Source organism: Armigeres subalbatus, chromosome 2, assembly GCF_024139115.2.
Source record: "Armigeres subalbatus isolate Guangzhou_Male chromosome 2, GZ_Asu_2, whole genome shotgun sequence".
NCBI lineage: Eukaryota > Metazoa > Arthropoda > Insecta > Diptera > Culicidae > Armigeres > Armigeres subalbatus.
Genome location: NC_085140.1, coordinates 107,667,638 through 107,811,816, shown reverse-complemented (window position 1 = coordinate 107,811,816; position 144,179 = coordinate 107,667,638). Strand labels below are relative to the sequence as shown.

At 42.1% G+C, this 144,179-nt stretch overlaps 3 protein-coding genes across 10 annotated transcripts; 1 reads left to right on the top strand and 2 right to left on the bottom strand.

Moving 5' to 3' along the window:
• Positions 1 to 27,626: 27,626 nt before the first annotated feature.
• LOC134210614 (phosphoglucomutase) lies at positions 27,627 to 30,043 on the bottom strand. Its single transcript, XM_062686756.1, has 2 exons — positions 29,784 to 30,043; positions 27,627 to 29,716 (listed from the first exon to the last, which is right to left on the bottom strand). The coding sequence occupies exons 1-2, from the start codon at positions 29,859 to 29,861 to the stop codon at positions 28,109 to 28,111; spliced, it is 1,686 nt and encodes a 561-aa protein (XP_062542740.1). The 5' UTR covers positions 29,862 to 30,043; the 3' UTR covers positions 27,627 to 28,108.
• Positions 30,044 to 40,165: 10,122 nt separating this feature from the next.
• LOC134214899 (translocon-associated protein subunit beta) lies at positions 40,166 to 43,157 on the top strand. Of its 4 annotated transcripts, none has more exons than XM_062694175.1 (3): positions 40,166 to 40,320; positions 40,499 to 40,705; positions 42,420 to 43,157. In XM_062694175.1, the coding sequence occupies exons 2-3, from the start codon at positions 40,510 to 40,512 to the stop codon at positions 42,803 to 42,805; spliced, it is 582 nt and encodes a 193-aa protein (XP_062550159.1). In that variant the 5' UTR covers positions 40,166 to 40,320; positions 40,499 to 40,509; the 3' UTR covers positions 42,806 to 43,157. The 4 variants fall into 4 exon arrangements, with proteins under 4 accessions (XP_062550159.1, XP_062550160.1, XP_062550162.1 ...); XM_062694176.1 differs by having other exon boundaries at positions 40,207 to 40,341; XM_062694178.1 differs by having other exon boundaries at positions 40,218 to 40,376.
• Positions 43,158 to 58,027: 14,870 nt separating this feature from the next.
• Positions 58,028 to 129,780, bottom strand: LOC134210613 (SEC14-like protein 2). Of its 5 annotated transcripts, none has more exons than XM_062686751.1 (6): positions 129,524 to 129,780; positions 122,130 to 122,286; positions 83,987 to 84,056; positions 68,990 to 69,794; positions 59,693 to 59,847; positions 58,028 to 59,619 (listed from the first exon to the last, which is right to left on the bottom strand). In XM_062686751.1, exons 2-6 carry the CDS (start codon positions 122,178 to 122,180, stop codon positions 59,471 to 59,473), a joined length of 1,230 nt encoding a protein of 409 aa, XP_062542735.1. In that variant the 5' UTR covers positions 122,181 to 122,286; positions 129,524 to 129,780; the 3' UTR covers positions 58,028 to 59,470. The 5 variants fall into 5 exon arrangements, with proteins under 5 accessions (XP_062542735.1, XP_062542739.1, XP_062542736.1 ...); XM_062686755.1 differs by having other exon boundaries at positions 122,130 to 122,259; XM_062686752.1 differs by having other exon boundaries at positions 129,528 to 129,780.
• Between the last annotated feature and the right edge of the window lie 14,399 nt (positions 129,781 to 144,179).

Genomic DNA, 144,179 nt, shown 5'->3' with positions numbered 1-144,179 from the left:
AGTGCTTGAAAAATGAGTGACAATTTTTTACTCATTTTTTCTATAAAAAAAAGTGGTATTTTGGCCATAACTTCCGAGCCCATATTCCGATCTGACCAATTTTCAATAGGAAACAATGATAGAGTATCTTGCGTCGAATGCGAGTAAATCGGTTAAGGATAATAAGTACCTGAAAAATGAGTGACATTTTTTATTCAATTTTTCTATATAAAAGTGGTATTTTAGCCATAACTTCCGAGCCCATAGTCCGATCTGACCAATTTTCAATAGGAAACAATGATAGAGTATCCTGCGTCGAATGCGAGTAAATCGGTTAAGGAAATGGAAATGGCAATGGAAACGGTTTAGCGGGTCGGGGATGTAGTCCTGCCTCCCTCGTTTGCTGTTGGAGGTGGTCCCTAACCCCGAACTTCCTGGACAACCCAGGATGTCTGTTGAGCAGATTCCCCCTCCATTGCTTAGGAAGAAAGAAAACACACACACACACACACACAGATGATCCTCGAGCTAAAGCGGGGCGTCTCGCAAAAGGGCGCCGCCTACAAGAAGTTGGCGGAGGAAGTCCTAGGCGAGACGGTCAATGTGAGGGCACTCACGACGGAGGTGAATCTAAGGTTTAAAGACCTGGACGAGATCACCGAAGTCGAAGAGCTCGTCACGGCACTGCGGCGACAGTGTGAAGTGGAGACGCCCACCGCAGCCGTTCGGCTACGGAAAGGTCCGGCAGGGACGCAGGTAGCATTGGTTCGGCTATCTGCAGCGGACGCCTCCAAGGTAGTCAAGTTAGGGAGCGTCAAGGTGGGATGGTCGGTATGCCCTGTGGGCATATACGAGCAACCCGAAGTTTGCTTCAAGTGCCTGGAACCGGGGCACAAGCAATGGGGCTGCAAAGGCCCTGACAGAAGCAATCTCTGCCGACGCTGTGGATTGGAGGGACATAAGGCACAACCCAACAAACATTCACTAGTTGAACTAACATCAGTGTGATGATTTAATTCAGCGCTGTGTTGAATAATGTCTGTACTATTTCTTATCACAACTTCTGTTTGTTCACACAATTTTGGCGAAGTTATTCAACTACAACATCTCATTTTGAAAAACAACTTTATTAACTGATTCGTTAAACCTTTAATAAGCATTTTACTAAGCCTCAATTCAGCTACATGTGAATTCTTCAAAAATAATAACGCATAGAAGGTAACATCAGTAAGATCTCCAATGAACGTATTTTGAAGCAATTGCTATTTTCATATATGTAATCATTTTAAAATTTTCCTAAATCGGGTCTCGAACTGCTGTCATTTGATCATCTGCCGGTAACGTTGTCATCCGCGCCATCCTTGATTTGTTAGATATGGCTCGCTCAGTGCATAACATAAATAATCTCATTGCTGAATATGAATCATAATTGGACTCTTATTCAATAAGTCGATCTGTCAAACTACAGTTTGTTAATAACTGTACAAGATTTTTATTTCAACCATTGTTCAGCCAGTCATAACCATCGCACACTAGGAAAAATACGTAAAAATAATGTCGATAAACGATAAAATAAAATCCGTCCCTAAAGCTATTTATGGATTTATGAAAATAAAATCAATGTATATTCGGCCTTCCTCGGAATCTCTTGATAATCGGTTGCGATATGATTGTCAAATGCTAAGATTATTGCAATTTTGCAGCAATAAAGATCAACATCCATGCAATAATATTGGGATTCCACACATCAAAGATTCAATAATTTTCCGATGTTATTCAACGGCGTTATGTCCGGCTTTTAGTAAATTTAGTTTCGCATGAATGCATGATTTTTTTTATTGCTCCAGCAGTTTCGTTCGTTATAATCTCCGACAGTTTAATAAATTACGAAAATAAAAAGCATGTCTTGAAAATAAATCATTATTTTTCTATAAATTAAAAGATCTAGAATCCAGATTTTCTCTCGCATGTTTTTTCCCACTGTGCGATAGATCAGATAAATGTGAAATCCAATGGTCAAGAAGGACAAAGGTAAAGAAGGATGTCTAATGCCTGCTTATTAACTTATTATCAATTCAGTGCAAATCCGAACTATAGCCGCTAACAAAGTTGGATTTCTCTCACAATTCGTACGTTAAACCTAACTTCGGAAGTGGTGCGCTGTTTTCATTTGGTGATGTGCTATACAGCGCACTACTTCCGAAATTAGGTTTAACGTATGGATTGTGAGAAAAATCCAATTTCAATAGCGGCTATAATTCGATTTTCTACTGAATTTATAATACTATTCAAACTCAATTCGACCACCCTTTCAGAGCATCACATCATAGTCGAACAGAGAACTTTAAAAATCATTAGTTCAGTACATTGTTAAACTTCCCCAATGTGCTGAAATGTGATAAAACGAAAACGTAAGTTCGACTTCAAATAAAGGTAGTAAACAAATAAATAGGCCATGTCGAATATTAGTTAGATTAAATACTGAAATGAAATCTGTCTAGCAAATTATTCAGCATCCATTTTATTCAGCTACAAAGATCACAAATAAACAATAATTCAACCTAGATGCTTATTTGTAGCTTGTCGTTGTTTGTTGGGAATGCTGCACGAACCCTCCCAATTGTTTGATTTGTTCCAGCAAAGCTGTGAACAGCAAGCACCCCATGGGGGGTTCGATGTGCCCGGCGTTTAAGCGTGCTGCAAAATCACAGTGCAGGTAACGCAGCTGGCTTGCTCGGCCTCGCCCGAGTGTTTGGTGTGCGCAGGTTTAGAGGAAACGGCGGAACACGTGTTGTTCGTGTGCTCACGTTTTCGCGCAATGCGTGACCACATGCTTGCAACATGTGGTCTGGACACTACCCCGGACAACATAGTTCGGAGGATGTGTAAAGATGAAGTTGGCTGGAACGCCGTTTTTATTGGCTATCGCCCAAATCGTCTCGAAGCTACACAGAAGGTGGCGCGTGGACTCAAGGATGGCTAGTTCAGTCGCAAATAAGAGGTGGTCCAAGGGATCGGAGTTGGCTTCATGGGTGGTTCGCTCTGTGGTCGAACTCGATCCTTTTATCGAACAAGTGGTCGCGCGAAGAACAACATGGTATCGTCGCTTTCGCGGCGTCGGTCAACCGGGCGGGTTCCGAGCCCGAGGACGGAAAGGGGTCCTCGTCAAGGCTGGGGCAGGCGTAGGCATCGCGTCGGCAAGTCCCTCTGTGTGTTGGCGAATAGACCCTGTCGCAGAGAGGTCAATTTGGAGTGCACGCGGCATCATCATTCTTGATACCAGTCGTGCAGAGGGAATCAGGCGCGAAGTCGACCCTTCCCACCTTCCGAGGACATAGGGCGTGGTAAGGCCACCTGGAAAGCCGGCAATGCGCTGGCACGATACCATGGTGTTCTTCTAAAAAAGCGAGTCACGATGTTCGGTGCTGCAAGGTCACGCAGCTGACCTCAAGGGTGCGTTGTGCACTGGCCCCCCTTTGAAGCATTACTTTCTGGTTGTAATGAAGGGACTATGGGCTTGGCGGCAATGGAAACGGTTTAGCGGGTCGGGGATGTAGTCCTGCCTCCCTCGTTTGCTGTTGGAGGTGGTCCCTAACCCCGCACACAGACATCACCTCAATTCGTCGAGCTGAGTCGATCGGTATATAACACTATAGGTCTCCGGGCCTTCTATAAAAAGTTTGTTTTTGGAGCGATCATATAGCCTTTACGTATACTTAGTATACGAGAAAGGCAAAACACATAAATAAAGCTTAAAAAAAATCTGACATCTGCAATCGAGGAATCAGGTTCTTATCATCCACACAGATAATCAAGCTCCATGTAAAAGAATAATTATTAGTGTAGCTGAACGTGATTGTTTCGGTGCGGATGCCTACCAGCGGGGAACCGTTACGATGTACGTACGTCGTAAAGGGTAGTCGGAAGAAGCCGGTATTGAGGTATCGTCTTCGCCGTATCAGTAAATATTATCAATTCAGTAGAAAACCGAATTAGCCGCCAGTGCAGTTAGATTTTTCTCACAATACATACGTTTAATCTAATTTTGGAAGTGGTGCGCTATAAAGCGCAGCACCAAATTAAAAGAGCGCACCACTTCCGAAGTTAGGTTTAGCGTACGGATTGTGAGAAAAATCCAACTTCGCTAGTCGCCCATTTCGGTTATCTACAGAATTGATGATATCATGTCATCCTCTTTATTGATAAACCGCAGAAGCAGGAAGTACCAAGTTAGTATTCTCCGAATTAACTAATCGTTAATGAGGAGTCACAGCGGGTCAGCCGGTAAGTCCAGAAAAAGAAAATTATTTTAGAAATAATAAAACTGTAGAACTCTTTTGTATTAGTATTAATTTCAAACTCAACGGAAATCGCATTCCGGATAGTATCAAATGAAATAAATTACTTAGGAATCCAAAAAATGGACTTTTTTTTCTGTCGTTCACTTACCAGGGGACTGAAGAGAAGGCTAATATAGGAACTTTTCATGAAAAACTTTTTGCTACCGGTTAGGAAGGTGTCCGCTACTACGTCTATCACATATTTTTTCGATAAAGGTGCTCAATTTTGAGAATGCGAACCTTAAAAGCGATATGATTCCTTCTTCAAATTCATAAATTTGCTCGGATTAAGGCGAGGGGAGATATTGTCTATCCGGAATAAATTTATAACGCTTTTTATACCGAAGTTGGATTTTTCTCCGGATACAGGCAACTTTCCCAACTTCGGATATAGTGCGCTGGATTCGCCTAAAGATGCGCTAAACAACGCATCAATTAGTTTGACAGATAAAACTTCGGAAGAAAGTTCGGTTCGGAAGTCCCGACTTCCGAATTCTAAGTTGGTGCTACGCCGACAATATGATCCCCTTTATCAAAGGATGGCAGAAGCAGAAGGTACAACAGAAGGAAAAAGTTTATATAGGTAGTTCCTTTTTTTAACTCTTCGGTGAATAATTTTACAGATTTTCGGTGGTTTTGACAGTTGAACAAAGGAAAAATCGCCGAAAATTTGGTGAAATAATTACCGAACAATTCTGCTGTTGAGATTTCGGTGAATTGAAGCAAATTTCACCGAAATCTGTGAAATGGTTTAAGTGTGTAGGAAGAAGACGAGCTCGGTGGTCTAGTGAATACAGCTTCTGCCTTATAAGCAGGAAGTCGTGGGTTCAATTCCAGGGTCGTCCATTCACTACTTTATATTTCTAATTAAGTTCTTTCTGTGTTTCACGTTCTACCAAAAACGATTCCTACTACTATAACCTCCCACATTAACAATTCCAAAAAACCTCCCGTGATACCTATGAGAGGTGGTAGAGTTCTCTGCATCTTTCTTAAGTAGGTGTCCAACTAACCATCCATCTCCTGGTGGATGAAAGATTCTACTCTCACACAATAGTCCAGGCTTGAACCACCTACGAATTTGTGCGAATTGCTCAATGCTAATGCATCAGTCCTGTTTAGAAAGAGAGCATATGGCCTGGTAGAATGCCTGGAGTTCCATTAAGGCTGTGAACCATTCCACGGATTCGTTTAACTTTTAGTTAAAATTTGACAGTTCGATGGTTATTTCGCCGTGGTTAAAAATAACCCTGCTCCGGAGCATGGTTAGATTTGACAGTTCGATAGTTAAACTTTGTTCGCGAGAAAATTGGCGCCAAATCCATTTCGTTCCAAATAACTATCAATCTGTCAAAACTCAAATGGGTCGGCTTCGGAGTAAAATTTTAACCACGATGGGAAAATAACCATCGGAATGTCAAATTTTAACTAAAAGTTAAACGAATCGGTGGAATGGTTCACAGCCTAAGCTATACAGATACCCGATTTTGTCACTCCCCGATTTTATCACGTTTTTGACCCGATTTTATCACCTTTCGACCCAATTTTCAACCCCAAAATTTTTTGAAAATTTTTGTCATTCTCTTTATTGCCCCAAACAACATTGATATTCATAAAATAACTTACCGCCTGTAGTTTATAATAAATAACTTCTGAGTACTTGTAAAGGATTCTGTACGCATTTTTGACAAGAAATAATGTGTAGGGGAAACTGGACACACGTGATCCCCGGGGACACATGATCCCCCCCTGTTTTCTCAAAAACTAATTACATTTTTATACCACTGATGTGTGCAAAAGGATCCGTTAGATAGATTATTGAATCTGAGTAACATTTGATATTAGTTACTTTATGTATATGGGTTTTAGACAGGTTTTATTATTTAAGCATTCTCAATCCTTTTTTTCTTCAAAGGAGAAAAGTTTAATAACTTTGAATATGTCCAACCAAAACGTGTCAATTTTTTACTGGACAAAGTTTTATTATTGTAGAATTGAATAAATTCATTGTATTAACTATTGCTTATTTCAATTTAATACAATAAACGAAATAAGATAAATACTCAACATGGACACACTTGATCCCCCACAGTTTGGACACACTTGATCCCGATATTGCATATATTAAGGCGTTTGTTGTATACCATCGCATATTATTGTATTGTATGTAACTACATTGATCAGTTAAAATTCTTTTCTAGTTAAACAGTATAAATAATTTTTATTTTTAATTATCTTTAATTTTGTCAATCAGGCAATACACGCGCAATTTGAATGTCTCAATAGCCTTATTTCATTAAGGTTCAAATGTCATACATCAAATCGACTTCTTTTTCTTGCTGTTCGCTTCTTTTTTTGCGGAGAGCCTACTCATTCGCTCAGATCTGATTTTGTACAAAGTACACAAACATATCAAAAGTTATCAAACTCTACATATTTCCACAAAATATTAACGTGCTTTTCACTACCTGTACAGCGCACAGATTATAGCGATTATAGTGATACGCATAAACAACCTCAAACATGCATCTGAGATTTATTTGTTGTGCATCCTTGGGGCCATCCAGAAACCACGTGGTCATATTTTTGAAGATTTTCAACCCCCCTCCCCCCATGTGGCTTATCGTGGTCATTTGGTAGACCCCCACCCCCCCATGACCACGTGGTTTTTTCTAAAGTACAAAAATTAAAACAAAAAACCTTATGTAACTAGAACCCATATTATTTATTTTTTATCAGTGATTTTTTTAAAATAATTTTAAAGTTATAAAGTTCATCACTGAATATCCCTATAGATTCCTAAGAGTATGTGGGACTTTCCGTAGCTCTGGATGTACTGGAAATTCTTAAGATATATTAAACTCAGCGAAGCATCTGAACTGAACTCCTACAACGAAAAATTTATAAGAGAATCACAAAATTATTATGTAATCTTAGAGATGCAAATAAAACCTCCTACTGTTGTTTCTTTTGAGTAGCATTCCTGTAGAAATTCCAGTTTTGCTTTCAGAATCATCAAATTAGTTTACATTCCAATATTGACAGGTATTAACAGGTTTCAGTATAAATTAGAAAAAAAATCCAGCTTACTTTTTTACAGAATCTCTAAAGATTTTTTTCAAAATCCTGGGCAACTTTAATGAATCTTCAAAGGAAATTCTTCTAAATTTCCAATGGATTTTTTTTTCGTTTTCCAAAAGAAATTCTTAGACACTTTCAGCAGTTTTTTTTTAATTTCCAAAAAATATTATTCGGAATATGCCAAAATATTTCCGATGGAAATTCCTAAGATTTTCCAGTAGAAAATCGAAAAAAAATATCATCTGAAACACCAAAAATGAATTTCCCGAGGAAATTCCGATGTTTTTACTAGTGAAAATAACGAAAAAATTGTACTTTTGAAGGAATTCCTTAAAAAATCAAATCAAAATTTTAAAGATTTTCTGATGTGAAAATTCCTTAAAATTTCTAAATCATTTCCTTTGCATCTTTGCATGGTAAAGACTTAAAGCAATGTTTAGCTGAACCTACAAAGAAATCAAAATGACTTCCCGAAGAAGAATGAATTCCCTATGAAATTTTGGAAGAATCTATGGTACAAATAAAAAAAACCCAGACTAATCCACCTAGCGGTGATGGTGCCTTTCTCGTTCGTTCAAAAGGTTTGGAAAAATCTCAAATAACACCAATATGTTTATTTCATTTATTTAGTTAACATCTAAACAGATAACACTGAATCAACAATTTGACGCCACAATGCACGGTTCGAGGCCGCATCTCTCCATCCTCGGATACGCCCCACGCTCGCCAAGTCGTTCTGCACCTGGTCTGCCCATCTCGCTCGCTGCGCTCCACGCCGTCTCGTACCTGCCGGATCGGGAAGCGAACACCATCTTTGCAGGGTTGCCGTCCGGCATTCTTGCAACATGTCCTGCCCATCGTACCCTTCCGGCTTTAGCTACCTTCTGGATACTGGGTTCGCCGTAGAGTTGGGCGAGCTCATGGTTCATTCTTCGCCGCCACACACCGTCTTCTTGCACACCGCCAAAGATGGTCCTAAGCACCCGTCTCTCGAATACTCCGAGTGCTTGCAAGTCCTCCTCGAGCATTGTCCATGTTTCATGTCCGTAGAGGACTACCGGTCTTATTAACGTCTTGTACATGACACATTTGGTGCGGTGGCGAATCTTTTTCGACCGCAGTTTCTTCTGGAGCCCGTAGTAGGCCCGACTTCCACAGATGATATGTGGATTGGTCTTATTTTTCATATTTGTTTATATGCTTGAAAAAATTATCGACAAACGCAATTTGTTGCAAACAAATCGGATGAGCATAAGAGCAAAAAATGGCATTTTATTTTGTAGTTTTAAAATTAGTATTTTCGCCATATTTTTTGAGGATAAGTGCCCGAAAAATGAGTGACATTTTTTGCGCGATTTTTTTGTATGAATTTGTATTTTGGCCATAACTCTTGATCCCATAGTCCGATCTGGCCAATTTCAAATAGGAAACAATGGAACAGCTTTCTGCGTCGAATGCAACTTGTTGCGAGCAAATCGGTTGAGGATAAGTGCCCGAAAAATGAGTGACATTTTTTACGCGATTTTTTCGTATGAATTTGTATTTTGGCCATAACTCTCGATCCCATAGTCCGATCTGGCCAATTTCAAATAGGAAACAATGGGACAGAATTCTGCGTTGAATGCAACTTGTTGCGAGCAAATAGGTTGAGGAAAAGTGCCCTAAAAATGAGTGACATTTTTTACGCGATTTTTTCGAATGAATTTGTATTTTGGCCATAACTCTCGATCCCATAGTCCGATATGGCCAATTTCAAATAGGAAACAATGGGACAGGATTCTGCGTCGAATGCAACTTATTGCGAGCAAATCGGTTGAGGATAAGTGCCCGAAAAATGAGTGACATTTTTCACGCGATTTTTTCGTATGATTTTGTATTTTGGCCATAATTTTCGATCCCATAGTTCGATCTGGCAAATTTCAAATAGGAAACAATGGGACAGGATTCAGCGTCGAATGCATTTTGTTGCGAGCAAATCGGTTGAGGATAAGTGCCCGAAAAATGAGTGGCATTTTTCACGCGACTTTTTCGTATGAATTTGTATTTTGGCTATAACTCTCGATCCCATAGTCCGATCTGACCAATTTTAAATAGGAAATAATGGGGCAGGATTCTGCGTCGAATGCATTTTGTTGCGAGCAAATCGGTTGAGGATAAGTTCCCGAAAAATGAGTGACATTTTTCATGCGATTTTTTCGTATGAATTTGTATTTTGGCCATAACTCTCGATTCCATAGTCCGATCTGGCCAATTTCAAACAAGAAACAATGGGACAAGATTCTGCGTCGAATGCAACTTGCTGCGAGCAAATCGGTTGAGGATAAGTGCCCGAAAAATGAGTGACATTTTTTACGCGATTTTTTCGTATGAATTTGTATTTTGGCCATAATTTTCGATCCCATAGTTCGATCTTACCAATTTCAAACAGAAAACAATGGGACAGAATTCTGCGTCGAATGCAACTTGTTGCGAGCAAATCGGTTGAGGATAAGTGCCCGAAAAATGAGTGACATTTTTTACGCGATTTTTTCGTATGAATTTGTATTTTGGCCATAACTTCCGATCCCATAGTCCGATCTGGCCAATTCCAAACAGGAAACAATGGGACAAGATTTTGCGTCGAATGCAACTTGTTGCGAGCAAATCGGTTGAAGATAAATGCCCGAAAAATGAGTGACATTTTTCACGCGATTTTTTCGTATGATCTTGTATTTTGGCAATAATTTTCGATCCCATAGTTCGATCTAACCAATTTCAAATAGGAAACAATGGGACAGGATTCTGCGTCGAATGCAACTTGTTGCGAGCAAATCGGTTGAGGATAAGTGCCCGAAAAATGAGTGACATTTTTCACGCGAATTTTTCGTATGAATTTGTATTTTGGCCATAACTTCCGATCCCATAATGCGATCTGGCCAATTTCAAATAGGAAACAATGGGACAGGATTCTGCGTCAAATGCATTTTGTTGCGAGCAAATCGGTTGAGGATAAGTGCCCGAAAAATGAGTGACATTTTTTGAGTAGTTTTGCGCACACACACACACACATACACACACACACACATACACACACACACACAGACATCACCTCAATTCGTCGAACTGAGTCGATTGGTATATAACACTATGGGTCTCCGGGCCTTCTATAAAAAGTTTGTTTTTGGAGCGATCATATAGCCTTTACCGTATACTTAGTATACGAGAAAGGCAAAAATGGTAAAATTTTCGATCCCATAGTCCGATATGGCCAATTTTCAATAGGAAACAACGGGACAGGATTCTACGTCGAATGCAGCTTGTTGTGAGCAAATCGGTTGAGGATAAGTGCCCGAAAAATGAGTGACATTTTTTACGCGATTTTTTCGTATGAATTTGTATTTTGGCCATAACTCTCGATCCCATAGTCCGGTCTGGCCAATTTCAAATAGGAAACAATGGGACAGGATTCTGCGTCGAATGCAACTTGTTGCGAGCAAATCGGTTGAGGATAAGTGCCCGAAAAATGAGTGACATTTTTTACGCGATTTTTTCGTATGAATTTGTATTTTGGCCATAACTCTCGATCCCATAGTCCGATCTGGCCAATTTTAAATAGGAAGAAATATGACAGGATTTTGCGTCAAATTCAACTTGTTGCGAGCAAATCAGATGAGGATAAGTGCCCGAAAAATGAGTGGCATTTTTTACGCGATTTTTTCGTATGAATTTGTATTTTGGCCATAACTCTCGATCCCATAGTCCGATCTGGCCAATTTTAAATAGGAAGCAATGGGACAGGATTTTGCGTCAAATTCAACTTGTTGCGAGCAAATCGGTTGAGGATAAGTGCCCGAAAAATGAGTGACATTTTTTACGCGATTTTTTCGTATGAATTTGTATTTTGGCCATAACTCTCGATCCCATAGTCCGGTCGGGCCAATTTCAAATAGGAAATAATGGGACAGGATTCTGCGTCGAATGCAACTTGTTGCGAGCAAATCGGTTGAGGATAAGTGCCCGAAAAATGAGTGACATTTTTTACGCGATTTTTTCGTATGAATTTGTATTTTGGCCATAACTCTCGATCCCATAGTCCGGTCTGGCCAATTTCAAATAGGAAACAATGGAACAGCTTTCTGCGTCGAATGCAACTTGTTGCGAGCAAATCGGTTGAGGATAAGTGCCCGAAAAATGAGTGACATTTTTTACGCGGTTTTTTCGTACGAATTTGTATTTTGACTATAACTTTTGATCCCATAGTCCGGTCTGGCCAATTTCAAATAGGAAACAATGGAACAGGATTCTGCGTCGAATGCAACTTGTTGCGAGCAAATCGATTTCAGATAAGTGACCGAAAAATGAGTGACATTTTTCACGCGATTTTTTCGTATGAATTTGTATTTTGGCCATAACTCACGATCCCATAGTCCGATCTGGCCAATTTCAAATAGGAAACAATGGGACAGGATTTTGCGTCGAATGCATTTTGTTGCGAGCAAATCGGTTGAGGATAAGTGCCCGAAAAATGAGTGACATTTTTTACGCGATTTTTTCGTATGAATTTGTATTTTGGCCATAACTCTCGATTCCACAGTTCGATCTGGCCAATTTCAAATAGGAAACAATGGAACAGCTTTCTGCGTCGAATGCAACTTGTGGCGAGCAAATCGGTTGAAGAGAAGTGCCCGAAAAATGAGTGACATTTTTTACGTGATTTTTTCGTATGAATTTGTATTTTGGCCATAACCCTCGATCCCATAGTCCGATCTGGCCAATTTCAAATAGGAAACAATGGGACAGGATTCTGCGTCGAATGCAACTTGTTGCGAGCAAATCGGTTGAGGATAAGTGACCGAAAAATGAGTGACATTTTTTGAGTAGTTTTGCGCACATACACACACACACACACACACACACACACACACACACACACACACACACACACACACACACACACACACACACACACACACACACACACACACAGACATCACCTCAATTCGTCGAACTGAGTCGATTGGTATAAGTTAAACTTTTTGCATGTGCAAAAGAGTTTTTAAAAACTAAAACTAAAACTACAATTAAAATTAAAACGACTACACGCTATGATGGTTATAATCGAACTGCTTGCGATTTATTGTTGATTTCTCTTTTTATAATTGACAATTTTGTTTGTGTTTTAAATTGAAATAAGAACTGTGTGCGATACCGGTCAAAGGAATGCGGGCATCGGCTGGATGTTTTGATAAATGTTGTGACTAGCTGATGTGCAGCAGAAACGGCTGATGTATGGCAGGAACGGCGCATGATAACTCCTCCTTCTTAAAATGACTTTGCCCTCAAAGTCTTATCGGACGATTGGCTGTTGGCATGTTAAGATAATTATTGATAACTTGAAGTCTTTCATTGGTAATATCCAAATATGGGGATTTCGTTGGGTTTTCTTCTGGTGCAGATGCTTTCATTTGATCCTGTAGGTTGATTTCTATTTTGGAATCCTAGATTGTTTCTTGGTGATGATGAAGTAGATTGTAAAAGCGGCTGTTATTAGGAATAGAGTTGAAAACTTATTGCTCCAAAACGTGAAGTTTCCACTGTAAAGAATTATTAGTCAAGTACATGTGCTTGAGCACTGATCTGTGCTTTAATGTAAGATTTGCCAAATATTCGTGTGGTGGAATATCCATTAGGTTTTCGGCATGGGCTAGTATTCCGGTTGTAGGTCTGAAGGATAATTTTGGGGTTTGTATGATGAGATTCGTATAGCTGTCGTTATCAATGCTTACTTCACATTTTTCAAAATGGATTAAGTATGATCCTTCTAAGCGTTGATTCAATTTACTACAGTTGGATTGTAATGTTGTGTTAACGTTGTTCAAAAAATAGTAGCGTCATTCATTCGCTCGATGATTACAGTTGAATAGACCTTTTCGTATGTGCAATTTGCATGATGTAATTGGACCAAATTAAAAATACAAGGAGTTGTTGGTTGTAGCATTTCGGATTCACATATAAAATTTTCTGAGTCCTCTTGGCATGGTTGTGAGGATTCGAAGATGTGTGAATTATTGTTGATAAGATAGTTCGACTTGATGTGGATTCGACTTCCATTTAAAATGAGTGGACTAACATACTCATAACTGTAGATTTCACTTGAGAACTGTGGAACTTTTAACATGTACATAACGTGTGTATTATTCATTGCGACCTGTGTACTTGATTTACTTAATAAGTCTTCAAAGGATTTTACGTGGATATTTTGGTGTTCGAGGAACTGTTTAATTCTTAAGTAGTCCTTCATAGTTAAGAGTTGACTACTAGGGATTCCATTTTTTGCAAGTAAAATAGCATCTTCTAGCACTTCTATTTGATGTTGAGCGGCGTTAAGATTTAGCAAAATTGTGAGGAGGTTGATTTCAATTGCATGTTGTTGTGTTGATTTGAAATCCAAGTCTACTAATTCGTTGACGGCTTGATTTAGATGTTTAATTCGGTAGTTGATATTTTCATTTATGTAGGTTTGCTGATTGTTATTGTCAATTAGGGCATTCATGGTTTTGTTGATGATGTGGAGATCCTCGGCATCGGGTGTTCCAGCAATCCATTTTAAAATCGTTCCAATTGTGTCCCAACGTTTCACTCGACTGAACGATGGTATAATTTTCAAAAGGTTTGATACAACAGATTGTTTCTATTTTCCAATAATTTGTAAAGCTGATTATTGTATACATTATTTTTTATCAATTCGTCAAATTTTACAATTATGTCATGTAGTTGTGATAAATTAATGGGTTGTATTACTCTCACGTAACCATTTTTAATTTCAGCTTTCCTTAGAGGTATTATGGTTATTGGATTTTTATTTAAATCACGTATTTGTATTTGTCCTTGCATTGGAATTGCAGTACACATCAAAATTCTGAAACAATAAAGTTTTGAACAAATATTAATTTATCCTTTAATTCATTTTGTGAATTTTGCGATTATTAATGTCAATAATATAAGTACTATAATCCTCTTTCTCTTTGATCTTTTTATAACTACTTTTTCGCTTTGAGATATCATGTGTTTTTTTTTTCAAATGCATCAGGGCCTGGTTGAAAAGTTGGGTAAATTTATTCGGGAACTTTTTCGTTCTATTTGTCGTACAGCTGAATATTTTTTTCACGGCTTTTTGTTTTTCTTCTAGTAATTTTATTTTCATCTAAATTTTTATTAATTTCTCCAATGTAAATATTATTAGGAGTGTTTTTCACAAAACTATGGATTGAATGATTATATTTATACACAGTTGATCTCATTAATTCATCAACATCCATGTCTGGAAAATATTTTTTTATGCATCTCGAAATTTCTCTTAATGCCGATTTGACCATTTGTCTCTGATCTGTTAAAAGGGGTTTTAAAAATTTGAATATTCAAGTTTCGTATTTTTTTCCTCTATAACATTTGAATTAAAAGAACTCTCATTATCCATTATTACAACTTTTGGTATATTCCATCCATAAATAATGTCAAATAAGGCATCTTCTACATCTAGAATGGAATTAGAGTCGATTGCTCTATATTTTAAGAACTTGAAAAAACTATCAACGGTTGTTAGAAATAAATTATCTATATTGTAAACAAATATATCAACATGAATTATTTCTCCAGGTTGCTGGGGTATTGGGGTTTTAAATGGTACAAACTTCTGGGGTTACGTTGGTATTTTTCTGTTTTGCAAACCTCACAAGTTTTTACAAATTCTTTTACTTTCTTTTGCCATTTTAGGAAATAAAATCTTTTAGAAGTTGCTCTGTATTTTCTACGTCATTTCTGTGGGCGAACTGATGAATTTTTTGATTTCTTCAAGTTGTCTTTCTTCAGTATTGATATCTTGAACCTTTTTTGCGAAAATCTAACTTTAATAGTTCTTGGATTAAAATTTTGCCTATAAATTTCTTGAATAGTTGCCATTATTGGTTCAGTAGTAAAAATTCCATTAAGGACGTTCGGATTTAGAAATTTTTTCAATGTATTTATTAGAAATTCGTTTGTGAATCGGGTTTCGATAAAATGTGTCTTTTATAATTTTCGAAAGGAACTACTAAGCCATAACTCGACCGATTCCCAATTTTGAACAGTAGTTGATTTTTGAAAACATTAATAGGGGCTTCCTGTTGAAGGAATGAAAGAGCTATCATCTTCATCAGATGAATGCTGGGTTGCAGTTGAAGAATTTATTTGTACCCGAGACAAAACATCAGATACAACGTTAACTTTGCCTGGTATGTAGAAAATTTGATGATCATGCTCTTCAATAAAAGCTTTCCGTCTTTTTAACTTTGCATTGGTGAAATAGTGAAAGTTAATGGTTGATGGTCTGCGTAAATTATAATTTTGTGACCATATATAAAATTTCTGAGAGTATGCAGTGCCCAAACTATAGCAAGCATCTCTTTTTCGTTAGTTGCATAATTCTCTTCGGTACTTGAAAGAGTTTTTGAAATTAATGTGCTGGGTCTTTCTCCATCATGAAAATTTTGTGACAATACGGCACCAATTGCTTTATTAGAAGCATCAGTGGTTAGGAAAAATGGTTTTTGGAAATCAGGAAATGCTAATACAGCTTCTGAGGAGAAAATATCTTTTAATAATTTAAAAGCTTTTTTCCATCCTGATCTAATTCAATTTTAAAATTTCTGGATTCATTCTTCGAAACTTGCTTATGACCGTTTTCTCCTTTTAGAAATTTTGTTAAAGGTTTTGCAATTTTGGCATAGTTTTTAACAAATCTTCTATAATATCCAGATAGTCCAAGGAACGCACGTAATTCTTTTAAATTAGTGGGTTCTGGATATCTTTGAATACTTTCAATTTTCTTTGGATTTGGTTTAATCCTTTTGGGATACAATAAATCCAAGAAATTCAACTTCAGATTTTAACCATTCAGATTTATCTGGTTGAATTTTAAAATTAGCTTTGCGTAATGTTTCCAATATTATTTTTAAGTTTTTTATTTGCTCATCTAAAGTTTCACCAAATATGATAATGTCATCTATATAGACATAACATATTTTTCCAATATGCTCATGGAGAACATCATCCATAACTCGTTGAAAAATGGCAGGAGCATTTTTTAAACCAAAGGGTAAACGAACGAATTCATACTTTCCATTGTTTACCGAAAAAGCTGTTTTCTCTATATCATTATTATTCAAAGGAATCTGGTGAAAACCAGATGCAAGGTCAATGGTTGTGAAATATTTCATCTTTCCCAAATTTGCTAGAATTGTAGAGGTATCAGGTATCGGATACCTGTCACTTATTGTTTTTTGATTCAATTTTCGGTAATCAATAACAAGTCGGTATTTTTTCTGACATGAGGCATCTTGTTTTTTTGGAACAATCCACATGGGAGAATTATACGGAGATCTAGATGGTCGTATAATTCCATCGTGTAGCATTTTTTCAATTTGATTGTTTACTTCATTTTTAAAGGCTTGCGGGTAAGGATATGATTTTGAATAAATAGGTTCATTATCAGTGGTACGTATATCTGCACGTATTTTTGTGGTAAAAGTTAACTTCTCATCAGGTGGTTGAAATAAATCTTGGTATTGGTTTAACAAATTATGTACCTTGTCCTTTTCGTCTTGTTGCAAATGTTCATCTCGGATGCGAATTTGATTTACCTCCTGTAATCGATGCGCTAATAAAGGTATAACATTTTTATTGATTATCAACACATTTTCCTTGGTATCAATAATTGCTTCCATTTCTTTTAATGTATCATGGCCGATAATTGCGTCGAATGATCGCAACTTGTCCATGTGATACAATTTCACATTTACGTCAGAATATGGCCTAAAAAGTTTTGCTTGGGAATAAGTTTGAATTTGAATATTTCCTCCAACTGAAGAAACATTGAAAGGTTTATTTACTGGATGTGAAATTCTTGCGAATTTCGGATGAATAAAATTTTTATTCGATCCAGTGTCGACTAATATTTTTAAAGGATCACTTCGATTACCATAGAATAGAAAAATATGGTAATGCAGACTTTATTCTAAAAAATTTAATTCTGGTTCTTCGTTATGTTCTTCTAATTCTTGAGGATACTGGTACTCCAAATTTTCAGCATATCTTTCGAATGAAGGTCCTGCTGGACATTCTTCGTACGATGTATAAGGTAAATTTTCAAAGTATTGTTGCGTATCAATATCATCGCATTCTGTTTCAATATGGAATTGTTTCGGATTCCTATTATGTATTAAAGGCCGGTTTATATAGTTTACCGTTCTCATAGATACATCAGTATCAATTGGCTCAGGCTTAATATTTTTGGGAACGAATGGTTGCGCGGAAGGATTTACAACTTGTCTGTTATAAACATATGGATTATATTGTGGATTTTTGGGGACAACTGGTTGTGGGGCTGCATTTACCACATGTCGATTATGAATATATAAATTATATTGTGGGTTTTAGGAATGAATGCTTGCCTTGGAAGGAATGGATTATATTGTGGTCTCGAAATTTGTCTAATCAAGTGTTGTGAAGGTAGTGGTTGAAAATATTGTGGTGTGAATGTAGTTGGTATTCTGGGTGGTATTTTTGGTGGTATTTTTTGTTGCTGATACTGTGGGTGTTGTGAAAATATGGGGGTGTCGCTTTTTAATTTTGTGTAGTTTTTCCTGAATTCCGCATTAATAAATGCGTTACAGTAATTGTAAGCTTGGGCTAATGATTCTGCCCTGTAATTTTTTAGGAATTTACCCATATCTCCGTCTAAACCTCGTATGAAAGCATCCATCGCCTTTTCATTGTACATTTCAATAATGGATTTCGAGGCTTCAGGGGTGATTATAACGACTATCACTCTTGACGTGATTAGCTATATGGGATAGAATAGCACTCACTTCGTTGTAGTATTTCTCAAGATCCTTAATACTACAACGAAGTGAGTGCTCTGTTGTACACTCATTAATTGACAGTCCAAAGTTGCCAAATCTCGCTTTTCTCCATAATAAGTTAATAAGGTATTTTTTATCATAAGCCAATTTAAGTTAACATTCGAGGAGACCAAGGCGTTATTCGCCTCTCCTCTTACTTTCCTTCTTATGGTTCTGCACACTATGTGAAACTTATTAAATTGGTTGATAGAACCATTTGTTTTAGGTCGATATAAGTTCACTAATTTTTCCGCATCGTCAAGCCAAACATGTAATTCACTTGGCTCGCCGTTAAAAGTTGGAAGAGCTTTGACCAGATCGGGTATGTCTTCTATGGCTTCGGGATCAACTGGTTGATTATTTTGATCCACCAAATATAGTGGGGATCAGAATAGTCAGGGGTGGTTGGTGTTGCAGTAGTTATTGCAGTTTCAATAGCCAAAAGTCTGGTTAATATTGAATTTATTTGTTCCTCAGCCATTTGGAATTTATTATGTTATTTAAAATAATTTGGGGCTTTTTAGATAAAAGATAACGCAAACACTTCAATAAAACTTTGATTGATTTAATTTATTTGATAATACACTTCAAGTAATTGATAAAACACTTTTCACTTTTATTTTCTTTCCTTGCTGAAATTAGAATTTTTATTAGTAATACTTACAAAACAAACTTAAGCATAGCTCTCTATGCTGTTTCGCCGAGAGCGCAAATATTCTATCCTTTTCAGAGAATATTTTGACTTTCCTTCGGATCCTTATCCTGTATCGGTTGGATTCCTTTCAGGTAGAGACCAGACACGAGTCTCCAACTCTCCCAGTGTAGGCGGCAAAATCCCGTTTTTCCTGCTGGTGACTAGGGGGCCTTTCCTCACGGCTGCTGCTGATGCGGCGGTCAAGTCGAAGTTTAAATTGTTCCCGATGTTTTATCACTCGCGACACAATAATTTACTCGCGCTGGTCCCTATTCGGCGCCAGTTAAACTTTTGCATGTGCAAAAGAGTTTTTTAAAAACTAAAACTAAAACTACAATTAAAATTAAAACGACTACACGCTATGATGGTTATAATCGAACTGCTTGCGATTTATTGTTGATTTCTCTTTTTATAATTGACAATTTTGTTTGTGTTTTAAATTGAAATAAGAACTGTGTGCGATACCGGTCAAAGGAATGCGGGCATCGGCTGGATGTTTTGATAAATGTTGTGACTAGCTGATGTGCAGCAGAAACGACTGATGTGTAGCAGGAACGGCGCATGATAACTTATATAACACTATGGGTCTCCGGGCCTTCTATAAAAAGTTTGTTTTTGGAGCGATCATATAGCCTTTACCGTATACTTAGTATACGAGAAAGGCAAAAACAAGAATCTCGAGAATTCTAAAGATTTATTTTTTGAAAATCCAAAGAATTTTTTGAAGATAATCCATAGACTCTTCCGTGGAAATTCTAAATAATGCCTCGAATAAAAAAATACTTGGAAAGTTTTAAAAAATGTGATAGAATTCACAAAGAGCGTAAAAAAGTATTCCGAAAAATTTTCATTTCAAGATTCCAAATTTGAAAAAAAAAATCCAGAAACAAAAAATCAACGGAAATATCAAAGTGTTTCAGGTGGCATTGGCTGTTTAATATCTTTCGGAAATTCAGAAGAGTTTTTATTGAAAAACTAGTCGACCCGGCAGACGTTGTCCTGCATAGTAGGCGAAAATGCGCGTTGTGAACTGCTCATGCGAAATTTCCATATGAATCTTAATTTTAGTTTTTGTCCATTTACTAAGCTTTATTAATGATTTTCACATCAGGAAATATCATATAAACCCGTCGGAAGGGAAGAAAATCCATCCAGCCGTTTTCGAGTTATGCGGATACGAACACAGACCATTTTATTTTTATTATATAGAAGATTTAGAAGTCTTCTTCTTCTATGGCTCCATATTCCAACTGGAGGTCTGCTTTTCAACATAGTATATTCTATTAGCATTTCCTTAGTTATAAATTGAAAGCTTTTATATGCCAGCCATTGCACGATTATATATCTTGTGTAGCTAGTACGATGGATACACTATACCTAGGATGTCGAGAATGTTTCCCACCAGAACACATCCTAGACCTACTTGGCAACCCTACGCCTTTGCTCGCAAAGCTAACTGGAGACTGAACATTTTGAAGTGCACTCCTTAAAATGTTCGAAAAACTTCTTTTGGAAATAAAGAAGAATTTCTGGTGAAGATTCGAAAGAACTTGTCGTAGAAAATTTCATTAGAATGTAAAAAAAATATATGAAAATTTGAACATTTTTTTCCACTGAAAATTATATGTATTTCCCACGGGACTGTTTTGAATTTTCAGACAGAATTCACATGGAATTTTTTTCGGAGTTTTAAGGAATTTTTTTTCGCAATTTACACTGGAGATGTTTTGTTTTTTTTTTCATTAACAATTTGTAGCAAAATTTCCAAGCAAAATTTTTCAGAGAGAATTGTTCAAAAATCATTCTGAATGCCAGCACTTTATCAGGATTATATGAAGTAATTTCAAAAATTTTACTTTCTTTTTTAGGAAATTTCTTTACTGGATTTTTCCTGAATATCCACAAGAAATTCTTTTGAAGTTTTTTTCTTGGATTATTGAAAAAACATCAATATTTTTCAAATTTGTAGCTGCAGTCCGCTGATGCAAAAGTGTCAGCGGCGTGATGCCAAAACCATCTGCGGCAGAGGCGTGGCGCGGCGGAATTTTTTTATATTTTCCCATTTTTCCTTTCCATATTTTTGTTGTGGAAATTGAGACTGAATCGCAACCTGTTCTTTCGTTTATTTTTTATGGAAAAAGGATCTAAGGCTTAGATGGTCAAATAGCGCAGATATGCATCGGCGTTACGACCGACGCTGCGCTACCGGATTTTCTCGATGCACACCTGCGTCTTTTTAACGCTGAGTTGAAAAGACGCTACGTGGGCATCGGCCCTAAGATGCGCTTTGCGTTTAATGATTAAATCATTAAATTTTAATGATTTGTATTTTTTACACCGCTATTGTTGTTCACCAAAAGTTTTCGTGTAAAAAAAACCACGTTGTTCGAGAGCAACACCCCCCCTCCCCCCATGTGGCTTATCGTGGTCATTTTCCAAACACCCCCCTCCCCCCATATATGACCACGTGGTTTCTGGACGGCCCCCTTCTCCTAATTACACAATTTCCTACATGCATTTTCTTTACATGAATGTAAAATTATGATGCAGTTGACTACCTTCTCAAATGTTCGTCCAGATTCAATGGATTGTTTACATGACCATATGATCGGTCTTCTCTCTGTGTACATGAAAAGTGATGCCATTTTAGCATTACATTATTATTTTAGCATTACATTACATTATCAACACTTGAATTATGAAAAAATAAAATTTATTTTAATAACCTGCGTTGCTTATGAATGCTTGCGTTCTTACAGTTCTAGCTCACATCTAATATTTAGAGTCAATATATAGCATGAAAAGCATCATTTTCATAGATTATTGCTTGATGTTTACGTATATATTCCAGAAAACAAGCATAACATATAGAACTAATCTACACGCAGCACTGAACGATGATTTTCGAGTATCTGCAAAGTATAAGAGAGCATGAGAGTAAATCAACGGTTTCCTCTCCTGTAATTTTTTTTTCAACTTTGCAATATTTTCTGCAAAAGGTAGTTTTTTTTCAAATAATATTACGAAATTCATCCAAATGAAGCATCCCATGGATGTATTGAAGTCACCACTATATGTTGATGTAGTTTTAAACAAGAGTGCTTCCCTGATTCAGCTGGGAATGCATTTTCTCCTCAGTGGGCGGATTTTTTCCTGGGGGTGGTACAAGCACGTGGCTGTTTTCTTGTCAATGACTGGATTACGGTAATTTGGGCCTTAACCAGAACAAAGTGTAGTTGAACATACTTAGTTTTGATTATAGATAGTGGAATATATAGATAAGCGAAGATAAATCCTCTGTCTCCAAACGAACTGTCAAACGTGTCTCCAAACGAGCATATCATCACGATCTCAATGAAAATGTATCCACATGAAAAGAACAAAAATCAAAATTGGCATTTGTAAGGTTCCCACGCAAAGTAATGGGAGCTGTCACTTTACTTTCGGAAAAATATTCTGCTCAATTATTCCGTAAGTAAAAGTGACAATTTGCTCCATGCAGATCAGTTGTCAAAATTCCTCTTGGTAATATTGAACAAAATTCCGTAACCTCTCTACTTTTTAAGTCGATACTGGCCTATATAAAACTATATATGTGCACAAAGAATCAGAAGGAATAAATTTTGGCTGTTACGCCCTATTCAAATGTTTGTCTAGATTTTCAATGAAAACGAGTATATTGCGAGAAGATTGAAAAATTCAGGCCTATGCTAAGAGCTCATGTTTAGCGTAGCCAACACCAACACCAACGCCGAGCAACGTACGTCTAATCTAAAAAAGCTTAACATCATAAAACATCCAAATTCAGCTTTCTTCAATATGCAACTTTAATCGGGAATATTCATTAAATATGACAAATGAGTTTAATTGATTCAAAACTTATCTACATGATCAATTTTGATGTTACTTACATGGAGAACAACAATTTGTCTTTTATTTCACCGTGAAAAGCTTGAGCAGAATTTAAAAATAAATCCTGCTCTTTTATTGTTGTGGATATTTTTAATTATCAAGCTACAATCATTGGTGTTGTTGACGATTGTTGTCATTTCATGCAACTGACAGCGGTCTATCTGCACACTGTGCCCGGGACATGGTGGATATTTTTAGGCTAAGGGAGTTAGATAGGGATGTCTATAGCCTGGAAAAATTCGAACCGGGGTCCGACGGTCGACTGTCGGAAAGCTGTTCCGCAAACGTAGAGATGCCAGATTTGAAGACATGTCTTCAATTTGAAGACATTTGAATCTCTGTGAAGACATTTATTTCGTGAAGACATTTTGAAGACTTTTCAAAATATTTGAAGATTTATCTACTTATTTGAAGATACTTGAAGACAATCAATAATACAATACGAATAGAAAATACAATTTTTTACATACTTATAAATTCAGCGACCTCTATAATATGTGAACTATATAAATATTACAAAAGTTATAATAGTCTTTGTCTCGGGCTTAGAATCCCAAACATAAAAAATACATTCACAAAAGCCGGTTGATAACTGCAACGCATTTTAGACCTCATTCGCACTTAAATTTGAGCCGGGCTTTGTTTTGGTGTTAAATGGATATTTCTCAGAACTTCCATGGCTAATTAATACAGAAAAATGTTTTTAAAAGAAATCCAGAGGAAACTTGTTACGCACTTTCGTTAAAATCTTCCTTGAATTCCTGTGGTATTTCTTCTAGAAATATCTTTGGACATTCTTCCAGTATTTTCTCTGAGAATTCCTCTATGAATTTCTCCAAAAAATCGTTTTGGTATTTTTTCTGAAATTCCTCCTAAATTTCCTCCGTGAAATTGTCCAGAGGTTTCATGAATTTATCCAAAAAATCCTCCCGGAGTTCCTTTGGATTTTCCTCAAGAACCTTCTCCGTAAGATCGTCAAAGAATTCCAGCGAAAGTACGTCCAAGAATTCCTTCGGAAGATCCTCCAGAACTTCTTTGGTAGTTCCTTCACGAACTCCACCTGCAGTTATTTCAGGAATTCCTCCGCAAGATCTTCCAGAAATTCTTCCAAAAGTTCCTCCAGGAACTCCCGCGGAAGCTCCTCCAGGGAACCCTCCGGAACCGGAAGTTCCTCCATAAATTCCTTTGGAAGTTTCTCCAGGAATTCCTCTGGAAGATTCTCCAAGAATGTTGCCGAAAGATTCTTCAAGAATGCCTCCGGAAGTATACTATGGTATTTCTCTTGTATTTCCTCCAGGATTTCTTTCGAAAATTTCCGCAGTAATATCTCAAAAAGCTCCTCCAAGAATTCATCCAGAACTACTGTCAAGAATTTCTCCGGAAGTTTCTTTAGAAATTTCTTCAGGAATTCCACAAGTTCCTACAGGAATTCCTTCTTAAGTTTCTCCAGAATACCTCCTGGAAATTCTCCAGCAATTTATCCGGAAATTCCTTCAGTAAATCCTTTGGATGTTCTAATAGGAATTCTTCGGGAAATTTCGTCAGGAGTCTTAGAAGTAAGGCTCCATCCAGAAGAAATTAGTATAAGTAATAAGAAGCTCCATCAAGGATTTATCCGGAAGTTCTTTCAAAAAATTCTCTGTATGTTTTTCAAGTATTTCACGGTAAATTTTAAATCCCTACAGGGTATTCTTTATCTCATAGAAATTTTATAGAATGTTCTCTTAAATTCTAACAATGAATCGCCTGCTTTGAGCGTGCTTACAGCGGCACACTAGGAGTTAACTTTCTGAAATCAGTATGGCGAATAGCATCTAAGGCTCGATTTCTCAAAAATAAGCACCTTCATCAAAAAAATATTTGATAGGCATGGTAGCGGACACCTTCCTGCATAATCGATACCAAATAGTTTTTCATGAAAAGTTTCTAATTTCGAAAAAAAACCCGCATTAGATGTCTTTCGCCATACAAATTTCTGGCGGTTAACTCTTGCTGGCTGTTTTGCGCATATACTATAGCGCCTGGATGTGACGGCGGCGAGTAGAAAATCAGCCACTGCCATTTATTCATTTGAAAGTTAAAAAAATAACCATTATTCCACATCAATAGAACAAGCTCGAGAACAAGGACATGATTATATTTACAAATCTATTGGATTTTGAAATTTCTCGCTGATAATCATAATTTTAATATTGAAGACATTTGAAGACATTTTTAAACGACTGTGAAGACAATTGAAAATATCATCTGGCATCCCTGCCGCAAACGTCAAATCACTTGTTGCACGGTAAAAAATTTTGGTTTATTTTTTCGGTGTGAATGTTTATTATTAAAATCAACGGGAATATGCAACTTTAAACAAGTGTTACATGCCGCTATATTTTTTAAACAAGTTTTATGATAATTTGAAGGCATTCGAATATTCTTAATATCAAGAAATATCAACACTTTTCGTACAGTGCATGCCATTTTGAAGTTTCCGACACTCTGCTTCTTCTTCTTTGCTCCGCAAAATTAGAATTTTTCTCTTTTCTCGCAATAAATTAAGCTTTGAAAATACTCAACAAATCACTGGGCTTAAAATCAGTATTGTTCGATCTGGTATTCAATTCTTTCCGTTGCAACTAGAGGAAGTTTGTCACCATTTATTTGTAAATCTTCCTAAAGAATTTTTAATAATAGGCTCATTCAACAATTTTTGGTGAGTTGTTTAAGAGAAATCGCATTTGTGTAGTAATAACACGCACTACAGAAAAATATGATGTTTAAAGGATGATGGCCCTGTCACCATATTGATGTATGAAGTCAGCATCCTGGTATGATCACGGTTTTGGTATTGGTAGTAGTCTGCCGATCTCGATGTATCACAGACTTTTTTCGTTGGTCCCAAAACAGGCACTCAGGGATATTTACCATTGGCCATGGCATTTGCAGTGTGGCCAATTTTCAGAAGAGATCCTCTTGAGAACATCATGGTTGTCATGATATGACCACTGGCTTTCAGTGGAGTGAATGGTTTGCAGATAAATCATCATCACCATGCCAACTTTGTTGCTATAGCCGACATTCTACATATCTGTCACTCTTACTCTATTCGAGAACCAAAATACTTGCCTTGCTTAAGGTCACTCCTGATGGAATCCAAGATTCAAAGTGCTCGCGTTTTCGGGGGCACACCACTCGATACGGAAGCAACGTACAACAAAGCTAAATCAATAAAAATGACAGTTGTGCACCGCCTCCGTATCGAGTGGTGTGCCCCCGAAAACGCGAGCACTTTGAAACTTGGATTCCGTCAGGAGTGACCTTAATACCAACAATATTTCATTTTCGCACGACTGCTATTACGACAGACTATGAATAATTGTTAGGATTTGAGAATAGACCAGTTTGACCTTCCATAATATGGGGATCAAGTGTGCCGCAAGTTTTGAAAATGCCAAATTTTCTATCTTTCGGCAAAATTGAGTTTTTGGTAACTTTTATGAACAAATAATTGTTTCCAATGACGTTTTTGAATAACTAATTAAATTCTTTATCAAGTCCATCAAAAAGCGTGCAAATCAGTGCATGTTACATCGAGAAATATCCTAAACAAAAAGTGGGGATCATGTGTGTCCAGTTTCCCCTACCGCTCACGCATTTTGCCTTTCCAAGGCATAGAATGATTAATATTTGTGAAATGAATTAAAAAATTGTATCTAAATAATTTTTTTTCCGATTTTGTCACATACCCTGTAATTTGCCTGTGACCAATATAGGGGGAATGACGGCTTTGGCCCTCCTTAGCCGTGCGGTAAGACGCGCGGCTACAAAGCAAGACCATGCTGAGGGTGGCTGGGTTCGATTCCCGGTGCCGGTCTAGGCAATTTTCGGATTGTAAATTGTCTCGACTTCCCTGGGCATAAAAGTATCATCGTGCTAGCCTCATGATATACGAATGCAAAAATGATAACTTGCCTTAGAAACCTCGCAGTTAATAACTATGGAAGTGCTTAATGAAAACTAAGTTGCGAGGCGGCTCTGTCCCAGTGTGGGGATGTAATGCCAATAAGAAGAAGAAGACGGCTTTGGCAGGTTTTGTTCTATTATTGACAGGGGAGTTTTTTATGACTGACTATGCTCAAATTTTGCCTAAACATTCTTTGCATATCAAAGAATATGGTGGTAAATTTTATAAAATTTGGTTGACAAAAACCCCCCTGACATTAATAGAACAAAACCTGCCAAAGCCGTCTTTCCCCCTAATCAACTTGATAAATATAAGTCATGTCTGAATGTATGAGCGTTTGGGAGAGCGCGAAAATATGATTTCTTAAAAAAAACTTTATAACGCATGAGAAAATACGAATTCCTTGCCTAATAAAAGGGAGAAATTGGCATTTTTTCTGGCATACCCTTACATGGAAAACAAAACTTGCCACCAATGTAAAATTAATGTAATGCTGATTTATCTTGCTGGTCGGTGTGTCAACATTTGAAATGTTCCCGTTTGAACAGGAAGCTTCTTTGTTCTTAATTTGCCACGCCATACAATCCTGTTTTCAATTATCAAGTACTGCCCGCGTATGGTAAAAACAACGCAACTGAATGACTCGACAAATCTTACTTATCACACAGCTTAAATAACAATTATGCCAAATGGTGGACCATAAAAATGGGCTAGAAAGCTAGAAAAATTGTCATTAAAAAAAACGATGCGTATATCAACATTAGAAGACAAATTTTATTATTAATTATTTTATTACTTCCTTTACATATTTCAAACAAGCCTAACAACGTTACAAGAATAAAACTTAAACAAAATGCACAAATAATGATTGATTGGCTTCTGATAGACCTACGTGTCACAATAATATTATTCACAGTTGGCAATAAGGAACCAGACAAAACGATGATGACTATGCAAATTTTCACTTAGGGGCAAGCCAGAGTGAACGCGACGTGCGATACGACGCGACGCGACAGTGCAATTTGAAAGCCGGTTGATAATGATTGCTATTCTTTTATGTGAGTCACGTCGCATCGCATCGCTCGTCGCGTTTACTCTGGCTTGCTTCTTAGACTGTGTCAACAGTGCTGATAACAGTTTGATACAGATTTATTTCTGGAAGCGACTACAACTTTTAGATCTACTTTGATGACAGTGCTACATTTCTCTAACTGTCCAATGACGCGATAGCAGCTTACGTGATGACGGTCGGCGCATTGCGCCCGGTAAAGCTAGGTAATTTGGAAATTTCCAACGCAATGTCGATCAACGGTTTCAACATATCCGATGCCTGGCCAAGTACGTTGTCCTTCTCGTAGGAATCGATATAGAGGCGCACGGTGGCTCCGGAGCTTCCGGTTCCGCTGAGTCGCATCACCACGCGGCTTCCATCGGTGAACACAATTCGAAGACCCTGCTTGGTGGACACGGATTTGTCGATGGGGTCGTTATAGCTGAAGTTGTCACCCAGTTTGACTTTGTAGGTCTTTCCACCGGCGGAGAAATCTTTTCCGACAAAGGAGGGATCGGTGATGGTCTTCTCAAGAGTAGCCATCATTTCGTTGCAAGGGGCCAGGTCACATTCCTCGTAATCGTAGCGAGTGAAGTAGTTGCGACCGTATCGCTTCCAATGTTCTACGCAGATTTCCTCGACGCTTTTTCCAGTGTGTTCTAGTACTGAGAACCAGGCCAAAACGGCCCAAATGCCGTCCTTTTCACGGATGTGATCTGAACCGGTTCCGAAGCTTTCTTCCCCACACAGACACAGACGCCCAGCGTCCATCAGATTTCCAAAATATTTCCAACCAGTTGGGACTTCGAACAGTTCCTTATTCAAAGCTTTGGCTACCAAATCAACCGCGGAAGCGGTAGGCATACTTCTGGCCAAACCGGTAACTCCATGCTTCTTAAAGTATGGAATACATTCGAGGTAATGAGCAATGACTGCCAGCGAGTCGCTTGGAGTCACGAAGAAGGCATTACGACCGATGATCATGTTCCGATCACCGTCCCCATCGAATGCCGCCCCGATGTCATAATCTCCGCTGCGGACGGCTTCAACCAAATCTTTAGCGTAAGTCAGGTTGGGGTCCGGATGCAATCCCCCAAAATCAGGCAGAGGAGTTGTGTGAACCACTCCGTCTTTCGAAGCTCCCAGTGAATTGACGAAAATTTCGTTGACGTAACTTCCAGTGACTCCGTTCATCGAATCGATTCTCATCTTTAGTGGCTGTCCATTCCGTGATTTTCCGCTAACAAAATTCTTTAGCTTGTCGAAGTCGAAAATTTCTTTCATTAAGCGGACGTAGTCCGCAACAGAATCGATCACCTCTACCACGAAGGGCTTTCCGCCAATGTCATAATTATTAACACCCGTTTTCGACACGTCGATGTCCAGTCCTTCTGCAATTTTGTACTCTTTGATTCCGCCGGACAAGGCATAGATCTTGTTCGTAAAGTGATCAGGAGCTGGCCCTCCATTTTCACAGTTAAACTTAATTCCAAAATCGTTTTCCGGGCCGCCCGGATTGTGCGAAGCGGTAAGGACGATTCCTCCCAAAGCTTTGTTGCGACGAATTAGGCTCGAAACGGCCGGTGTGGACAAAATGCCATTCTGACCAGCCAGAACTTTGGCCACGCCATTGGCAGCGCACATTCGAACAATCAGCTCGCAAGCCTCCCGGCAGAAGTAACGGCCATCACCACCTACCACCAGCGTTGATCCCGCCAAAGCACCTTCGTTGGCGTCTAGAATGCATTGTACGAAGTTTTCCGTATAGTTTTTCTGGGTGAAAACTTTGACCTTTCAAGCGACAAGGAGAACGGAGCTGGTTAGACAATATTCGCTATTCGGAATAGTAGTAACCTACCTTCTTTCGTAATCCGCTGGTACCAGGCTTTTGGCCCTCAAAGGGAGCTGTGGCTACAGTGGCGACGGTTATAACCATTGTTCAATCGATCACAAATATTTTATAACTTGTCTAACTCTATTGCACTGTGTGAATCTTTAAATGCAAGGTTTTCAAATTACCTACAAGGAATAACCTGCTTCTTTTGAGGAAGTTTGTTAACGAATGTATGTTTTCTTGGCCAATCCGAACGATCTTATCTGTTTCCAATGTCGTGTGAAGGTCGCCTGCACGCAATGAAGAGACAGTTTCTTAGGGGTGTTCGAATTATAACCATATTCAACACAAACGAAGATGTTCAATGCGGTGACGTGATACACGATTTACTAAATATATAAAATTACATGTCCTGCAGGAGATCATTTAAAAAATTCAAAATATTCGAGCCAAATTTGTTTTTGCCGTTTCTACCAAAAAATATATGAAATGCTTCGGAACTGTATAACAAGCCGTAACATATCGATTAAAAATGATCGACGAGGACACCTCGACATACGATGTTTAGAAAAAAAAAGTCAAGAGAACGAGAAAAATAAGGTTGGTTTCCATTTTATTTTACGGGTAGGCGTAAGAGAAAGTTGCTCCGCCACCTGGTGGTCGTAACAAAAAATATTTATATATTGTCTATCCGGAATAAACTTAGATCGCTTTTTATACCGAAGTTGGATTTTTCTCCAGATACAGGCAATGAATCGCCTGCTTTGAGCGTGCTTACAGCGGCACACTAGGAGTTAACTTTCTGAAATCAGTATGGCGAAAGGCATCTAAGGTTCGATTTCTCAAAATTAAGCACTTTCATCAAAAAAATATTTGGTAGGCATGGTAGCGGACACCTTCCTACATAATCGGTACCAAATAGTTTTCCATGAAAAGTTTCTTATTTTGAGAAAACCCGCGTTAGATGACTTTCGCCATACAAATTTCTGGCGGTTAACTCTTGCTGGCTATTTTGCGCATATACTATAGCGCCTGGAAGTGACAGCGGCGGGTAGAAAATCAGCCACTGCTAATAATTCATTAACCCAACTTCGGAAATAGTGCGCTGGATTCCCCTAAAGATGCGCTAAACAACGCATCAATTAGTTTGACAGATAAAACTTCGGAAGAAAGTTCGGTTCGGAAGTCCCGACTTCCGAATTCTAAGTTGGTGCTACGCCGACAATATCCACCTAGAAGATATTTTTTTAGTTATTGTCCATACGGAATAAACTTATAACGCTTTTTATACCGAAGTTGGATTTTTCTCCGAATACAGGCAAATTTCCCAACTTCGGAAGTAGTGCGCTGGATTCGCCTAAAGATGCGCTAAACAACGCATCAGTTAGTTTGACAGATAAAACTTCGGAAGAAAGTTCGGTTCGGAAGTCCCGACTTCCGAATTCTAACTTGGTGCTACGCCGACAATAAATACCAGATAAAGATTGTCGCTGTCCGGAACATCTTTTACTGGCGAGAATAAAGGGGATCTAAATGTCAATACATACAAGGAAAAATACATACGATTTGACAGTAAGGTACCACACATGTTTCGGACAGCAGAACAAAGGGAATCGAAGCGACAATCTTTATCTGGTAACTAAAAAGATATTTTAGTTACTAGATAAAGATTGTCGCTGTCGTCGCCGTCCGGAACATCTTTTATTGCTGGCGAGGATAGGGGAGCTAAATGTCAAAGAAGGAAAACACAAATTTCTGGCGGTTAACTCATGCTGGTTATTTTGCGCATATACTATCCAGCTTTCCACGCTAGCCATAATGGCGGATGCTATAAACAATTTTGACAGCAACTGCTTCCGACGCTTAACTGATTCCGACGCTAATTCCGTATCTCAGCAACCATTTTACTTTGTTTGTTTACTGAGGGCAGAAAAAACGATTTTCAATGAAGAAGTTGCAAGTATCGCTTAAGTTTTTCAATTCTAAATTGTTCATACTTTTAGGTCTCAACGTCAAATTTCGCATTTCGTGCGCGGCGAGAACCCAAAGAGTGTACTACACATAGAGGCTTGAAACACTGCAGTAGCATTTGGTAGCTCGCCATACCGTTCAAGCAGCTTGACGGCAACAATACTGGCTAGTAGGTAGTGGGTTTATTGCAAACTTGTTCTGAAGTTTAAAACCTCTGAAGCCTTCGATTCGCTTGTGATATATTCAAATGCCTATGCTCAGTGAAGCTCGTTTCTAAGGGCGGTGTGAATAAATAAATCGTTCACTGATCAATTTATAATTAAAATATTTAAATCATTTGTTGAAATGTTTCAGGAACAAGAAATGTAAGTGGAATAACCTTTTCCCAGTAAAAGACCCACTTTTACGTGTTAGAATTATTTACATCCCCAGCTTAAGGTTTAATAAGCAGCTCTACAACAATCAAGTGCCCAGGGAAGCTTGAGAATGAATCGCCTGCTTTGAGCGTGCTTACAGCGGCACACTAGGAGTTAACTTTGGGAAATCAGTATGGCGAAAGGCATCTAAGGTTCGATTTCTCAAAATGAAGCACTTTTATCGAAAAAATATTTGGTAGGCGTAGTAGCGGACACTTTCCTACATAACCGGTACCAAATAGTTTTTCATCAAAAGATCCTAATTTTGAGAAAACCCGCATTAGATGTCTTTCGCCATACAAATTTCTTGCGGTTAACTCATGCTGGCTATTTTGCGCATATACTATAGCGCCTAGATGTGGCAGCGGCGGGTAGAAAATCAGCCACTGCCAATAATTCATTATATATTGTTTGTTGGTGGTCATCTAAAGAAAATATTCGCTTTTTTCTTAAAATATGACTAAAACATAGGTAGATAATAAAATCAAAGTCAATAAGCTATAGCAAAACTACAGCTGCGCTGCAGCGGTATTGCACATCAAATCAAACTAAATCTGATTGTGTAGTCCTTTTTTAATCACTTTTTGGATAATTTAATCATGATTGTGGAAAAATAATGTCCAATATTCAAGAGGTGAGCCAGCCTAGGGCTGAAAGCCTCTGAAATAAAGACAATAATAATAATAATAAATGTCCAATATTGCTGCCGGAAAAGCGTTAGTGGAAAATAAAGTATTATCATTCACGGGAGACAAGACTATTAGGTATTGAATATGAACCAGTACATGTATTTCACGCATGATACGTAGCTTAATTAGCCACATAATACATGGTACAGTATACCCCCGCTGATCCGACAAATGTATGGCCGGACTATCGGGGTTTCTCTCGTTAATCCGACTGTCAAATCCATACAAATGAACCAAAACAAAATCACAGCACAAATTTTAAAACTGACAGCATAATGTGTTTAAATGGGTGTTGATACTTTTTAATCCGGAAAATTCCGAATTAGCGAGATCCGGACTAACGAGTCGTCGGACTAGCGAGATCCGGATAAGCGGGGGGATACTGTATCTCGTGAATCTTAGTACCACTGAGATTTTCTACTTTAACTATGCTGCACATATTGAATTTGGAGAGCGGGAATCCTTCTCTCTTTGTTGGCCCTGTGGAGGTAAATGGATCATTAATTATACAATTATCCATATTAGTAGGAAACTAAAACTAAATGCAGACGCCCGAGAAATTGAATTGGAGCCCTTCGAAACTACTTGGACAACGAAACATCGAAACAAGCTTTGAGAATGTTTAATTTCTGCCCGTTGCGTGTTAGCCAAAAATATCAGCTGCGGCAGCAAACTGTTGTTCAAATTCAAATGTTTGTGCTATTTTCCAACTCCATACAAATAGGTCAAATTAATGGGAAGATAACTTCGACCTGAAAAAGAAATATTCGCAATTATTTTGTGATATTAAGCACTATAATTTTCAATTATTTAAAGTTAGTTACGAAAGTTGCATTTTCCTCATTTCTTTCTCATAACAATAAACAACGTGAAAATAGTTGCTTAGATACGACTAGCGCCGAAAACAGTTCAGCGTCGGAAGCAGTTACTGTCAGATATATTTATAGCACCCGCCATTATGGCTAGCGTGGAAAGCTGGATAGCGCTTGGATGTGGCAGCGGCGGGTAGAAAATCAGCCACTGCCAATAATTCATTATGTAGACCAATAATTTAACTGAGTGTTATTTCAAAGTAATGAATCGCCTGCTTTGAGCGTGCTTACAGCGGCACACGAGGAGTTAACTTTCTGAAATCAGTATGGCGAAAGACATCTAAGGTTCGATTTCTCAAGATTAAGCACCTTCATCGAAAAAAAATTTGACAGGCGTAGTAGCGAACACCATCCTTCATAACCGGTACCAACCGGTTTCATGAAAAGTTCCTAATTTTGAGAAAAGCCGCGTTAGATGTCTTTCGCCATACAAATTTCTGGCGGTTTACTCTTGCTGGCTATTTGAGAATATACGATAGCGCATGGATGTGGAAGCGGCGGGTAGAAAATCAGCCACCGCCAATAAATCATTCATGTGTAAGGCTTTGGAGCTAATGGGAGTTATCCGGAATCATTTCACAAAGAAAACAATCCGACCAGAAGGCAGATAGGTTTGTCTTTCGATAACCATACGTTGTCCAGTAGTGTTGGCAGAAACATTGATTTTTTGTATATGGTTTGAACAATCAATTTTACAAACGTAATAACAATTTGTGTAGACCTTCCAGCTACGTACCTTCTTCAGCAAAGTCTTTTGGCACCTTTCAGACCTCGTTTCAGACTATATGCTAACGTATTGAGTCACGCGGTTGATGATAAATTGAAGTAGCTAAGAGCAAAAATGTGAAAAAATACGTTTTCCCATACTAATCTCCATATAAATTTAAAACGCGATGCGGCATTCGAAGTCGCAACCAATCGAGCTCATATTTTGCACAGTTGATTGGGGTCCCAAAACGATTCAGAAAAACCTCGATCTCACTTGATCAGATGAAGTTTGCGTTTTTCCATACAACCGCCCACAACCGCCCCACTCTAGCATATACATTTTAGAAACAATGAATCGCCTACTTTGAGCGTGCTTACAGTGGCACACTAGGAGTTAACTCTATGAAATCAGTATTCCGAAAGGCATCTAACGTTCGATTTCTCAAAATTAGGCACCTTCATCGAAAAAATATTTGGTAGGCGTAGTAACGGACACATTCCTACATAACCGGTATCAAATAGTTTTTCATAAAAAGATCCTAATTTTGAGAAATCCCGCGTTAGATGTCTTTCGCCATACAAATTTCTTGCGGCTAACTCATGCTGGCTACTTTCACATATACGTTAGCGCCTGGTGCTGGCAGCGGCGGGTAGGAAACCAGCAACTGTATGTGATTCATTCCACCCAAATAAGTCGCGAATTTAAAATCCGGTGGAGGCACTACAAGAGGTGTGTGCTATTTAATCGGAAAAATCATATGCAAGCACCCACCGGATGGAAGCTCATCCCAAAGAAAACAAAATTTTCCTCCAATGAATAATTGGCAGTGGCTGATTTTCTACCCGCCGCTGCCACATCCAGGCGCTATAGTATATGCGCAAAATAGCCAGCATGAGTGAACCGCCAGAAATTTGTATGGCGATAGACATCTAACGCGGGTTTTCTCAAAATAAGAAACTTTTCATGAAAAACTATTTGGTACTGGTTATGAAGGATGGTGTCCGCTACTACGCCTACCAAATATTTATTTGATTAAGGTCCTTAATTTTGAGAAATCGAACCATAGGCGAATTCGAGAAGAATCCAGTGGTAGAGTGCGCTGCGAGAGTTTGAGAGAAAAGTCGACAGAAGCGATTATTTACATTCAAAATCAAATTTTTTCCATAAAATTTACTTCACTTTATGATATATGGTCACATGTTTTCCACTGACATTGGCTTCTTACAGTCTTTAAGCAGCTGTTGAAAACGAATTCCACCCAAATAAGCCGCGAATTAAAAATAACCAACCAAAATAGTGCGGTGGAGGCACTGCAAGAGATGTGCTATTTAATCTGAAAAATCATATGCAAGCACCCACCGGATGGAAGCTCATCCCAAAGAAAACAAAATTTTCTTCCAATTTGCGACTATTTCAGCTTTTATAAATGGTTGGATTAACCAGAAAACGCGAAAATCGTACTCCCTCCGTATGCTGCCAATGCACTTTTTTGGCCAACGACAATTTTTCGTGGTTCTTGTGACGACCACCAGATGTCGAAATGATCGATAAGCTTTACTCAAATACGCCTATACTGATTTCAGAAAGTTAACTCCTAGTGTGCCGCTGTAAGCACGCTCAAAGCAAGCGATTCATTCAAGACGAAATTTTCAAAACGACTTATCTGCTTTTGTAAACAAAGATTCAAACGACGATTTGACGAATCTGATAGCTCTCCCACGCAAACTAACACCATCAACAGGTAGCGGAAACCTTCACCTACCTTTTGCCACCGCCAATAAATCATTCATGTGTAAGGCTTTGGAGCTAATGGGAGTTATCCGGAATCATTTCACAAAGAAAACAATCCGACCAGAAGGCAGATAGGTTTGTCTTTCGATAACCATACGTTGTCCAGTAGTGCTGGCAGAAACATTGATTTCTTGTATATGGTTTGAACAATCAATTTTACAAACGTAATAACAATTTGTGTAGACCTTCCAGCTACGTACCTTCTTCAGAAAAGTCTTTCGGCACCTTTCAGACTATATGCTAACGTATTGAGTCACGTGATTGATGATAAATTGAAGTAGCTAAGAGCAAAAATGTGAAAAAGTACGTTTTCCCATACTAATCTCCATATAAATCCAAACGCGATGCGGCATGCGAAGTCGCAACCAATCGAACTCATATTTTGCAGTTGATTGGGTTCCCAATACGATTCAGAAAAACCTTGATCTCACTTGATTAAATGAAGTTTGCGTTTTTCCATACAACCTCGCATACAAACGCCCCACTCTAGTATATACATTTTAGAAACAATGAATCGCCTACTTTGAGCGTGCTTACAGTGGCACACTAGGAGTTAACTCTATGAAATCAGTATTCCGAAAGGCATCTAACGTTCGATTTCTCAAAATTAGGCACCTTCATCGAAAAAATATTTGGTAGGCGTAGTAACGGACACATTCCTACATAACCGGTATCAAATAGTTTTCATAAAAGATCCTAATTTTGAGAAATCCCGCGTTAGATGTCTTTCGCCATACAAATTCTTGCGGCTAACTCATGCTGGCTACTTTCACATATACGTTAGCGCCTGGTGCTGGCAGCGGCGGGTAGAAACCAGCAACTGTATGCGATTCATTCCACCCAAATAAGTCGCGAATTTAAAATCCGGTGGAGGCACTACAAGAGGTGTGTGCTATTTAATCGGAAAAATCATATGCAAGCACCCACCGGATGGAAGCTCATCCCAAAGAGAACAAAATTTTCTTCCAATGAATTATTGGCAGTGGCTGATTTTCTACCCGCCGCTTCTACATCCAGGCGCTGTCGTATATGCGCAAATAGCCAGCATGAGTTAACCGCCAGAAATTTGTATGGCGAAAGACATCTAACGCGGGTTTTCTCAAAATAAGAAACTTTTCATGAAAAACTATTTGGTACTGGTTATGAAGGATGGTGTCCGCTACTACGCCTACCAAATATTTATTTGATTAAGGTCCTTAATTTTGAGAAATCGAACCATAGGCGAATTCGAGAAGAATCCAGTAGTAGAGTGCGCTGCGAGAGTTTGAGAGAAAAGTCGACAGAAGCGATTATTTACATTCAAAATCAAATTTTTTCCATAAAATTTACTTCACTTTATGATATATGGTCACATGTTTTCCACTGACATTGGCTTCTTACAGTCTTTAAGCAGCTGTTGAAAACGAATTCCACCCAAATAAGCCGCGAATTAAAAATAACCAACCAAAATAGTGCGGTGGAGGCACTGCAAGAGATGTGCTATTTAATCTGAAAAATCATATGCAAGCACCCACCGGATGGAAGCTCATCCCAAAGAAAACAAAATTTTCTTCCAATTTGCGACTATTTCAGCTTTTATAAATGGTTGGATTAACCAGAAAACGCGAAAATCGTACTCCCTCCGTATGCTGCCAATGCACTTTTTTGGCCAACGACACTTTTTTCGTGGTTCTTGTGACGACCACCAGATGTCGAAATGATCGATAAGCTTTACTCAAATACGCCTATACTGATTTCAGAAAGTTAACTCCTAGTGTGCCGCTGTAAGCACGCTCAAAGCAAGCGATTCATTCAAGACGAAATTTTCAAAACGACTTATCTGCTTTTGTAAACAAAGATTCAAACGACGATTTGACGAATCTGATAGCTCTCCCACGCAAACTAACACCATCAACAGGTAGCGGAAACCTTCACCTACCTTTTGGTGGTGTTGGTTTGCGTTGGAGAGTTATCAGATTCGTCAAATCGTCGTTTGAATCTTTGTTTCCAAAAGCAGATAAGTCGTTTTGATAATTTTGTCTTGCATTAAACGCCTGCTTTGAGCGTGCTTACAGCGGCACACTAGGAGTTAACTTTTGGGAATCAGTATGGCGAAAGGCTAATGTTTAATATCTCGAAAATAAGCAACTTAATCGAAAAAATATTTGGTAGGCGTAGTATGTAGCGGACACCTTCCTACTTAAGTGGTACCAAATAGTTTTTCGTGATAAGTTCCTACTGCTGAGAAAACCGGCATTAGATGTCTTTCGCATCAGTGGTGAATGCATGGTTAATGAATCGCCTGCTTTGAGCGTGCTTACAGCGGCACACTAGGAGTTAACTTTCTGAAATCAGTATGGCGAAAGGCATCTAAGGTTCGATTTCTCAAAATTAAGCACCTTAATCGAAAAAATATTTGGTAGGCGTAGTAGCGGACACCATCCTACATAACCGGTACCAAATATTTTTTCATGAAAAGTTCCTAATTTTGAGAAAACCCGTATTAGATGTCTTTCGCCATACAAATTTCTGGCGGTTAACTCATGCTGGCTATTTTGCGCATATACTATAGCGCCTGGATGTGGTAGCGACGGGTAGAAAATCAGCCACTGCCAATAATTCATTTAACTGAAAACTTGTGGCTACAAAATAGTAATGGACCAATCAATAAGCAAAAACTGCCGCTATGAAACGAGCAGATCGCGCCACCGTAGACATGTTCTGTCAAACACACACGAATAGGAATATGCATATACAGTTTCGCTGTTGTTTTGATGCGGTGAGTGCAAAATGAGTTACCTTGATTGATCCATTGTTACCATGGAATTTTTTTCTGTGTTAGATGCCTTTCGCCACACTGATTTCCGAAAGTTAACTCCTAGTGTGCCGCTGTAAGCACGCTCAAAGTAGGCGATTCATTGTTACGGATTGTTACGAAGGGGTGGGGGCTTCTTAAAAACGTTTTTCGCGTTACAAAATATTTTAACAGATCCCATAGGCGAATTTGAGTAAAGCTCATCGATCATTTCGACATCTGATGGTCGTCACAAGAACCACGAAAAAAGTGTCGTTGGCCAAAAAAGTGCATTGGCAGCATACGGAGGGAGTACGGTTTTCGCGTTTTATGATTAATCCAATCATTTATGAAAGCTGAAATAGTCGCAGATTGGAAGAAAATTTTGTTTTCTTTGGGATGAGCTTCCATCCGGTATGTGCTTGCATATGATTTTTCCGATTAAACAGCACATCTCTTGCAGTACCTCCACCGCACAATCTTGGTTATGAATTCCCGGATTTTTAATGAATCGCCTGCTTTGAGCGTGCTTACAGCGGCACACTAGGAGTTAACTTTCTGAAATCAGTATGGCGAAAGGCATCTAAGGCTCGATTTCTCAAAATAGAGCACCTTCATCGAAAAAATATTTGGTAGGCATAGTAGCGGACACCTTCCTACATAACCGATACCAAATAGTTTTTCATGAAAAGTTCCTAGTTTTGAGAAAACCCGCGTTAGATTGCTTTCGCCATACAAATTTCTGGTGGTTAACTCATGCTGGCTATTTTGCGCATATACTATAGCGCCTGGATGTGACAGCGGCGGGTTGAAAATCAGCCACTGCCAATAATTCATTCGTTGCTTACTTGGGTGGGATTTGTTTTCAACAGCTGCTTAAAGAGTTTAAGAAGCCATTGCCAGTGGAAAACATGAGACTATATACCAAAAAGTGAAGTAAATTTGATGGAAAAAATTTGATTTTGAATGTAAATAATCGCTTCTGACGACTTTTCTCCCAAACTCTCGCAGCGCACTCTTCCACTGGATCCTTCTCGAATCCGCCTATTAATTTCTTTATTTTATTAGTTCCAACTCCGGCCACTAGAAATCGAAACATTAATTGTGGTGGCGATAACTGCTTGGGTAGGTGTAAAGTCCGAATCCACCGAATTCACATGCCTGCAGGCACGCACACATCGACATAAGTTTGACATCTGCCACTGACAGCTAGCGTACACGTATTTTGGCTCGGTTGCGGTGTTGGATTGATTTGCTGGTGTGGCGGCTGACATTTTCCCCTTTATTTCGTTGCTCGGTACTATTCACGTTGGACGTGGTTCGATTCGTGGTGAAATTAGGTAAAAATCCGTGATTTTCCGGTACGATTTCAGGTTGTAACAAATTAATATTACGCGTAAGTTTCTACAGTGCTATAAAATGTAGAAATAGCCCGGAATTTTTTTCAAAATCATTGAGAAAAGTGATGGTTTGAACATCCACGTCGCTCACTTTCATTAATTTCCCTTCTGGTTCCAGACAAAAAGACGATGAGGAACTTTGTGTACGCCGCCGTGCTGGGACTGTTTGCCCTGAGTCAGCTGAGTGTGGCCAACGAAGAGAGTACGGCACGATTGCTGGTGTCCAAGCAAATCCTGAACAAATACCTTGTAGAGAACCGCGACATCGTCGTCAAGTATACGCTTTACAACGTCGGTTCCGGAGCGGCCGTCAATGTGCAGCTAGGTGAGTGTCCTGTTTGTGATATACGACCTACGACATTTGCACAAAAATGATCCACAGAATTTCGGTCTACTGTTCTTGTATTTGTTTGGAAAATACCACCGTTTGTGTTCACATTCCGGATAGTTTAAAGTTTTCGCCAGACATTCAATTTCCTACATTTTTGCTCTTCTTGTACAGTAAGTGTACGTTAAGGCATATTCCAAAAACTTGTCGCCATGCTCATTCATCTACCGAGTTGCATACGGTTTTATATCATTCAACTTAGTTCGAATTTGTTTTCAAACTTGTGGCTTGACCACCTGCCCGTAATTCTGCGTTTTATAAGAAACCTTTTACGAAACTGCAATAATCATGAAGTTGTTATCTTAAACATTTGCAGAATACTTTGCAACTAATATTTGCTGCGGGTATGAAGTACTTCCTGGGAACATTTTTTTCATAGAGGCGCAGAACCACTACGTTCATTGAGTTGAATTTTATAATTTTCTAAAAAAAAAAGAAGTTTGGCCATGGACATTTACCTAACTCCTCCTGCACGTGGTATATGGAAGGCTTCTTTTCATGATTTACATTCCACATCTCTTGGTTGTTTGAAGCCACTATGAGAAAATTTAGATATGCACTTGTTGAAAGCACTACAACTGCAAAGCAGATGATCCGAGGTTTCACGTTCCATGTTATAGAAACGAGAGATATGGACCCGGCTGATGTTTACTAATGTTTAATCATACCTATATCTACTAGGACAGTATTAGCAGTTGAGTATAGGTACAAAGAGCTATCTTATTGAGCTTCAAAAGATTTTTAGTGGTTGAAATGTTTGAGACATTGGGAATTATAAATCTCTTTGGCTAAACACTTTTTGGTTTCCAACAATTACATATTTTTGCCTTTCTCGTACAACAATGAACAAAGTTGTACCGAAAAGCTATAATTTCACTCCGAATGCGAACTTTTCATAGAAGGCTCGTAGACCCAGTGTTAAATACAAATCGACTCAGCTCGACAAACTGAGCAAATATCTTTTAACGATCGGCAAAAATATAAAGAAAATGGTGAACCAAACCGAAAAGGTTGGTGAGAGAAAGGCAGTACCACTAATAGGTGGCTTAATTTGGGTTTTCCTCATGTTACTATAGGTACCTTCGTCGAGGGTGACAATGGGTAAAATGGGGGTGAGAATAGGTCACTGTTTCAACCAATTAGAATGCTTGTAGAATAGATTGAATGTATCTAAGGGCAAGAACACTAAAATATAAGACACCTTTTTGAACGATTTTGTTCTACCTCTACCTACTTTGTTCTACCTCTGACCTCCTGACTGCTGGTGAAAGCGATGATTCATTCTCACCACCGGTGGGTAGTATACTTGGTAGTATACTTTCGTTACTCGACTCGGTACCAACCATTTTTGGGGAATCAGAGGTATAGATCACATTATTGATTAGATCTCAGATTGTATTATGGGAATATGCTTTTAGCTTTACAGAGCCACCAACAGCGATTGCTACTGTGTTATTACCTGTGTTATTATTGTCAAGTATGATTGGCCAGCAAAAGATATTTCGCCAGTGACGACAGAGCGACAATCTTCCTTAATAGTTTATTACCTCTGTTGTTTTAACATTTATAATATAACTAACATAAAATAGACAGCATTCTAAAATTTAAATAAGTTTTTAATAAAATAAACCAAATTTTTGCTCTTCCACAGTCGACAACGGTTTCCACCCGGAAGCATTCACCGTCGTCGGAGGCCAACTGTCGGCCACCATCGATCGCATTGCCCCGCAGACCAACGTCACCCACATCGCCGTGGTGCGACCGAAGGCCTACGGCTACTTCAACTTCACTGCCGCCGAAGTCAACTACCAGCCAGCGGAGGAAGTCACCGAGCTGCAGTTCGCCGTCAGTTCCGAGCCGGGTGAGGGTGCCATTGTTGCCGAGGCCCAGTTCAACAAGCAGTTCTCGTCGCACTACCTGGACTGGTTCGCATTCGCCATCATGACCCTGCCCTCGCTGGCCATTCCCTACGCGCTGTGGTTCAGCTCCAAGTCGAAGTACGAGCTGTTGGCCAAACCAACGAAAAAGGTCAACTGAGGAGCTGAATGTAGTGCTTTAGCATTTAGAATAAGATGAAGGCGAGGCAGATTTTTACTGCTTCGGGTTGTGTCTCCCGGCGAGAGAATTCGCAGGACACCAAATCGGAAAGACTAATTTATTACACGTAAGGACGCGCTTTTCCGTTTCATAATTCTCATCACTTCTAAAGCCACCCAGTTTTTTTGTTGCAGTTTTATAAATTTGAACGTGAGATAGTTTAAAGAGTTCAGTTCATCGAAGCTTAAAGAAAGTTGTTGCATTTTTTCTGTGAACAGGAACAAAGCGCAGGATGGCTTTGATTTTTGTTATGTCGAGTCAAACCATACAATAAATGAGATTGAAAACATAACATATGTGTTTGTTCTTAAGCTATTTTTGCGAATAACGTTTGTTAATATAGATTGAGTAGTTTACTGCCATGAATCGCATATCTGTCCAAATATGACATTCACGGCAGTTTAGTCGTTATATATTTTTCGTGAAAATCATCACTCTCTAGTTAACCTTGAAATGCGAGCTCGATGATCAGCTCGGCGTAGGGTCAATGAATACCCACGATGAGCGTGCTTACAGCGGCACACCTAAAGAAATCAGTATGGCAAAAGGCATATATGGTTTGATTTTTTGAAATTCAGTCCCTTTATCAAAAAAAAAGGTAAGCGTAGTAGCGGATATCGGTACATAAGCATTAGACTGGAACCCAGCTGGGCATCGCAGCAGAGACTCATGGCGGCACAGCCTCCATACAAGTTAAAGCAGCAATTAACGACGCAGCGGAGAGCAGCGTCGGGTATGTGGGACGAAGTCGACGGAACGATTGGTTCGGTGTAGAGTGCAGGCAGACAGACTCTGCAGGAGAATGCAGATGCAGAGCGGCCGGTCGCGCTGCAGCATGGGAACCGACAGAACGTGGAACGTGTCAGAAACGGAAACGGAGAAAGCAGACCTGCCTTTTTCAGGAGAAGAAACGCCGCCTGGAAATAGCGAAGTGCGAGGAAATGGACCAGCTGTGCCGTTCTCAAGAAACACGCAAATTCTATCAGTAGCTCAACGCGTCCCGCAAAAGCTACGAGGAACACTTACATAAATGGCACTGAGAGTACAGGCAGTAAGAGTCAAGGCAGCGGAGGAGATGATTACGTCAATGAATTATTGGCAGTGGCTGATTTTCTACCCACCGCTGCCACATCCAGGCGCTATACTATATGCACAAAATAGCCGGAAAGAGTTAACCGCCAGAAATTTGTATGGCGAAAGACATCTAACGTGGGTTTTTTCATGAAAAAAAAACTTTTCATGAAAAATAATTTGGTACCGGTTATGAAGGATGGTATCCGCTACTACTCCTACCAAATATTTTTTGGATGAAGGTGCTTAATTTTGAGAAATCGAACCTTAGATGCCTTTCGCCATACTGATTTCAGAAAGTTACCTCCTAGTGTGCCGCTGTAAGCACGCTCAAAGCAGGCGATTCATTCAGCGGTCGATGGCAGCCAACCAGCTCTCACCTTGAGCAAAGTTAAGGATGCCATCCAACAGCTAAACTGCCGCTAACCGCAAGTCGAGCACATATGTATATGGAGGCCCATATACAGATGTGCTCGACTTGCGGTTAGCGGCAGTAAAGACTGTCTACTATTTATTATTATTATTTATTCAGACTAAGGCCAAAGTGGCACGGCACGGCAAATGCTGGGTAAAGCGTACCATTGGTACTTCGCGTACCTGAAGGAATAAAATAGACTCCATCTCGCGGTCCTTAGCCTCTTACCCAGCAACTCCTATCCCTTCCCTACCTCCCCGCGGTGCTGACCGGGATACGAGCAACCTTATGGAAGATCGGGTAACCAACCCCGGTGGGAACTATGGTCGTATGGAAGGGGTTTGCTCCTCTGCGGAGGTGCAAATCTTATTGAGCGTCTGTTCTCCATGTCAGGATCGGCTCACAACAGCGTCTGTTCTCCATGGCGGCTGATCATCGTCCGAGTGCCAGCGAGGGACTCTAAGTGAAACTGTGCACCATGGTCCACCGGAAATAAGGAGGAATGGTCCTCCGGAAATTTAGGGGGTTTGGTGTCAGGCCCTGTAAGCCAGCCAAAAAAAACTCACGCAACGAACAATCAACAAGAGAGTACGGACCGGAACCATCGGCGAAGACCACTGCGACGAAAAGGGACTAGCGATTGGAAACTCGGTTCGTGGAACTGCAAATCTCTCAACTTCATCGGGAGCACACGCATACTCGCCGATGTGCTCAAGGACCGTGGATTCGGCATCGTAGCGCTGCAGGAGGTTTGTTGGAAGGGATCAATGGTGCGAACGTTTGGAGGTAATCATACCATCTACCAGAGCCGCGGCAACACACACGAGCTGGGAACAGCTTTCATAGTGATGGGCGATATGCAAAGGCGCGGTGGCCGATCAACGAAAGAATGTACAGGTTGAGGATCAAAGGCCGGTTCTTCAACTTCAGCATAATCAACGTCCATAGCCCACACTCCGGAAGCACTGATGATGATAAGGACGCATTCCACGCGCAGCTGGAACGTGAGTACGATAGCTGCCCAAGCCACGAAGTCAAAATCATCATAGGAGATTTGAACGCTCAGGTTGGCCAAGAGGAGGAGTTTAGACCGACTATTGAAAAGTTCAGCGCTCACCGGCTGACGAACGAAAACGGCCTACGACTAATTGATTTCGCCGCCTCCAAGAATATGGCCATTCGCAGCACCTACTTCCAACACAGCCTCCCGTATAGGTACCCCTGGAGATCACCACTGCAGACAGAATCACAAATCGACCACGTTCTGATTGATGGACGGCACTTCTCCGACATTATCGACGTCAGGACATATCGTGGCGCTAACATCGACTCTGACCACTATCTGGTGATGGTTAAACTGCGCCCAAAACTATGCGTCGTCAACAATGTTCGGTACCGACGACCTCCGCGATACGACCTAGAGCGACTGAAGCAACCTGATGTCGCCACTGCATACGCGCAGCATCTCGAGGCAGCGTTGCCGGAAGAGGGTGAGCTCGAAGGGGCCCCTCTTGAGGACTGCTGGAATACAGTCAAAGCAGCCATTAACGACGCAGCGGAGAACAACGTCGGGTATGTGGGACGAAGTCGACGGAACGATTGGTTCGACGAAGAGTGCAGACAGATTCTGGAGGAGAAGGACGCAGCGCGGGCGGTCGCACTGCAGCAAGGTACCCGGCAGAACGTGGAACGTTATAGACGGAAGCGGAGACAGCAGACCCGCCTTTTCAGGAGAAGAAACGCCGCCTGGAAGAAGCGGAGTGCGAGGAGATGGAACAGCTGTGCCGTTCTCAAGAAACACGCAAGTTCTACCAGAAGCTCAACGCATCCCGCAAAGGCTTCGTGCCGCGAGCCGAAATGTGCCGGGATAAGGATGGGAGCATCTTGACGGACGAACGTGTGGTGATCGAAAGGTGGAAGCAGCACTACGAGGAACATCTGAATGGCGCTGAGAGTACAGGCAGTGAAAGTCAAGGCAGCGGAGAAGATGACTACGTCAGTTCAGCGGACGATGGAAGCCAACCAGCCCCACCTTGAGGGAAGTTAAGGATGCCATTCAACAGCTAAAGACCAATAAAGCAGCTGGTAAGGATGGTATCGGAGCTGAGCTCATCAAGATGGGCCCGGAAAAGCTGGCCACTTGCCTGCACAAACTGATAGTCAGAATCTGGGAAACCGAACAGCTACCGGAGGAGTGGAAGGAAGGGGTTATATGCCCCATCTACAAGAAAGGCGACAAACTGGAGTGTGAGAACTTTCGAGCGATCACCATCCTTAATGCCGCCTACAAAGTGATATACCAGATCATCTTCCGTCGTCTGTCACCATTAGTGAACGAGTTCGTGGGAAGTTATCAAGCCGGCTTCGTTGATGCCCGCTCGACAACGAACCAGATCTTTACTGTACGGCAAATCCTTCAATGCCGTGAATACCAGGTCCCAACGCACCATCTGTTCGTTGATTTCAAGGCGGCATACGACAGTATAGACCGCGTAGAGCTATGGAAAATTATGGACGAGAACAGCTTCCCTGGGAAGCTTACCAGACTGATCAAAGCAACGGTGGATGGTGTGCAAAACTGTGTGAAGATTTCGGGCGAACACTCCAGTTCGTTCGAATCGCGCCGGGGACTAAGACAAGGTGATGGACTTTCGTGCCTGTTGTTCAACATTGCGCTAGAAGGTGTCATGCGGAGAGCCGGGTGTAACAGCCGGGGTACGATTTTCAACAGATCCAGTCAATTTATTTGCTTCGCGGATGACATGGACATTGTCGGCCAAACATTTGCAAAGGTGACAGAACTGTACACCCGCCTGAAACGTGAAGCAACAAAAGTTGGACTGGTGGTGAATGCGTCAAAGACAAAGTACATGCTTGTGGGCGGAACCGAGCGCGACAGGGCCCGCCTGGGAAGCAGTGTTACGATAGACGAGGATACCTTCGAGGTGGTCGAGGAATTCGTCTACCTTTGATCCTTGCTAATGGCTGATAATAATGTTAGTCGTGAAATACGAAGGCGCATCATCTGTGGAAGTCGGGCCTACTACGGGCTCCAGAAGAAACTGCGGTCGAAAAAGATTCGCCACCGCACCAAATGTGTTATGTACAAGACGCTTATAAGACCGGTTGTCCTCTACGGACATGAAACATGGACAATGCTCGAGGAGGACTTGCAAGCACTCGGAGTTTTCGAGAGACGGGTGCTTAGGACCATCTTTGGCGGTGTGCAAGAAGACGGTGTGTGGCGGCGAAAAATGAACCACGAGCTCGTCCAGCTCTACGGCGAACCCAGTATCCAGAAGGTAGCTAAAGCCGGAAGGGTACGATGGGCAGGGCATGTTACAAAAATACCGGACAGCAACCCTGCAAAGATGGTTTTCGATTCCGATCCGGCAGGTACGAGACTGCGTGGAGCGCAGCGACCGAGGTGGATAGCCCAGGTGAAAAACGACTTGGCGAGCGTGGGGCGCAGGATGGAGAGATGTTGCATCGAACCGTGTATTGTGGAGTCAAATTGTTGATTCAGTGTTATCTGTTTAGATGTAAACAAAATAAATGAAATGAAGGCCAAAGTGGCCTGTGCGGTATATAAAAGTCTTCTCAATTCGGCTCTGTCCACGGAGGGTCCGCAAGTCATCTTCCACCTGATCGATCCACCTTGCCCGCTGTGCACCTCGCCTTCTCGTTGTCGATAACCATTTTCGACGAATTACTGTTCGACATTCTGGCTACGTGCCCAACCCACCGCAGTCGTCCGACTTTCGCGGTGTGAACGATGGATGGTTCTCCCAGCAGCTCATGCAACTCGTGGGTCATTCGCCTTCTCCACGTACCGTCCGCCATCTGCACCCCACCATAGATGGTACACAGCACTTTCCTTTCGAAAACTCCAAGTGCGCGTTGGTCCTCCACGAGCAGCGACCAGGTCTCGTGACCGTAGAGGACTACCGGTCTAATGAGCGTTTAGTAGATTGTCAGTTTGGTACGGCGGCGAACTCTATTCGATCGGAGCGTCTTGCGGAGTCCAAAGTACGTACGATTTCAGGCCACTATGCTGCCGTTATACGCATAATTGTCCCATGTATATAGGGAATCCAAGCAAACATGGGACAAATATGCGTATGACGGCAGTATGCGTCTCCGAATTTCTCTGCTGGTATCATTTTCGGCAGTCACCAGTGGTACACAATTTCGTCACCACCGATGCAAACTCGAGGTGAGTGGCTCACATTGTCTTCTCTTGAGCCTCTTCCTATCATGTATACTTCGTCTTCGACGTGTTGATGACTAGTCCGATCCGCTTAGCATCCCTCTTCAGTCTGATGTAGGCTTCCTCCATCTTCTCACAGTTCTTCTTCTTCTTCTTATTGGCATTACATCCCCACACTGGGACAGAGTTACGTGCCATAATTTCTATGCCGTCGGAGAAGCCAAAAAGCTGGACGGACTTATTGAAAATTGTACCACTCGTGTTAATCCCTGCTCTTCGTATTACCCCTTCCAAAGCGATGTTGTATAGCAGACATGAAAGACCATCACCTTGCCGTAACCCTCTGCGGGTTTCGAAGGGACTCGAGAATGCTCCTGAAACTCGAACTACGCACATCACCCGATCCATCGTCGCTTTAATCAACTGTGTTAGTTTATCCGGAAATCCGTGTTCGTGCATTAGCTGATTGTATCATATCTTCTTCTTATTGACATTATATCCCCACACTGGGACAGAGCCGCCTCACAACTTAGTGTTCATTGAGTACTTCCACAGTTATTAACTGCGAGGTTGCTAACCATTTTCGCATTCGTATATCATGAGGCTAATACGATGATACATTTATGCCCAGGGAAGTCGAGACAATTTCCAATCCAAAAATTGCCTAGACTGGCACTGGGAATCGAACCCAGCCACCCTCAGCATGGTCTTGCCTTGTAGCCGCGCGTCTTACCGCACGGCTAAGGAGGGCCCCGATTGTATCATATATGTGATTGTGTATGATTGTATCATATATGCGGCTTTGAAATCGATGAATAGATGATGTGTGGGAATTAGGGTGGCTCAAATTAGTATGGGAAAAACTTTTTGTAATTTTTTTGATAGGCCGCCCTCTTATTTGGTTCTATTTGATGCCCTGATGCTCTGGACAAAATTTCAGCCAAATCGATCAACGTTTGGGCGGTGCTAAACTCGTAGGAAGTTTATATGCAAAAATGTATGCCGAAACATCCAAAAACAGTGAATTGCAGATGGACGGCACAACTTACGATGAAGAACTATGATACTCATTCAGATCTTGAAGAATTTAATACAGAATGTTATGCAGAAAACCGCGAGAAGATTAGAGTTTGCCCGGCTAAGTTATTAGCATTTCTTTGAAGTGGGGTTTGAGCAAATTTCGTTTCTTTTACCTTTGAAAAGAAATAAATTCACCCATACCACACTCCAGTAAAATGCTAATATTTTTGCCTAATAAACTCCAATCTTCTCGCGGTTTTCTGCATAACATTCTGTATTTAATTCTACAAGAACTGAATGAGTATCATGGTTCTTGATCGTGAATTGTGCCGTCCAACTGCAAATCACTATTTTTGGATGTTTCTGCATACATTTTTGCATATAAACTTCCAACGAGTTTAGCACCGCCCAAACGTTGACCGATTTGGCTGAAATTTTGTCCAGAGCATCAGGGCATCAAATAGAACCGAATAAGAGGGCGGCCCATCAAAAAATTTGAAAAAGTGTTTTTTGAGCCACCTTAGTGGGCATGGGCACGTTGTATTCGCGGCATTTCTGCAGTACTTGGCGAATGGCGAACACTTGGTCCGTGGTGGAGCATTCGCCCATAAAACCCGCCTGGTAAAATTATTACTTCACGCTCGTTCGTAAGATGGTTCCCGTTTATGTCCTTACACATATCGGGATGTGGCACGTGGCCCACACGTGAACGGTTTGATTTCTCATAGAACTTTCGTGCGTTATTAGCGCGATACAGTTGCTCCGGCTCTTCACGGTTTCGATCTTTCTGCTAGCGCTTTTTCCTCCGGAAAATCGAGTTTTGTCGGTTCTGCGCCCGTTTATATCGTGCCCCGTTCGCCCTCGTGCGGTGTTGCAGCAATCTCGCCCATGCTGCATTCTTCTCTTCCACTAACTGCTCACATTCGCCGTCATACCAGTCGTTTCTTTGATCCGGAAGCACAGTGTATAGAGCACCGCTTGCAGTGCTTCCAATGGCGGATCGAATATCTCTCCAGCCATCTTCAAGAGACGCTTCGCCTAGCTGGTCTTCCGTTGGGAGTGCCACTTGTAGCCGCCCAATGTTAAGCCGCGGCGTCCGACTTCGACGCGTGTTGTACACCGTCGAGAGTTTTGAGCACAGGCATACTGCAACAAGGCTAACACGATTATACTTTTATGCCCAGGGAAGACGAGACAATTTCCAATTCGAAAATTGTCTAGATCGGCACCGGGAATCGAACCCAGCCACCTTCAGCATGGTCTTGCTTTGTAGCCGCGCGTCTTACCGCACGACTAAGGAGGGCCCCCAAGGTACTTCATAAGGACGTTATTTCCGTCGAGTATACTGCCAGGCTTGTCATCCAATCCGGGGAATTAAATGACGTTCCAACCGTTCCAACTGCTCGCCGACAGGGGAATAGCGCATCGGATATTGGAATATAATGAACGGGAACTAGTTCTGCTCCTGAGGCATTCCACGGGGGCATGTCAGTCGATCCTGAGCGACCATTTCGAAAATATTTGAAACTCTGCACAGTTTTTCAATTTCATCTAAATCGTCATTTTTCGATATCAAATCTTCATATTGAGTCACGACTAACTTTTCAAAAGGGTGTATGTGAAAATGGTTCAAAAATATTTAAAAAGCTGCACAGCAAAAACGGAATGTTCGATTGTTATGATTTTTTCAGCAAAGTTAGACAACTAAATGGTGATTCTTAAGAAAATGTGCACAGTAAAAAAAAATTTTTTTGCCTTTAGAAATATCATTTTTGTCACAAAAACTCAAATATCTCAAAACCCTATCTTTTTTCGAACGTAATTTTTTTAGGGAAAACGGTCCATTATATTAGCTATCTACCATAAAAATTTGGTGATGGTAAACTAATAAACAAAAAAGTTATGACATTTCAAACATTTCACAATTTTCACATATAGTAAAAAAAAAAAAATTTCCGTTTATTTTTTTTTCAAGAATCGCAGTTTGATGCTGATTTTATTGTTAAGGGCCTTGCGTGAGTTAAACAAGTTGTTTGTATGATATTCCATATTTATGTATTCATCGATATTATGTATATTATATGTATAAATATTATATGTATAAATAAATAAAAATGAATTAATATTATCCTAAGTATTAAATTAAATGTGGCAGTTACACAATGTTGTTATAGAAACTGTCACTGGTTTCGAACAAGACTAGCGTATCTTAAGATATGAAAGTTGTTGGATACAATTGTTTAAAAAATTTACTATGGGTCTGTCTCATTTGGAGAATTAAACTTAAAAGTGACAGTTCGAAAATTAAAAAATCACCCCGTTATAAGAATGGCTGGTGCTACCCAGCAATTCCAATAGGACATCGATGGAAAATGATTCGATATCTGTCAAAAGTAATCTTGCTCTGCGAGCAGGGTTATTTGGTAATTATTGAAATGTCACTTTTAAGTTTAATTTCAGTTTAATTATCCAATTGAGACAGACCCTATGAAAACCAAAGTTTAATCCTCAGAGGTAATGATGCCTTTCTTGGATCCGAATTGCCTACATTTAGGTTTTGAAGCATTTGATGAAATATTTCAATAGAAGAAGCCCTAGGGAAGCATTCTCTTTTCCGTTTGCAACATTTATTATTCAGAAACATTCCATCATAGGCATCCATCATAGGCATATCTTGTTTTTCGTGCATCACTAGAAATCATAAAATGTCAATCATGTACCAAAACCCAATTAATTTGGTTGTGGTGCGGGCGAGTAGTAAACGTTGCGGACGGGAAAAGATAGTGTGTTATTACATTCTAACTCCTACTGTCTGGCAGTGTCATCAGTGTTGGTAAAATCTCAAAATCTCAAATCTCATCGGCGATTCAAAGCATGCGTGAGTTAAATCCCATCACAATTATGGCCGAGAGATTTTCTCATGATTTGAATCGCAATTTGCATCATTGCATGATATTTACGTGTTCTTCATTGAATTAACTATTTTTCTTTAAAAACAATACCTAATAATTATATATAAACAAAACATACGTCTCGATTGCGTTTTGACGATTTTTAGAACGAAACCATTTTTCGGTGAGTGAGCGAAGCGATGCGATTATGGCCAAGAAACTCAAGCGCGATGCTTCCCCTACAGAATCGCAGGCGATTTATCTCGTGCATGAAACCTCGATGATTCAGATTCGAATATGATTCTACCAACACTGAGTTCTCTGATTAATTGTCGGGTTATGCAGAAATTTCTGGTTCATTTGTATGGGAGCCCCCCTTTTCAGAAGGGGGAGGCGTTGCAAACCACCACAGAAACATATCTTCTCTTCCAAAACCTCCACATGCCAGATTTGGTTCCATTTGCTTGATTATTTTCGAGTTATGATGAAATTGGTGTTTCATTTGTATAGGAGCCAGGTTTCAAAGAGGAGAGGGGTCTCTAACCATCTTAAGAACCTTCCACGGCCCCAAAAACCTCTGCATTCAAATTTTCATGCCGCTCGATTCAGTAGAAGAAGAAGAAGATTACCTCCTCCCCCTTGACTTTGCGGAGACCATAATTTTTATGTGTAACGGCTTTATTAGTTTTCAGTTTGCAAAATGCATTTTCCAAAGTCGTTTTTTAATATAAATTGATTGCATTACTAGCAAGGGCATTGGCATTGATAACAATTGATCGTCTCATGCCTGCACAAACATGCCCCTATCTGCATCACTTTTTATACACCATGCACTACATTTCTTTCGACCGCGGTCACTGGTCCGGCTCCATTGTTCTACATTTTGTGCGAAACACCGCACAAAAAGGAGGGTCCAAAAGCCAACCGCACTGAATGGCGACGGCCGAAACGAGACTCTTGCGGACAAGAAAAGAGGGTGCTGCCAAAATGCTCCGATACCCTATTTTAACATTCATAACCCAAAGTTTCTGTATAATTGACAAATTGGTAGAGAATTTCCGAATCGATTGATATATAAATCTCAAAAATCCATCGGAAGATAAAGGCGCTATTAAAGTTCAAAATCTTACATGATTTCGTGACGGTCTCGAATTTGGAAATTTTCATTTGTCACCCTGTATCCGAGTCTTCCTCTTAGACGTAGTTTACGTCAAAAGCGCCAGCAGGAAGATCGAGACCGTGAAGAGACGGAGGAACTGTACCGCGCTAATAACACACGAAAGTTCTATGAGAAGTTGAACCGTTCACGTAAGGGCCACGTGCCACAGCCCGATATGTGTAAGGACATAAACGGGAACCTTCTTACAAACGAGCGTGAGGTGATCCAAAGGTGGCGGCAGCACTACGAAGAGCACCTGAATGGCGATATGGCAGACAACGGTGGCGGTATGGTAATGAACCTAGGAGCACGCGCGCAGGACATGCGACTTCCGGCTCCGAATCTCCAGGAAATCCAGGAGGAGATCGGCCTGCTGAAAAACAACAAAGCCCCTGGAGTTGACCAACTACCAGGAGAGCTGTTTAAACACGGTGGTGAAGCACTGGCTAGAGCGCTGCACTGGGTGATTACCAAGGTTTGGGAGGATGAGGGTCTGCCGCAGGAGTGGATGGAAGGTGTCGTGTGTCCCATCTACAAAAGGGCGATAAGCTGGATTGTAGCAACTACCGCGCAATCACATTGCTGAACGCCGCCTACAAGGTACTCTCCCAAATTTTATGCCGCCGACTAACACTAATTGCAAGAGAGTTCGTGGGGCAGTACCAGGCGGGATTTATGGGTGAGCGCTCTACCACAGACCAGGTGTTCGCCATACGTCAGGTATTGCAGAAATGCCGCGAATACAACGTGACCCCACATCATCTATTTATCAACTTCAAAGCCGCATACGATACAATCGATCGGGACCAGCTATGGCAGCTACCCAGTCAACACAAAATCGTATAAGATGACAAAGTGGAGGCGATATACGCACGTATTGTATGGGGAAGTACGTATATGGCCTCCACTTTTGCATCTTATGTGACATTATATACGATCTTGTGTTGACTGGGTAATGCACGAAAACGGATTTCCGGATAAACTGATACGGTTGATCAAGGGGACGATGGATCGGGTGATGTGCGTAGTTCGAGTTTCAGGGGCATTCTCGAGTCCCTTTGAAACGCGTAGAGGGTTACGGCAAGGTGATGGTCTTTCGTTTCTGCTATTCAACATCGCTTTGGAGGGAGTAATACGAAGGGCAGGGATTGACACGAGTGGTACGATTTTCACGAAGTCCGTCCAGTTATCGCCGACGACATTGATATCATGGCACGTAACTTTGAGAGGATGGAGGAAGCCTACATCAGACTGAAAAGCGAAGCTAAACGGATTGGATTAGTCATCAACACGTCGAAGACGAAGTACATGATAGGAAGAGGCTCAAGAGAGGTCAATGTAAGCCACCCACCACGAGTTTCTATCGGTGGTGACGAAATCGAGGTGGTTGAATAATTCGTGTACTTGGGCTCACTGGTGACCGCCGATAACGATACCAGCAGAGAAATTCGAAGGCGCATAGTGGCTGGAAATCGTACGTACTTTGGACTTCGTAAGACGCTCCGATCGAATAGAGTTCGCCGCCGTACCAAACTGACTATCTACAAAACGCTTATAAGACCGGTAGTTCTCTACGGACACGAGACCTGGACGATGCTCGTGGAGGACCAACGCGCACTGGGAGTTTTTTAAAGGAAAGTGTTGCGTACCATCTATGGTGGGGTGCAGATGGCGGACGGTACGTGGAGGAGGCGAATGAACCACGAGTTGCATCAGCTGTTGGGAGAACCTGTTACGGTTCATTTTATCTTACATGTTAGTGACAATTGTTTGAGTGGATTTGTGAATGTTCCATTCCTGAATGTGGTGTGTTTGGGCCTGAAGATAGGCAATTAAAATTATAAATAGAGGAAGTCCCAGACACAGACTTTATATTGCTGATGCCACATGGCACAACATTATTCTAGGTGCCCAAATAGGATCTGAATTCTAGACCAAATAGAGGTATGCATACAACGGCTTGGCTGCTGTAGACAAAATACAAAACGCAATCAAATACATTTGCGGGATTTGACTGATGGACAAAAACCTTTAATGAAACCTCGTCATATCTCGCAATGGGCAACACATTGGACGTTTCTCTCAGGGCACAGAGAGAACGTCAGTTATTTTAATTTGTTGAATGTGCTGTAAACTGTTTATAATTGTATGTTTGTAAAATTTTTATTGTAAAATGGTTCCCCGACGAAAATTTGTAACTCAGGTGTTGAGGACAAGATTCTTCACTTACCTAGTTGTAAGTTAAGTAATTTTAAGTTCTGTCACCAAGTTTGGTGTTCTCTTCCTGTTTTCTGGCATCAATGTGTGATGCGTCAGGAATTAGTTTTCGTTTACCGTTTTCGTTATCTTTATCGTTACCGTTACCGTTAGCAATGCTCGAAGTTCCATCGTTGTATGGAGTATTTGTTTGAGATTGCGTAATTTAAGTCAGATTAGGAAGTAATCGTCCTCCTCAACACCTTTCCTCCAATCAAATTGACGAAATTTTTGTGGATGCTTCTAGACCATCCACAAAAATTTCGTTCCCGTTGGTTGAAGGTTGTGTTACGGTTTATTTTATCTTGCATGTTAGTGACAAATGTTTGAGTGGATTTGTGTATGTCCAACTCTTGAATGTTCTGTGTTTGGGCCTGAAGATAGGCAATTAAAATTATAAATAGAGGAATTCCCAGACACAGACTTGATATTGCTGGTGCCACATGGCACAAATTAATTGAGGTGCCCAAATAGGATCTGAATCCTACACCAAATAGAGCTATGAATACAACTACTTGGCTGTTGTAGACAAAATGCAAAACGCAATGAAAACACATTTGCGGGATTTGACTGATGGACCAAAATCTTATAAGGAAACCTCGTCATATCTCGCAATGGGTAACAAATTGGACGTTTCTCTCGGGGCACAGAGAGACCGTCAGTTATTTTAATTTGTTAAATGTGTTAATTGTTTATTTTATATGTTAGTAAAAATGATTTTATTGTAATAAACCATCCATCGTTCACACCGCGAAAATCGGAAGACTGCGGTGGGCCGGGCACGTAGCCAGAATGTCGGACAGTAATCCGGTGAAAATGGTTCTCGACAACGATCCGACGGGAACAAGAAGGCGAGGTGCACAGCGGGCAAGGTTGAGGAAGATTTGCGGACCCTCCGCAGACTGCGTGGTTGGCGAAGTGCAGACCGAGCTGAATGGAGAAGACTTTTATGTGCAGCACAGGCCACTCCGGCCTTAGTCTGATAATAAATAAATAAATAAGTTAGAGTTTGCATTGGTCTATGATCTGAAATTATTTAAATTGAACCGGCCACTTTTTGTTATAATGATTCCATAATTGTTTCCACTGCGTCGGTAACAGGCTAATAATAATGATAGTCGTAAAATACAAAGGCGCAACATCTGTGGAAGTTGGGCCTACTACGGGCTCCAGAAGAAACTGCGGTCAAAAAGGATTCACACCAGCACCAGTTCTGTCATGTACAAAACGGTCATAAGGCCGGTTGTCCTCGACTGACATGATATTTGGACCATGCTCAAGGAGGACTTGCAAGCATTTGGAGTATTTAAGAGACGGGTGCTTAGAACCATCTTTGTCGGTGTCCAAAAGGACGGTGTGTGACGACGAAGGATGAACCACGGGCTCCCCAACTCTATGGCGAACCAGCATCCAGAAGGTAGCTTAAACTGGAAGGGCCCGATGGGTAGAGCATGTTGCAAGAATCCCGGTGAATGAACGACTTGGTGAGCGCGGGGCGCATTCGAGGATGGAGAGATGCGGCCTCGAACCTTGTAGTGTGGCGTCAAATTGTTGATTCATTGTTTTTTTATTGTTGAACATTGAATGATCGATGGCAAAACATTATCAAAAGTGATAGGTTAGAAACGCAACTAAAATTTAAATTAAAATGTAAATGTTTATTCCTTTCCTACGCGCGCATTCAAGTCATTGTAAATGATCCAGCTGTGCGACTGCTTAGAACCCTAGAACGCTTCCTTTTTTCGTCAAATCTCTTTTTTAACACTGAAATGGGAAATATGGTTACTAATCGGCCTCCAAGCAAATCTCCGCATCAAACGGTATGTATTTTCGAAGTGATTATCAATAATCTAACGTATCAGTCATTATATGGTTTAAAAAATTTCATTTGTTGTAGGTAGTTGAAGAAATGGTTTTTAATCCTCAACATGCAACATCCATGCGTTGGTTGGCTGCCAATAAATCGTCCCCGTTGGCCTTGCCAATCAATAGACTAGGGAACCGATAGGTTCCAGAAAGCTGTTAACCATCCCTCCTATACAGCGACAAAAGAACCAGCGCCAGGAATGGGACCCGTGACGGAGAAACCTGGCGTTTCCTGACTCCAATATAGTGTGATAAGGAAATAAAAAACTCGTGCTCACGAAAGTATTGAAACTTTATTTACTTCCGGTATGACACTAGGTCTTAACTATTTTATTTATTCATCATTCTCGATAGCTCATTTTTTGTGGATGCAAAATCTACATCAATCATTACACACCCTATCCCTCCACGTTTTTTTCTGGAATGCCTATCTTTTTGAACACCAAATCGTCTATTTCACAAGTACCTTTTCAGTTCATTATTTTTCTGTTGGAAAGTTATCTTCGTTTCTAGACATTTCTGAATTGAAATATATAAACCTACAAAATATATGAGAATCTACAAATATATGTATAAAAACTGTACATATACGAAAAGGCTAGATTCTTAATTACAAACGTTGTACAAGACCAAGGTTTTCTTATAATATTTGTACTACCAGTACTTTCATGTCAGTCCCTAATTGGTTTTAGCATATCGAGATAACATGCGTTGAATTTCTCAATCACACCTTCCATGTGCACCTTTTTAAAGATCTTTTAAAAACAATTTGCGATATCGGTGAAAGTTTACCGAACTGTTGCTTTTTTGACAAATCATCGTAAAACTAATTAGGTTAATTAACACATATTTATTTTTGCTATCACGGTATGTAAATTCTTATAATCGGACCTACGTTCGGGTACATTGAATATGGATTAGGTTTTATATTTTTTCTCAATGTCACCCGAACAAAGTTTTATTATTGTCATGTTAATCGGAAATAGAACAAACAAAAATGAGGTTTACTCAAAAGTAACAAATTGCGAGTACCGGCAGCGTATAAGAAGGTTACATTTTTCGTGTAGGAATCTAGCAATGTCGTATATACAATTTTTAAATACAATTTTTGACAGATTCATATACAGAATTACAAGAAAAACTGACATCCGTTGGCTAGGTAAGGGAACTGTTCCATTTTTCATCTTTCGCTCCCATATCCATCTTACCATGAAACAACATAAGACGTTTTCAAATTCGTTGGTTTTTTTAACATACGTTTTCACAGCTCATAAAAGTAATTCAAATGACAATCCAATAGATTTGCATCCAGTTGTGTAATTAGGATAAACATAGGAGCTGTGAGATGAGAAACCGAAACAGATATCATATGCACTAGCTTTTAAGTCTATGTGAAGAAAATGCCTAATTATTTAATTTATGTTGTAAATCTATCAGACATTGTGTAAATATCGAAACAGCAGTCTACCACCAAAAACAGTGTCATCAAATACCTAAATCTGTCCAGGGCCAGGCCCGATAGTTTGTTCGGGTAAAGTTTGTTCACTTTATTTATTTCTCAGGTCACCAGACAACTATTACTACTATGTAGCTTATAAGTAACTATTGGCTCAAACTCAAATCCATTATGTACAAAGTGATAGATCCAGATGTTGACTAAATTGAAACTTGATAATGCCGTTGCTCACATTATCGCTCACGATTTAAACCTATTATCTTAGTCCTCGGTCGCTTCTGCTGCTTCCTCCGTGACGGCTATTGCACTGGTCGTTTGCTCAACTTCACTGAGCGGCGTCGTCATCAGAACCGAGTAGCGGATTTTCTTGGTCTTGAAATAGCTGTACGAATTGTCAAACAGGACGGAATCTGAAGGTGAACAATAGAAAAAATAAATCCAAAACTCAAATGGGGTGGAACCTAGCAAGTCGAAGCCACTTACAGGTGAATCCCGGTTGGCATGTGATGAACCCAGATTCATCCACTTGATGTGACGCTACTCGCTTCAGCGGGACCTCGATTTCGCTTTCCTGGGTCTTCTTGTTCACACATTTGATTCCAAATTTAATATCGTGGTCGAAGGTACGGAATTCCCATCTGCGAACGGAAAAGTTTTCATTTAGTTAGTGCCTATACTGTTTATACAAGTGTGATATGTAACGTGCAAGAGAGTATTAATCGGAGAGATTTGCGTAGGGTTTATATGACTGCGTCTCGCAGTTTTGTATCCTTGGGCAGTTGCCAAGTTCAAGCATGGGCGTAGCCAGGATTTGGAGTAGGGGGGGGGGGGGGTCAACTTTTTTAGGTCTTCTGAATCGTAGTTTTATAGTAGTTTCATAAAAACACATGAATATTAGTGCTTGGTACTATTTCCTTCTAAGTTCCAAAAACTTTGAAACCAAATCCCAACCAACAGTAAAGGCTGGATCATAATGGCGCGTTGCGCTGGTCGTTGAAGTCAGCGTTTTGTACTAAAACGCAACGTGACGCATTCACGCCCACAATGCAACGTTCGCGTTGTGCGTTTATTTAACAACAATAATGACTAAAACAATAATGGTTTTAAAAATGCATGATTTATTGCTCATTAGATATTTTTAAATAAAGTGAGAAAATTATTAACGAACTTAGTATTCAGAAAGAATATAAAATCGGCTATAACAATTATTATAAAAATCCTGCATTCTTCCATAAGTTTTAGAAAACTAGAACCATACATCTGAATTTCTAAACAAATCCTCTCTGAAATAATATTTATTATAAAATAGGCAGAAAAAAACAATATGCAAGCTTTCTCCAGGAATTCCTTCGACAATTACTCCAGGCATTCTCTCAGGAATTCTATCAGGGATTCTTTAGGATTGCCTCCAGCAACTTCTTCGGCAGTGTCTTCAGGAATTCCACCATCAATTTCGCCGGGAATTGGTCTGAAAATTTCACCATTATTTATCCAAGAAATCCTCCACGAACTCCTTTATAAGTTTTTCAGGGAATTCTTTCGTGCTGTTTCTATTGGAATGGCAGTAAAACGAACTACTTGTTGCAGTGGTAGAAGTAGAAGTGAAAATTTTATTTAATTGACATAAGTATATGATTGCTTAGATTACCGTTCGATCTGAACGCCTACTGTTCATTTCATTCTCCAACACTCCTCCTCGGGCAGATCCGGACGAATTCCTATTGCTTCCTTTAGTTTTTCCAAACGAACTCGTTGAAGTGGTTTCGTCATCAAATCGGCCAACATTGTTTCGGTCGGGCAATACAGCATTCTGATGATCTGCTTTTCTTTTAGGTCCCGAACGAAGAAGAATTTTGTTTCAATGTGTTTGCTGCGTCGTTCGATGCGATCTCCTTCAACCAGCTTGATACAGCTCTGATTATCTTCAAATACTGGAATGGGAACATCAGTTACTTCACCGTCACCGATCTAATCAATTAATCGTTTCGTCCAAACTAACTCTTGGCAGCCTTCAGCGAGCGCCACGAACTCCGCTTCAGTCGAGCTTAGTGCAACGCATGATTGCTTTCGTGAGCCCCAGGAAATTAATCCTCCTCCGAACATAATGAGTACACCAGAGTTTGACTTCCTGTCGTGAGAATCACCAGCCCAGTCTGCATCGACGAACATCTGCAATCCTTCATTTGAAGTACCTAGCTGTAGCTTGTTGTTGCTGGTGGTATACAAATATCGTAATACTCGCTTGGCTTCAGTCCAGTCATGCGAATTTGGGCAGCTTGATTTTTGTGCCAAAATCGATGTGCTGACGGTGATATCTGGTCGCGTGTGTACAGCTACGTACAGGAGACCGCCAATCAAGCTCATGTAGTCAAGCTCATGGTTGTTAGGTAGCTGATCCAGCTCCTCCTTCTTCTGTAGGTAGCCGGGGTCGAGTGGTATCTTTGACGGTTTCGCTAGCTCCACACCAAAACGTTCTGTCAACCTTCGAATGTACGTTTCCTGATTTAGCTTGTAACCGGGTGGGCTGTTCTCGATCTCCATACCAAGGAAATGACGAATATCTCCAAGATCCGCCACCGTAAAATGTTCTTGAAGAGTTTTCAGAATAGTTTTGAATTCCTCCATTGTCTGTGTTACAATGATCATGTCGTCGACGTAGATTAAAATGTACGCAGCAGAACCATTTTCACGTCGTACGTACAAACACGGATCCGATTCTGTTGGCTGGAACCCCATGGCTTTGAAAACAGTATCGACTTTTCGATTCCATACGCGCGCTGATTGTTTTAGGCCGTACAGGCTCCTCCTCAATCGGCAGACTTTCCTTTCGTCACCGATATGATAACCCCTGGCTGACGCATATATACGGCTTTTTCCAGTACACCGTTTAAATATGCAGTTTTAACGTCGACGTATCTTACGATGGATATCCTACCACTGGCAACAGTCAGCAATGCATGAAACGTCACCTGCTTTGCTACTGGTACAAAGAATCAGTTCCGTATCGTTGTGAAAACCCTTGTGCTACAATTCTTGCTTTGTACCGAGCTACGTTGCCTTTCTTGTCATGCTTGGTTTTGAAGCTTTATAGCCAATGGCATTCTTGTCGATAGGAAGCTGCATCAATTCCCAATTGTCGGTTGGCATCAGCGCGGATTCCCATCGAATGGCGTTCCAATTTCGCAACGCTTCATTGCTTGTTGGGGGATCACTGGACATCCTCATCATAAGTTTGCTAGCCTACAGCCTTCAGCCCTTGTCGCGGACTGCTGTGACCCTCTGGGTCAGACTGTTGAGAATGGGGAAATGAAAAATGTTTGCTCGGAAATACAAAATCGTGGTACTTGCCTGGAATCGCGCGCTCCCGACCGCTGCGCCTCAACACCTGGGACTCCGGTGGATTAGAAGATTGTTGCGGTGGGAGCGCCATAATTGTCACGTCACCATTGACACCATCGGAATATTCGCCTGCGCTTGTTTCTGCTTGCGAAAAGAATTCTTCATCTGATCCAGATTGCTCATCATCGGAAGATTCTTCATAGTCTTCACGAATTTGCTGAATTGGAGCATCTTGATGATTTGATTCGGCTAAATTGTTTTCAAAATCCAAACTCACAAACGTTCTCACTCGATTCGAATTACTCCTCGCAGCTACTGGATGTACCAACGTATTGTCACGTGCACGAGCTCGAGCGGTTAGTTTTCGGGAAAACAGTCATCACAATTTGAAAAATAAAACACTTGAACAATTCTGATGTGACTTGCTAACTCCAAGTCCAAAATCCGACTCTCTTCTTTATTTACAAAAACGTTATTTATAATTACTGGCTATTGTTTACAATTTTCTCTCATTTTCAATAATGTTGCAGAATGTTGCATGCTACCTACATTTACTCTCATGTGACATTCTGCTCCGAGAGCATTCGTACTCTCTAAATAAACAATTATTTAACAATTGAGTCAGCTACTATTTCTAGGCCAGCTTATTCGCCAAGTTTTGCTTATACTTAAATATCCGTTGTTTATTTTCAACAGCGGTTGCTATTTGATAAACATAAATGGACAGGTTCCAACCTGTCCAATCTTTCCTTTTGTTCGTTGACATACTTTAATAATAGAAGAAAAATGATGATTAATGCATGGCGTTTAGGGTCGCTACACACGACACGACTCGCTTACGATAATTACATCACGGCTCTTTAAAACGTCCTTCTTCAACGGATCAAAAAGTCGATAGGCTTTGCTCTGGTCATCAAAACCTACTAGAATACACTCCTTCGATTTTACATCCCACTTCCTCCGCTTTTGCTTGGGAATATGTGCCAGTGCCTTCGTGCCAAAAACTCGCATGTGTGATAGATCAGGCTTGCGTCCAGACCAGATTTCTTGTGGTGTCAGTTCATGACCTTTGCAAGGGGATCTATTGATTACGTACGTTGCAGCTGTTACCGCTTCCGCCCAGAAAGATTTCGGTAATTTCGCCTCAAACAGCATACATCTCGCTCGTTCAACGGCGACGGTTCGGTTGACTCGCTCGGCCAATCCATTTTGCTCCGGAGTATATTCGGTTGATTTTTGATGGATTATTCCAGCTTCGGCCAGACGTTTTTGAAATAAATGGTTACAGTATTCCTTACCGTTGTCACTTCGAAGTACTTTTAGCTTGAATCCGGTCTGATTTTCAGCTAAGGCACGGAACTGGTCGAACGCGTGTAAAACTTCTGTTGCAGATTTGGACTTCAGGAAGTAGATAAATATGCACCTTGTCCAATCGTCGACAAACGACACATAATACCGGCTTCCACCCAATGAGGGTTCTTCCATTGGTCCGCATATATCCGTGTGAACAAGCTCCAATGGTCCAGTAGCCCGATGTCCGTTTTTAGGAAATGGGAGACGGGTTTAAACGTTGCCTACCCATAGCAATAGCACACACCGTACAATTGCTGATTTATGATTCCTTGAAATCTACTCCTCTGACAAGACCGTTCTTCAATTGTTTCAGACTACGAACGTTGAGATGGCCCATTCTTTTGTGTCAGAGATCCAAATTCACCGGTGTCCTTGCAAGCGACAAGACTTTTTGATCGCTGGATTCCTTGAATCGAAATAATACATTCTTCATGTCGTGGATTCCAGTGGCAGTAACATCGCCTACGAAATCAATAACTTAGACGCCTTGATTGGTGAACCGAACTTCATGGCCACGCCGAATGATTTGACTCACCTACAACAGATTGTTCGACATTGTCGGTATAAGCTTGATATACTTGACATCGATCGGAGGATTTTTCGAAAAGCTTTTGGGGAAGAGCCTGGCAGTTCCAGTGGCAGTAATCTTCATCACATCTTTATCGGCTGCAACAACAACGCCACTTACCGGCTCCCTGTTGATCAGTAAATTACGATTCATAGTAAAATGATCCGACGCACCAGAGTCAAACACCCAACCTTCGCTGTAATTGCAGGTGTTCGTTGAGAGGATCGAGTAGAATGCTGATCCCTTCTTCTTATCGCATTTTACTTGACATTCTCTAGCAATATGCCAGTATCTATGACAACGTTTGCATTTCGGACCTTTTGGCTGCTCAACTGACCCGTTTTCGGTTACGCTTTGCTTCAGCTTTAATTGAAATGGCTTTCTTCCGATAAACGCCATTTTTTCCGAGGAGAACTGTACTTCCTGGAGTTGCTTCGTCTTGATGCTATCGTCGGTGATGGGGGTGCCGGAGTTCTCCAACGCCATGATCATCGGCTGATACTCCTCCGGAAGACCAGCAAGCTAAAGAGATCCAATCCACTCTTCCGAAATCTCGAACCCAACGACTCGAAGATGATGAGCGGTGGAAATGATTTCCGTCACATACGCTTCCATATTTCCGCAGCTTCCTGAGCAGCGCTAACCGACGAGTCAGGCCGGAGTCTTCAAACTCTGCTTCAAGCTTCGCCCAAACCTCACGGGCCGTTTTCGCGTCCTTAACATGTACGTAGTTTACCGGATCCAAAAGAAGAATAATCTTCGCTCGTGCTCTTCTGCACTTCTTCGCGTCAACCGCCGATAGAGTTCCATCCGCATTTGGAGTCGGATTCACAACTTCCCACAGCTCTTCCAGCTCAAGGCAAGTTTCCACAGCGAACTTCCAAGTAGACCAGTTTTCACGGCCACTCAACCGCTCGATTGAAGGGAGACTTGAAAGGTTCTGCATTTGCTGTGGAACCGCATTTTGTTTAGCAGCTTCGTTTGGCATTTTTCTGCTTTTAGAGTCTGTTTCTATTACTGGGCCCATAACCTATTGGAATGGCAGTAAAACGAACTACTTGTTGCAGTGGTAGAAGTAGAAGTGAAAATTTTATTTAATTGACATAAGTATATTTGATTGCTTAGATTACCGTTCGATCTGAACGCCTACTGTTCATTTCATTCTCCAACAGTTTCTCATAAATATTTCTGAAAAATTGAACCGTAGAATTCCTAAGAATATTCCGTGGAAATTCCGCAGAATTGCCAGTAAACATTCCTTAGAATTTCGCGAATAATCTTCGAATTTCTTGTGTAAATTCCATACAATTTTCCGTGAAAGTTTCGAATAATTTCTTGTGAAAATTTCAAAGAATTTCTCCAGGAATTCCACCGAAAATTTATACAGAAACTATACCGAAAATGAAATCAACAATGGAATTCCTAGATTATTTCTCAAAGAAATCCGGAAAGAATTCTGGTGGAAACTTCAAGATTTCCATTGGGAGATCCTGCAGGAGTTTTCCGAGAATTCTTCCGGGAATTTCTCCAGAATTTCCTCCGGGAATTCATTCATTAAGGCTTCTTCAGGAATTTATATAGAAATTCCTCCAGAAGCTCATCCGAGAATTTCTCTGGGAGCTCCTCAGGGAATTCTCCGGGAGGTCCTCTGATGATGATGATGGTCCAGCTACATACCCCTACAAAGATTTCAGCTAGACGAGATTTGTCTATAAGATGAATTCTCCAAGATTTTTTCCGAGAATTCTTCTGGTAGTTCCTCCGGGAGTTCCTTTGCAAATTCTCCCGGGAGTTTCTTCATAAATTCCTCCGGAAGTTTCTTCGAGAATTCCTCCGGGAATTCCACCGGCAATTTATCCGGGAGTTTCTCCGGGAATTCCTCCGGGAGTTTCACCAGTAGCTCTTCCAGGAAATCATTCACGCTTTTTTAAGGAAATCATTTAGGCTTTCTTCAGAAATTTAGCTGGAAATTTCTCCCAAAGTCCTCTAGGAATTCTTCTAGGAGTTCCTCCTGAAATTCCTCCGGGAGTTCTTACGGGAGCTCCTCCGCCAGTTCCTTCGGGAATTCATCCGGGAGATCCACCGGCAGTTTCTACGAGAATTCCTGCGGGAGTTTCCCAGGTAGTTCCTCCGGGAGTTTCACCGGCAGTTCCTCCGGGTGTTCATCTAAGGAGGAACTCCCAGAGTTTTTTCCGGAGGAATTTCTGGAGGAATTCTCGGAGAAATTATCAGAGAAATTCTCGGAGGAACTGCCAGTGGAACTTATGGAGGAATTTCTTGAAAAACTGCAGGAAGAATTTCCAGAGAAATTCCTGGAGAAACTCTCGTAAGAACTCCTGGATGAACTCCCAAATGAACTTCCGTAAGAATTCAAAGAGGAACTCCTGGAAAAATACTTAAAGGACCTCCCGGAGGAACACCTAGAGCAATTCTCCGAGAAACTTCTGGAGGAATTTGTAGATAAATTCCTAAAGAAAGCCTAAATGAATTCCTGAATAAAACCCTGAATGAATTCCCAGAGGAACTACTGGTGGAACTCCCGGAGGAATTTTCAGAGGAACAGCCGGTGGAATACCCAGAGTTGAATTTCTGGAGAAACTTCCGAAATCCCATTTCCCGTGAAATTCCTGCCAAATATCCTTCAGGAACTCCCTGTGAAGTTCGTGGAGGGATTCCCGGAGGAACTCTTGGAAAAAATCCTGGAGGAGCTCCCACAAGAACTTCCGGAGGAAGTCCTGAAATAATTCTTGGAGAAATTCCTGAAGGAATTTCCGGAGAAATATCTGAAGGAATTCCCGAAAAAATACCAGGAAAATAAATGCAGAAATTTCCAGCCTGACAGTATTCCCAGATGAATTGCTGAAGAAATTACCGGATGAATTCCCGGGGGTTTGTTCTAAAGAAATTCCTGGAAGAACTCTTGGAAAATATCCTGGAGGAACTCTTAAATTAATTTCCGAATGAAATTCTGGAGTAAATTCCGAGTGAAGTCCGGAAAAAATCTAGGAGAAATCCGCGGAAAAATTACCGGAGAAATTCCACAAGTCCACAAGCAACACAAGTCAGACAACTTGCAACTTGACTGTGACTAAATCTAGTGACATATGAGTTGCTGTAACTTATATGGAACATGAGTGCTCTCGGAAAAATACCTGGAAGAATTTCCGAGGAAATACTTGGACAAATTCCTGGTGAAATTCCCAAGAAAATTACTAGAGGAATTCTTGAAGGATATTCTGAAGTAACTGCGGAAAGAATTCCAGAATGAAATCCTAGAGGATTTCGCTATTAAATTTATGGAGGTATTTCCGGAAAAATCGTGGAAGTTATCCCGGAGGAATTAAAGGAAGAGTTCCTGGAGGAATGCCCGGAGAAGTTCCTGGAGGAATTCTCGGAGAAGTTTCTAGAAGAATTTCCGAAAGAATTTCTTATAGATTCACAAGTAAAATTATGGAGTGAAATTGGAGAATTTCCGTCATAAATTTCTGAAGAAACTTCGGGTGGAATTTTGGAAGGAAATTCCGTATGTATTCTTGAAGGAACTCTCGAATGCATTCCTGAAGGAAATGCCGGAGATTTTTCTGTAAGAATAGCCGAAGAAATGTCTAGAAGTAAAACTGGGAGAGAAGAAAAGAAATCTTCAAGGAATTTCCTCATGAATTTCCTAAAAAAATAGTGAGTGGTTTCTAGATAAGGAGGAATTACAATCACATAACAAGGATTTTCGAACAATTTTCAGCGCAATTTGTGGATAACTTTTCGGAGGAATTTAGAAGTTCCCAGGGGAGCTCCTAGAATGATTTCAAGAAGAAAGAATACTTGAGCCCGAAATGTTTCGAGTTGTTTTGCACTTTCATATATGTATTATGGATCCTGGATACCCTAATAAGTTTCTGAGATTTTTTTGAATTTCAATACCTATTTCTGAATATGATTGGATCGTAAAGTGCACATGTTTAAGGGAATTCATTTCAGTACCGCTTCAATCTTTCCAACAATTAGGGGGGGGAGGCGACGGCCCTTTCTCATATACAAAGTATACGTAAAGGCTGTATGTTCGCTCCAAAAACAAACTTTTTATAGAGGGCTTGGAGACCCATACGCGCGTCTTACCGCACGGCTAAGGAGGGCTCCTCCCTGTGCATATGCGCAGCCAAATTATTTAACTTTTTAGTTGTCACGGTATTGAATCAAAGAAATTATCAGCACGCGCTAAGTAATAGCACATCTTGGTAGAATTTCATCACATTCATTTTGGTGTAGAAAAAAAGACAAGAATATTGACCTTGGTTGAATTCTGAGTTCAAATTAGTTAAACTCAGCAAGTCATCAATGCTAATAAATTAAACTATCAATCATCAACTGCACATTCGCTATGAGCAAGAACTTGCTTTGAAAATGCCACAAAATGATTAAACCTCTATGCTTCAGTGAGCAAGCCCCGGTAAAGGTGATTGATTTATAGACCGGGCACAGACGTGTTTTAATAGAAAATGACGAACAATTCTCCCATTACTTACTTCAAGAAGCAACCGTTGTCCTCGCAGTCGAACGTCAGCTTCAGCTTGCCGCCCTTCTTGATCTCAGTCTCGTTGAAGGTAAGATTGTTGTTAAAGCTATCCTCCTTGGAGGTGTACATGGACTTTGGCACTTTTCCACCCCAGCGAAGCTTCTTCTCGCACTTGGGATTTCCGTCGTCGTCTGTCTGCGTTCCTCCGAAGTACTTTGGAATCTCCGACGCCGGGCACCGGTCCAGGATCGCCGGCAGCCACTTGTTGCGGTCTGATTTGAAGATTTTTATCTTGTCGATGGTGTACTCGCCGAGGAAGTTCTTCACCATGTTGTAAGCGAAGGCGAACACTTTCGGTGCGTTGATGATGTAGCAGCACTTCAGAATTTCTGGATAGTTTGCCTCGTACATTTTGATCAGCGAAATGATCACCTCGCTTGCCGGTCTCCACACCCACTGTTTCAGGTTGAAATTTTCCATATCAAAAATAACCACAAACTTTCGACAGTTGTTGTTGTTCATCTTTTGGCTCTGCTCGTAGGCCAGCTTCATGTAGTGTTCCAGGGCCTGCAGTGTCATGCGGACGATGTCCGCTCGGGAGACCGTGTGCAGCAGGCCCCAGATATCGAACCCGGCGAACGGGATTATGATGATTGGGGAACCTTCCCGGTCGAAACCGCTCACGCCATGCGGCGCAAGGTCGATCAGAATCTGCGGCGTTGGCCACTTATCGATCTCGTCGGCGTTCCAGCGCTCACGGAACTTCATCGACTCACGCAACATTTTTTCGGCGGCATCTGGATTCCACGAACGTGCTGTGGGTAAATATGAAACGAAATGAATGCATTAGTGATTATAATCGGCACACAAACCGTCTATATGCGGGGGACTTTGGATGCAGCAGTTTTGTTCACGAGTAGGTATGAATAAACAATGCATTTTATTTTTGCACGTGAGAAAACGGTTAATGTGCTTTTTATTGCACTCAGGTTAGGCATTATATCGAATTAACAACAATTCATTTTCGTGTGAGACTCACATTGTTGAAAAATTGATGTTAGCATTTTTGAAGGGCATTTATTTATCTGATTAAAGAATGTAATGCGAACCTAATGCTTGTGCATCTTTGAATTTGATTGCAATACAATTTCATGAAATCTGATTGTGGAGCCAACGATGAAAAAATTCGGAAGTTTTCCAAAAGAAATACAACCAATTTAACTGTGGCAGATGAGACAATGTGAGTGAGTTGGTTTTAAACTTCTGGGAAAAGTGAAACCATCACGTGGTGTCGTTGCGCAAACGACGAGCAAGCCTCTGTTGATTTATGAACTTGTATCGCATCCGATGGGAGATCAATGGAGAATGGCCTGTTGCTGAGGAAAGCAAAATGCGTCTGACTGGAAATGGTTTGTAGTTGAATGGTTGAGTTGTTTGTTGAGTGGTTGTAGCCGACTCAACCCGAGCAGGAGAAAAGAACTCAATAATACCTAATTCTGCTATTGATATCCTACTTGGTGCGCATTAGAGGTGAAATACCAGATGAATAGTACCAAAAATTACTATGCAAAATACTTCAGGTATAACATATCCGTTTTTACAATACCAAACGCATAAGAGATTATTATTTGTTTGGTATTAAAATACCTAAGCATGTTATGCCTAAAAAAAAACGCATACACCCGATTCTTTTTTTACACGGATTATTTTCACACGGATTTTTTTTACACGGCTTTTTTTACACGGATTCTCGAAATAACACGGATTTTTTTTGCACGGTTTCTCGAAATAGCACGGATTTTTTTTACACGGTTTCTCGAAATAACACGGATTATTTTTACACGGATTTATTTTTACACGGAACGCATCCCCCATATTAACAAAGAGCCAATGACTTTTTTTACACGGATATTTTTTGCACGGCTTTTTTTACACGGTTTCTCGAAATAACACGGATTTTTTTTGCACGGATTCTTCAAATAACACGGATTATTTTTACACGGTTTCTCGAAATAACACGGATTATTTTTACACGGATTTTTTTCACACGGCACGCATCCCCCGTGTAAAAAAAGAATCGGGTGTATTATTTTTTGGTATTTTACCTCTTATGCAAAGGAAATTCATACCAACATCAAGGTCGTCGCATCTGTTCGGGAAAGGCAGATAAGCATTTGCTTGTTCTCCTAGTGTAGCCGTTTTTTACAATAGTTTTATTTGCAAATGATCTACATGCATTCATTACTTAGATTAGGTGTTCCGTGTTTGATTAACACTATCATCCTTATTTACCATGATACATTTTTAGTTACTATTAATACATTTCAATTATCTTTAGCAGTTAAGATTAAAATAGTGTAGCCGAATGAGCAATCACTTTTTGCGATTATTACGTAGTTTTTTTTTCGGACCACGGCACATCTGCTAGTCTAAGTGCGGATGACCATGGGATAAGATTGTCTAGTTCTTTCACCTTCTCTCTTACTCGGTTTCATCTATCCTTTTTTAGACGCAGCATCCTAAGTAAATCTTTGTTGATAGTTATCAGTTTTATTTTCAAAACTCGAATTTACTCCGAATAATCAGCACGGCATAATGCTGCTCTCACTCAATCATGGAACTTGAACACCTTTAGAGGTGCATTGACCAAACGTAAAAAAATGCATACTGTGCACCTTCTCGTTGCACGAGAGTTGGACGACGGTTCAACACACGCCGACTGGAAGGTACCACGGTGAAACGGTCCTTCGTTGAAGAACTGAAGACGCGTGCTGCAGATGTTCCGGAAGGTGGGAGCGTGGAAGACCAATGGACCGCCATCAAGAATGCCTTCATCGCCACCAGCGAAAACAATCTGGGCGAACTGCGCACCCAGAGAAAACAATGGATCACCGATGAGACCTGGAGGAAGATAGAGGAGCGAAGAGAAGCCAAAGCCGCGATAGAGCGATCGAAAACCAGAGGAGCCAAAGTCTTAGCCCGTCAACGATACGCGATACGGCTCTTGAGAAGGAAGTAAAACGCTCATGTCGACGGGACAAGCGAGCGTGGGCAGACTCCCTGGCCGACGAAGGAGAGAGAGCCGCCGCAACCGGGGACATACGCCTCCTTTACGATTTCTCACGACGCTTAAGCGGGGCGAAGATGAATGCAACGATGCCTGTGAAAGACGCGAATGATCAGTTATTGACCGACCCAACTGACTAGCTGAAACGCTGGTTCGAGCACTTCGAACAACTTTTTCAAGTGCCAGCCAGGCCATCACTACCTCGGCATGATCTGCCTAGAATCCGACGAATAACACGCGCCAATACCGAAGCTCCATCACTGCTAGAGATTCAAACAGCCATCCAAAGAATGAAATCGAATAAAGCCCCAGGGGTCGATCGCATATCAGCCGAGATGCTCAAAGCTGACCCCATGACATCCGCTCAACTACTGCATCGCTTATTTCGTAATATCTGGGACACCGCAACAACAAAAGGGTGACCTGACTGTATGCGATAACTGGCGAGGCATTATGTTGCTGTGTAGCGTTCTCAAAGTTTTATGCAAAGTAATCCTAGCCCGGATTGAGGAGAAGATCAATGCGACTCTCCGGCGGCAGCAGGCTGGATTCCGTGCCGGAAGATCCTGTGTGGACCATATTGTCACGCTCCGTATCATTCTGGAGCAGGTCAACGAATTCCAAGAGTCCCTTTACTTGGTTTGGTATTCATTGACTACTAAAAAGCTTTCGACCGTCTCAATCACGAGAATATGCGGGGCGTCCTGAGACACAAGAGGCACAGCACGAGACCTTCTCGTGTAGAGTGCTGCACAATGGGGTCTTGTCCGACCCTATCCGGGTCGTAGCTGGTGTGAGGCAGGGCTGCCTTTGCGAGTTTAAGAAATATGTGGAAAACAGGCAGATAAGTGAACGCACCAAAATACGAATTTTCAACTCTAACGTGACATCTGTGCTGTTATACGCTAGCGAAACATGGTGTGTATCAGTGGAAAACACTCAACGGCTGCAGGTGTTCATCAACAGATGCCTGCGGTATATAATTTGGGCCTGGTGGCCTCACAACTAGATCTCAAACAACGAGCACCATCGTCGTTGTCACCAGAGGCCGATAGCAACAGAAATTCGGGATCGGAAGTGGGGCTGGGTCGGCCACACTCTACGTAGGGGCGGAAACGAAATCTGTAAACAAGGATTAGACTGGAACCCAGCGGAACATCGCAGCAGAGGCAGACCCAGAAGCTCTTGGCGGCGAAGCCTCAATAAAGAAATAAAAGAAGTCGACCAAAATCTAACCTGGCAACAGGTTAAAGCGATAGCTGGGCAACGCTCAGGATGGAGATCTTTCAAGTCGGCCCTTTGCGCCACCGGAGGTGTACAGGATCCATAAGTAAGTGATGCCAACGTGATAAACTCAAAATCAAGCTGTAAGCAGTTGTCATCATTTTTTGAAGAAAGCTCAGTAAAAGGTGGGAATACCAACGAGCAATCAAAAGACGAGGTGTTCTCTTCTGTGGTACAAATTCAACTGATTTAATTTCCATAATTTTAATCTCTTTTGGTGCTCAATACAGATTTAACGCGGTATACACATGTACCCGAAAAAAATCAATTAGGGTGGTTCTTTCAGAACCCACTATTTCTTCTACCATTACAACGGACACAACAGCTTTTATCCCGTCCCGGCGATAATCAATCAGAGCCATCACCGGTATTGTTTACGTCGTCTCGGCTATCTTTATCGTCACTGGATTCAAGAGCTGCATTTACAGCCCACGGTTTCATCCTCTCTGCCGCAAAAATTGTCGATGTACGTTTCTGGCTATGTCTTATCCCTGGAACATCGGCAATGAGATAACGATCGTTGCCGACTGCCTGTTGCCGAATGATGAACGGGCCTTTGTAGCGCGGCTCCAGTTTCTTGCTCTGACCAGTAGTTTGTACGTCGTTTTCCACCAACACTAAATCACCTTCACGATATTGTCTTGCCGGCCGACGACACTTATCGAAGTGCACTTTCTGTCGTTGTTGCTCTTGCTGGATCCTTGCACTCACGGCTTGGCGCAAAACATCGGGCCGTCCCGGTGTTGTTTCCGACGAAAGATCATCAGTAGCTGATTTTGCATGATGTCGCGTGGATTGAAACTGAACAGTAACGAATGTGGGGAAACCTTCGTCGAGTCGTTCACCATAGTATTCAACCCCCACTGAATCATTCGTAGTTGTTTATCCCAGCTTCTGTCATTATCTTTCACCATACACCTCACTGAATGCAGCACGTTCCGATTTTCACGCTCCACCTGTCCGTTAGCACGAGGAGAACCAACTGCCACCTTCACGTGTGCAATGCCCATATTCAAGCAAAATTGCTCAAACTCTTTCGATGTGTACGCGGTTCCACGATCGGTAATTATTCGCCTAGGTTTGCCAAAAGTTGCGAACACATCACCCAACATTTGCACTACTGGTTTAGTCTTTGTATTACGCACCGCTCTCAGTATCACATACTTCGTAAATCCGTCCACTAACACTATTATATGTTCGTTTTGCAGAGAGGATCGAACAAATGGCCCGAGATGGTCCAAATGGACTTTCTCTATGGGATGTAATAATCCTTTTTTCGTCCCACTCTTCGACTTCACATATGCACAGTAGACACAAGAATCAACGTATCGTTTCAAATAGTTCTTCATTCTGCGAAACCAGAACTTTCTGCGAATCGCCTCGAACACTTTGTCCACACCTTTATGGCCTAATTCATCGTGGTAGCTACGTGCGATTCTCCAGCGGGCACATGACGGTACCACCCACTTTAGTCCATCACTACATCGTCGCATTACACCTCCACCTTGCAGCGCATACTCCTTGTATATTTGTCTTCCGCGAATATCAACCGGGGATACCGACAAAACCGTCATTAGTTCATATAAGTGTTCATCTTCACGTTGTAATAACTTTAACCACTCATCGTCTCCAATACTAATCTGCATCACACTAGCCATCGCAGGCTCGGGTTCTTCTCGCAGAAACTCTTCCACCGGCTCAAACAGTCAGCATGCTTCATTTTCTCTCCTTTTCGATGGACCAGCTCATAGTCATACTCCAACAACTTTAGCATCCACCTTCCGACCACTGGTAATATTTGCTTCTTCGCGATAGTTTTCTTGACAGCCTCACAATCAGTCACAATTATCACGTGGCGGCCCAACACATACTTTCGAAAACGTTCGGCCGACTCTACTATGGCCAACGCTTCCAACTCGTAGCTATACTTCTGTTGCTCCGTTGGTGATGTTTTACGACTGAAGTAACTAATTGGGTGTAAAAGCCATCGTCCATTCTCCGTAATAAAGCCCGACAAACCGTGAGAACAAGCATCTGTATGCAGTTCGATTGCTCTCTCCGAGTCATACATCACTATCACTGGTCGGCTGATCAATACCACTTTGATTTTATCAAAAGCTAATTGCTGGCCAACGTCGTATTGGAACTCAGCGTCCTTTTTAGTGAGCCTTGTAACCCGAGCAGGAGCGACGACCTTGATAACAAAAATAGGTATGAAGTTGCCTTGCATAAGGGGTAGAATACCAAAAAATAATACCAAAAACTTATATGCAGAATACTTGGGGCATATGCTTAGGTATTTCAAAACCAAACGAATAATTATTGGTTATACATTTGGTATTGAAATTCAATTCAATAACTGAGTATGTTATGGTCCAAGTATTCTGCATATAAGTTTTTGGTATTATTTTTTGGTGTTTTACCTCTTATTGTGTGGTGTATGATTCATAATTGGTGGATAACTGTGAGCGTGTTTACTCTTTAGTCAGTTGACAGATGAATGCTTGAGCATTCATCTCACGCACATCCATCGCAGCATGCCTCGACCATCCGCGGCCTTCTCCATCGACCAGTCACCAAAGACGCACACGCTGCGCGACGACTGCTTCTGCCGGACCAAACCGCACATTTGGCGATCCTGCCATTTAATTGAAAAATATGGTAAGTGATATTGCTTTTTCCCTTTTATTGCTTTGGTTTGTGGAGCCAAAAACAAGTGCGTCTGGAAGATCACTTGCACCGGTTTCGACTCGCAAAGTCGAAGATGCTCTGGAAGAGCATCGGATTGCTTTGGCTTGTGGTGCCAAAAACAAGTGCGTTAGGAAGACCACTTGCATCGGTTTCGGCTTGCAAAGTCGAAGATGCTCTGGAAGAGCATCGGATTGCTTTGGCTTGTGGTGCCAAAAACAAGTGCGTTAGGAAGACCACTTGCATCGGTTTCGGCTTGCAAAGTCGAAGATGCTCTGAAAGAGCATCGGATTGCTTTGGCTTGTGGTGCCAAAAACAAGTGCGTTTGGAAGACCACTTGCATCGGTTTCGACTTGCAAAGTCGAAGATGCTCTGGAAGAGCATCGGATTGCTTTGGCTTGTGGTGCCAAAAACAAGTGCGTTAGGAAGACCACTTGCATCGGTTTCGGCTTGCAAAGTCGAAGATGCTCTGGAAGAGCATCGGATTGCTTTGGCTTGGGGTGCCAAAAACAAGTGCGTTAGGAAGACCACTTGCATCGGTTTCGGCTTGCAAAGTCGAAGATGGTCTGAAAGAGCATCGGATTGCTTTGGCTTGTGGTGCCAAAAACAAGTGCGTTTGGAAGACCACTTGCATCGGTTTCGACTTGCAAAGTCGAAGATGCTCTGGAAGAGCATCGGATTGCTTTGGCTTGTGGTGCCAAAAACAAATGCGTTAGGAAGACCACTTGCATCGGTTTCGGCTTGCAAAGTCGAAGATGCTCTGGAAGAGCATCGGATTGCTTTGGCTTGTGGTGCCAAAAACAAGTGCGTTAGGAAGACCTCTTGCATCGGTTTCGGCTTGCAAAGTCGAAGATGCTCTGAAAGAGCATCGGATTGCTTTGGCTTGTGGTGCCAAAAACAAGTGCGTTAGGAAGACCTCGTGCACGGGTTTCGGCTTGCAAAGTCGAAGATGCTCTGGAAAACATCGGATTGCTTTGGCTTAAGTGCCAAAAACAAGTGCGTTAGGAAGACCACTTGCATCGGTTTCGGCTTGCAAAGTCGAAGATGGTCTGAAAGAGCATCGGATTGCTTTGGCTTGTGGTGCCAAAAACAAGTGCGTTTGGAAGACCACTTGCATCGGTTTCGGCTTGCAAAGTCGAAGATGCTCTGGAAGAGCATCGGATTGCTTTGGCTTGTGGTGCCAAAAACAAGTGCGTTAGGAAGACCACTTGCATCGGTTTCGGCTTGCAAAGTCGAAGATGCTCTGGAAGAGCATCGGATTGCTTTGGCTTGTGGTGCCAAAAACAAGTGCGTTAGGAAGACCACTTGCATCGGTTTCGGCTTGCAAAGTCGAAGATGCTCTGAAAGAGCATCGGATTGCTTTGGCTTGTGGTGCCAAAAACAAGTGCGTTTGGAAGACCACTTGCATCGGTTTCGACTTGCAAAGTCGAAGATGCTCTGGAAGAGCATCGGATTGCTTTGGCTTGTGGTGCCAAAAACAAGTGCGTTAGGAAGACCACTTGCATCGGTTTCGGCTTGCAAAGTCGAAGATGCTCTGGAAGAGCATCGGATTGCTTTGGCTTGTGGTGCCAAAAACAAGTGTGTTAGGAAGACCACTTGCATCGGTTTCGGCTTGCAAAGTCGAAGATGCTCTGGAAGAGCATCGGATTGCTTTGGCTTGTGGTGCCAAAAACAAGTGCGTTAGGAAGACCACTTGCATCGGTTTCGGCTTGCAAAGTCGAAGATGCTCTGAAAGAGCATCGGATTGCTTTGGCTTGTGGTGCCAAAAACAAGTGCGTTTGGAAGACCACTTGCATCGGTTTCGACTTGCAAAGTCGAAGATGCTCTGGAAGAGCATCGGATTGCTTTGGCTTGTGGTGCCAAAAACAAGTGCGTTAGGAAGACCACTTGCATCGGTTTCGGCTTGCAAAGTCGAAGATGCTCTGGAAGAGCATCGGATTGCTTTGGCTTGAGGTGCCAAAAAAAAAGTGCGTCATAGTTTTCGGAAAGTGCAAGAAAAGTGTGTTTGGAAGACGAGATACTTGAGTAGATTCCAGGGTTTGCAGAAATCGCTCTGAATAGATAACGAACGATAAAAGATAAAAGAGAGGCAAAAAAAAACTGTTCCGAATCATAACAAGCCATGATAACAAATTTATCAAACTTGTATACAAGTGCGAAAAAAAAATAGAATCGGATAGGCAGCCCCCACAGAAAATGGTGATTCTCGCTTTGTTTTCACTCATTTCGTGTTGGTTACTGCACAGCTGTATAGAGCAACTTGAAATGCATCATCAGAGCCAGTACTCCCCACATTTGGAGCTTTCTAAAAGAAATTTATCATGGATTATAGACTCCCGAATCAGTTCTCTATCATGACAGCTTACGAAAAAAAGTCTCTCGCGATATGCTACACATCGTATATGTATACAGAGATGATAAGTGAGAGAGTTGTTTATTCTCTTTAGGTTTCAATCTCTGGTAGATTCTGATTGAGAAACGGATGCATCAGACGATGAAGAAAAAGCAAAATGTAGAAATGAAGTTCTTGCATTAATTAATTTAATCAGTATTCTAATAGAGCATATATTTGGGTTACTATTCAAAAATAGTGTGTCACACCAACATGAGTGGTATGATTTTGACAAGATCTGTTCAGCTACTTAGTTTCGTCGTCCGCATTAATATCATGGTATGTGGATTTAAGAAGATGAAGGAAGTTTACATCCGATTGAAAAGGGATGCTAAGTGAATCGGAGAAAGTCATCAATTCGTCGTAAGCGAAGTAGGGTATCGGAAGGTATTCCTGGCAGGCTATTGCGCTTTGGCTTACCCCTTCAAAGCCGCAATTACATCTTTAAGTTTGCTGTTTTTTTTTGTCTCTACTTTGGACTTCGTAAGACACTTTGATCGAACAGAGTAGATCGTCGTATCAAACTGTGTTCCTACGAAATGCTCATAGAACGATTGTTCTCTATCAGGAAAATAAGTCTTTGGGGCCCCTTAAAAAAAACACCAAGCCTTCTACGATGTGGTTTCTGATAGATGACAGTACAAAGTGAAGGGGAGGCAAATAAACCATGAATTGCATCAGCTATAGGGAGGGCGACCCATTGTTCACAGCAAGAAAAGTGGACGACTAGCGGTCCAGAACGTAGCCAGAATGTTGGACAAACATAAAAAAATGATTCTCAATAGAGATTTGCCGTGTACAAATAAGCCAGATACGCAAGGAGAAAGCTGGTTCCATCAGGAAGATGATTCACGGATTAGATTGTTTTTACTAATTCCAATATACTTGAACGCGTGTAATAGACAAGTAGTTCATCTCGAAATAAATCCGGTCTATGTAAACAAGATTCTGGTAATTTCTTTATTTCCTTGAATTCGACTGGGAACATGGTGAAATAAAATGGAATTGATGAGGATATTATACACAAAAGCCACAAATCAGCCATTTTGGAAATCATTTGTTTTTCAAGAGCACGAACTGAGAAAACCATAATGCGCATAGCGGTGAAACTTTGGTAAATCATTTTCTTACTCGTGCTAAGCAACCGACTTCAATCTCCGCCCAGTACAAACATTATTATGCTAGATTTGGACATTTGTAAATACGAGTAGAATAGCGTTTAAATAAACCCTTGAAAAAAAGTAGTTTAAACGTGAAATTTATTCTGTGAGTGGGAATAAGAATTCCATCTGTAAAGTTTTTGAAGATACATGTAAAAATCGCATGGTTTGGTATCTTTTTTTAATTTTCTTTAATCGGAGCAGAAGGGGAATGTGTGGTGTATGATTCATAATTGGTGGATAACTGTGAGCGTGTTTACTCTTTAGTCAGTTGACAGATGAATGCTTGAGCATTCATCTCACGCACATCCATCGCAGCATGCCTCGACCATCCGCGGCCTTCTCCATCGACCAGTCACCAAAGACGGACACGCTTCGCGACGACTGCTTCTGCCGGACCAAACCGCACACTTATGTAGGGCTAGTTCATAACAGAGTATGGTATCAATAACAGAATAAGGTATTATAGAGCCAATTTCTCCTGCTCGGGAAGTGGTTCGGCTATGATACTGAACTCTCTCACGAAGCGTCTGAAGTAGTTCGCTAAACCCAGAAACAAACGAACATTCCGCACACTAGTTGGAACTAGAAAGTCTTTGATCGCACAAATCTTCTCGAGCCCTGGTTTTATTTCACCTTCACTGATCTCGTGGCCTAAAAAGTTCACTTGCCTTTTCAGAAATTGCGTTTTCTCAAGATTCACTGTCAGCCCATTCTCCGATAATGCATTTAACAGAAGCTCAAACTTGTACATCACTTCATCGATATTCGCTGCTCCAAATGTAACATCATCTAAGTATGCTACAAATCCTTGTCGTCGAAGTGGTGCAATTACTGCATCGATCATACTCTGGAAAACTGCCATTGGACAACCCAAACGGCATCTTCCGATACTCGTAGTGGCCCACTGGTGTAGAAAACGCCGTGTATTTGCGGCTGTTTATCGATAATGGAATCTGATGATATCCGCGGAACAAATCAACCGCTACAAACAGCCGCCCTCCTACTAGTCGATTTAGGCAATCTTCAATAACAGGCATTGGCCATTTATCTTTAACCATTTTCCCATTTACGGCTCGATAGTCCACGATCATGCGCCATTCACCATTCTTTTTCTTCACAAGTACTGTCGGACTGTTGTACGGCGACTTCGATGGTTGAATAATCCCCGCAAAGAGTAAATCTTCTACCGTATCTTCCACTATTTTTTCACGGGCATATTCCAGCGGGTACTGCTTAGTGTAGATCGGTTTTCATCCACCAACTCAATTTGCATTTCGCAATTTTTAGCAGTGCTCATCTCCTTATAGTTCTTCGCAAAACATTGCCGATAGCGCTCAATTACACTCAGTATTATCTTGCGCCCATTCTCACCACCATCCACATTTATCTCACTAGCTGTTATCGACTCGTACGCCCGAATACTATTCATATTCGGTTGAGTACCACCCGTCTCCACCGATGGTTCGGAGATTACAGTGCCCTTACTGGATCGCTCTTCGGGAATTTTTTCGATTCTTACGCTTCCCTTTTCCTTGATAAACCGTATATCGTCCCGATCAATAATATCCCGATCAATAATCAATGAATTGGCCTGCACTTTGTTTGGCACTACCAGCATAGTCACTTCCAAATTCAGCTCATTCACTTCAACTCGCTCGAAACTACGCTCACGCACTTGCACTTTATTTCCACCAAATCCCACTAGTTCCATGCTGCAACCTTTGAGATTGTTCAAAATACCTCTGCAGCTTTCCTTTATTGTGGTCACCGCGGAACCGCAATCGTATAAAGCATCAACACTATGATCGCCTATTTTGACATTTTTGACGTAGTTGCTTCTTTGGCGTATCTCCTGCATCACTCTAGGGGTCGGTTTCCTCACTGAAGGCTTGGTGCAATTTTTAGCGAAATGACCTCGCTCGTTGCAGCGAAAACATTCGATATTCGCAGATAGGTGTGAGTTCTTCCTCTCACTACACATGGCTGCTACATGACCCACTCCACCACATCGATAGCATTTTACTCTTGATACAGTTTCACCTCTGGTCACTGGTTTTGACGAAGATCCACGTGGCGTCTCCATCGGTTTTAGTTGGTTGACTTCGGATAACCATTTTAAATGCTTTAGTAGTTCGGGTAACGTTTCAGCCTGAACGATCGTGCCATACCGACCATCGAGCCTGACACTATATACTTTATCGTGGCTTGATCAGGAAGCTTCCCTTTCTTCCCAACGCAACGTAACTGTAGAAGTACGTCTCTAAACTTTCACGGTTACTGCTGGTGTAGTTTCTTCCGATTCATCATAGCTTGATGTATGCTCACCACATCTACCGAAGTTGGGAAATCTAGCACGAGTCTGGTCTTGAATTCCGACCAAGTTTTAACACTAGTAGCAATAAACCAAAGTTTAGCTGCCCCTTGCAGGTTAGCTATGCCACATTGCAGCATCCACGAGTCATCTCCTCTGTACAATGCAGCAGCGATTTCTATTGATTCGATCCATTGTTCTGCCGTTGGTGTCGTGGGCACGTCAGGGTCGAATGGCACTGCAATGTCCTTAATATCACGAATATCGAACCAACGCACATTTTCTACAGAAAGATTTCTGATCGCATCGATTAGAAGCTTGACGTTCTCCATTGAATCATTTGTGCAACTCAAACGCTGTTTATATCGCGGATCTTGTGCGTTTAATTGTTCGAACAACTCACGATCCGATTTTTCAATAACCTTTTCGGATTCTTCTCCAGAAAATAAATTCTTTAACAGGCCAAAAGACCTACTACTACCCTCGCCTGAATCTATTTCGTCAATCACGTGCTCAGCTACTTCTTTGGAAATCTCTTCCAACTTCCCGTCGTGATCACTCATTACAACCCGGCAACACCAAAATCATTAAATTGGCCTATTTGCCTCGCGAACAGAGAAATGACGCTGACCTTATCACGCACGATTGGTATAAATCCTGTAATAGGGAAATACCGTGATACCAACGAACAATCAAAAGACGAGGTGTTCTCTTCTGTGGTACAAATTCAACTGATTTAATTTCCATAATTTTAATCTCTTTTGGTGCTCAATACAGATTTAACGCGGTACACATGTACCCGAACAAAATCAATTAGGGTGGTTCTTTCAGAACCCACTATTTCTTCTACCATTACACAATCTTGTTTAATACCTTTAAAATGAGTGGAATTTATACCATAGTAAATTTTAGAGTTTGCATACATGCGCACACATACATGCATGTAAGTGGTCTGATAGTGTCTCAAAACATACTCACATTTGCTATCTAGCTTCCACTGAAGAAATTTTTGAAATTCCTTCAAATTTTTACGTTTTTGCTTTCCTGAGAAGATTGTTTGGTACATGCTTCTATATGTTCCTCAATTAAATTCAAATTGTTTCTTTGAAACAAATCAGAAAAATAAGCTTATTTCAATATCATATCATTCGTTATAATTATATTTTCAATATTAAAATGAATTTGTTCCAAATACCATGCATATTATTTCATAGTTCATGAGATTTATTGATAGATTAATAAGTAACACGCCTGCGTAACGCATACAAAGCGAAATTATAGACACTTCCGAAGGAAGGGTCAAAAATCTTAGAAGTTTATGATAACTATAACCTTTCCCTTCAAAATTTATTATTCGCTAAACGATTCTATGATTTTTTCAAGATAAACTTTCTTAAAGAAACAATATTTTTTCCGACAAATAATCATTGAAATGCTATTTTTTAGATTTTAAACCCAGATCAGTGCAGCACTTTTTCAGTTTTTGTGTGATAATGGCTTGAGACCATAAAAGATTTATACCAATTTCAGGAAGCTTACATGTCAAGCTATTCGAAAATCATAAAGAATCCAGGATGTATGTCATTCTTAATGATTACAATAATTGATTACACAATACAATGCAATTTGCACCGATTTATCAGCACCCTATTTGGCACACCCACGCCCTAGAACGTGGACGCGCCTCTGATCATAAGGCTGACACGATGATACTTTTATGCCCGAAAATTTCCAAGCCCGGAAAGGAAATCAAACCCAGCCACCCTCAGCATGGTCTTGCTTTGTAGTCGCGTTAAGAAGGCTAAGGCGAGCCCTTGAACATTAGCTGCGTCATAATTGAAGCAGCTCAGTTTCCCTTCCTTTCCTACTGAAAAATTGTATTTCCTAACCTCGACGGAACCGTGAGTCTTTCGGCTCCATGCAGGGTTACTGTTTCTAATAATTTCCGCATTGATACTGTATATCAAAAGGGTGCTGTATATTCCTTTTTTTCGGTATGAGATGTAACAGAGTGAGATGGAAAATGGAATAGTTTCCCTATATTCAAAATGCTTTTATATGGCAATTCCTTGAAAATAACATCTTGTCTATAATATGCTTACCTCGTAGCCATCGCAACAGATAATAGTCATCGTGTTCGGGTTTGAGCACATCTGCCACCTGCCGTCGAAACTGTAACAATAAAAGAGACACAATACAAATTAATAAAATTTATAGGTCTCCGCCATAAAAAATCTGTAGGGCCAGATTTTTCAGGGTCAATAGTTCCTTCCACGCAAAAGTATTCTACACGGACGCAATAATGCTATATGTTCGCCTATAGCTTACTAATCATAACAATTGGTTCAATATCGATCGTTTAAATACAGACATATGGACATAGCTTTGTCGTTTTAATAACATATAAATTTAAATTCCATTAATTAGCGCAACGCAGCTACTCGCAACAATTAGTTTTATCTTTCCCTTGTAATTTCAATTTTCACTTTCGTGAAAACGATGTTATCCAATGAATATTTGAAGTGGTACTTCTGTTTGTCAGTGATTTGATTAATTCCTGTTAAGGTATTTAATTGATACTCTACCACTTACCAGTGCAGCAAAAGAATGCTGCCAGTAGTCGGTTACATAACGTAAATTTCCTATCACACGTAGATGTCCTTGAGCGTGAGCTTGACAATATTAATGGACTGGACTTGATCGTCGCCACGATCGGCGGCCTGCACCGCTAAATAAATATAGTGGTGGGTACAGAACACATGCGAACGTGCATTTGATATTTTCCGCCAAACGTAAACTTTGCCTCATATACATGTATAGCAGCACATCAGGTACTGCTAGGGTAAAAGGGGAAATGAGTCTGCGAATGACGTAACGATCGTTAAAATCTGGACAAAAAAATTGTCACTCTATGTGCAAACTAATTGTAGGGAGGATGATAATGAAGAAGATGTGCAACTCATTAGTCATCGTGTGAAACACCCGCTTGAGAATGTCGAGCCTGGCTATCTGTACATGCAGTGCAGTTGTTGTGTTTTGTAAGTGCAAACGATCTTCCACGATCAAGGCGATTTTCTCCCTGATCTTTTCGCCCTCTCGCTGACTGGGTTAATTCGAACTACCGGCAAGTGGTCATCAGTAGATCGAGCAAACCGCCGCCAATAATTATTGGTAGATTAGCCTCTCATTACTGTCAATGATAATTATATGTACGGCTCGAGGGATTGTCTACATTGATTGAAACTTTATTCAAGCGCTAGTACGACGATTATGATAACGATGGTAACAAACAGCGTCATAGGACATTGTAAATTTCTCTTAGAAATTTGTAGACTATATGTAACCAGCGCTTTTCACTAAGAGTACTCAAAATATTACCCCATTATGAGGTACATGTGCTCATATTTGAATTCATGACAAATTGTTATAAAGAATAATAAAGGAAAAAGAAAGATGGAAGAACGAAGAAGGATGAAGGAAGAAAAAAGAACGAAGAATGAAAAAGGAAGAAGGAATAAGGGAGAGGAATAATACAAAAGGAAGAAGGAGAAAGTAGAAGGAAGAAAAAAGAAGAGAGAACTAAGGAAGAAGAAAAAAGGAAGAGTGGAAGGGAAAGAATAAAAAAGAGAGAAGAAGAAGGAAGAAGGAAGCAGAAAGGAGAAGGAAGGAGAAAAGGAAGAAAGTAGAGAAAAAGAAGAAGAAACAAAGAAGGAAGATGAAAGAATGAAGACAGAAGGAAGTGAAAAGGAAAAAGGAAAAGCAAAGGAGAAAGAAAGAGAGAAGAAGGAGGAATAAAAAAGAAGAAGAAACGAAAAAGCAAGATGTAAGAATGAAGACAGAAGGAAGTAGAGAGAATAAAGATGGCATAAGGAGTAAGAAGGAATTAAGAAGAATAAAAAAATAAAAATAAAGATCGCTATTTTTATACATTTGTAGTAGGGGAACGGTTCAGCACTTCATCCCATAGCTCCTATTTCCATCCCATCAAAAACAAAGCAGTGACAAAGAATTTGGTTGGTTTCTTATTCTTGTGTTTTTTCATCAGTGAGCACGCGTGTTAGCAAAAGTTTTGCGATGAGATGAATATATGTTCAGTGTGATGGAAGCCGGAATAGTTCCCCTACATATTATCCAAACGCTTTCAGCTAAATATAACATCAAATAGGATACAGTGCCAAAACCGATAAAGTCACTGTATAAAAAACGATCCTAGGGGTAATATTGTTTTTTTAAATTTTCGTTCGGACCTGTAATAAGCTGATAGGGCATTTAAAATGTACAAATTTATTTTTATTTTTCTGAGCAAGGCAGTACATATAGACAGTACTATTTAAACATCGGGAACAATAATGGTTGAAATGCTTAGAGTACAGTTCTTCAGTCTAATTGAAGAAGAATCGAACAGAAAAGCCTATTTCCCACGATTCTGCTCATTTGATATTTAACGAGTACTTCGCTCTGTTTAAAAATGCATGTGAAATTTTAATTCGCCGGTACTAAGCCGTAGGCACGCACCCAACTGTACACGGGCCGGTAATTCAATATAATTATAATTCACTGTTTCAATGCTGAATATTGATATTCCAAGTACAATGAGAATTATTCATGCGAAACTAGCTCAAAGCGTGCACGCAAATGATTGTTTCAATATGACATGAGTACAAGCTGACCAATTACAAGATTGCTCGATACTTATACGGGGAATGATCCATCAATTACGACACATAAAAATAGTTCAATTCCGAACCGTTACGCATTCTGTTGACAATTTATTATTGTCATGCTTCTCGGAATGTACATATCCTTCGCCCTGAAGGCATGACGTAATGTATGAACGGTCTGTATTGGGAAACGGGTTATTGCCAAGGAAAATTAAATAAGTGCGTGTCTTTCAGATAGCTTCTGAACATGTTTCTAATCTGGTTTTCACACACTGACATGGCACGCGCTCAATTCTTTCATATAATTCGCGAATACGAAGGTGATGCCTCTTCTCTCTTCTTATGTCAAAAACTCATTGCTTTCTGTCAGAATGTGCGTGAAATATGGCCGCCACTCCTTCTCGTTCTACCACAGTGAAATCCCATAAGGGACTGTCAGCCTGTGCGTGAAGAATTTACCTTGATAGTCTCGAATACAGGATTGAGTATGGACACCTAGAAGAAAAGCGTCTCTTTCAAGTAAAAAACTATGTAAAGGTTCCCCCAAACACACGCCTCCTTTCAAGAGGCTCGGAAGCCTCCTTTCAAGAGGCTCGGAAGCCTCCTTTCAAGAGGCTTGGAAGCCTCCTTTCAAGAGGCTCAGGAAGCCTCCTTTCAAGAGGCTCAAAGCCTCCTTTCAAGAGGCTCGGAAGCCTCCTTTCAAGAGGCTCGGAAGCCTCATTTCTGGAGGCTCGGAAGCCTCCTTTCTGGAGGCTCGAAAGCCTCCTTTCTGGAGGCTCGGAAGCCTCCTTTCTGGAGGCTCGGAAGCAGTGTTGTAAAATGTCATTTGCATTATTTTTCATAATTTTCCCAGAACTTTTTTCAGTAGTAAGCTATCAACTATCAAGTATGGCAAACTTATAGCGCTTAAATGTGGCTACAACTTTGTCTAACAAGACATTGCTGTAAATATGTAATCTGGGGCGTGGGAGGCAAAATGTCATTCAAATGACATTATGTCAAATGACACGTGACATTTTGGAGAGATTTCACTCTCTAGCCTCAGATGTTATATTTAGAGCAATGTACCTTTGGACAAAATATAGCACTACTCAAGCGTTATGCGTGCATCTAAAATTTTAAGTAAATTTGGCTTCGAAGAAAGTTATGAACAAATTAGTCAAATGACATGCAGATGACATTTTACAAGCCTGCTCAGGAAGCCTCTTTCCAATAGGCTCAGAAGCCTCCTTTCAAGAGGCTCCGATGCCTCCTTTCAAGAGGCTCAGAAGCCTCCTTTCAAGAAGCTCAGAAGCCTCCTTTCAAGAGGCTCAGCAGCCTTCTTTCAAGAGGCTCAGCAGCCTCCTTTCAAGAGGCTCAGCAGCCTCCTTTCAAGAGGCTCAGAAGCTTCCTTCCAAGATGCTCAGAAGCCTCCTTTCAAGAGGCTCAGAAGCCTCCTTTCAAGAGACTCAGAAGCCTCTTTTCTAGAGGCTTAGAAGCCTCCTTTCTAGAGGCTCAGAAGCCTCCTTTCAAGAGGCTCAGAAGCCTCCTTCCAAGGGTCTCAAAAGCCTCCTTCCAAGAGGCTCAGAAGCCTCCTTTCAAGAGGCTCAGAGCCTCCTTTCAAGAGGCTCAGAAGCCTCCTTTCAAGAGGCTCAGAAGCCTCCTTTCAAGAGGCTCAGAAGCCTCCTTTCAAGAGGCTCAAGCCTCCTTTCAAGAGGCTCAGAGCCTCCTTTCAAGAGGCTCAAGCCTCCTTTCAAGAGGCTCAGAGCCTCCTTTCAAGAGGCTCAGAGCCTCCTTTCAAGAGGCTCAGAAGCCTCCTTTCAAGAGGCTCAAGCCTCCTTTCAAGAGGCTCAGAAGCCTCCTTTCAAGAGGCTCAGAAGCCTCCTTTCAAGAGGCTCAGAAGCCTCCTTTCAAGAGGCTCAGAGCCTCCTTTCAAGAGGCTCAGAGCCTCCTTTCAAGAGGCTCAGAGCCTCCTTTCAAGAGGCTCAGAAGCCTCCTTTCAAGAGGCCTCAGAAGCCTCCTTTCAAGAGGCTCCAAGCCTCCTTTCAAGAGGCCTGGAAGCCTCCTTTCAAGAGGCTCAGAAGCCTCCTTCCAAGAGGCTCAGGAAGCCTCCTTCCAAGAGGCTCAGAAGCCTCCTTCCAAGAGGCTCAAGCCTCCTTCCAAGAGGCCTGGAAGCCTCCTTCCAAGAGGCTCAGAAGCCTCCTTCCAAGAGGCTCAGAGCCTCCTTCCAAGAGGCTCAGGAAGCCTCCTTCCAAGAGGCTCAGGCCTCCTTCCAAGAGGCTCAGAGCCTCCTTCCAAGAGGCTCAGAGCCTCCTTCCAGAGGCTCAGGCCTCCTTCCAAGAGGCTCAGAAGCCTCCTTCCAAGAGGCTCAGGCCTCCTTCAAGAGGCTCCAGCCTCCTTCCAAGAGGCTCAGAAGCCTCCTTCCAAGAGGCTCAGAGCCTCCTTCAAGAGGCTCTCAAGCCTCCTTCCAAGAGGCTCAAGCCTCCTTCCAAGAGGCTCAGAGCCTCCTTCCAAGAGGCTCAGAAGCCTCCTTCCAAGAGGCTCAGAAGCCTCCTTCCAAGAGGCTCAGAAGCCTCCTTCCAAGAGGCTCAGAAGCCTCCTTCCAAGAGGCTCAGAAGCCTCCTTCCAAGAGGCTCAAGCCTCCTTCAAGAGGCTCAGAAGCCTCCTTCCAAGAGGCTCAGAGCCTCCTTCCAAGAGGCTCAGAAGCCTCCTTCCAAGAGGCTCAGAGCCTCCTTCCAAGAGGCTCAGAGCCTCCTTCCAAGAGGCTCAAGCCTCCTTCCAAGAGGCTCAGAAGCCTCCTTCAAGAGGCTCAGAAGCCTCCTTCCAAGAGGCTCAGAGCCTCCTTCCAAGAGGCTCAGAAGCCTCCTTCCAAGAGGCTCAGGCCTCCTTCCAAGAGGCCTCAGGCCTCCTTCCAAGAGGCTCAGAGCCTCCTTCAAGAGGCTCAGAGCCTCCTTCCAAGAGGCCTCAGGAAGCCTCCCTTCAAGAGGCTCAGAGCCTCCTCAAGAGGCTCAGAAGCCTCCTTTCAAGAGGCTCAGGAAGCCTCCTTTCAAGAGGCTCAGGCCTCCTTCAAGAGGCTCAGAAGCCTCCTTTCAAGAGGCCTCAGAAGCCTCCTTTCAAGAGGCTCAGAAGCCTCCTTTCAAGAGGCCTCAGAGGCCTCCTTTCAAGAGGCTCAGAAGCCTCCTTTCAAGAGGCCTCAAGCCTCCTTTCAAGAGGCCTCCTCCTTCAAGAGGCTCAGAGCCTCCTTTCAAGAGGCTCAGAAGCCTCCTTTCAAGAGGCTCAGAGCCTCCTTCAAGAGGCTCAGAGCCTCCTTTCAAGAGGCTCAGGCCTCCTTTCAAGAGGCTCAAGCCTCCTTTCAAGAGGCTCAAGCCTCCTTTCAAGAGGCTCAGAAGCCTCCTTTCAAGAGGCTCAGAGCCTCCTTTCAAGAGGCTCAGCTCAAGCCTCCTTCAAGAGGCTCAGAAGCCTCCTTTCAAGAGGCTCAGAGCCTCCTTTCAAGAGGCTCAAGCCTCCCCTTTCAAGAGGCTCAGAAGCCTCCTTTCAAGAGGCTCAGAAGCCTCCTTCCAAGAGGCTCAAGCCTCCTTCCAAGAGCTCAGAGCCTCCTTCCAAGAGGCTCAGGCCTCCTTCCAAGAGGCTCAAGCCTCCTTCCAAGAGGCTCAGAGCCTCCTTCCAAGAGGCTCAGAGCCTCCTTCCAAGAGCTCAGAAGCCTCCTTCCAAGAGGCTCAGAGCCTCCTTCCAAGAGGCTCAGAAGCCTCCTTCCAAGAGGCTCAGAAGCCTCCTTCCAAGAGGCTCAGAAGCCTCCTTCCAAGAGGCTCAGGCCTCCTTCCAAGAGGCTCAGAAGCCTCCTTCCAAGAGGCTCAAGCCTCCTTCCAAGAGGCTCAAGCCTCCTTCCAAGAGGCTCAGAAGCCTCCTTCCAAGAGGCTCAGGCCTCCTTCCAGAGGCTCAGAAGCCTCCTTCCAAGAGGCTCAGGCCTCCTTCCAAGAGGCTCAGAGCCTCCTTCCAAGAGGCTCAGAAGCCTCCTTCCAAGAGGCTCAAGCCTCCTTCCAAGAGGCTCAGAAGCCTCCTTCCAAGAGGCTCAGAGCCTCCTTCCAAGAGGCTCAGGCCTCCTTCCAAGAGGCCTCGGAAGCCTCCTTCCAAGAGGCTCAGAGCCTCCTTCCAAGAGGCTCAGAAGCCTCCTTCCAAGAGGCCTCAGGCCTCCTTCCAAGAGGCTCAGAGCCTCCTTCCAAGAGGCCTGGAAGCCTCCTTCCAAGAGGCTCAGAGCCTCCTTCCAAGAGGCTCAGAGCCTCCTTCCAAGAGGCTCAGGCCTCCTTCCAAGAGGCTCAGGCCTCCTTCCAAGAGGCTCAGGAAGCCTCCTTCCAAGAGGCTCAGGGCCTCCTTCCAAGAGGCTCAAGCCTCCTTCCAAGAGGCTCAGAAGCCTCCTTCCAAGAGGCTCAGAAGCCTCCTTCCAAGAGGCTCAGAAGCCTCCTTCCAAGAGGCTCAGGAAGCCTCCTCCAAGAGGCTCAGAAGCCTCCTTCCAAGAGGCCTCAGGCCTCCTTCCAAGAGGCTCAGAAGCCTCCTTCCAAGAGGCTCAGAAGCCTCCTTCCAAGAGGCTCAGGCCTCCTTCCAAGAGGCCTCAGAGCCTCCTTCCAAGAGGCTCAGAAGCCTCCTTCCAAGAGGCTCAGAAGCCTCCTTCCAAGAGGCTCAGAAGCCTCCTTCCAAGAGGCTCAAAGCCTCCTTCCAAGAGGCTCAAGCCTCCTTCCAAGAGGCTCAGAGCCTCCTTCCAAGAGGCTCAGAAGCCTCCTTCCAAGAGGCTCAGGCCTCCTTCCAAGAGGCTCAAGCCTCCTTCCAAGAGGCTCAGGAAGCCTCCTTCCAAGAGGCTCAGAAGCCTCCTTCAAGAGGCTCAAGCCTCCTTCCAAGAGGCTCAGGCCTCCTTCCAAGAGGCTCAAGCCTCCTTCCAAGAGGCTCAGAAGCCTCCTTCCAAGAGGCTCAGGAAGCCTCCTTCCAAGAGGCCTCAGGCCTCCTTCCAAGAGGCTCAGAGCCTCCTTCCAAGAGGCTCAGAGCCTCCTTCCAAGAGGCTCAGAGCCTCCTTCCAAGAGGCCTGGAAGCCTCCTTCCAAGAGGCTCAGAAGCCTCCTTCCAAGAGGCTCAGGCCTCCTTCCAAGAGGCTCAGAAGCCTCCTTCCAAGAGGCTCAGGAAGCCTCCTTCCAAGAGGCTCAGAGCCTCCTTCCAAGAGGCCTCAGCCTCCTTCCAAGAGGCTCAGGCCTCCTTCCAAGAGGCTCAGAAGCCTCCTTCCAAGAGGCTCAGAAGCCTCCTTCCAAGAGGCCTGGAAGCCTCCTTCCAAGAGGCTCAGGAAGCCTCCTTCCAAGAGGCTCAGAGCCTCCTTCCAAGAGGCTCGGAAGCCTCCTTCCAAGAGGCTCAGCCTCCTTCCAAGAGGCTCAGAAGCCTCCTTCCAAGAGGCTCAGAGCCTCCTTCCAAGAGGCTCAGAAGCCTCCTTCCAAGAGGCCTGGAAGCCTCCTTCCAAGAGGCTCAGAAGCCTCCTTCCAAGAGGCTCAGAAGCCTCCTTCCAAGAGGCTCAGAGCCTCCTTCCAAGAGGCTCAAGCCTCCTTCCAAGAGGCTCAGGCCTCCTTTCAAGAGGCTCAGAAGCCTCCTTTCAAGAGGCTCAGGCCTCCTTTCAAGAGGCTCAGAAGCCTCCTTCCAAGAGGCCTGGAAGCCTCCTTCCAAGAGGCTCAGGCCTCCTTCCAAGAGGCTCAAACCTCCTTCCAAGAGGCTCAGAGCCTCCTTCCAAGAGGCTCAGGAAGCCGCCTTCCAAGAGGCTCGAAACCTCCTTCCAAGAGGCTCAGAAGCCTCCTTCCAAAGGCTCAGAAGCCTCCTTTCAAGAGGCTCAAGCCTCCTTTCAAGAGGCTCAGGCCTCCTTTCAAGAGGCTCAAGCCTCCTTTCAAGAGGCTCAGAGCCTCCTTTCAAGAGGCTCAGAAGCCTCCTTTCAAGAGGCTCAGAGCCTCCTTTCAAGAGGCTCAGAAGCCTCCTTTCAAGAGGCTCAGAAGCCTCCTTTCAAGAGGCTCAGGCCTCCTTTCAAGAGGCCTCAAGCCTCCTTTCAAGAGGCTCAGAGCCTCCTTTCAAGAGGCTCAGAAGCCTCCTTTCAAGAGGCTCAGAGCCTCCTTTCAAGAGGCTCTGAAGCCTCCTTTCAAGAGGCCTCAGAAGCCTCCTTTCAAGAGGCTCAGAAGCCTCCTTTCAAGAGGCTCAGAAGCCTCCTTCCAAGAGCTCAGAAGCCTCCTTCCAAGAGGCTCGGAAGCCTCCTTCCAAGAGGCTCAGAAGCCTCCTTCCAAGAGGCTCAAACCTCCTTCCAAGAGGCTCAAGCCTCCTTCCAAGAGGCCTCGAGCCTCCTTCCAAGAGGCTCGGAAGCCTCCTTCCAAGAGGCTCGGAAGCCTCCTTCCAAGAGGCTCGGAAGCCTCCTTCCAAGAGGCTCGGAAGCCTCCTTCCAAGAGGCTCGGAAGCCTCCTTCCAAAAGGCTCGAGGCTCAAGAGGCTCGAAATTCTTCTTTTAAAGTGCTAAGAAGCCTCCTTTCAAGATGCTCAGAAGAGGCTCGGAAGTCTCCACAAGTCTTCAAAGTTTTATAGGAAGCTTCTTGATGTATGAGCTTAATTTGGATTGGAACGTTGCTCTTCAGAACGAAAATTTTGGAGAGCTTTATATCCAGTTAGATTTTAGGTTCGATCTTATGACTTACGCTGACCTTCATTTACAGCAAAAAAATAGGGGACCTCAATGAATGCAATAAAATCTAAGGAATTCCTATCAAGAGAAGGTTGAGACCCGCTGTTCTAAAGTATCTACTATTATTCCTGCTTTGCTGGACGAACGTTCCATTCAAAACGGAAGCCACGCACAACTGTCATTTTTATTATTCCACGCATGACAGTTAATGCATGGCATCCGTTTTGAATGTAAACGCAAGTGCATTTAGTTTCAGATTCCAGGAGGCTTGTCCTTAAGTTGCTGTTGATAGAACAATTACACAGAAAAGATTCTAGGAAACCTTACGCGACGCGACTTACGAGAATATCCGGACACAGAAGATGTCGAAGTTCGCAAAGAAGTTTTTAACTTGGCGAGCGGTTTTTACTTGCGAAAAGCAGAGTAGCAGAGTTACCGTAAGCACCATAAATGCACAGGTGTATTTGGAAAAGTGTCTCCAAAAGCGGCATCTTCCTCGTCCTGAAGGCTCACGATGGTACGATGATCTTCTGGCCGTAGTCGTCATCATGCCACTACACGAAGGACGTGTGGTAGTGTATTGGTATGAGGCCCAAACTCTCCGGAACTACACCCAATAAAAAAAGACTGAGACATTATGAAGAAGCACCTTCTAAAAGGATCTAAAGTGGTGAACAATGAGAAGAAATGAAGGAAGCATGGGTTTATAGGAAAATAATGGTTGACTTTGAGGTTGTGCTGAACCTTATGGCCGTGGCTAAGGCCAAGGTTCGCGCATTCTGAAAATGAATTAATGTTGCCAAAACTAACTTCCATTGTTTGTCATGAACTAATCAATAAGATAAAAAAATCAAATTCATATAGAAAAAAAGCTTTTGATTGTTTCTTTCTACTACCTGAAAATTCGTTGATAATCGGAAAAACGTATGAGTTTTGAGAATGAATTTTGCGGATTTTAAATGGTACACCCTTCGTGTACCTACCTGCATATTAAACAAACCAAATGGTTTAAACAATTTTCTTCTTGGCCAACAGTAGCACCTAAGGCCTATATGCATATTGGTGCTTTTTCCGCTTTACCTGCCTGTCTGTCCGAGGTTCATCGAAGCATCGACTCTAACCCAACTGCAAGAGTGCATTGAAATCAATATGTAAGCGCTAATGTTTATACGCAAAATTAGCAACGCTTAGATATGGTAGATCTATTGGGAAAGCTAAAGGTTGTTTGTTAATTAGAGTGGACTTCACTTGAAATTCCAGACAAACGTATATAACGTTTATGCGTTATTGTTATTGTTTTAGTAAAATTGTAAGGTTGTATAATTAAATCGACAATTCAAGTCATATTTTATAGGAATTTGTAATGTTTTAGTTCTAGAACAAAAGTGGCATGTAAAAGTTGCATTTAGGCAGTGTTTACCTCAATTCCCATACACGCCCATCAAATAATTGTGCATGCACGCCTAGAATAAATAAACCATAAATACAAAATCACGACATCGCCATCAATTACCATTAAACCACTATACTTAACGTGCCCTTGGTAGTTGACATTCTGCAAACACCTGCTCAACGTCGACTACATGTCCAAGGCGTTGGAGGTGTGGGATGCTGCTGCAGCAGCTGCAGTCTGCATCAGGTACCTATCTATTGCAGCTCGTGCTATAAAGTTTTTCAGTTCCAACTAACAAACGAGATACTGAGAGCGTGAAAACCGAATTCCCCATACGAATACTGAACCAGTTTTCTATAAATGGTAACTCGTTTTAGGATGCGTCTATGTGAATGCAGAGAGGTATACATTTACCAGCTACTCCGCAGACTCGGACTTGGAGGACAGTCTACGGGGACCGGCAATCCATATCCTCCACAGCAGTGAGTCAGTCAGTCAGTCAGTGGGTAAACCACTTTTGCACTGTGAGAGAATGCAGTTCGCCCTCAGGGCCAGCCTAGAGATGCAATGCCATCGAACTCATTCATAGCCGAATCGCTAAGCCAACCCTATTTTTTTCTACGATGAGCCGTCATAATCGAATCACGCTGCGCGTGCATCAACTTGCCATGCTGATGCTGGTCGTGGCAGCCGGCGCGGCGCGGCGGCATGGAGGGTGGCGGTGCGCCATTTTCACTCATTTCCATATTTCCTATTCGCGGGCTTTTTTTTCCGCACACGAACACACCACAGCAGAGGCTTCCAGCAGCAATAGACATATTAGCTGAAGTGGGAATGTATCAACCACCTTTGGCTGAGCGTGAGCGTGAGCGGCCGTTGATGTCCGCCAGACTTGCTTTGCTATGAAGCGAAAAAAGTTGTTCACCTTCACCAGATATTATGCTATTTTGCTTATGGCGAGAGGGTTACGCTGCATCGCATTGCCCTTCTTGTGCAGCCGGTGATGATGTTTGGGTTACCTGTTTCCAGTGTATTTGTTTTTTGTTTGTGTACATATAAAGACCTGATTGTTGGTTATTAGATATGAACAGCAATGCAGATAACCTGGTCGTCTGTGGTAGGTACTTTCTGACGAAGGAAAATTCGAATCCGGATTTAAATTCTGGTCCTGTCGAACGAAGACTTCGTGGTTGCAGTTTTGTTGGTTAATCCATTGTGCTTATTGCTTTACGAATTTTTAAATTGGTGACATCATCGATAGCTTTTAATCAATGGGGATATGGTAACGAGCTTGAAAGTTTGATCGTAGCATATATTGAATTCTCGGCTCCAGATCTCCCGAGTAGCACACATATTATCACAAAATGGTTATAACAACCTTTTCGAGACTAAAATCAGTCACAAATAAGTGGTACAACATAATGCGACTGAATTCTGTTACTTTGGCAGGAAGTTCATGAGAAGATAGTCCCAAGGCGTTACTAACCTGATTAAGCGCCATTTGGGTGGAGTAAGTCCTAACGCAAGAGTGGATGGAAGTTGTCGTTTGAAAGCTATAATTCACCGCGTGATCACGATGCCACAAAAATCTCTATTGCAGTTGTTGATGTTCCATGAGATTCCAACGCTGCATTTTGACATGATCTGTTATGTTAAGACACGTGTTTACCTGCGTTCCAAATATTTATGTTCCGGTCAGACACATCCACTTGACTAGATTGTTCGGAGACCTATCTCTGTCGCTGTCGCATGCCAATCCGCTCAATATCGAAGTATTGACCTGCTCCGCTGAGTCCGTTCCCTATGTTAGGGGCGGCCCAAAACAGTGTCTGACCCGTAGCGGGCAGCCGAACAAAAATGCAGCTATTTCAATGATGGCAACCCCATCACGTGGTTAGATATCGCAGCCCTGGTAAGGCGGCATACCGAAAAACCAAGAATCAACCCCGACAAATGTAATCGAAAATACAGGATTAAACAGAGAGGGAAACGTTTAACGGAAACTGACCCAACCGGCACGTGTTGCCCTCCTTGTTCCAGAGCTGCAAAATATGAATGTGGAGGTTGCAGCGCTTCAGAAGATTCGATGGCGAGAAACAGTAGAACGGGAATTCCGCTCAGTTGGCCCAATTGCGGGTACCTCATTTGCCGATTCAATGCGAAAGGGTCATATACCCAAGACGATAATCAGCTGTCAAAAATCGGTTTTAGATAGATACAAGATACTCGGAAACCTTCTTTTAAGAGGCTCGGAAGTCTCCACAAGTCTTCAAAGTTTTATAGGAAGCTTCTTGATATAGAAGCTTAATTTGGATTGGAACGTTGCTCTTCATAATGGACATTTTGGAGAGTCTTATATCCAGTTAGATTTTAGGTTCGTCCTTATGACTTATTTCTTCTTTTTCTTATTGGCATTACAACCCCACACTGGGACATAGCCGCCTCGCAGCTTAGTGTTAAGCACTTCCACAGTTTCCACCATTTTTGCATTTGTATATCATGAGGCTAGCACGATGATACTTTTATGCCCAGGGAAGTCGAGACAATTTCCAATAGACCGGCACCGGGAATCGAACCCAGCCACCCTCAGCATGGTCTTGTTTTGTAACCGCGCGTCTTACCGCACGGCTAAGGGCCTCTTATGACTTACGCTGACCTTCATTTAAGGTACACCGGGGCAAGTTGAAACGGTTTTTTCAAAGTTGAAATTATAAGTGCTGTAAAAAAAATCACCCTTTGATATATTTTGAATCCGTTTGCGGTGTTTGCTAGTTCAGGCCAGAGATTATACATAGAAAACAAGCAACGCTAAAAATCTTTTTAATAAATATTTTGTAAATTTAAATTATTTTTTTATATGCATCGTTTCAACTTGCCCCGCATAAGCTAATGTTGTCGTATTAATAACAAAATGTATGTACTCAGTGAGACTCAAGAAGCACGAGGTTGTAAATGTGCCTATAATAAAGAAGTTTTCGGATGGGCAAACTTAATTAAAGAAAGAAAAAAACACACGGTTTTTACAAGAGAACAATAAAAAAACGTGTATTACTTGGTATAGAAAATAAACGGTAGTTTTACTGTCAAGCACCGCCCAGTGGTGTGTAAATTGGTAGGGGCACACAACGTGCAGTGGTTGCCATCTCAACACCCCTGCTCAAGCAATCTTAGCTTGGATCGAAGTACCTTGAAGACAGCTGCCGATAGACCCTTAGTCATGAAGTCTGCCTGTTGGTCTGCAGAACGCACAAGCTTGATATCGATTTTACATTGTTGTACCAACTCACGCAGAAAATGGAACTTGATATCGACATGTTTCAGCCGTTCGTAGTCCTTGGAATCCTCGGCGATCTTGATCGTGGACTGGTTATCTTCATACATTGGGACAGCTCAGTTCAATGGCTTCGCCAAATCTCCAAGCAACCACACCATCCACATGGTGTGACACGCAGCAGTGCATAACGCCGCTAGCTCCGCCTCCGTCGAGGACAATGATACGGTCTGCTGCTGCCTTGTAAACCAACCGATGGTACTCCCATACAGCTTCACCACGCAGCCGGAAACCGAACGGCGATCATTTGGATCGTTCGCCCAGTCCACGTCACAGAAGACTTGCAGCAATGGTACATTTTCTTCCACCTTGAACTCTAGACCAATGTCCGACGTTCCCTTAATGTAGCGGAGAATCCGTTTCAGGTGGATCCAGTGTTCTTCATTCGGACACGACTAGAACTGGCTAAAAAAATTCACAGCCGCCGCCAGATCCGGTCTCGTTGTGATCGACGCGTACAACAAACACCCCACCAGTTCGCGGTACGGCTTCGACGTTCTCTGCTTCTCCTCATCTCCCTTCTGCAGCCTCAGCCGGTTCTCCATCGGCGTCGAAACGGGTTTGCAATCCGTCATGCCGAAGCGTCGCAACAGTCCTTCAAAGCTGACTTATCTCCAGAACACCTGCTTTCCGTCACGATTGATTTGCATACCGAAAAATTGCTTAATCTCCCCTTCGTCGGTCATCTCGAACTCCTCGGGCAACTTGCGTTTCACCGACTCCAGCATCTGCAATGACGAACTGGCCAGCAAAATGTCGTCGACATAGATCACAAGGATCATCTTCTCCTTCCCAGTTCCATGCGTATAAAGACACATATCGTTGGCCTATTAAGAGAAGGTTGAAATCCGCTGTTCTAAAGTATCTACTATTATTCCTGCTTTGTTAGACGAAGGATCTGGTCTTACTCTCTGGCCTAGTGATAAACCCTTATTTCGCTAAAAGGAATCAACACAGTGAAAAAAATGAATTTAAGAACAAGCCTCCCGGAATCCAAAACAAAATGCACTCGCGTTTTCAAGCACCCCATTCAAAACGGAAGCCACGCACAACTGTCATTTTTATTATTCCACGCATGACAGTGTTAATGCGTGGCACCCGTTTTGAATGTAAACGCGAGTGCATTTAGTTTCAGATTCCAGGAGCCTTGTCCTTAAGTGGAGAACGATGTTGACGTGAACAAAATGGTCTAAAAATATCCGTACGTGAAAACAGCTAAGCTGGATTGCTTGGATGGTCGACCCTCTTTGCTGTTGATAGAACAATTACACATAAAAGTATATTAGATTGGTTTTAGATAGGTTATTTAGATAGGTTTTAGATAGAGCCTAGCTTTCTTCAGCAAAAATGTTCAAAATTGACTGTTCCATCCAGGAAAAATATTGAACAAGTCAGGATATGGGCACTAGGATGATCTAAAGCATCCAAACTATCCTTGAGTTGTGATTTTGATGATCTAAGGAATAAACACCATACTTTTCCATATTCTGGTTAAATACTCGAATCCGAAATGCGTAATGATAAAATTCCTCGCCTGTCCAGTGATATAATAGATCTGTTTAAATATTTAAGACGTTCCAAACAGTCCTTGAAGTCAGATCTTAATATTCAAATCGATCAAAGCAAGACCATGCTGAGGGTGGCTGGGTTCGATTCCCGGTGCCGGTCTAGGCAATTTTCGGATTGGAAATTGTCTCGACTTCCTAGGGCATAAAAGTATCATCGTGCTAGCCTCATGATATACGAATGCAAAAATGATAACCGGGCTTAGAAACCTCCAGTTAATAACAGTGGAAAGGCTTAATGAACACTAAGCTGCGAGGTGGCTCTGTCCCAGTGTGGGGATGTAATGCCAATAAGAAGAAGAAGATCCACGGGATTTCGTTACACATAACGCAATTCATTGAGCATCTACGACACTCTACGACATACTGTCTCTGAATTCAGTTCTTAATATTCAAATCGATCAAGAAGATCTACGGTGATCTAGCTTGATTTTACCACCACAAAAATTTGTATGGCAAAAAACATCTAGGGAAGATCAATAACGTCCTCATCTTCTTCTATGGCTCTACATATCCACTGGAACTTGGCCTGCTTTTCAACTTATCAATATACTTGAAAGATTTTCTATGCCTGCCATTGCATGAGTATGTATGGCTTTATGCACAAACTACGTACCGCAAAAAATCAGGATTTTGAACCCCCTCCCCCTCATGTAACAACAAGTAACGCGTGACTTGTTTCCCCCCTTTAGTTACGTAACGCTCACTGAGACAACCCCCTTCCTATTCAACCGTCTAAGACGAGTTAAGTAATCTCCATTAAATTCCACCAATTATGGCGGAATTAAATGGAGGTTACTTAACTCGTCTTAGACGGTTGAATACATTTTACTAAAAAGAACTTAAAATATTTTTTCCCCTTCCTATTGCCAAATTGTTATAAAAACGTCCCAAAAACCGTTATTATTGTTTTTTTGTCCTCATTTTAAACAGGACATCATATTAATGTAAATTGCGCATCCGATTTTCATTTGTTTAATTCGGTAATTTTGTTACGTAACGATTCATAAGCTCCCCCTCCCCCTGTGTCACAATAAGTAACAATTGCTCAACCCCCTCCCTCCCCCTCGAGCGTTACGTAATTTGTGCACAAAGCCTATCTTGTGTTGCAAGTACTATGCCCAGGGAATCGAGAATGTTTCCCACCCGAAAACATCCTAGACCGGACCAAGAATCAAACTCGCCATCTCCGGACTGGCAATCCTACGCGTTTGCTCGCGAAGCTAACTGGAGACCCGCAGATCCATAAAGCCATCCATCCAGATCCGTAAAGTACGTTATGCAAAAATTTCATTTTCAACCTCTCTCCTCCCTTCGTCACACTTTTTGTATTGAACCTCTAGAATTTTTGTATTAATCGTTAAAGCAAGTAAGTATGCGAGTGCCAACGCCTTCGCGGGTCAACTTACTCCAATCCTTATCGATTATGGAGTAGCAGCAATTCACATGTACACCCGAGCAAAGTCTGAAAACATAATGAGAGCATATAAAAAACATATTTTGATATTGATATCAAATCGAAATCATAATTTGTTTTCAAATATGAATCATCATGACTGATTACATATTTTGATCTCATTTTGCTGTCGATTTCTAAATTGTATGATCTGACATCAAACTGTGTACTTATTTTGTTATCGGAACCAATATCAAAATTAGTTTTCGATTCGCTCTCATCGATAGCAGGAATAGTTTTCGATTTGATGTCACAGTAAGATTTTTCTGCTGTAGATTTTGATCTTTTAACCGTTAAAACGACCAAAAGGATATCAACCTGAGTTATCAAAATTAGGCGACTTCACAACAACAAAATTAGTTATTGATTTGCTCTCAAGCTTTGCTCGGGCAGGGCAAGGGATGCCTTTAAACGGTTGTATACTATATCGCCGAATAACATTTCGCGGAATTTTTTGGGGCCTCCTTAGCCGTGCGGTAGGCCGCGCGGCTACAAAGCAAGACCATGCTGAGGGTGGCTGGGTTCGATTCCCGGTACCGGTCTAGGCAATTTTCGGATTGGAAATTGGCTCGACTTCCCTGGCCATAAAAGTATCATCGTGTTAGCCTCATGATATACGAATGCAAAAATGGTAACCTGGCTTAGAAACCTCGCAGTTAATAACTGTGGAAGTGTTTAATGAACACTAAGCTGCGAGGCGGCTCTGTCCCAGTGTGGGGATGTAATGCCAATAAGAAGAAGGAATTTTTTTTCGCGGTACGACATTCCGCGGAATGTACCAAATCTCCGAAACACTTTTCGCAGAATGCACCTTTTTTCCGAAAGACATTTCGCGGAATGTATCTTTTCACCGAAAATCATTCCGCGGAATGCCATTTGGCGGAATTCAGTTAGAATAGTTATTATTGAATTATTTACGCGATTTCTGGTTAATTACATACAATCCGGGTTAAATTCTTTTTGATTGTGATTTGAATAATGAAAGAAGGTAATGCTTTTTTAAATGATTGCATCCGGTCGATATAACGCAAAGTGAGAAAACAATGCCTTGAAATTGACACGTATTGCTCGGTATAAAGAAAAGGAAGGAGGTAGTCCCTTCTATGAATTAACGCATCTGCCCGGTATAAAGCAAAGGGAAAAGATAATGCCTACTTTGAATGGATGCGTCTGCCCTAGAGATGGTCGGGTTTCGCATTTTGCAAACCCGACCCGAACCCGATTTGTAAATTTCCTTCAAACCCGGACCCGACCCGAACCCGGAATAAAAATGTTATCAAACCCGAACCAAACCCGTTTATCAAACCCGAAACAAACCCGTCTGCCGGTATAAGGCGAAATGAGTTAATGAGTCTTCTTTGAAAGAACGCGTCTGCCCGGTATACAGCGAAGGGAGGGGTAATGACTCCTTAAAATGGATGCGTCTGCCCGGTGTAAGGTGAAAGGAGTTGATAATGTATTTTTTAAAGAACGCGTCTGCCCGGTATAAGGCGAAGGGAGGTGTAACGCCTTCTTTGAATGGATGCATCTACCTGGTATAAGGTGAAAGGAGCTGACAATGCCTTTAAAATAACGCGCCTGTCCGGTAAAAGGCGAAGGAAGGAGTAACGCCCAGAAGACTGAAGAGATGGCTTATTCGCCCACCCATTATTCAAACAATATACGGCGTACAATGTTTTTGTTATTATTTCGTTTAATTCACGATATCAAAACTTCAGACGTATTGACGTGCTAAAAAACCTAAAAAGCTAAAAAGGATTATTCATAATAACGCCTTTGCCTGGGTCTGCCTCTGCTGCGATGTCTCGCTGGGTTCCAGTCTAATGCTTGTTTACAGACTTCGTTTCCGCCCCTACGTAGAGTGTGGCCAACCCAGCCCCACTTCCGATCCCGAATTTCTGTTGCTATCGGCCTCTGGTGACAACGACGATGGAGCTCGTTGTTTGAGATCCAGTTGTGAGGCCACCAGGCCCGAATTATATACCGCAGGCATCTGTTGATGAACACCTGCAGCCATTGAGTGTTCTCCACTGATACACACCATGTTTCGCTAGCGTATAACAGCACAGATTTCACGTTAGAGTTGAAAATTCGTATTTTGGTGCGTTCACTTATCTGCCTGTTTTTTCAGATATTTTTTAAACTCGCAAAGGCAGCCCTTGCTTTCTTGATCCGTGCGCCTATGTCGATCTTGGTACCGCCGTCTGACGCCATTTGGCTACCAAGATATTGGAAGCTTTCAACATTCTCCACTGGTTGCCCAGCTACTGTAAAACTGAAAGGAGTCACCGTGTTTACATCCAACGATTTGGTTTTGTTGACGTTGATGACTAAACCTGCCGAAGAGGAGCGCTCGGCAAGGTCGTTGAGCTTACTCTGCATAGAGCGCCGTTGCGCGAGGAGTGCAACGTCATCAGCCAATTCGAAGTCGTTTAGATGCTCAATGGTTATAGGCTGCCATAACAGCCCGCGATTTGGTTCACGGTCAATCGCATCTACCAGAATCTCGTCGATTACGATGAGGAACAGTAACGGTGATAGAATACATCCTTGCCTCACACCAGCTAAGACCCGGATAGGGTCGGACAGGACCCCATTGTGCAGCTTCTTCTTCTTCTTCTTCTTATTGGCATTACATCTCCACACTGGGACAGAGCCGCCTCGCAGCATAGTGTTCATTAAGCACTTCCACAGTTATTAACTGCGAGGTTTCTAAGCCAAGTTACCATTTTTGCATTCGTATATCATGAGGCTAACACGATGATACTTTTGTGCCCAGAGAAGTCGAGACAACTTCCAATCCGAAAACTGCCCAGACCGGCACCGGGAATCGAACCCAGCCACACTCAGCATGGTCTTGCTTGCATTGTGCAGCACTCTACACAAAAAGGCCTCGTACTGTGTTTCGATGAGGCCGGAGAGTCGCATCGATCTTCTCCTGAATCCGGGCCAGAATAATTTTGCATAGAACTTTGAGACGGTACACAGCAACATAATGTCTCGCCAGTTATCGCATACAGTCAGGTCACCCCTTTTGGACACCTTCACTAAGATACATTGCATCCATTCGACCGGGAAAGTTGCGGTGTCCCAGATATTACGAAATAAACTATACAGTAGTTGAGCGGATGTCATGAGGTCAGCTTTGAGCATGTCGGCTGATATGCGATCGGCCCCGGGGCTTTATTCGATTTCATGCTTTGGATGGCTGATTGAATCTTTAGCAGTGATGGAGCTTCGGTATTGACGCGTGTTATACGTCGGATCCTAGGCAGATCATGCCGAGGTGGTGATGGCCTGGCTGGCACTTGAAAAAGTTGTTCGAAGTGCTCGAACCAGCGTTTCAGCTGGTCAGTTGGGTCGGTCAATAACTGATCATTCGCGTCTCTCACAGGCATCGTTGCATTCATCTTCGCCCCGCTTAAGCGTCGTGAGATATCGTAGAGGAGGCAAATGTCCCCGGTTGCGGCGGCTCTCTCTCCTTCGTCGGCCAGAGAGTCTGCCCACGCTCGCTTGTCCCGTCGACATGAGCGTTTTACTTCTTTGTCAAGAGCCGCGAATCGTTGACGGGTTAAGACTTTGGCTCCTCTGGTTTTTGATCGCTCTATCGCGGCTTTGGCTTCTCTTCGCTCCTCTAACTTCCTCCAGGTCTCATCGGTGATCCATTGTTTTCTCTGGGTGCGCAGTTCGCCCAGATTGTTCTCGCTGGTGGCGATGAAGGCATTCTTGATGGCGGTCCATTGGTCTTCCACGCTGCCACCTTCCTGAATATCTGCAGCCCGCGTCTCCAGTTCTTCAACGAAGGACCGTTTCACCGTGGCATCTTCCAGTCTGCGTGTGTTGAATCGTCGTCCAACTCTTTCCTCCTGCCGACGAATCCGCGCAATGCGCATGCGCGATATCGGCACTACGTTTATTCCGTACATCAAGAAGGTCGAATGTGGTCGATTTGTAAAGCCGCCACGGGAAACCCACGTGGCCTTGTGAACCGGTCGATGAGGGAAGAGCGATCTCCCGATCACCATGACGTTATTACCATAGAATTCTGCGAACAGCTCCCCGTTTGCGCTCATTTCTCTGAGACCATGGCGTCCCATGATGCGCTCATGGTCCAAGTTGTTGGATCCGATCTTCGCATTGAAGTCGCCCAAACAGATCTTGATATCGCCCTTCGGAATTCTATCTACGACGGCATTGAGTTGACTGTAGAAGTTCTCTTTGTCTTGCAGATCTATAGCATCGGTTGGCGCATAACATTGGATTATAGTAAGGTTTTTTGACCCGTGTTCTAAATCTGGTAACGATTATTCTTTCACTCATAGGTTCCCACTTCATAAGCGCAGAGTGTGCTTGGACGCTTAGTAGGAAGCCAACTCTGCGATGCCGGGGAGCATGTTCACCTCGTAAACCAGAGTTTAGCAGAACTTGTCGCGTCCCGATGGCGTTCTGTGTTCTCCAAAGTTTGGTCAACGGACTTCACTCAGTCTCAGGATCTCAAGCTTCATGCGGCGTGCCTCATTGGCAAGTTGTGCCAATTTACCCTGCTGGGCTAGGGTTAAAACGTTCCATGTTCCTATTCGTGTCCGTTGTTTCGCGCTAAGAGTCGTCACCGTAAGATCAGTCCGTATTCTTTCATTACCGGATTCTCGAACAAATTGATGTTTCGGGAACAGCAGGTTGTTGGCCCAAGGTTCCCTATCCACCGGGATGGGGCTGCCATCTTAGGTATAGCTTCCGGGGAATAGCATTTCATACTCAGCCGCTGGATGCCAGAACAGACGCTGTTGGAGCCGCCCCTCCTTGGTGAACAGACGCTCGATCAGTCGGGTCAAATTTGTTTAAAGTCCCACCCAACACCAGGACTAGGCTAGTGCGCTTTGAGCGGCACACGGTCGCTTCGATAGGGCCTGCTTGGAGACACATGCAGCTTTTTATAGAAGTTCAACAGAGCCCACTGTCGAACCCCACCACATCCTAGGCAGACCCCACAGGACGCACCCTCTCACTTTAGCTGATGTCAGAAGGACAACAGTGCCCAGGCTACACTACCAGCTAAGTACGCAACCCTTAGCTGGCGGTCAATTGTCATCGGAAGACCCGTGGAAGCGTGAGTATTGGAACGTGAGGACCAGAGCTATGTTAGGCGCCCCTTCCCGGATGTCAACTCACCATTTCGTAGCCCCAACTTCTGGACCGGTCTAAGAAATTTATCGATTTTTTTCGACTTTTTAGGTATAAAAGTTTCAACGTGTTAATCTCGTGTTATACGAATGCAAAAAAAAATGGTAACTTGGCTTAGAAACCTCACAGGTAATAATTGAGGGGGTCAAACGCAGAGGGGTGTAAGTGACAAAAAGTTTGTTTTGAGGAAAATAATTACAAAATTCTTCAATTTTTTTTTTGCTTTATATAAATTGTATAAAAGTTCAAAAAATTACAAGTTTTCTGTGAATTTTCAATTTTTTAATAAACATCGTGCAAACTATATCAATATATTGCCGCAAAACACAAGAACCAATTTTTTTTTTGCTGTAGTCAACTCAATTTTGACCAAAATGTCAACCTTAGCCTTAGTCTTGTTTACGTACGAACGCGCTTCCAAACGAAAGCTGATGCGCATTCTCGTTTACGATTGCAAAATCAAATGGAGAAACAATTCGAACGAATTGGATTCGTTCGAAAGTTCCGTTCGTCCGTAAACAAGAATAAGAGTTAGGGGTCATTCAAATATGACGTCCACAGTTTGAGGGGGGGAGGGGGGTTAAGATTTTGTGACAGTGCATACACTTGGTATACAAAAAAGTGTGACAGAGGGGGGAGGGGGGGTTGAAAAATCCCAAAAATTGGTGGACGTCATATTTGAATCAACCCTTATCTTATTAATATTCCGCGAAATGGTACATTACGTCAAAAGTCATTCGGCGAAAATGTACAAACCGCCAAATGTCGTACCGCGAAAAGTTACAAACAGTTACAAAAGTTACAATGTTGTTCCGCGAAAATGAATCCCGGAAATAGTTTTCGGCGAAATGTTACACAATTCCTTCAAACGATAGAACGATCGAAGAAAAAATGTCGATGCAGTGTATGATCATAATAACCAGGGTAGAAATATTTCACAGTCAATGCAGTGAAAAACATGGATCTCAGTATAATCTGCAGTTGCCTTCATCGCCGCCGTGGTGAGTGCGACTGGGTGCAGCCGAAAAATCATTTCCAACATTGACCGTTCAATTTCGCAGTCAGCCACTCACAAGTCGCTCTGACATGCTGCTCAGTTCGCGCCTTACCGTGTGACTGTGAGTGGCCCATTTAAACGCGTGGTGAATTTTTTCAATTTTCTGGGTGAATGTGTACATTTTGCTGTGGTAAATTTCATCTTCGCGGCGCAGTGGGTGATGTGAGTTCTGTTGTTTACTTTTCTGCCTCTCCGGGAATGTGAGGTTGATTTCAAAGCAGGAAGAAAATAAAAACATGATATAAAAAAACATCACCTTCATCCAGTGCTGCCGAAAATTTACAACCCTGATAATAACACGTTTTTTTCCGTAGGTACATACTGTGTAATGAAATCCATTGGAGCTATTCCAACTAACAAGCAAGTTAGGGAACCTGGGCATCACTCTTATACTCTTGTAGACCTTCAAGATCCAGACTCAAGAATATTCTGGAGTTCCGTAATTGTTCTGGGAATACTGTGATTTTTTTAATACAATGATGTAATGATGTTCTATGATGATTTTCCAGCTAACAAACAAGCTCTAGAACTTATGAATCGATCCTTTGGCATTCTAGACCTCCAATACCTGAACTCAAGAATAGTTTGGAGTATCGTAGATATTCTGGGAATGTTGTGACGTTTATATGCTGGTATCCTATGGAGCTTCTCCAACTAACACACTGTAACGATGTCCCATGGGGCTTCTCCAACTAACACACAAGCTCGGGAACGTGTGAATCACTTTGTAGATTTTGTAAACCTTAGAGATCTGAATTCAAGAATAGTTTGGAGTACCGTTGATGTTCTGGTTATACTGAGATTTAATTAAAAATGTTTAATTATATCTCAAGTAGCATTTCCAACTTCAAATTGGCCATTAAACGCTTTGTTGTTTGCGTAGATCATCAAGATCTGAACTGAACGAAGGTTTGGAAGCCCTAGAAGATGTGAAAAAAAAATTGTCTTCCTTATTTCTACTTTTTCATGGTTTGCATCCGTTTTGAAACCAGTATGTCCACAAATCTATGTTGAAATAAGAAGAAAAAATATCCTTATCTATTCGGTTAAGAATCACATCTACTACAGTGGTGACGAGACACTCGGAGGCAGAGGGCAGCTTTGCCAGAAACGAAGCGCACAAGTTCTACAACATGATCAGCAACATGCGCAAGAAAAGCGCACCGTCGCTAGTCATGATAAATGACAGCTCCGGAAATCTGTTGACCGACCGATCAGCAGTGGCTGCTAGGTGGAAGGAGCACTTTAAGTTATTGTTGAATGGACAAAGAGGGCAGACACAGAATCAGGACTGAAGATGATGGACAAGCAATTGGAGCCACCAACGCTAGACGAAAAGAGAAAGGCTGTTTGAAAGATAAATAATGGTAAGGCCGCTGAGAATGGCGGAATCTCAGCCGAGTTGGGAGTGACCGACTGAACGAAAAAGGACATTTACACAACACCCAGTGGACCAGTGAAGAATTTTTCGCTTCATGGAAAATTTTCTCCTTACTGGGTCGGGAATTGAACCCACACTTTACGTTTGTTGCTGCAATAAGATATTTGAATTACATTACTTTCTTTTCAATTCCGAGCAAACCCTGGTACATAAAGCTAGTAGTATACTAGAACAAAACTACTTTGGTTCTAGATGAAATAAGGCAATGGGGTGGGGCAAGTTTTCCAAGGACACAAGTATCCACACTTTCCCCTATTTTTTACAAGCTTAGCAGAGAAAAAAAAACTAACATAACTCACAATCATCATCGAAGCTCAGCTTAATTACCCTTAAAAAACAAAATTACAGTATGTCCAAGAATAAACAGCACTTGAAAAAAAAATCTCGAGCAATTATGTCGTTTGACGTGCTTCGACTCTATTATCCATAACCGCGTAAATGTAGTCGAAGTTTTTCTTCTAAATCAAAACCAATAAATTACATCATTCAAATATAAAAGAAAACAAAAAACAACTCGGTATCTATATATAGTACATATAATGTATACATTATCAGCAATTACTTGTGTACGTCAATGAGACAGAAAAAGAGATCGCAGCACGCCCATGATTCACAAAATCAACCACAACAGCCAGACACTATCGTCAAAAATAATGATGAATGATATTTCACCGAGCTTCGCATTTTGTTTACACATGCGTTCACGGTAGCAGATGTACGAACCCGGTGAAGGTCACGTAGTTGGAGTGGTAGAAATGTATCATTAGAAACCGGAGGTGAATTGAGCTTATGAGATTAGGTTGTTGTGTGCGATTTGCATTAGGGTTTACACGACTATGTTTCAAGTAATTCAGAAGAACTCCAGAGACTTGATTGTCGTAATTGATTTTGACCTTGAAATTTGAATCGTTGATTATGCTCTTCATTCCATCCACTTCCTTCAGCAGATGGGGCTTGCAGATTCGATCTGCAGGTTAGAACAGTAGATCTAAATACCTAGTTTGAATAGAATGCTGAATCGCCTTTACAATATTCAGGGCCAAATCAATTAACGTCTTTTAGAAAAACAAAGTTCACGCAAAAGCTACAGTCGAAACCGATTGCAATATATTTCGAGCCCCATTGAACAGAGCTACAATTTTGTTTCAAAATGTTTTAGATACACGAGTGAATACGACTAGACAACTACTCGTAAACGAGTTTGTAATAAGATATTTGTGGAAACCGGAATAATGTCACTAAGCTATTTTGGGAATCAAAAATCATAATACCACTGCGGAGCCCACAAAGGTCAATGAACGACAGGTTCAACAACCACCATTTGCATTGAGCCATTATGTAGTCATTTATATGCATTTGTAATGTGAGCTAACATACTGTGGGGTTTCCAGCTAGTCTTGCGAGCAAAAGTGTAGTATTGCCAATTCGGAGATGGTGAGTTAGTTTCTCGGTCTGATCTAGGATGTTTTCGCACTCATGAAATTGGCAGGCATAGAAAAGATTTCAATTGATAACTTTTGAAAATCTAATAGAACACCAAGTTGGAAAGCAAGCCAAGTTCAAGTGGGAACGTAGAGCCATAGAAGAAGGAGAAGAACATGAACAGAAGAGAATGAGGACGTTTAATTAAATTTTGAAATTAAACAAATTTTCCTTGACCTGAAACAAAGATAATAAAAAGCCTATCGTCGAAATAAACGTAACACATAACAAATAGTTGCCGGGTAATTGAATTCTAGAACCTTCAAACAAGGTCAAAGCGCTATAAAGATAATCATCTGCACAATTATTGCCACAGGATGTATCAAAATTTATGATATGCTGTGATGTCTTAACAGAGTGCGACAAATTTATGGCCAACCCCATAAGAAGACTGTTTTGACGATAGTCGGATCCGGAAGTGGTCAATATTTCAATTGGTAAAATGAAAGTTCGTCGCTTCAAAAATTAAGTCTTTTGTGTTTCTCATTGTCATTCAAGTAGGTGAACCGTTTGCGTTTTGCGTCTTCTTTTATGAACGCATTTGCCAAAAAGTGCAAGCGGCGCTCCCTACTCGTACACAGTAGGAGAGAACAGTTCAAAACGCACCCACGGCGCAAAATTGCCTCAATCATATGATCTTTTGTGGGACATAAAGGCTACCTTTCAATATTAGTTATTCATTATCAAGCTGCAACGTATATTTGACATCATCTTTCGGGCGTTTTGTCCCAGGAACATTCTTAAATCACATTTTAAATGCATTAGAAATACACAAAACCTTGTTGTTTTAAATAGGAGGTCATTGTGAAATGTAGCTGGTTTTGTCAATTTTGCATCTGCACGTTTAAATGCTTCGGTATTCTTGTCGAGAAATCTTAGGGGTGCCTTTATGGACTGTTCTCCCGCCGTTAACCCGGGTGTGGATGTTGCATTCGAATATGAAACAACGCGTGCTATTTCGTGCAAAAGCATTTTCGATCGTTAAGTATTTTTTTAATTTTCTGTGGACCATAATGAGTATCATACGTGATAGGACGGTTAGTATTATTTGCAATTATATGACCAAAACATGTAAATATCATAAAAATGCATTTTTTTGAAGTTTTTTTTGCAGAAATTCACCACATGTCTGATTTTTTTTTCTTGTATATTGTATCTTGTATCAACCATTATTCAATTTTTTTTTCGTGGAAACAGATCGAACAATTATTATAGCGGGGCTGAGATATTGATCCCAGTCAACACAAGGTCGTATATGATGTTACATAAGATGCTAAAGTGGAGGCGATATAGGTACTTCCCCATACAACATGTACGTATATCGCCTCCACTTTAGCATTTTATGTTGCATTATATACGATTTTGTGTTGACTGGGAAGTTCTAGTAAACTTTTAAACCCAAAAATATTTCGGTGGTTATTTCAACAATTTTGATGTTTTTGTCATCAAATTTTTTTTTACGTTTTAATCCCTAACGGTCATTCACATCTGCTTCTATTTAACGATCCGTTGTTTCTTACAAAAGTTTAACTAAATCTAGTTGTTTCACGAATTGTATTACCTTATCTTCGCGTTTTTATCATTTTTTATAATACTTTTCAAATTACTTCCTACACACTTAGTTTTTATTTCTGCAGCTCGGCAAAAATCCGCACAGCCGTGCGCCAGCAAAATAAAAACTGATATTTCAGCAAAAATGGCGTTTGTTAGCTGATTTTCGGCAAAATATTTGCCGATTCTCAGCAATTTTGACAGAAATCTCGGCAATCTTGATGAGCTCAGTTCCGATACCATCCTTCTCAGATGCCATCATGGTCTTTAGCTGTTGGATGGCATCCTTAACTTCCCTCAAGGTGGGGCTGGTTGGCTTCCATCGTCCGCTGAACTGACGTAGTCACCTCCTCCGCTGCCTTGACTTTCACTGCCTGTACTCTCAGCGCCATTCAAATGTTCCTCGTAGTGCTGCTTCCACCTTTCGATCACCACACGTTCGTCCGTCAAGATGCTCCCATCCTTATCCCGGCACATTTCGGCTCGCGGCACGAAGCCTTTGTGGGATGCGTTGAGCTTCTGGTAGAACTTGCGTGTTTCTTGAGAACGGCACAGCTGTTCCATCTCCTCGCACTCCGCTTCTTCCAGGCGGCGTTTCTTCTCCTGAGAAAGGCGGGTCTGCTGTCTCCGTTTCCGTCTATAACGTTCCACGATCTGCCGGGTACCTTGCTGCAGCGCGACCGCCCGCGCTGCGTCCTTCTCCTCCAGAATCTGTCTGCACTCTTCGTCGAACCAATCGTTCCATCGACTTCGTCCCATATACCCGACGTTGTTCTCCGCCAATTTTAAAACGCTTATAATAAATTCTAGACAAATTGTAATTAAAATCTGATTAATTTAGGGTACGGAAAAAGTTCTGAATTACATATACAGGAGCTTATCTCAAATTTTGAATATTTTCCAAAAATGTATCTGAGTAATTCTCGCTGAGACCGGGCCACTATTTGCATGAGGTTCTTAAAAATGCCTAAATTTATATTCATTCGAAAGCTTTCGGCGAGTATATTAAGGATTCGAGTTAAATTCTTTAGAAAGATGAACCCCTCGTTAGTTATACACGAAATCATTTTAATGGACACCCCGATTTTTGTCAAATTTTGACTCATCAAAACAGTCATAACTCCAACATTTCCAACATATCCTCAATTTCCAATAATAAAAAAAGGGGCAGCCATATTGAATCTTGGATTTCTCTTTGAAAACTATTCTTCCGCCTGGTTGACAACCACCGATTTTGAATATTAATACATGGTTGAAAAGCTTAGCTTATATTGTGCTTCTTCTTCTTATTGGCATTACATCCCCACACTGGGACAGAGCCGCCTCGCAGCTTAGTGTTCATTAAGCATTACCACAGTTATTAACTGCGAGGTTTCTAAGCCGGGTTACCATTTTTGCATTCGTATATCATGAGGCTAACACGATGATACTTCTATGCCCAGGGAAGTCGACCGGAACCGGACCGGAACCGGGAATCGAACCCAGCCACCCTCAGCATGGTCTTGCTTTGTAGCCGCGCGTCTTACCACACGGCTAAGGAGGGCCCAGCTTATATTCTTATATTGTGCATTGTGTCCAAAAATCTCAGGTGTATGTTTTTCCTATCAAAAGTTATGTATGATTTACCAAATTATTTTTTGAAGGCCCATCTGACCAACGAACATTATTTTTATGGGTAATATGATACTACGAAGTCAGTTCCTTGATTTCATACACTATTCTAAGCCAAATATGTTTCGAAAATGAAAAGAATATCTACAACAGTATTTTACTTGAAGGGCTCAAAAGCGTTGAGCATAACGGAGCCGTATTCAAGTTATTGTATTAAATAATTCAAGAATTTTGTTATTGGTGAATCGTACATATTGATAAGAAAATTATTTTGAGCTTTTTAGTGGAATGCCTTCACTTGTCATAAGACGAGTTTATACAATCCCATTGAATTCCACCACTTAATTGTATCTTAACAGATACGTATTTCGACCTCAACAGTAAGGCCGTCTTCAGTAGACCTCTTCATGTTCAGTATCAAAAATTCAACCGGTCAGCCAAGAATCACAATTCTTATGCTAAAATAAAATCTTCTGTCAAATTTTCAGATAATTCGGATAAAATTTCGAGGTGGCTCAAGTCGATTTAGTGTTTTTGGGCTATTTTAAATTTTGTAAAAAATCTAACAAGAGATATAAATGTCGAAAACTTAGGCACGAACCTCTATACGGAAGCTTTTGGTGTGCTCTACAAGTCTTGTGAACATTGCGATTCGTTCCGTTCACGTTTTGTCCATGTTAAAGTGATTTTCAAGCTTTTAAGTGCATAAAAATGCTATTTCCCCCAAAAGTCGTTGTTCTACAAAATTCTTGAGTTTATGACAAATGATTGTTAATTGATTACATTATAATTCATCTTTTTTTCCTGGATAACATGGACAAAACGTGAACGGAACGATTCGCAATGTTCACAAGACTTGTAGAGCACACCAAAAGCTTCCGTATAGAGGTTGTTGCGATAGTTTTCGACGTTTATATCTCTTGGTAGATTTTTTCCAAAATTGAAAATAGCCCAAAACACTAAATCGACTTGAGCCACCTCGAAATTTTATCCGAATTAGCTGAAAATTTGACAGGAGACTTATTTTAGCATAAGAATTGTGATGGTGGGCTGACCGATTGAATTTTTGATACTTTTTGAAAACATGAAGAGGTCTAGTCTTCAGTGTCTTGTACTTGACTCGACTTCGAGTCAAGTACAAGACACTGAAGACGGCCTTACTGTTGAGGTCGAAATACGTATCTGTCAAGATACAATTAAGTGGTGGAATTCAATGGGATTGTATAAACTCGTCTTACAAGTGAAATCGTACATAACTTTTGATAGAAAAAACATACACCTAAGATTTTTGGACACAATGCACAATATAAGCTAAGATTTCTACCGATGTATTAATGTTAAACCTAGCGGAAAAAATAGTTTTCAAAAAGAAATCCAATATAGCGACCAAATTCAGTACGGCTGCTTCTGTTTTTTTAATTGCAAATTGAGGATACACTCTTCCTCTTTCCACCGATATGCTGATCTCTAAGATCGGTCGAGAAATGTTGGAGTTATGACTGTTTTGGTGAGTCAAAAATTAACAAAAATCGAGGGGTCCATTAAAATGATTTCGTGTATAACTAACGAAGGGGTTCATCTTTCTGAAGAATTGAACTCGGATCCTGAATATAATCGCCGAAAGCTTTTGAATGAATATAAATTTAGGCATTTTTGAGAACCTCGTGCAAATAGCGGCCTGGTTTCAGCGAGAATTACTCTGTAGAAACTAATACATCCGGTGCAAACGGTTTGAATGATTTTAGTCAAAAGGCGAATGAGATCCACAGAGCCTAACCCCCTGTGTTATTCAGACTTCTTCAGGTGAAAATTTTCTCGCATTTTTAATGAAAAAGAATTAATATGTATCTTCTGAGCAATATGAACAGCAAAATCAATTAATTTAGGAGGATTAGTCGATGTTCTTTTTAACCAAAATATTATATATTATGTATGAATTCAAATTATTCGGAAAAATACTTCCTTTATTTTAAATCCGCTCATCGTTTTTGCAGTTTTAGAAACAAGAATGAATCATTGATATTTCGAGACGCAAAACCTGTTTAGATGCGCGCCTGAAACCCTGTTTTTCCAGCTGTGATTTAAATATAAATTCGAAAATCAGCTCATATAATGACTTCTTCTGGTAATCCAAGCATGGGTTTAGGAAGTAGCTTCACCAACCTTGACGACGTGACTGCTTCGTTACGGTTCGATTGAAACAAGTTGGTCTTCCTTTATTTTGTATACATTGTCGCGACCATCAATACAAGCTTGGAAGAGCATTTTACTTCATCAGGCAGTGGTCTTGCCCGAACGATTATTATTGTTCAGTTGACAAATTACTTATTCTGAAAATCGACTGACAAGAAATCCGATTCTCATTGCAAGCTTCCAGTTTTTTTTATGCACTCAGTCGTACGTCATAGCCTTTCCTGGGGCCGGGTGACACTGTTTCCATTCCAGCCCAACTGGCAAAGAGGTAACAATCACTTCCACCTTGATAGTGAACGACCGCGTAAGGCCGGTTCGTCGAAAAGTGTACGACATGATAAATACACATATTGCCTTCCATGGACATAAAGCTCTGTGGCTGTACGGCAATAAAAAAAGAACTCTCAAACTGGTTCAAAATTCACGGTCATGGTCCTGCGCTAAGAGACTGAGGGTAGTCACAAAATTAACATCTAACAAAGCAGTGTGCGGCAAGGGAAGAAGCAGCGAGTTTTGCCAGTTTGTATCAAAATCCCCACCGTGGGATGAGAGCATGATCTGTATATGGCGAACGGATTGCTGCATGCCAAGCATTTCCGTACTCTCAAATTGTGCACTTTGACTCGTTCTCAAGTGAAAGTATAATATTTTGATTGAACTAGGTTTGTTTTTAGCTGTTTGATGTGCTTGTTTCTGGCCAATGGATGCTAAATGAAACATTGAGTTAGGCCTACGAAAAAAATTCATAAAAATCTTCGAAAAATCAAGTGGTCTTACAAAAGTTGCAGAAATAGAAGTGGATCGTTGTAAAAAATACAACACCTTTAAAAAAGCACGCTTGACATTCACAAAAGCGGCGAGACTGCATGAGTGATCCAGGACCATGCGAGTCCCGGTAGGTTAATAAGAACACGAGAAGTATTTCCAGATGGAGTTCAGCGGCTATGTTCTAAAACGGTGAAAAATAGCTGAAGAATATTATTCCGAGGGGAATACTATCCATAATTGCATTCTTGACGATTTGTAATCACATGATTTCAGTCGAAAAACGTAATTCTCCAAACGTGAATCTAATTTACATGGCATCAAAAGGTGCCAGTTTTTTCACCTTGTTTTTAATTAGGCTCTCCAGTATCAAGCTTTAGATTGAATATGGTCGTAAATAGAAAGAATTCAGAGAGAATTTCCTTGACTTATGATTCTTGCAACAGCTGAATATATACGCATTGTACATTCGTAGATGAAAAATAGACAGTACCGTAATAGAACGGCTTGATCTTTTCTATGCCACTTCTAAAAATGATGAGGAAGTAAATTGTTCTGTTTATTTTGTAAACTGTTGTCTATAAATCGCCCTCAATAATTGAAATACTATAAGCTTACCACTATGTTGAAGGGCTCGACGACCCCTCCCCAGGCCCAAAGATTGTACGTGGCTGGAAGGTCTACAAAAAATGTTATTACCCTTCGAAAATGTATTGTGCAAACCATATGCAAGAAATCAATGTTTCTGCCAGCACTACCAAACAACCTATGGTTGTCAGAGGGCAAAACCCATCTTCCATCTTGACGGAATTTTTACTTTGTGAAATGATTCCGAATAAGCAAGGGCGTAGCCAAAGGGGGGGCAGGGGGGAGGCGTCGCCACCGCCCCCCTCCCCTAAATTATGGTTAGATTGAACGGGGACTGGAATGAATTCCCTTAACATGTGCACTTTACAATCCAATCATATTCAGAAATAGGTGGTTGAAATTCAAAAGACTCCCAAATACTTATTAGGGTATCCAGGATCCATAATACATAAGAAAGTTCAAAACAACTCGAAACATTTCGGGGTCATAAATTCTCCTTAAAATCCTTCTAGAAGCTCCCCTGGGAACTTCTCAATTCCTCCGGGAAGTTATCCACAAATTCCTTTTGAAAATCAATCGAAAATCCTTCTCATGTAATTGTAATTCCTTTTTATCTAGTGTGGTGATCTACCACTACATTGTCTCAAAGCATCTACCCGTCAAGGTAGATCAGGACAATGAAAACCAGGCAGCTCATCGATAGGTAAATAATTATGAATATTTACCTCTCGATAGTTACCTGATCATGTTTATATAAAGTATGTAAGTAGATAATAAAATTAGAGTTAAGGTAGAACCAAAGGCGTTTGGTAACTCTCCCAGATATCACATTCCCAGAGGACGACGGCTCACTTCACTAGAAACCCCTCACTTAATTTTTTTTAGGGAATTCATGAGGATATTCCTTGAAGATTTTTTACTTCTTTCTAAGTTTTACTTCTAGACATTTCTTCAGCTATTCTTCCAGCAAAATCTCCGGCATTTCTTCTGGAATGTATTCGATAGTTCCTTCAAGAATACATACGGAATTTCCTCCCGAAATTCCACCAGAAGTTTCTTCAAAAATTTCTCCGAAAATTCTCCGATTTCGCTCCATAATTTCACTAAATCTATAAGAAATTCTTTCGGAAATACTTCAAGGAACTTCTTCAGGTATTTATCCAGGAGCTCTTCCTTCAATTCCTCCTGGATAAAACCGCCATAAACTTGATAGCGAAATCCTCTAGGATTTCATTCTAGAATTCATCTCGCATTTACTTCAGAATATCCTTCAAGAATTCCTCTATAAATTTCTTTGAGAATTTCTCCAGGAGTTCGTCCAAGTATTTCCCTGTAAATTCTTCAAGGTATTTTCCAGGGAATTCCTTCAGGTACTTCTCCTGGAATTCCCTCAGGAATTACTCCGGGAATTTTTTCGCAGAATTGTCCTAGAATTCTTCCGGACTTCACTCGGAATTTACTCCAGAATTTTATTCGGAAATTAATTTGAGAGTTCCTCCAGGGTATCTTCCATGAGTTCTTCTAGGAATTTCTTCAGAACAAACGCCCGGGAATGCATCCAGTAATTTCATCAGCAATTCATCTGGGAATACTTCAGGATTTCATCTGGGAATTTCGGCATTAATTCTTCCTGGTATTTTATCCGATATTTCTTCTGATATTTCTCCGGAAATTCCTTCAGGAACTTCTCCAAGAATTATTTCGGGACTTCCTTGTAGGAATTCCTCCGGAAATGCCTTGTGGGAGTACCTCCGGGAGCACCTCCAGGAGTTTTACCAAGAGTTCCTCCAGGAATCCCTCCAGGAACTTCACAGGAATTCCTGGATTCGAGGTGAGCCAGCCTTGGACTGAAGACTTCCAAATAAAGATAATAATAATATTTGAGGTTATGGCTTTCAGTCTTCTTATGCTCAAAAACAGGTTTTACGTTTTTATCCGATGTTTCGGTTACATATATTGTACCTTTATCAAGGAGTTAACTAAGTCCGGTTTTATTGTTACATTGTCTTCGCATTTCCTTATAAAACGGGACTTAAATAACTTAGCGACTTATAATTCCTCTGATAATTTCTACGAGAATTCCTCCGGATGTTCATCCGGAAATTACTCTGGGAATTCCTCTTCTGAGGTGTATCTCCCGGAGGAGTTCCCAAAGGAACTGCCGGAGGAGCTCCCGTAAGAACTCTCGAAAGAATTTCAGGAGGAACTCCTAGAAGAATTCCTAGAGGACCTCCCCCACAGAAACTAACGGAAGAACTTCAGGAGAAATTTACATTTAAATTTCTGAAGAAAGCCTAAATGATTTCCTGAAATTCCCGAAGGAGCTCTCGGAGGAATTCTCGTAGGAGCTTCCGGAGGAATTTCTGAAGAAACTCCCGGGAGAATTTTCAAAGGAACCCCCGGAAGAAATGCCAGTGAAACTATCAGAAGAATCCTCGGAAAAAATCGTGGAAAATTCATCTTATAGACAAATCTCGTCTAGCTGAAACCTTTGTAGGGGTATATAGCTGGACCATCGTCATCGTGAGAGGACATCCCGGAGAATTTCCTGAGGAGCTCCCAGAGAAATTCTCGGAGGAGCTTCTGGGTGAATTTCTATATAAATTCCTGAAGAAAACTAAATGAATTCCAGAAAGAAAGCCTGAATGAATTCCCAGAGGAAATTCTGGAGAATTTCCCGGAAGAATTTTCAGAGGAACCCCCGTAGAACTGCCGATAGAACTACTGGAATCATTCTCGGAGGAACTCTTGGAGGAACTGCCGGTGGAATTCCTGTAAGAATTCCCGCAGGAGTTTTTGGAGAAAATCCTGGAGGATCTCCCAGTGGAAATTTTGATGTTTTCACCGGAATTCTTTCAGGATTACTTTGGGAATTAATCTAGGAATTCCTCCGAAAATTTCATTTTCGGTATAATTTCTGTATAAATGTTTGGTGAAATTTCAGGAGAAATTCTTTGAAATTTTCACAAGAAATGATTTGAAACTGTCAGGGAAAATTTCATGGAATTTACACAAAAAAATCGAAGATTTTTTGCAAAATTCTCAGGAATGTTTACTGGCAGTTCTGCGGAACTTCCACGGAATATTCTTAGGAACTTCACGGTGCAATTTTTCAGAAATTTTTATGAGAAACTGCACGAAGAATTATCGAAGAATTCCCTGCAGAACTTATAAAGGAGCTCGTGGAAGATTTCTTGGAGTAAATAATGGTGAAATTTTTTCCCTGCGAAATTAATGGTGAAGTTCCTGAAGACATTGCCGAAGAAGTTGCTGGAGGCATTCTTAAAGAATTCCTGATAGGACTTCGGATAGAATGACTGGAGCAATTGTGGAAGGAATTCCTGGGGGAAGCTTGGATATTGTTTTTTTCTGCCTATTTGATAATAAATATTATTTCAGAGAGGATTTGTTTAGAAATTCAAATATCATTATTGTTCAGTACATTCAAAGTTAATTGCCTATATGCCGGGTATTAACTTTGAATGTACTGAACTCGAGTGGCGATCTCTCTTCGCTTGTGTGGTCGGGTCGGGATCTGACGACCAACTGGCACAACCTCAGACAACCCTACTTCATTGAGCGCCGTTGCTGATGAAGCCGGACAATACTAAATACTCATCCTACTTGGTTGGCATGTGTACAAAAATACATATGAGAGAGTTAGTTCTGAAAATGCATTGCGAGAGATCGGCTGGTACCTGGTGCTGGGAATTTGGTTTCATCAGTACCCGCTGAGCTGCGGTGGACGGCGGAGGTCCTTCGTAGCTTAGGGGGGTTACCCTCCAATACCTTTTCCGAACTAAATCTATCACATGTTGTACATATGCATAATCAAGTTTCAGACATAGTCATCATTATTGTTGTTTAATAAACGCACAACGCGAACGTTGCATTGTGGGCATGAATGCATCACATTTTTTAGCGTTGCGTTCTAGTACAAAACGCTGACTTCAACTCCCAGCGCAACGTGCTATTGTGATCCAGCCTTTACTTTTGGTTGTGGATTTCGTTTCAAAGTTTTTGGAACTTAGAAGGAAATAGTGCCAAGCACTAATATTCATGTGTTTTCATAAAACCACTATAAAACTACGAATTAGAAGACCCCAAAAAGTGGCCCCCTCTGCTCGAAATCCTGGCCACGCCCATGCTAATACGTCCCATTAACTCCAAAGACCTATAAGATCAATAATTTTGAAATAACATTCAGTTCAATTATTGGTTCCAGATGGGTGTCATTAAGGTCACTCCTGACGGAATCCAAGTTTGAAAGTGCTCGCGTTTTCGGGAGCACACCACTCGATACGGAAGCAACGCACAACTGTCATTTTTATTATTTCACGCATGCTGCGACGAAGCAAAGCTAAATCAACAAAAATGACAGTTGTGCGCTGCCTCCGGATCGAGTGGTGTGCCCCGAAAACTGAGCACTAAACAGATTCCGTCAGGAAATGTTAAGAAACCTGAATAAAGAGAAACGTGGAAAGGTATGTGCCACCAATCTAACCGTCAAAAAACAGCAGCCAATCGAGCAGGAGACCTGTCAAGCAGCCAAAATGTTGGCTCAAATACTGAAAACGACCAAATTCGATTTTATGCCATTTTTCAATAAACAAAATTGAATGTATTTTACATTAGTTTGCAATAATATATGCAGGTCATTAATAGATTATGAAATGAAATTCCATTGTTTATTGGATTCTATTGTTATATGATGTGGACACATAAAATAGCGGATTGTGAGATTTTATCTACATAAACCATTTCTTCCTTTTCATGTGTTGTTCTTTGATGAAGAAGATTGAATGCTGTGTTGGCAGGGTCATATTTTCTATTCGCGTTGCTCTTATTCAGGCCTCTAGTTTGAACAACCAATCTTCGAAGCGTTATAACTTTTGTTGTGCACGTTCCAGCAACGAACGTTCTTCAGCAAAGTTTTTCGGCATTCTTTGGGTTATACTTTAACGCAATGTGCCACTTGGTTTACGATGAACTGAAACCTCTAGAACTAAAAATGCCAAAATATGCATTTTCTCATTTTCCATACAAATTTCAATCGCGATGTGGAAAGCGAGGAAGCAACCAATCGGGCCCAAATTCTGCACAGTTGTTTGAGACCCAAAAACCATTGATTTGAAAAAAATGACCATGACGCCCCACTCTACTATATACGTACCAAAATTATCGTATACGATGCATTCAATACAACACTTTTGATGGACGCATGTGCGACTTTATTTGATGTTTGTTATACGATATGTGGTATACTGGGTAGTGTATTATACCCTAATTTAAATCAATGGACACTTACCTTCATCAGAGCAAATCTTTCATCATCTTGTAGCGCCGCTTGCGAAGACATGGCTGTTCTGTTTTCTATGTTTCTACGCGCACTTGTTAGAGCACTTGTTTCTATGTAGGTATATAGCACCCAACAGCACCTACCGAAATCGAAGAAGGACGACGATCTGCAGCAACAAGTTTATTTAATTCGTGCGTAATAAAAATATGTAAATAATAGAGCTGATTATCAAAACAATTACGATACGATGCGTAACGATTATGGGCTACCGAATTACAACTACAACAGTTGTTAGAACTTAATTAATGCGAGATCATTCATCCGCGAACATCATGGAAAGTACCTAACATTGTTTTATTACGCCCAAAATTCATATTCATTCCTAAAACCCCAGATTGATCTGCTTACCCTACAGCCTTTCTCGTATTCAGCAAAGCTAAGACACTAACTTCTATGACTACAGTGCAGTTTGGACCTATTTTCTCGCACAACTCGTGAGACCAAAATGTCGACCAAACAAAAAAAAAACAAATTTGAGTGGAGAGGAAGAAGCGTCTGACGAAAGGGTGGATCCCAGGAGGATCAGCCCATCGAGATTAAGATGGACTGAGCTACCCTGACCATCACGGAAGTGATGATCAGTCACAAGGAGAATGGAGGCCAGAAAATGGAGGTGATTACAGACGTAACGGACGTAATAATCTCCTTTCTGGACAACGGCGGAAAGTACAGCAACGACCTGAAGAAGTCCGTGCTGCAACATGGTTGTAGAGGCAAAGCAGAAGTGGAAGTCCTTGCTGCAGACAAGTAAGGAGGCGGAACGAAAGATCCGCCAACTTACCGAGGAGAAAGAGTTGGCAGTGAGCCAAGCGGTGGAGGCCAAGAAGCCGAGTCGAAGATTCGAGTCCTTACCGAAGAAAAGCAGCTGGCAGAAAGCCAGACTGCAGTAATCCGCAGACGCATGGCTGTTACTGGAGCAACTCCAAAGCTTAGTAAGGCCAGAATGGCAACCGACCTGAAGGGAGCTAGCCGGTATTGCACGAGAAGAAGGCTACTAAAATTCGTCGGGAGGAGGTTGAGCAGGTTGTCGGCCCTAAGGAACGACGGAAACCAGTTCCTCCTTCTACGAGGACTACCGAAGTTCGCCCGGGAGGAAAGCCTGCCCTGGAGGGAAGTTGTGAATCCCAAAAAGGCGAAGATGGAGCGAAAAGCGGTAGAGGAGGCGGAAGCGCCATTGGCCAAGAAAGGGAGTGCCCGTAGAGGAAAGGGTACACCTTCCAATGGTCATGGCAGGAAGGACAGAGGCGAAGCAATTATCGTCATGTCTGATGGTAAGAGCTATGCTGACGTTCTGAAGGCTTTGCGGGGCGATAAAAAGCTCACTGGTCTAGGGGATGATGTCAACTGCAACCGTAGAACGCAGAAGGGAGAGATGATCCTTGTCCTGAAGCGGGATGCTGCGCGGAAGAGTTCCACGTATGAAAAGTTGATGATGCGGTTCAGGTGAGAGCCCAGAGGAGGTAATCCAATGCCGAGGCCTGAACGAAATTACCTAAGTCGGTGAGCTGGCACTGCACTGAGAGATCAATGTGGCGTTGAAATCCGCGATTCGGTTGCGGAAAGGTTATGCTGGAACGCAAGTTGCCTCATTTCAGGTACCTGTGGCTGACGCCAAGAAGGTACTGGATAAGGCCAAGCTGAAGGTGGGTTGGTCGGTATACTCGGTGAGCATAAACCAACAATCTCAGGTCCTCTTCAAATTCTTTGATTACGGACATAAGTCATATGACTGCAAAGGTCCTGATCGGAGTCGGCTTTTCCGGAGGCATGGAGCTGAAGGTCACAAGCCTCACACCTACCAGGCCACACCGAGGTGTTTGATCTGTGGTCCTGGCACAGACAACAAACACCCATCCGGTGGGCAGGCCTGTCCGGCCTCCAAATCTCGACCACTGCGAGGCAGTTCAAGCGCTGCTTCAACCGTCGGTACACGAGAATAAGACTGATGTTGCCTTGCTGTCCGACCCGTACCGCATCCCTGCTTAACATAGCAGTTGGGTTGCGGATAAGTCCGGAATAGTGACTGGACTTGCGGGAGGTACCCCATCGAGGAGATATTGTCATCTCCTGATGATGAAGGTTTTGTTAAAGAAAAGGTAAACGGAGTTTACTTTTGCAGCTGCTACTGTCCTCCAAGATGGAGCATAGAACAGTATACAAGGGTGTTAGATAATCTTGTAGCGAGACTAACTGGTCTTAAAACATTAGTTGTAGCAGGTGACTTCAACGCGTGGGCAGTGGATTGGGCCTCTCGGTTCACTAACGCTAGAGGTCATACGTAGTCCTGCTGAACGAGGGCCAAGCGTCAACGTTCAGAGGACCAAATGCATCGATATGGCCTTCTGCAGCGCGGGATGGACGGTGGAGCCTGAATGGAGGGTTCACGAATGGTATATACTGCTAGTGACCATCAGGAAATACGTTTTATGGTCAGCTATACCCCAACAGAACCACAAGGCGGGTCAGTAAAGCTGATCTAGGATGGCGTACCTCGCAGTTCGACTCAGAACTGCTGGAAGAATCACTAAGGTGGGAAAATCGGACTCTAGGCCTTAGTGGTGATGAGTTAACCGGCGAGCATGTAACGTGACAATGCGCAGGAGGACTATGTCAACCGGCAACCGCTAACCGGTGCACTGGTGGACGAGCACGATAGCTGATCAGCAGTCGATTGAAGTGTCAGCAGGTGTTCCACAGGGATCGAGTCTCGGATCGGTTCTGTGGAATATCATGTATGACGGAGTATTACGCTTAAATCTCCCGGCTGGTGTGAAAATAGAAGGCTTTGCGGATGATGTAATGCTAGAGGTCACAGGCGACACTCTCGACGAAGTTGAATTGAAAGCTTCGTACGCGATTAGCAGAGTCGAAGAATGGCTCAACTCAAGGAGGTTGGCGTTAGCACATCACAAGACTGAGGTTGTTGTGGTGCATAACCACCATGGGTTGCAGCAAGCGAGGATAAACGTAGGGACCTGCACAGTTAACTCCGTGAGGTCATTAAAGCATCTGGGCGTGATGATCGACGATAAGCTCAATTTTACGAGCCACGTCGATTATGTATGCCAAAGGGCTTCATTGGCAATAAAATCTTTATCGCGAATGATGTCCAACGGATCGACGGTGCAAAGTAAGGTGCGTAGGCTTATAGCGGGTGTAGCATTGTCTATTATTCGATACGGCGTATACCAGCATGGTCCAAAGCACTAGAAGCCGGGTGCAATGTTAAGAAATTAATCAGGGTACACCGTCTGATGTGTCTGCGGGTTGCCAGCGCATACCGCACCATATCTTATGAGGCGGTGTGCGTCATTGCTGGGATGATGCCGATAGACATACTTCTGGAGGAAGATGTGGAGTGCTTCAACGACAGGGACTCGGTGCAAGTGCGACGTGTCAAGAGAGCAGCTTCGTTGCTCAAATGGCAAAGAGCATGGGACACTGCAGTCAAAGGTCGTTAGACCCACAGACTGATTCCGGAGGTATCGAATTGGATTAGTAGGAAGCATGGTCAGGTCAACTTCCACCTATCACAGGTGTTGTCTGAACATGGCTGCTTTAAAAAGTTCTTACATAGGTTCGGGTTCGCAGATTTTGCGGAGTGCCCGGAATGTGTAAGTGAGGTAGAATCGGTAGAGCATGTGATGTTTGCAAGCCCGTGATTCGATGTTGAACTCAATGCCATGCTGCTTGTCAGCGGTATGGATACAACCCCGGACAACCTCGTTGAGAGGATGTGTCGGGAAGAGGTTATAGGGAATACTATGAACACAGCAGTTCTGCACCATATTATGTCGAAAATATGGGAAGACGAGGAAATGCCTGCTAGCTGGTTGGACGGCCTCATTTGCCCTCTCTTTAAGAAAGGGAACAGACTGGAGTGCGCCAATTACCGAGGAATAACCCTCCTTAATTCGGAGTACAAAATTATGTCCCGTATTCTGTTCAACAGATTGAGACCGCTTGAAGAGTCCTTCGTCGGCGAGTACCAAGCAGGTTTTCGTGAGGGCCGATCAACGACGGATCAAATGTTCACCCTGAGACAAATCCTTGATAAATTCCGGGAGTACAACTTGCAGACACATCATCTGTTTATTGATTTCAAGGCGGCGTACGATTCAGTGAAACGGAATGAATTATGGCAAATTATGCTTGAACATGGTTTTCCGGCGAAACTGATACGGCTGATTCGTATAACGTTGGACGGATCGAAATCAAGTGTAAGGGTTGCGGATGAAATATCGACGTCATTTGTTACCTTGGATGGATTAAAGCAGGGTGATGCACTCTCGAAACTACTGTTCAATATAGCGCTCGAGAGAGCGATTAGGAGAGCTGGTGTGCAAAGAAGCGGTACCATTATCACAAAATCGCATATGCTCCTGGGATTTGCGGACGATATCGATATTATCGGAATTGATCGCCGTGCCGTGGAAGAGGCTTTTGCGCCTTTTAAGAGGGAGACAGCAAGGATTGGACTCACGATCAATACGAGCAAAACGAAGTACATGGTCGCTGGCAATCAACGTGGGTTCATTAGTGGTGGTGGTAACGAAATAGTGCTGGATGGTAAAAAATTTGAAGTGGTAGAAGAATTTGTGTATCTTGGAACATTAGTGACGTGCGATAATGATGTTACCCGCGAGGTGAAAAGGCGTATTGCAGCTGCAAATAGGGCTTATTACGGACTTCGTAACCAGCTTAAGTCCCGTAGTCTGCAAAACAAAACTCGCGCTGTATACTACTCTGATTCTTCCGGTGGTTTTATACGGCCATGAGACATGGACGTTAAAGGAGGCTGATCGGAGAGCTCTCGGAGTGTTTGAGCGTAAGGTGCTGCGGACAATACTCGGCGGTAAACAGGAGAACAGTATCTGGCGGCGTCGCATGAATCACGAATTGTACCAGGTGTATAAAGGGCTGGATATTATTAAGCTTATACAACACGGCATACTACGGTGGGCCGGTGGGCTAGGTTACTATCATAGCTTGCAATCAACGGGTGGTGAGGTTACCACCCTTGAAGTCGATGTTGCGTTAGTGCATTAGCATAGGCATGAGCGTTCTCATTAGTCCTCCTCTGCTGTATTGTTTAATTGGGGCCGGGGGCTACGGACTGGCGAAAGGGTTTTGGTTTTAGTGAGTCGGGTGATCCAATCCCCACACTACCTGAGTTAACCTTCTCAGGTGTCTGTTTGCAGATTTCCGTTCACCCTTGCTCAAAAAAAATACGTACATACATACCCGTATAGACGGACGAACATATGAACATATTTTGTTTAGAGCTTCGCTACTTTGATGCTTCCCTAAGCAGACAAGTCGGGAAAAAAATCCTAGATCTGACCTGATCTTCAGCATGATCTCGCAGCCACGCATCTCATCTTACCGCACGGCCAAAGAAGGCCCCTTTGCTTAACTTGGCTTAAGCACAATATGATCAATTACTGTATTATTCATTGAACATATGTTCAGTATGGTGGATCAAAAAATCGATTTTGCTCCACAGTGCACATATGATTCTGTGTCATGTTATGACCCTGTGAACTGGCCTGAAGAATTGAAACACTTTCTAATTTTTCTGTTTTAATAATAGTTGAAGGCCTAAAAATATGGGTTCTTTTAAAAAATACCTTAATAAGTTGAAGGATCGATTGAGTGAATAACAAATTTTGACGGTAATTGAACTACGGAACGGTTAGTTGACATCAAGAAAGGGATGTCCTACATAGCTCTGGTCTCTGATCCGAAAAATGTGTATCCTCGGCAGAGTCATATTTAGGTAAGTTCCCCCGGGCAGCCAAAATTTCAGCTCGATTGGCCAACTACAAGCCGAGATACAGCCCTCCAGAGTTGGTCATTTTGTATAAAAAAACGGCCTCTGGTCTTATAGTTTTGTCCGACACTGTAGGTGGGCGGGTACCTCACGGGGAGAGTACAAAAACAGTTTTTTATGACTATTTTGATTATAGCTAAAAATCCTACACATTTTGAGCTGCACCTTTTCTAAAAGGTTATGTAGGAAGGCTTGTGCTTTGACATCAGGCGCTGATTAGTTTAGAACTTGGCCGCTAGGTGGTGGTATGTATTAAATCATTATTCTAGACTAACTCAAGATATTCCGTCGGGAGCTCGGGATCGTGCAGTCAACGGTGAATCGGAAGAAGAAATGCGGTCCGAATGGATGTTCTATTAGTGATCCGGATCACAAACGTATCGTGGAAGCGTTGCGGAACCCCGATGCTTCGGTCAGAGATGTGGCCAAAAATTTGAATCTGTCCAAGTCGTTCGATCAGAGGGCCAAGGACCGGGAGTGACTGCATACGTACAAAGTGCAGGATACTCCAAATCGTGACGAACGGCAAAATACGTTGGGAAAGTCACGGGCCCGGAAACTATACATCCAGATGCTGACGGAGCCTCATTTTCTCATCATGGATGATGAGACTCACGTCAAGGCAGACATCTGGATGCTTCCGCGGGGCTACTGTTCTTTACCGCTCAGCACAAGTTTGATGTTCGTTCGTGGTTTTTAACCATAATTTTTAGTATTCGAGACGTTGTACAATTTAAAAATAGGTTTCCATGATGTTCTAGAATAATGAATGGTAGTATAAAATGAGATTATTTGTTTGCATTTTCTTATGAAGCTTCGTCGATTCAGACAACTCATGTTTCCTATTTTTGGAATTTCACATTCATCACATAAAAGTTCAAATCGAACTGCTTGCACCGGATTCATTAATCCTTATCAGCAATCGCGGAAGGTACGCGACATAAAACCTGAAACGTCATTCCGTTTAGGACAAACACTTGCACTTGATAAGATGAATTAAACGGCTTTCTTCTTTGAAAACCAAGAGCGATAGAAAGATTAGAACGATAAGGGCTATCGCTTCTCGCACTTTGAATTTAAAGTCTTATCGATTCGTCTAACGATGGATCATTGAACCATTCCGTGGTGTGATTTGATTTGAATTGTCACGTCTATTATCGTAAAAAACAACGGCACTTCAAAATAACGATGAAATAATCAAACGGAAAAAGAAACACCTTGAAACAATCACGTAGTAGAGAAATAGAAAAAAAAAACAAACAAAACAACTAGGCAAACTAGGTCATCATGCGTAATTGCACGGGTTATTGTTGCAATATGAAATAGAAACCAACAATAAACTATAGATTGCTACTGTAACCGACAAGAAAACGTAAGAAGCCTAAAGCAAAAGAGTTCGCCGAAGCCAAATCGCACTTGAAAAAGAGAAATTCCTCAACCGTCACAGTCTGCACCGCGAAGTAAATAATAAATCGAATAAAGCTACTTCCGAGCTGCCAAGCACACTCACTCACTGCTTATGAATTATTAATATGTACGCTAATGAATAAGAACGATAACACGCATGCACTTCGGCCCGCTGTTTACTATCGACTGTCGAATACGGATACTCCTTTTTTTCAGCGATTATTCGAAAGTCAAAAACGCGAAACACTGTTGAACACAGCAGATACCACGCGTCGAAGCACTACTGAGGTAAAGCCACCGCCGCAATATGAACCGCCTGAATGATCCGTCTCCGTCCGAGTGTCGCTCGAAACTGAGCGCGCCGATTTGCTGTGGCTCATCATCGCACCTGGCGGCGCACCTGTGAGATTGTGCGGATCGGCGCCGGTGCCGTAGTTAGGCACATCCGTGCGGTCGGACCCCTTTCACAAACGAAGGTGTTGCTCTCAATTTCTTCGCGCAGCATTCTCAGAGAACGTTGTTGAATGCGCGCGCTTCTGTCTGGAGAATATATTTTTCCACGCGATGGCTGACCGTTGATATTTGCTTTTTTGAACACACGTTGGCGCTCTCGGCCAATTCATGCCGGCAAAAAGACGATCGCCAACTACAACGTATGTACACGTGAGTTTGACACCGAAGTCGCTTTTGGTACGAACTCACGCAGTACTGCTGTTTTGATTGCGCACAGAAATGTGATAATCGAATACGAATGCATATTGCATACTGGAAGTAGTGATTTTTCAAGCCAATTTTCCGAAGCTATTTGTAGTAAGATGCGACTTCAACGCGTTGATGATAAGTCAGACTGGAAAGCTTATTTGATCTGATATTTATTTCCTTCATTACCTAATACATACCCACCATTTCAATCTCATAATTGATAAAATTAGCGACGATGGACAAGCTGTGGAGTCACCTACACTAGATGAGGTTAAAAAAGCTGTCAAAGAGCTGAAAAACAATAAGGCTGCGGGGAGGGACCAGCTGCCGGCTGAACTTCTCAAACATGGCAGTGAGCAGCTTTATGAAGTTCTGCACCATATTATGTCGAAAATATGGGAAGACGAGGAAATGCCTGCTAGCTGGTTGGACGGCCTCATGTGCCCTCTCTTTAAGAAAGGGCACAGACTGGAGTGCGCCAATTACCGAGGAATAACCCTCCTTAATTCGGCGTACAAAATTATGTCCCGTATTCTGTTCAACAGATTGAGACCGCTTGAAGAGTCCTTCGTCGGCGAATACCAAGCAGGTTTTCGTGAGGGCCGATCAACGACGGATCAAATGTTTACCCTGAGACAAATCCTTGATAAATTCCGGGAGTACAACTTGCAGACACATCATCTGTTTATTGATTTCAAGGCGGCGTACGATTCAGTGAAACGGAATGAATTATGGCAAATTATGCTTGAACATGGTTTTCCGGCGAAACTGATACGGCTGATTCGTATAACGTTGGACGGATCGAAATCAAGTGTAAGGGTTGCGGATGAAATATCGACGTCATTTGTTACCTTAGATGGATTAAAGCAGGGTAATGCACTCTCGAACCTACTGTTCAATATAGCGCTCGAGGGAGCGATTAGGAGAGCTGGTGTGCAAAGAAGCGGTACCATTATCACAAAATCGCATATGCTCCTGGGATTTGCGGACGATATCGATATTATCGGAATTGATCGCCGTGCCGTGAAAGAGGCTTTTGCGCCTTTCAAGAGGGAGACAGCGAGGATTGGACTCACGATCAATACCAGCAAAACGAAGTACATGGCCGCTGGCAATCAACGTGGGTTCATTAGTGGTGGTGGTAGCGAAATAGTGCTGGATGGTGAAAAATTTGAAGTGGTAGAAGAATTTGTGTATCTTGGAACATTAGTGACGTGCGATAATGATGTTACCCGCGAGGTGAAAAGGCGTATTGCAGCTGCAAATAGGGCTTATTACGGACTTCGTAACCAGCTTAAGTCCCGTAGTCTGCAAACGAAAACAAAACTCGCGCTGTATACTACTCTGATTCTTCCGGTGGCTTTATACGGCCATGAGACATGGACGTTGAAGGAGGCTGATCGGAGAGCTCTCGGAGTGTTTGAGCGTAAGGTGCTGCGGACAATACTCGGCGGTAAACAGGAGAACGGTATCTGACGGCGTCGCATGAATCACGAATTGTACCAGGTGTATAAAGGGCTGGATATTATTAAGCTTATACAACACGGCAGACTACGGTGGGCTGGTCACGTTGTTCGTATGCCGGAAGAACGTCAAGCGAAGATAATATTTAGTAGAGAACCGGAAGAGGCCGAAAGCTTCGTGGAAGGCCGCGTACACGATGGCTTTTGCAGTTGAAGAGGACCTGAGGGCGCTCAATGTTCAGGGTGACTGGAAGCGATTGGCCCAGGATCGAGTCCAGTGGAGAAGGATACTCCATGCGGCGTAGGTTCATCGAAGAGCTGTAGCCCATCAAGTATCAAGTAAGTAAGTAAGTAATTGATAAAATTGAACACTTCGGCAAAATTGTTTGAAAGATCTTAATCGCATATGGAATTTTCTCTTAAAATGGAGTTAATTAAGACCTCAAGACAAAACTAAAAACATCCTGAACCAGACAAATATCATAAAAAAGTGATAAAAGCAGATAAGATTTTTACTCAAACATATTCATAGGATTAATTGACATTTTCGTTTCATCCTTAGACATGAGATCTACTACGTATAATAATTGAATTATTTGTTTGAAAAATTGCATATATCCATTTTACAAACAAACGAAAAAAATGCATATAGAGAAAGAATCTAAGTAGGTGTTGAGCGGAAAGGATGCAATTGAAAATTATTCGTCATTTTTTTTTTATAAATTTTTTGGCTTTCCACCTAAATTTAAACTTAAATATATGTCGTGTTTGTGAAAAGTTAAATCTTGAAAGAAAACTGCATAATATAACATTAACATAACGTCCACAATTCGATACATCGCGAAGATGTGGTCCTTGAGCTCACCGCATCCAAAAGGCCAGCGTGTATATATTTGTTTGCCTTCTGCCTACTGTCGGATCGGATCTATACCACCGAAATCGGACATTTAGGAAGCTGCTGCCATCCCTATTCAGCACGGATCTGATGAAGCGCTACTGACTGATGATCAAGGTGGAATGTGTTAAGGTTCAAATGTCATACAGCAAATCGACTTCTTTTTCTTGCAATTCGCTTCTTTTTTTTGCGGAGAGCCTACTCATTCGCTCAGATCTGATTTTGAACAAAGTACACAAACATTTCATAAGGTATCAAACTCTATATATTTCCACAAAATATTAACGTCCTTTTCAATACCTGTACAGCGCATAGATTATGGCGATATGCATAAACAACCCCAAAAATGCATCTGAGATTGATTTGATGTGCATCCTTCTCCTAATTACACAATTTTCTACATGCATTTTACATGAATGTAAAATTATGATGCAGTTGACTACCTTCTCAAATGTTTGTCAAGATTCAATGGATTGTTTACATGACCATATGATCGGTCTTCTCTCTGTGTACATGAAAAGTGATGCCGTTTTAGCAGCACTACATTATCAACACTTGAATTATGAAAAAAAAAATAACCTGCGTTGCTTATGAATGCTTGCGTTTTCACAGTTCTAGCTCACATCCAATATTTAGTGTCAATATATAGCATGAAAAGCAACATTTTCATAGATTATTGCTTGATGTTTACGTAAATATTCGAGAAAACAAGCATAATATATAGAACAAATCAACACGCAACACTGAACGATGATTGTCGAGTATCTGCAAAGTATAAGAGACCGTGAGAGTAAATCGACGGTTTCCCCTCCTGGAAAAATATTTTTTCAGCTTTGCAATATTTTCTGCAAAATGCAGTTTTTTCAAATAATATTACGAAATTAATCCAAATGAAGCATCCGACAGATGTATTGAAGTCATCACTATGTGTTGATGTAGTTTTAACACGAGAATGCTTCCCCGATTCAGCTGGGGAATGCATTTTCTCCTCGGTGGGCGTATTTTTTCCTGGGGGTGGTATAAGCACGTGGCTGGTTTTCTTGTCAATGACTGGATTACGGTAATTTGGGCCTTAAAGATTGAATTGTAGTCATCAAAACTGCTGTCTTTAAGGTGACTCGGGGAGGCACTACACACTGTGTTATTTTTCCTATCTTTTGTCTCTTTCTAGCATTGTCACCTCGTAACTTTGGAGCGGCGTATTTCGGTAATCAGTTGTTTGATGTAACTGTAAATATATCAGCATGTAGATTGCGAGTAAGCACGCGCCGTTGATACTTTTTCAAAATCATATTTGTTGTAGAAAAAAATTAAGCATTCAATGATGAAAATGATGACGATTTGATGATTGTTCGTGCTTCCCGTATCCCCTTAAACCAAGCGATGGCGCTCTTTCTTCAGCAATAATATGTAAAAAATCATCGAAAGTCGGTTTGCTTTTGGTGTGATCAATCCAATATTATTTTAAATTCTCTGTTGCTATCTTTTTTAATTTTTTTACTGAATGGCTACGATACCTCATACTCAAGCCGACTTTCGCTACAGACGTTGTGTTTGCGCAATGCATTTTCCATTATGTGTGAATTTTCCATTATCGTACCTTTTCCACAACCATTTTTATACTCATTACAGGCTAATGCGATTTCGATGATTAGAGTACTTGTTCGTAATAATTCAGTCATTTTTTCTACTGATCTTTGTTATTATTTGGTTTCATGTTCAATACGTCAGGCGTTTATGTTTAATAACGTTTTAGTCCAAATCTGTTTTTTAGATCTAATTTGTTTTTTTTTAAATGTCCAATTCTATTATAGTTTTCTCCTTATTAATATTTTGTAATTAATCCTATTAACAGCAAAGCGTACTTGAGTTCTGTCCAGAACTAAAGTGATTTTGACTCAACTATTGAGCAATCTACATTTTTTCTTACTCTCTTTTGTTGCTATACATATAAAATTTAGAACTTGAAATTGAACACTAAATACGTACAGGGCATCGTTTGCTGCTATTGCCGCGGATATTGTGGGAGTCACAGGTATCCGGTTCACGCTTTAGTTAGCAACGGTGGCTCTTCTTGACCTTCTATTCCCTGAGTAATTAGTACGAATAAGGGCGTCCTTGTGAAGTTTTGCTGTACCTGTTATGAAAAACTAGTACATCCCATTCCCCACACATTCTGACAAAATTTTCTTTCAGAAGTGAATCCTTTTTGTAGTACTAGTCTTCATAACAATAAGGGCACCATTACGGAGCCTGAGATAGATGAGATATGATCAAACTATTCGTAGTACTACTTGATCAACACCCCCGGCTGGATGAGGTATAGAGGATGACACACACACAAACGAAAAAAAAAAATGCATAGATTTCCGAACAATTTTTTTTTTCGTATTTTTTGTCAGAAATCGTATTTTTGACCGAGATTCAGATTCAGAATATATAAAAATCTAATTTTTGCCAAAAAACTTTTACCCCGCAACAGCTCAGTAGCGCGATACTCGAAACTAGCCACTGGGCTAGCGCACTGCTACTCCACACATGATCTTCCGGGGGAATCCTGTCTACTGCCGTAAAAGACTCGTGTCTATATTCTGTATCCGGATAGTTTTGCACAGGATGTATTAGGATAGTTTTGCACAGAGCTTTGAGAACCCCGGGAGTCTTATTAGATTTCATGCTCCGGATGGAATTATGCGTATAAGTTGCACGAACACATGTTTCAGCTTATTAGTGATGTTGTCCTCGATTTCATACGTGCTCCATCATACATCGTAAGAAATAGTTCATTAATTTTTTTTTCATTTTCATTCAATTTTCATCTAGGGTAGAATACGGCATCGGCAGGGTGCGACCGTTGTTGGCACCCCCAACAATATTTGCGTTTTCCAGCAAACATACACTATTTATGAACATAATTTTGATTCAATCACACAATTTCAAGTCTAAGCTTTCATTTAAATAAGTTGTTTGTGAAGAAGTAACAAGATTTGATGTGTTAATCACCGAAACAAATTTGCACCTACGAAATCCTTGCCATTATTGCATTGCCAAAGAAAGCAGCGCACGAAAAGCAAACTGTTACTTACTTTTTTGGATCGCCTGTTTCTCCTCTTTATTGCGTATGACACGACAAATTAGGTACGTGAACTACTTTTTACACTTTATCACCACTAGATTATCACTATAAAGAGCAAATTTATGCAATATTTGCTCTATGTTTCACTAAATAAAATCGGGACTGTTCGTTTTCTTTGGCAGCAGCACACTTCGGAACAGAGCGGAAGAATGTGTTTGTGAGCATATCAAACACACGCTAAAAAGATACCACGCACAATTCTTTGTGATTTGATTTTAGGAAAAATACGAACAAAAAATCCGGCAATGGCATTTATTTAAAAAAAAAAGTGTTAAAATACAAATGCTTCTATTCAGATTTTTACGCAGACCATGAATTATATCAAAAGTGATAGCAACACCGTAGTATTTTTACCCTTATGTGGCTGACAGGACCGTTTTCCTTTTGCAACTTCAATACTTTCCAAGCTCATAAAAAAAATCATAGAGTAGAGTGGGGCAAGAGTACGCACTTAGTTTTCAATCGATCACGTGGCCCTTATGAAGCAAGCTTCTGCATATCAAATCTGTGTCGATGATTCATATACTCTTCCTTTATGTTACCCAGTGGAAAAATATTGAAATTATTGAGATTCGTTTTAGTAGAACCCTTATTGCAAGACAAGTGAAAAACGCACTCTTACCCCACCGGTGGGGTAAGAGTGCGCATCGGGTGGGGTAAGAGTACGCATTTATCCAATCATGTGCTTTAAGTATATATTAACACAAATAAGAGTTAATAACATTTAATTGATGTTTAATGAGCATATATTAGAGAATGTTTAAAGATTACGTAACTCTTAAAGGGGGAGGGGGTTCTAAAAATGTGCACTTTCATACGAAAAACCATTGTTTTTTATATATACAAAAAACTACAGAGGTAAAAATATGTATCAGGTTTCGCGTGGCGTATACAAAGGCATTTTCCTTAAAGAAAGTCCACCAGCCACGTAACGTAAAATTTGGCTATTTCATCACCCCTCCCCCTATCTTACACTATTTGTATGAACCCTCTAAAAATTATATGGATCGTCACAAATCTTGCAACCCCTCCCAGCTAAACGTTGCATAATTTATGAATGTTTCTTTTGATTAAATGAAATTATCATTTAGATAAAATTGTGTTTTCATACTATGTTTAGGTGTACAACAAGTCCTAATACAATTTCATTACTTCGCTTCAGTGCTTTGTTCGCTAAGTCCTTTCTAACACCGAATTACTTCAACTTATCCTAAAAACTTGTGATAATTTCGAATTCTGTCCCTTTTTTCTTAGTTGTGGATCTTTACGCTTTGGAAGAAGTCTTATTTCGACCGGAGATACGGGTTTGACATCATAATTTAAAAATTCATATGCGTACTCTTGCCCCACCGGTTCCTGCGTACTTTTACCCCACAGTCCCAAAAATTATTCAAGTAATGGTTTTGACTTCTTGGAAAACCAACCGGATTGGTGTTCTGTACCATAAAGTACTCTATACAATAGGTTATCGAAATGGTATAATGTTCACCTGATTGAACGTATATATGGTAATGAAATACTAGTTGCGGAAATCCAATTATTTTTAGCAAAATGACCAAAAAGTTATCTAACTCCATATCTCCCTTGTTGTTCATTCAAATCGTTTACAATTACACCAGAACCGACGAGCTTCGTTTCACCTAAAACTGATTAATTATATATTTATTACATTATTTAAAAGGTTAAGTATTCGAAATTCGCAAATTTGGATTCCATTTTTAAGATTAATTTTTGATTAAAGCAGAAATTTGTACTTCATTTGTATGGGAGTCCCCCTTCCAGAAGAGTAGGGGTCTAATACCATCATAAGAATCTTCATCGTTTCCAAAAACCTCTACATACAAATATTCATGCCGTTTCTTAGTCTAAAAGGGCAGACAGACAAAAATTCATTTTTATGTGTATAGATTTGGTTTTACGTAGTTATGTCGAGCGGTCGTGTCTTGTACACAACCACCATGATTTTTTTCTATGAAACAAACATATCATGTAAGGACCGCAAAGAGCAAGTTGTTTATTTGAAACTGGTTGATAGACTTTTGGCATTACAAAACTCTAAGACTCTAAGGCATTACAAAAGACAAAAAATGTAAATCTTGGCAGCGAACAAAAAGCATATAAGTTCCCTTCTCTAAAATGGCCAACATTATTCAAATAGGTTGAAAATGGTAAAAGTTATGAAACGGTCAATATCTGGGTACACGGGTACCCTATCTGCCATTCACGTCTGTTCTTTATTGGCCGCATAAGGGTTAAATTTGTTTTACAATGTGTTTAAATGCTTTTGCCTATCTGTCTACATGACATAAAATTGATGCCAAGGCTAAAAATTCATGTTTTGCTTTAAACCAGTTTTGATAAACCATAAAGTTTGTTCCAAAATTGAGTGAAGCAAGATGAGCGTGCGGCCGATTAATATGAATGAATTTTACTACTGGAGGATATAAACAACCAGCATTTGGCACCAATACATTACCAGTTTTCTACTTCCATGTCTTGTTGCTGAATGGAGCAAGCTCATTGCTATGCCGATAGAAGACACGTCGACCTGTTACTTTAATATTCAATTTACTGAGTTTGTGGTAAAAGCTGTTATATTTAGTTAACACCAACCATCAAAGGAAGAGCATACAAATGTATACCAGTTAAGATGTATCTATGTTTTAGTGTAATTATTCATTATTGTTTTTCTTTCAATTTGGCGAATGTCTTAGACTGCCAAGAATAGGTATTTTCCCCTATTTAGCTTACCTCCTTTTTTTTTTTTTTTTTTTCTTGAGCAAGGGTAAACGGAAATCTGCAACCAGACACCTGAGGAGGTACTCAGGTAGTGTGGGGATGGATATGTCATGTAACTCTTACCCGACCCACTAAAACCAAAACCCTTTCGCCAGTCCGTACCCCCGGCCCGCAATTAAGCAATACATCAGGGACTATTGAGAACGCTCACGCCTATGCTAACGCACTTGACGTCAATACACACAACATCGACTTCAAGGGTGGCTACCTCACCACCCGTCGATCGCAAGCTATGATAGTAACCTAACGGTCCGTATCATAATCTCACGTTGGAGACGAGCACCCCGACAACAACCACCGCGCGTGAACCGCAATGACCTCTATATCTACATACTGAGGTCCCCGCAGCCCACCCGCGACATGTTGGTTGTCAGGGTGAGCAAAGTGTTCACTGCATCACAGGTGCCCTTACTGCACACGTTGGTTTTGTTCAAGACGCCACCACCGCTGCAGTTTCGACATAATCTGTTGAGATGCTGTGTTCACCGCATTCCATATAGCTTCCTCCCGGCACATCCTCTCGACGAGGTTGTCCGGGGTTGTATCCATACCACTAATAAGCAGCATGGCATTGCGTTCTATCTCGAATCGCGGGCATGCGAACATCACATGCTCTGCCGATTCTACCTCACCAACTTTCACATTCAGGACACTCCGCAGAATCTGCGAAGCCAAACCTGTGTAGGAATTTCTTAAAGCAGCCATGTTCAGACAACACCTGTGTTAGGTGGAAGTTGACTTGACCATGCTTCCTATCAACCCAGTTGGACACATCTGGAATCAGTCTGTGGGTCCAACGACCTTTGACTGCGGTGTCCCATGCTCTTTGCCATTTAAGCAACGAAGCTGCTCTCTTGACACGTCGCACTTGCACCGAGTCCCTTTCGTTGTAGCACTCCTCATCCTCCTCTAAGAGTATGTCGATCGGCATCATTCCAGCTATAACGCACACCGCCTCATATGATATGGTGCGATATGCGCTCGCGACACGTAAACACATCAGCCGGTGTACTCTGATCAATTTCTTTACATTGTACTCGGCTTTTAGTGCTACGGCCCATGCCGGCACGCCATAACGGATGATAGACAATGTTACGCCAGCTATCAGCCTACGCACTTGACTATGCACCGCCGATCTGTTGGACATCATTCGTGATAAAGATTTTATCGCCAATGAAGCCCGCTGACATGCATAATCGACGTGGCTCGTAAAATTGAGCTTATCATCGATCATCACGCCCAGATGCTTGAGAGACCTCACGGAGTTAACTGTGCAGGTCCCTACTCTTATCCTCGCCTGTTGCAGCCCATGACGGTTATGCACTACCACGACTTCCGTCTTGTGATGTGCAAGGGTCAACCGCCTCGAGTTGAGCCATTCCTCCACTCTGCCAATCGCGTATGAAGCCTTCAGTTCGACTTCGTCGAGAGTGTCTCCTGTTACCTCCAGCATTACATCATCCGCGAAGCCTTCTATTTTCACACCGGCCGGGAGACTTAGGCGTAATACTCCATCGTACATAATATTCCACAGAACCGGTCCGAGGATCGATCCCTGTGGAACACCCGCGGACACTACGATCGACTTTTGACCAGCATCAGTGTCGTATAACAGCACCCTATTCTGAAAATAGCTTTTCAGTATCCTGCACAGGTAATCCGGAACTCTCAATCGGTGCAGGGAGTCAGCAATTGCTGCCCAGCTAGCATTGTTAAACGCGTTTTTTACATCAAGTGTAATCAACGCGCAGTACCTAATACCTCTTCTGTTTAAACCTCTCGCTATCTTGGCCGTATCCGTTACCGCTCGAATTGCTTCGATGGTAGAACGGCCCTTACGGAAGCCATACTGGTTGCTAGATAAGCCACCAGCACACTCTGTATAAGCCGACAATCTATTCAGAATGACCCTCTCTAGCAGCCGTTTCCATCGATATGGGAAGTTTCCTTCGTCCATGCATCTCTGGAGGCAGCTCCTGAACATATCTGGATTGGCAAGAATGGCGTGTTTAAGGACCAGGTTTGGAATACCATCCGGGCCTGGCGCCTTATTGAGCTTAAGTTTTCTTGCGGCTACGATAAGCTCTTCGTTAGTCACTAGCGGTGCCACGTCAACTGACTCGTACGGAGTAGCGGGCCAGTTCGATGATTCATGCCTCGGAAACAACCCGTCGACTATTTTGGCCAACATCCCCGGAGATTTCTCAGGTGGCGTGGTATTGGTCCTAGCCATCACCATCCTGTATGCATCTCCCCATGGATTGTCGTTTGCCATCCTGCACAGCCGCTCGAAGCAGGCTCTTTTACTACATTTGATCTCGTAGTTCAGAGCTCTGCTCGCTGTTTTATGATCGCTGGAGGTATGCCCCTCATGAACCTCCCATTCTGGCTCCACCGTCCATCCCGCGCTGCAGAAGGTCACATCGATGCATGAATCACCGTTCGGTCCCCTGAACGTTGGCACTTGGCCTTCATTCAGCAGGACTACGTTCAATACCGCTAGCGACTCAGGCAGGGTATGACCTCTGGCGTTTGTGGACCGGGATCCCCAGTCCACTGCCCACGCATTGAAGTCGCCTGCTACAACTAACGGTTTTAAGCCAGTTAGTTTTGCTGCAAGAATATCTACTACCCTAGTAAACTGCACTATACTCCACCTGGGAGGACAGTAGCAGCTACAAAAGTAAACACCGTTTACCTTTGCTATAACGAAACCCTCATCATCAGGTGATGATACTATCTCCTGGATGGGATATCGCCCGCAAGTCCAGATGGCCACCATCTGAGACTTATCCGCAATCCAACTACCGTTACCGGCAGGGATGCGGTATGGATCGGACAGCAAAGCTACATCAGCTTTACACTCAGTAATCGACTGTTGTAGCAGCAATTGAGCCGCCTTGCAGTGGTTCAGATTCAGCTGTGTTACCTGCGTGTCTGGATCCTTCTAGAGGCCGGACAAGCCTGGACACCGGTGAGGTGTCTGTTGTCTGTACCCGGGGGACAGATCAGACACCTTGGTGCAGCCTGACAGGTGCGAGCTTGGTGGCCTTCAGCTCCACACCTACGGCATAGCTTACTGCGATCAGGTCCTTTACAGTCATAAGACTTATGACCGATGCCAAGACACCTGAAACAGGTCTGAAGCGGTTGGCTTATACTTAGCGGACATACCGACCAACCCACTTTCAGTTTAGCCTTATCCATTACCTTTTTGGCCCCAGCCTGAGGTACTTGGAATGAGGCAACCTGCATTCCGCGAAGCTTTTGCGTAACCGAACCGTAGATTCCTGGATCTCGACATTGCACTGATCTCTCAGTGCGTCGACCAGGTCTCTAGCCTCGGTTACTTCATCCAGGCCCTTGCACTGGATGTTCGAAACTGGACATAGGGCTCTTACTTGAACCCCATCGCCCAGGACTTCCTCCGTCAACTTTTTGTACTCAGTACTCTTCTGAGCAGCATCCCGCTTCAAGACGAGAATCATCTCGCCTCTCCGCGTCCTTCGGATGCAGTTGACATCCTCTCCTAGGCCAGCTAGTTTGTCATTAACTCTCATGGCCTTCAAGACTTCGGCGTAGCTCTTGTCGTCAGTACTGACGATAATCGCCTCGCCTCTGTCTTTACGCTTACCACTGACCTTGGAAGGCGCACCCGTCTCCTTCTGGGCTCTACCCTTCTTAACAGTGGCGCGTATCGCTCCGCCTGCCGCTTTCTCTGCGGCCTGCTGCCGTTGCCTTCTCGCCTTCTTGGGATTCACGACCTCCCTCCACGGTAGATCTTCCTCCCGGCGAGCTTCAGTGGTCCTCGATGGTGGAGGCACTGGGTTCACCGGCTTGGGATGGCCATCCTTCTGCTCGACCTTCTTCCTTTTCTCTGGCTTCGGGGCTGCGGACTTCTTGACAGCTGCTTTCAGGTTCGCCTCCTGCGTAACCTTACTCAGCTTCGGGGTCGCCCCTGTTACAGCCATCCTTTTGCGGAGTTCCTCGACCTGGCTCTCCGCCAGTCGTTTGCCCTCGGACAGGAGACGAATTTTCGATTCTGCCTCCTCTTTGTCCTTATCCGCCTGCTTCCGCTCCTTGACAAGTTTGCGGAGCTCTCTCTCCGCACTCTTGCTGGCCTCTAGTAGGGACCTCCACTCCGATTTGGCCTCAACTACTAGGGCACAGAGTGCCTGCACAGCAAGTTTCAGATCCTTGCTGTACTTAACCCGGTTGTCTAGGAACGACATAATCACGTCGGATACCTCCGTGACTACCTCCATCGTGTGACCACCGCGTTCTTCGTGGTTCGCCATCACAGATTTGATGACGCGGGTCAGGGTGGGGCCGTCCATCTTTACTTCAACCGGCACCTCCTCAGACCCTCCACGGGCTTCTCCATCGCCTTCCCCCGGCGATCTTTGGGGAGACCTTTCAAGGCCGCTACGTCTGGTGAAAGGGTTCTCCTTACCACCATTCGCCTCACCTGCATCCCTCGACGTTTTGTGTTGTTAGAATTCATCGCTGTTGGGTCCCCCTTGCGGCTGCTGTCGAATCCTGCTGGTGTCCGATCCCATGGTTATCTATACATACCTTGCGGCATGCAGGGAGGCCACTTTCGTGTTCAGAGCCAGATCAGCGCTAGTCAGGGAAAAGCATCTGAGCCTACTCCCACTCAGCTGCCAGCTGAGCGACAGGATTGTACCACGTGCTACAAGGCCCGCCACGGTTTTAGGGGACGGAAGACAGCCTGGCCATTAGCCCATTCGCCGTTTCAGGTCGGTGTCACCCGGCCTTACTAAGAGAATAGAATAACCAGACTACCAGCCCTCGCGTTCACAATATCTCAATATCCAAAAACAAGACCAATAACATGCAACCAGTATACCATAATCAGGATCTTACTGGGATCAATCCTGATGTGCCAATGGCACTCCCTGGGCTTGTGCTTTTGAAGCGGCACACAGTCGCTTTGATAGAGTCTGCTTACGGGCACTTGTGGTTTTTGGGAGGGATTTTAGCAGAGCCCACTGCTAAATCCCACCACGCCCTAGGCAGTTCTCCCTGACTCACAGACAGCTGGGGAGGGGTCGTCAAGCCCTTGGACATGGTCCCTGCTGCCCCTATTTAGCTTACATCTAAACAGATAACACTGATTCAACAAATAGGTCCGAGACGGGGTGAAGCGCAGCGACTGAGGTGGGCTGACCAGGTACAGAACGACTTGGTGAGCGTGGTTCGCATTCGAGGATGGAGAGATGCTCCCTCGAACAGTGTATTGTGACGTCAATTTGTTGAATCAGTGTTATCTGTTTAGCTTACATCTAAACAGATAACACTGATTCAACAAATTGACGTCACAATACACTGTTCGAGGGAGCATCTCTCCATCCTCGAATGCGAACCACGCTCACCAAGTCGTTCTGTACCTGGTCAGCCCACCTCACTCGCTGCGCTTCACCCCGTCTCGGACCTGCCGGATTGGAAGCGAACGCCATCTTTGCAGGGTACCCATCTAAGCGTACCCTTCCGGTTTTAGCTACCTTCTGGATGCTGGGTTCGGCATACAGCTGAGCGAGCTCGTGGTTCATCCTTCGCCGCCACACATTGTCTTCTTGCACACCTCCAACCAAAGATGTCCCTAAGTACCCGTCTCTCGAATACTCCGAGTGCTTGCAAGTCCTCGTCGAGCATGGTCCAAGTTACATGTCCGAAGAGGACTTTTCGACATAATATGGTGCAGAACTTCATAAAGCTGCTCACTGCCATGTTTGAGAAGTTC

What these genes read in the sequence shown, in the direction of transcription:
- LOC134210614 (XM_062686756.1), bottom strand. Translation starts at nt 29,861, where the DNA reads ATGGTTATAACCGTCGCCACTGTAGCCACAGCTCCCTTTGAGGGCCAA. An exon ending in CCAGCGGATTACGAAAGAAG is followed by an intron (nt 29,717 to 29,783) that starts GTAGGTTACTAC and finishes GTCGCTTGAAAG; the next exon opens with GTCAAAGTTTTCACCCAGAA.
- LOC134214899 (XM_062694175.1), top strand. Translation starts at nt 40,510, where the DNA reads ATGAGGAACTTTGTGTACGCCGCCGTGCTGGGACTGTTTGCCCTGAGT. An exon ending in GGCCGTCAATGTGCAGCTAG is followed by an intron (nt 40,706 to 42,419) that starts GTGAGTGTCCTG and finishes GCTCTTCCACAG; the next exon opens with TCGACAACGGTTTCCACCCG.
- LOC134210613 (XM_062686751.1), bottom strand. Translation starts at nt 122,180, where the DNA reads ATGTCTTCGCAAGCGGCGCTACAAGATGATGAAAGATTTGCTCTGATG. An exon ending in AAAGATTTGCTCTGATGAAG is followed by an intron (nt 84,057 to 122,129) that starts GTAAGTGTCCAT and finishes TTATTGTTACAG; the next exon opens with TTTCGACGGCAGGTGGCAGA. An exon ending in GACAACGGTTGCTTCTTGAA is followed by an intron (nt 59,848 to 68,989) that starts GTAAGTAATGGG and finishes TTCCGTTCGCAG; the next exon opens with ATGGGAATTCCGTACCTTCG.